Here is a 144,179-nt window from a genome sequence, read left to right on the forward strand (position 1 = left end):
CGATTACCACCTTGATGGGTCTGCGACGTTTCCTTCCAGAGTTATTACCAAAAAACCACAAACATCCCAGAATCCTCTCGGTTTGGGGTCAAAATGTTGTCGCTTATTAAATCCCATAAGAAACGTCGCATCGAATAAATGTGATTGAATTCTCCCCGCCTGGACGAGCGGAATTGAATGGTGCAACTGGTTTTGTCTGTGCTGTGTTAAATTCGATGTTTGCATGACTGCTTTTGTTTTATTTTGTGAATAGCAAAAAGCATTCAACCCCATAATACATGTTGTTTTATTGGTCGCTCGTCCATTTCATATCCCATAGCGTAACCACTCATATATTTGGATTCCTCTCGATGAGGCGAGCAGTACGATTACCACCTTGATGGGTCTGCGACGTTTCCTTCCAGAGTTATTACCAAAAAACCACAAACATCCCAGAATCCTCTCGGTTTGGGGTCAAAATGTTGTCGATTATTAAATCCCATAAGAAACGTCGCATCGAATAAATGTGATTGAATTCTCCCCGCCTGGACGAGCGGAATTGAATGGTGCAACTGGTTTTGCTGTGCTGTGTTAAATTCGATGTTTGCATGACTGCTTTTGTTTTATTTTGTGAATAGCAAAAAGCATTCAACCCCATAATACATGTTGTTTTATTGGTCGCTCGTCCATTTCATATCCCATAGCGTAACCACTCATATATTTGGATTCCTCTCGATGAGGCGAGCAGTACGAGTACCACCTTGATGGGTCTGCGACGTTTCCTTCCAGAGTTATTACCAAAAAACCACAAACATCCCAGAATCCTCTCGGTTTGGGGTCAAAATGCTGTCGCTTATTAAATCCCATAAGAAACGTCGCATCGAATAAATGTGATTGAATTCTCCCCGCCTGGACGAGCGGAATTGAATGGTGCAACTGGTTTTGCTGTGCTGTGTTAAATTCGATGTTTGCATGACTGCTTTTGTTTTATTTTGTGAATAGCAAAAAGCATTCAACCCCATAATACATGTTGTTTTATTGGTCGCTCGTCCATTTCATATCCCATAGCGTAACCACTCATATATTTGGATTCCTCTCGATGAGGCGAGCAGTACGCGTACCACCTTGATGGGTCTGCGACGTTTCCTTCCAGAGTTATTACCAAAAAACCACAAACATCCCAGAATCCTCTCGGTTTGGGGTAAAAATGTTGTCGCTTATTCAATCCCATAAGAAACGTCGCATCGAATAAATGTGATTGAATTCTCCCCTCCTGGACGAGCGGAATTGAATGGTGCAACTGGTTTTGTCTGTGCTGTGTTAAATTCGATGTTTGCATGACTGCTTTTGTTTTATTTTGTGAATAGCAAAAAGCATTCAACCCCATAATACATGTTGTTTTATTGGTCGCTCGTCCATTTCATATCCCATAGCGTAACCACTCATATATTTGGATTCCTCTCGATGAGGCGAGCAGTACGATTACCACCTTGATGGGTCTGCGACGTTTCCTTCCAGAGTTATTACCAAAAAACCACAAACATCCCAGAATCCTCTCGGTTTGGGGTCAAAATGTTGTCGCTTATTAAATCCCATAAGAAACGTCGCATCGAATAAATGTGATTGAATTCTCCCCGCCTGGACGAGCGGAATTGAATGGTGCAACTGGTTTTGCTGTGCTGTGTTAAATTCGATGTTTGCATGACTGCTTTTGTTTTATTTTGTGAATAGCAAAAAGCATTCAACCCCATAATACATGTTGTTTTATTGGTCGCTCGTCCATTTCATATCCCATAGCGTAACCACTCATATATTTGGATTCCTCTCGATGAGGCGAGCAGTACGCGTACCACCTTGATGGGTCTGCGACGTTTCCTTCCAGAGTTATTACCAAAAAACCACAAACATCCCAGAATCCTCTCGGTTTGGGGTCAAAATGCTGTCGCTTATTAAATCCCATAAGAAACGTCGCATCGAATAAATGTGATTGAATTCTCCCCGCCTGGACGAGCGGAATTGAATGGTGCAACTGGTTTTGCTGTGCTGTGTTAAATTCGATGTTTGCATGACTGCTTTTGTTTTATTTTGTGAATAGCAAAAAGCATTCAACCCCATAATACATGTTGTTTTATTGGTCGCTCGTCCATTTCATATCCCATAGCGTAACCACTCATATATGTAGAATTCCTCTCGATGAGGCGAGCAGTACGAGTACCACCTTGATGGGTCTGCGACGTTTCCTTCCAGAGTTATTACCAAAAAACCACAAACATCCCAGAATCCTCTCGGTTTGGGGTCAAAATGTTGTCGCTTATTAAATCCCATAAGAAACGTCGCATCGAATAAATGTGATTGAATTCTCCCCGCCTGGACGAGCGGAATTGAATGGTGCAACTGGTTTTGCTGTGCTGTGTTAAATTCGATGTTTGCATGACTGCTTTTGTTTTATTTTGTGAATAGCAAAAAGCATTCAACCCCATAATACATGTTGCTTTATTGGTCGCTCGTCCATTTCATATCCCATAGCGTAAGCACTCATATATTTGGATTCCTCTCGATGAGGCGAGCAGTACGAGTACCACCTTGATGGGTCTGCGACGTTTCCTTCCAGAGTTATTACCAAAAAACCACAAACATCCCAGAATCCTCTCGGTTTGGGGTCAAAATGTTGTCGCTTATTAAATCCCATAAGAAACGTCGCATCGAATAAATGTGATTGAATTCTCCCCGCCTGGACGAGCGGAATTGAATGGTGCAACTGGTTTTGCTGTGCTGTGTTAAATTCGATGTTTGCATGACTGCTTTTTTTTTATTTTGTGAATAGCAAAAAGCATTCAACCCCATAATACATGTTGTTTTATTGGTCGCTCGTCCATTTCATATCCCATAGCGTAACCACTCATATATTTGGATTCCTCTCGATGAGGCGAGCAGTACGATTACCACCTTGATGGGTCTGCGACGTTTCCTTCCAGAGTTATTACCAAAAAACCACAAACATCCCAGAATCCTCTCGGTTTGGGGTCAAAATGTTGTCGCTTATTAAATCCCATAAGAAACGTCGCATCGAATAAATGTGATTGAATTCTCCCCGCCTGGACGAGCGGAATTGAATGGTGCAACTGGTTTTGCTGTGCTGTGTTAAATTCGATGTTTGCATGACTGCTTTTGTTTTATTTTGTGAATAGCAAAAAGCATTCAACCCCATAATACATGTTGTTTTATTGGTCGCTCGTCCATTTCATATCCCATAGCGTAACCACTCATATATTTGGATTCCTCTCGATGAGGCGAGCAGTACGCGTACCACCTTGATGGGTCTGCGACGTTTCCTTCCAGAGTTATTACCAAAAAACCACAAACATCCCAGAATCCTCTCGGTTTGGGGTCAAAATGCTGTCGCTTATTAAATCCCATAAGAAACGTCGCATCGAATAAATGTGATTGAATTCTCCCCGCCTGGACGAGCGGAATTGAATGGTGCAACTGGTTTTGCTGTGCTGTGTTAAATTCGATGTTTGCATGACTGCTTTTGTTTTATTTTGTGAATAGCAAAAAGCATTCAACCCCATAATACATGTTGTTTTATTGGTCGCTCGTCCATTTCATATCCCATAGCGTAACCACTCATATATGTAGAATTCCTCTCGATGAGGCGAGCAGTACGAGTACCACCTTGATGGGTCTGCGACGTTTCCTTCCAGAGTTATTACCAAAAAACCACAAACATCCCAGAATCCTCTCGGTTTGGGGTCAAAATGTTGTCGCTTATTAAATCCCATAAGAAACGTCGCATCGAATAAATGTGATTGAATTCTCCCCGCCTGGACGAGCGGAATTGAATGGTGCAACTGGTTTTGCTGTGCTGTGTTAAATTCGATGTTTGCATGACTGCTTTTGTTTTATTTTGTGAATAGCAAAAAGCATTCAACCCCATAATACATGTTGCTTTATTGGTCGCTCGTCCATTTCATATCCCATAGCGTAAGCACTCATATATTTGGATTCCTCTCGATGAGGCGAGCAGTACGAGTACCACCTTGATGGGTCTGCGACGTTTCCTTCCAGAGTTATTACCAAAAAACCACAAACATCCCAGAATCCTCTCGGTTTGGGGTCAAAATGTTGTCGCTTATTAAATCCCATAAGAAACGTCGCATCGAATAAATGTGATTGAATTCTCCCCGCCTGGACGAGCGGAATTGAATGGTGCAACTGGTTTTGCTGTGCTGTGTTAAATTCGATGTTTGCATGACTGCTTTTTTTTTATTTTGTGAATAGCAAAAAGCATTCAACCCCATAATACATGTTGTTTTATTGGTCGCTCGTCCATTTCATATCCCATAGCGTAACCACTCATATATTTGGATTCCTCTCGATGAGGCGAGCAGTACGATTACCACCTTGATGGGTCTGCGACGTTTCCTTCCAGAGTTATTACCAAAAAACCACAAACATCCCAGAATCCTCTCGGTTTGGGGTCAAAATGTTGTCGCTTATTAAATCCCATAAGAAACGTCGCATCGAATAAATGTGATTGAATTCTCCCCGCCTGGACGAGCGGAATTGAATGGTGCAACTGGTTTTGCTGTGCTGTGTTAAATTCGATGTTAGCATTACTGCTTTTGTTTTATTTTGTGAATAGCAAAAAGCATTCAACCCCATAATACATGTTGTTTTATTGGTCGCTCGTCCATTTCATATCCCATAGGGTAACCACTCATATATTTGGATTCCTCTCGATGAGGCGAGCAGTACGAGTACCACCTTGATGGGTCTGCGACATTTCCTTCCAGAGTTATTACCAAAAAACCACAAACATCCCAGAATCCTCTCGGTTTGGGGTAAAAATGTTGTCGCTTATTAAATCCCATAAGAAACGTCGCATCGAATAAATGTGATTGAATTCTCCCCGCCTGGACGAGCGGAATTGAATGGTGCAACTGGTTTTGTCTGTGCTGTGTTAAATTCGATGTTTGCATGACTGCTTTTGTTTTATTTTGTGAATAGCAAAAAGCATTCAACCCCATAATACATGTTGTTTTATTGGTCGCTCGTCCATTTCATATCCCATAGCGTAACCACTCATATATTTGGATTCCTCTCCATGAGGCGAGCAGTACGATTACCACCTTGATGGGTCTGCGACGTTTCCTTCCAGAGTTATTACCAAAAAACCACAAACATCCCAGAATCCTCTCGGTTTGGGGTCAAAATGTTGTCGCTTATTAAATCCCATAAGAAACGTCGCATCGAATAAATGTGATTGAATTCTCCCCGCCTGGACGAGCGGAATTGAATGGTGCAACTGGTTTTGCTGTGCTGTGTTAAATTCGATGTTTGCATGACTGCTTTTGTTTTATTTTGTGAATAGCAAAAAGCATTCAACCCCATAATACATGTTGTTTTATTGGTCGCTCGTCCATTTCATATCCCATAGCGTAACCACTCATATATTTGGATTCCTCTCGATGAGGCGAGCAGTACGAGTACCACCTTGATGGGTCTGCGACGTTTCCTTCCAGAGTTATTACCAAAAAACCACAAACATCCCAGAATCCTCTCGGTTTGGGGTCAAAATGCTGTCGCTTATTAAATCCCATAAGAAACGTCGCATCGAATAAATGTGATTGAATTCTCCCCGCCTGGACGAGCGGAATTGAATGGTGCAACTGGTTTTGCTGTGCTGTGTTAAATTCGATGTTTGCATGACTGCTTTTGTTTTATTTTGTGAATAGCAAAAAGCATTCAACCCCATAATACATGTTGTTTTATTGGTCGCTCGTCCATTTCATATCCCATAGCGTAACCACTCATATATTTGGATTCCTCTCGATGAGGCGAGCAGTACGAGTACCACCTTGATGGGTCTGCGACGTTTCCTTCCAGAGTTATTACCAAAAAACCACAAACATCCCAGAATCCTCTCGGTTTGGGGTCAAAATGTTGTCGCTTATTAAATCCCATAAGAAACGTCGCATCGAATAAATGTGATTGAATTCTCCCCGCCTGGACGAGCGGAATTGAATGGTGCAACTGGTTTTGCTGTGCTGTGTTAAATTCGATGTTAGCATTACTGCTTTTGTTTTATTTTGTGAATAGCAAAAAGCATTCAACCCCATAATACATGTTGTTTTATTGGTCGCTCGTCCATTTCATATCCCATAGGGTAACCACTCATATATTTGGATTCCTCTCGATGAGGCGAGCAGTACGAGTACCACCTTGATGGGTCTGCGACATTTCCTTCCAGAGTTATTACCAAAAAACCACAAACATCCCAGAATCCTCTCGGTTTGGGGTAAAAATGTTGTCGCTTATTAAATCCCATAAGAAACGTCGCATCGAATAAATGTGATTGAATTCTCCCCGCCTGGACGAGCGGAATTGAATGGTGCAACTGGTTTTGTCTGTGCTGTGTTAAATTCGATGTTTGCATGACTGCTTTTGTTTTATTTTGTGAATAGCAAAAAGCATTCAACCCCATAATACATGTTGTTTTATTGGTCGCTCGTCCATTTCATATCCCATAGCGTAACCACTCATATATTTGGATTCCTCTCCATGAGGCGAGCAGTACGATTACCACCTTGATGGGTCTGCGACGTTTCCTTCCAGAGTTATTACCAAAAAACCACAAACATCCCAGAATCCTCTCGGTTTGGGGTCAAAATGTTGTCGCTTATTAAATCCCATAAGAAACGTCGCATCGAATAAATGTGATTGAATTCTCCCCGCCTGGACGAGCGGAATTGAATGGTGCAACTGGTTTTGCTGTGCTGTGTTAAATTCGATGTTTGCATGACTGCTTTTGTTTTATTTTGTGAATAGCAAAAAGCATTCAACCCCATAATACATGTTGTTTTATTGGTCGCTCGTCCATTTCATATCCCATAGCGTAACCACTCATATATTTGGATTCCTCTCGATGAGGCGAGCAGTACGAGTACCACCTTGATGGGTCTGCGACGTTTCCTTCCAGAGTTATTACCAAAAAACCACAAACATCCCAGAATCCTCTCGGTTTGGGGTCAAAATGCTGTCGCTTATTAAATCCCATAAGAAACGTCGCATCGAATAAATGTGATTGAATTCTCCCCGCCTGGACGAGCGGAATTGAATGGTGCAACTGGTTTTGCTGTGCTGTGTTAAATTCGATGTTTGCATGACTGCTTTTGTTTTATTTTGTGAATAGCAAAAAGCATTCAACCCCATAATACATGTTGTTTTATTGGTCGCTCGTCCATTTCATATCCCATAGCGTAACCACTCATATATTTGGATTTCTCTCGATGAGGCGAGCAGTACGAGTACCACCTTGATGGGTCTGCGACGTTTCCTTCCAGAGTTATTACCAAAAAACCACAAACATCCCAGAATCCTCTCGGTTTGGGGTCAAAATGCTGTCGCTTATTAAATCCCATAAGAAACGTCGCATCGAATAAATGTGATTGAATTCTCCCCGCCTGGACGAGCGGAATTGAATGGTGCAACTGGTTTTGCTGTGCTGTGTTAAATTCGATGTTTGCATGTCTGCTTTTGTTTTATTTTGTGAATAGCAAAAAGCATTCAACCCCATAATACATGTTGTTTTATTGGTCGCTCGTCCATTTCATATCCCATAGCGTAACCACTCATATATTTGGATTCCTCTCGATGAGGCGAGCAGTACGCGTACCACCTTGATGGGTCTGCGACGTTTCCTTCCAGAGTTATTACCAAAAAACCACAAACATCCCAGAATCCTCTCGGTTTGGGGTCAAAATGCTGTCGCTTATTAAATCCCATAAGAAACGTCGCATCGAATAAATGTGATTGAATTCTCCCCGCCTGGACGAGCGGAATTGAATGGTGCAACTGGTTTTGCTGTGCTGTGTTAAATTCGATGTTTGCATGACTGCTTTTGTTTTATTTTGTGAATAGCAAAAAGCATTCAACCCCATAATACATGTTGTTTTATTGGTCGCTCGTCCATTTCATATCCCATAGCGTAACCACTCATATATTTGGATTTCTCTCGATGAGGCGAGCAGTACGAGTACCACCTTGATGGGTCTGCGACGTTTCCTTCCAGAGTTATTACCAAAAAACCACAAACATCCCAGAATCCTCTCGGTTTGGGGTCAAAATGCTGTCGCTTATTAAATCCCATAAGAAACGTCGCATCGAATAAATGTGATTGAATTCTCCCCGCCTGGACGAGCGGAATTGAATGGTGCAACTGGTTTTGCTGTGCTGTGTTAAATTCGATGTTTGCATGTCTGCTTTTGTTTTATTTTGTGAATAGCAAAAAGCATTCAACCCCATAATACATGTTGTTTTATTGGTCGCTCGTCCATTTCATATCCCATAGCGTAACCACTCATATATTTGGATTCCTCTCGATGAGGCGAGCAGTACGCGTACCACCTTGATGGGTCTGCGACGTTTCCTTCCAGAGTTATTACCAAAAAACCACAAACATCCCAGAATCCTCTCGGTTTGGGGTCAAAATGTTGTCGCTTATTAAATCCCATAAGAAACGTCGCATCGAATAAATGTGATTGAATTCTCCCCGCCTGGACGAGCGGAATTGAATGGTGCAACTGGTTTTGCTGTGCTGTGTTAAATTCGATGTTAGCATTACTGCTTTTGTTTTATTTTGTGAATAGCAAAAAGCATTCAACCCCATAATACATGTTGTTTTATTGGTCGCTCGTCCATTTCATATCCCATAGGGTAACCACTCATATATTTGGATTCCTCTCGATGAGGCGAGCAGTACGAGTACCACCTTGATGGGTCTGCGACATTTCCTTCCAGAGTTATTACCAAAAAAACACAAACATCCCAGAATCCTCTCGGTTTGGGGTCAAAATGTTGTCGCTTATTAAATCCCATAAGAAACGTCGCATCGAATAAATGTGATTGAATTCTCCCCGCCTGGACGAGCGGAATTGAATGGTGCAACTGGTTTTGTCTGTGCTGTGTTAAATTCGATGTTTGCATGACTGCTTTTGTTTTATTTTGTGAATAGCAAAAAGCATTCAACCCCATAATACATGTTGTTTTATTGGTCGCTCGTCCATTTCATATCCCATAGCGTAACCACTCATATATTTGGATTCCTCTCGATGAGGCGAGCAGTACGAGTACCACCTTGATGGGTCTGCGACGTTTCCTTCCAGAGTTATTACCAAAAAACCACAAACATCCCAGAATCCTCTCGGTTTGGGGTCAAAATGTTGTCGCTTATTAAATCCCATAAGAAACGTCGCATCGAATAAATGTGATTGAATTCTCCCCGCCTGGACGAGCGGAATTGAATGGTGCAACTGGTTTTGCTGTGCTGTGTTAAATTCGATGTTTGCATGACTGCTTTTGTTTTATTTTGTGAATAGCAAAAAGCATTCAACCCCATAATACATGTTGTTTTATTGGTCGCTCGTCCATTTCATATCCCATAGCGTAACCACTCATATATTTGGATTCCTCTCGATGAGGCGAGCAGTAGGAGTACCACCTTGATGGGTCTGCGACGTTTCCTTCCAGAGTTATTACCAAAAAACCACAAACATCCCAGAATCCTCTCGGTTTGGGGTAAAAATGTTGTCGCTTATTAAATCCCATAAGAAACGTCGCATCGAATAAATGTGATTGAATTCTCCCCGCCTGGACGAGCGGAATTGAATGGTGCAACTGGTTTTGTCTGTGCTGTGTTAAATTCGATGTTTGCATGACTGCTTTTGTTTTATTTTGTGAATAGCAAAAAGCATTCAACCCCATAATACATGTTGTTTTATTGGTCGCTCGTCCATTTCATATCCCATAGCGTAACCACTCATATATTTGGATTCCTCTCGATGAGGCGAGCAGTACGATTACCACCTTGATGGGTCTGCGACGTTTCCTTCCAGAGTTATTACCAAAAAACCACAAACATCCCAGAATCCTCTCGGTTTGGGGTCAAAATGTTGTCGCTTATTAAATCCCATAAGAAACGTCGCATCGAATAAATGTGATTGAATTCTCCCCGCCTGGACGAGCGGAATTGAATGGTGCAACTGGTTTTGTCTGTGCTGTGTTAAATTCGATGTTTGCATGACTGCTTTTGTTTTATTTTGTGAATAGCAAAAAGCATTCAACCCCATAATACATGCTGTTTTATTGGTCGCTCGTCCATTTCATATCCCATAGCGTAACCACTCATATATTTGGATTCCTCTCGATGAGGCGAGCAGTACGAGTACCACCTTGATGGGTCTGCGACGTTTCCTTCCAGAGTTATTACCAAAAAACCACAAACATCCCAGAATCCTCTCGGTTTGGGGTCAAAATGTTGTCGCTTATTAAATCCCATAAGAAACGTCGCATCGAATAAATGTGATTGAATTCTCCCTGCCTGGACGAGCGGAATTGAATGGTGCAACTGGTTTTGCTGTGCTGTGTTAAATTCGATGTTTGCATGACTGCTTTTGTTTTATTTTGTGAATAGCAAAAAGCATTCAACCCCATAATACATGTTGTTTTATTGGTCGCTCGTCCATTTCATATCCCATAGCGTAACCACTCATATATTTGGATTCCTCTCGATGAGGCGAGCAGTACGCGTACCACCTTGATGGGTCTGCGACGTTTCCTTCCAGAGTTATCACCAAAAAACCACAAACATCCCAGAATCCTCTCGGTTTGGGGTCAAAATGTTGTCGCTTATTAAATCCCATAAGAAACGTCGCATCGAATAAATGTGATTGAATTCTCCCCGCCTGGACGAGCGGAATTGAATGGTGCAACTGGTTTTGCTGTGCTGTGTTAAATTCGATGTTAGCATTACTGATTTTGTTTTATTTTGTGAAAAGCAAAAAGCATTCAACCCCATAATACATGTTGTTTTATTGGTCGCTCGTCCATTTCATATCCCATAGGGTAACCACTCATATATTTGGATTCCTCTCGATGAGGCGAGCAGTACGAGTACCACCTTGATGGGTCTGCGACATTTCCTTCCAGAGTTATTACCAAAAAACCACAAACATCCCAGAATCCTCTCGGTTTGGGGTAAAAATGTTGTCGCTTATTAAATCCCATAAGAAACGTCGCATCGAATAAATGTGATTGAATTCTCCCCGCCTGGACGAGCGGAATTGAATGGTGCAACTGGTTTTGTCTGTGCTGTGTTAAATTCGATGTTTGCATGACTGCTTTTGTTTTATTTTGTGAATAGCAAAAAGCATTCAACCCCATAATACATGTTGTTTTATTGGTCGCTCGTCCATTTCATATCCCATAGCGTAACCACTCATATATTTGGATTCCTCTCGATGAGGCGAGCAGTACGATTACCACCTTGATGGGTCTGCGACGTTTCCTTCCAGAGTTATTACCAAAAAACCACAAACATCCCAGAATCCTCTCGGTTTGGGGTCAAAATGTTGTCGCTTATTAAATCCCATAAGAAACGTCGCATCGAATAAATGTGATTGAATTCTCCCCGCCTGGACGAGCGGAATTGAATGGTGCAACTGGTTTTGCTGTGCTGTGTTAAATTCGATGTTTGCATGACTGCTTTTGTTTTATTTTGTGAATAGCAAAAAGCATTCAACCCCATAATACATGTTGTTTTATTGGTCGCTCGTCCATTTCATATCCCATAGCGTAACCACTCATATATTTGGATTCCTCTCGATGAGGCGAGCAGTACGAGTACCACCTTGATGGGTCTGCGACGTTTCCTTCCAGAGTTATTACCAAAAAACCACAAACATCCCAGAATCCTCTCGGTTTGGGGTAAAAATGTTGTCGCTTATTAAATCCCATAAGAAACGTCGCATCGAATAAATGTGATTGAATTCTCCCCGCCTGGACGAGCGGAATTGAATGGTGCAACTGGTTTTGTCTGTGCTGTGTTAAATTCGATGTTTGCATGACTGCTTTTGTTTTATTTTGTGAATAGCAAAAAGCATTCAACCCCATAATACATGTTGTTTTATTGGTCGCTCGTCCATTTCATATCCCATAGCGTAACCACTCATATATTTGGATTCCTCTCGATGAGGCGAGCAGTACGATTACCACCTTGATGGGTCTGCGACGTTTCCTTCCAGAGTTATTACCAAAAAACCACAAACATCCCAGAATCCTCTCGGTTTGGGGTCAAAATGTTGTCGCTTATTAAATCCCATAAGAAACGTCGCATCGAATAAATGTGATTGAATTCTCCCCGCCTGGACGAGCGGAATTGAATGGTGCAACTGGTTTTGTCTGTGCTGTGTTAAATTCGATGTTTGCATGACTGCTTTTGTTTTATTTTGTGAATAGCAAAAAGCATTCAACCCCATAATACATGTTGTTTTATTGGTCGCTCGTCCATTTCATATCCCATAGCGTAACCACTCATATATTTGGATTCCTCTCGATGAGGCGAGCAGTACGAGTACCACCTTGATGGGTCTGCGACGTTTCCTTCCAGAGTTATTACCAAAAAACCACAAACATCCCAGAATCCTCTCGGTTTGGGGTCAAAATGTTGTCGCTTATTAAATCCCATAAGAAACGTCGCATCGAATAAATGTGATTGAATTCTCCCCGCCTGGACGAGCGGAATTGAATGGTGCAACTGGTTTTGCTGTGCTGTGTTAAATTCGATGTTTGCATGACTGCTTTTGTTTTATTTTGTGAATAGCAAAAAGCATTCAACCCCATAATACATGTTGTTTTATTGGTCGCTCGTCCATTTCATATCCCATAGCGTAACCACTCATATGTTTGGATTCCTCTCGATGAGGCGAGCAGTACGAGTACCACCTTGATGGGTCTGCGACGTTTCCTTCCAGAGTTATTACCAAAAAACCACAAACATCCCAGAATCCTCTCGGTTTGGGGTCAAAATGTTGTCGCTTATTAAATCCCATAAGAAACGTCGCATCGAATAAATGTGATTGAATTCTCCCCGCCTGGACGAGCGGAATTGAATGGTGCAACTGGTTTTGCTGTGCTGTGTTAAATTCGATGTTTGCATGACTGCTTTTGTTTTATTTTGTGAATAGCAAAAAGCATTCAACCCCATAATACATGTTGTTTTATTGGTCGCTCGTCCATTTCATATCCCATAGCGTAACCACTCATATATTTGGATTCCTCTCGATGAGGCGAGCAGTACGAGTACCACCTTCATGGGTCTGCGACGTTTCCTTCCAGAGTTATTACCAAAAAACCACAAACATCCCAGAATCCTCTCGGTTTGGGGTAAAAATGTTGTCGCTTATTAAATCCCATAAGAAACGTCGCATCGAATAAATGTGATTGAATTCTCCCCGCCTGGACGAGCGGAATTGAATGGTGCAACTGGTTTTGTCTGTGCTGTGTTAAATTCGATGTTTGCATGACTGCTTTTGTTTTATTTTGTGAATAGCAAAAAGCATTCAACCCCATAATACATGTTGTTTTATTGGTCGCTCGTCCATTTCATATCCCATAGCGTAACCACTCATATATTTGGATTCCTCTCGATGAGGCGAGCAGTACGAGTACCACCTTGATGGGTCTGCGACGTTTCCTTCCAGAGTTATTACCAAAAAACCACAAACATCCCAGAATCCTCTCGGTTTGGGGTCAAAATGTTGTCGCTTATTAAATCCCATAAGAAACGTCGCATCGAATAAATGTGATTGAATTCTCCCCGCCTGGACGAGCGGAATTGAATGGTGCAACTGGTTTTGCTGTGCTGTGTTAAATTCGATGTTTGCATGACTGCTTTTGTTTTATTTTGTGAATAGCAAAAAGCATTCAACCCCATAATACATGTTGTTTTATTGGTCGCTCGTCCATTTCATATCCCATAGCGTAACCACTCATATATTTGGATTCCTCTCGATGAGGCGAGCAGTACGAGTACCACCTTCATGGGTCTGCGACGTTTCCTTCCAGAGTTATTACCAAAAAACCACAAACATCCCAGAATCCTCTCGGTTTGGGGTCAAAATGTTGTCGCTTATTAAATCCCATAAGAAACGTCGCATCGAATAAATGTGATTGAATTCTCCCCGCCTGGACGAGCGGAATTGAATGGTGCAACTCGTTTTGTCTGTGCTGTGTTAAATTCGATGTTTGCATGACTGCTTTTGTTTTATTTTGTGAATAGCAAAAAGCATTCAACCCCATAATACATGTTGTTTTATTGGTCGCTCGTCCATTTCATATCCCATAGCGTAACCACTCATATATTTGGATTCCTCTCGATGAGGCGAGCAGTACGAGTACCACCTTCATGGGTCTGCGACGTTTCCTTCCAGAGTTATTACCAAAAAACCACAAACATCCCAGAATCCTCTCGGTTTGGGGTAAAAATGTTGTCGCTTATTAAATCCCATAAGAAACGTCGCATCGAATAAATGTGATTTAATTCTCCCCGCCTGGACGAGCGGAATTGAATGGTGCAACTGGTTTTGTCTGTGCTGTGTTAAATTCGATGTTTGCATGACTGCTTTTGTTTTATTTTGTGAATAGCAAAAAGCATTCAACCCCATAATACATGTTGTTTTATTGGTCGCTCGTCCATTTCATATCCCATAGCGTAACCACTCATATATTTGGATTCCTCTCGATGAGGCGAGCAGTACGATTACCACCTTGATGGGTCTGCGACGTTTCCTTCCAGAGTTATTACCAAAAAACCACAAACATCCCAGAATCCTCTCGGTTTGGGGTCAAAATGTTGTCGCTTATTAAATCCCATAAGAAACGTCGCATCGAATAAATGTGATTGAATTCTCCCCGCCTGGACGAGCGGAATTGAATGGTGCAACTGGTTTTGTCTGTGCTGTGTTAAATTCGATGTTTGCATGACTGCTTTTGTTTTATTTTGTGAATAGCAAAAAGCATTCAACCCCATAATACATGTTGTTTTATTGGTCGCTCGTCCATTTCATATCCCATAGCGTAACCACTCATATATGTAGAATTCCTCTCGATGAGGCGAGCAGTACGATTACCACCTTGATGGGTCTGCGACGTTTCCTTCCAGAGTTATTACCAAAAAACCACAAACATCCCAGAATCCTCTCGGTTTGGGGTCAAAATGTTGTCGCTTATTAAATCCCATAAGAAACGTCGCATCGAATAAATGTGATTGAATTCTCCCCGCCTGGACGAGCGGAATTGAATGGTGCAACTGGTTTTGCTGTGCTGTGTTAAATTCGATGTTAGCATGACTGCTTTTGTTTTATTTTGTGAATAGCAAAAAGCATTCAACCCCATAATACATGTTGTTTTATTGGTCGCTCGTCCATTTCATATCCCATAGCGTAACCACTCATATATTTGGATTCCTCTCGATGAGGCGAGCAGTACGAGTACCACCTTGATGGGTCTGCGACGTTTCCTTCCAGAGTTATTACCAAAAAACCACAAACATCCCAGAATCCTCTCGGTTTGGGGTCAAAATGTTGTCGCTTATTAAATCCCATAAGAAACGTCGCATCGAATAAATGTGATTGAATTCTCCCCGCCTGGACGAGCGGAATTGAATGGTGCAACTGGTTTTGCTGTGCTGTGTTAAATTCGATGTTAGCATTACTGCTTTTGTTTTATTTTGTGAATAGCAAAAAGCATTCAACCCCATAATACATGTTGTTTTATTGGTCGCTCGTCCATTTCATATCCCATAGCGTAACCACTCATATATGTAGAATTCCTCTCGATGAGGCGAGCAGTACGAGTACCACCTTGATGGGTCTGCGACGTTTCCTTCCAGAGTTATTACCAAAAAACCACAAACATCCCAGAATCCTCTCGGTTTGGGGTCAAAATGTTGTCGCTTATTAAATCCCATAAGAAACGTCGCATCGAATAAATGTGATTGAATTCTCCCCGCCTGGACGAGCGGAATTGAATGGTGCAACTGGTTTTGCTGTGCTGTGTTAAATTCGATGTTTGCATGACTGCTTTTGTTTTATTTTGTGAATAGCAAAAAGCATTCAACCCCATAATACATGTTGTTTTATTGGTCGCTCGTCCATTTCATATCCCATAGGGTAAGCACTCATATAGTTGGATTCCTCTCGATGAGGCGAGCAGTACGAGTACCACCTTGATGGGTCTGCGACATTTCCTTCCAGAGTTATTACCAAAAAACCACAAACATCCCAGAATCCTCTCGGTTTGGGGTCAAAATGTTGTCGCTTATTAAATCCCATAAGAAACGTCGCATCGAATAAATGTGATTGAATTCTCCCCGCCTGGACGAGCGGAATTGAATGGTGCAACTGGTTTTGCTGTGCTGTGTTAAATTCGATGTTAGCATGACTGCTTTTGTTTTATTTTGTGAATAGCAAAAAGCATTCAACCCCATAATACATGTTGTTTTATTGGTCGCTCGTCCATTTCATATCCCATAGCGTAACCACTCATATATTTGGATTCCTCTCGATGAGGCGAGCAGTACGAGTACCACCTTGATGGGTCTGCGACGTTTCCTTCCAGAGTTATTACCAAAAAACCACAAACATCCCAGAATCCTCTCGGTTTGGGGTCAAAATGTTGTCGCTTATTAAATCCCATAAGAAACGTCGCATCGAATAAATGTGATTGAATTCTCCCCGCCTGGACGAGCGGAATTGAATGGTGCAACTGGTTTTGCTGTGCTGTGTTAAATTCGATGTTAGCATTACTGCTTTTGTTTTATTTTGTGAATAGCAAAAAGCATTCAACCCCATAATACATGTTGTTTTATTGGTCGCTCGTCCATTTCATATCCCATAGGGTAAGCACTCATATAGTTGGATTCCTCTCGATGAGGCGAGCAGTACGAGTACCACCTTGATGGGTCTTCGACATTTCCTTCCAGAGTTATTACCAAAAAACCACAAACATCCCAGAATCCTCTCGGTTTGGGGTAAAAATGTTGTCGCTTATTAAATCCCATAAGAAACGTCGCATCGAATAAATGTGATTGAATTCTCCCCGCCTGGACGAGCGGAATTGAATGGTGCAACTGGTTTTGCTGTGCTGTGTTAAATTCGATGTTAGCATGACTGCTTTTGTTTTATTTTGTGAATAGCAAAAAGCATTCAACCCCATAATACATGTTGTTTTATTGGTCGCTCGTCCATTTCATATCCCATAGCGTAACCACTCATATATTTGGATTCCTCTCGATGAGGCGAGCAGTACGAGTACCACCTTGATGGGTCTGCGACGTTTTCTTCCAGAGTTATTACCAAAAAACCACAAACATCCCAGAATCCTCTCGGTTTGGGGTCAAAATGCTGTCGCTTATTAAATCCCATAAGAAACGTCGCATCGAATAAATGTGATTGAATTCTCCCCGCCTGGACGAGCGGAATTGAATGGTGCAACTGGTTTTGCTGTGCTGTGTTAAATTCGATGTTTGCATAACTGCTTTTGTTTTATTTTGTGAATAGCAAAAAGCATTCAACCCCATAATACATGTTGTTTTATTGGTCGCTCGTCCATTTCATATCCCATAGCGTAACCACTCATATATTTGGATTCCTCTCGATGAGGCGAGCAGTACGAGTACCACCTTGATGGGTCTGCGACGTTTCCTTCCAGAGTTATTACCAAAAAACCACAAACATCCCAGAATCCTCTCGGTTTGGGGTCAAAATGTTGTCGCTTATTAAATCCCATAAGAAACGTCGCATCGAATAAATGTGATTGAATTCTCCCCGCCTGGACGAGCGGAATTGAATGGTGCAACTGGTTTTGCTGTGCTGTGTTAAATTCGATGTTTGCATGACTGCTTTTGTTTTATTTTGTGAATAGCAAAAAGCATTCAACCCCATAATACATGTTGTTTTATTGGTCGCTCGTCCATTTCATATCCCATAGCGTAACCACTCATATATTTGGATTCCTCTCGATGAGGCGAGCAGTACGAGTACCACCTTCATGGGTCTGCGACGTTTCCTTCCAGAGTTATTACCAAAAAACCACAAACATCCCAGAATCCTCTCGGTTTGGGGTCAAAATGCTGTCGCTTATTAAATCCCATAAGAAACGTCGCATCGAATAAATGTGATTGAATTCTCCCCGCCTGGACGAGCGGAATTGAATGGTGCAACTGGTTTTGCTGTGCTGTGTTAAATTCGATGTTTGCATGACTGCTTTTGTTTTATTTTGTGAATAGCAAAAAGCATTCAACCCCATAATACATGTTGTTTTATTGGTCGCTCGTCCATTTCATATCCCATAGCGTAACCACTCATATATTTGGATTCCTCTCGATGAGGCGAGCAGTACGAGTACCACCTTGATGGGTCTGCGACGTTTTCTTCCAGAGTTATTACCAAAACACCACAAACATCCCAGAATCCTCTCGGTTTGGGGTCAAAATGCTGTCGCTTATTAAATCCCATAAGAAACGTCGCATCGAATAAATGTGATTGAATTCTCCCCGCCTGGACGAGCGGAATTGAATGGTGCAACTGGTTTTGCTGTGCTGTGTTAAATTCGATGTTTGCATGACTGCTTTTGTTTTATTTTGTGAATAGCAAAAAGCATTCAACCCCATAATACATGTTGTTTTATTGGTCGCTCGTCCATTTCATATCCCATAGCGTAACCACTCATATATTTGGATTCCTCTCGATGAGGCGAGCAGTACGAGTACCACCTTGATGGGTCTGCGACGTTTCCTTCCAGAGTTATTACCAAAAAACCACAAACATCCCAGAATCCTCTCGGTTTGGGGTCAAAATGTTGTCGCTTATTAAATCCCATAAGAAACGTCGCATCGAATAAATGTGATTGAATTCTCCCCGCCTGGACGAGCGGAATTGAATGGTGCAACTGGTTTTGCTGTGCTGTGTTAAATTCGATGTTAGCATGACTGCTTTTGTTTTATTTTGTGAATAGCAAAAAGCATTCAACCCCATAATACATGTTGTTTTATTGGTCGCTCGTCCATTTCATATCCCATAGCGTAACCACTCATATATTTGGATTCCTCTCGATGAGGCGAGCAGTACGAGTACCACCTTGATGGGTCTGCGACGTTTCCTTCCAGAGTTATTACCAAAAAACCACAAACATCCCAGAATCCTCTCGGTTTGGGGTCAAAATGTTGTCGCTTATTAAATCCCATAAGAAACGTCGCATCGAATAAATGTGATTGAATTCTCCCCGCCTGGACGAGCGGAATTGAATGGTGCAACTGGTTTTGCTGTGCTGTGTTAAATTCGATGTTTGCATGACTGCTTTTGTTTTATTTTGTGAATAGCAAAAAGCATTCAACCCCATAATACATGTTGTTTTATTGGTCGCTCGTCCATTTCATATCCCATAGCGTAACCACTCATATATTTGGATTCCTCTCGATGAGGCGAGCAGTACGAGTACCACCTTGATGGGTCTGCGACGTTTTCTTCCAGAGTTATTACCAAAAAACCACAAACATCCCAGAATCCTCTCGGTTTGGGGTCAAAATGCTGTCGCTTATTAAATCCCATAAGAAACGTCGCATCGAATAAATGTGATTGAATTCTCCCCGCCTGGACGAGCGGAATTGAATGGTGCAACTGGTTTTGTCTGTGCTGTGTTAAATTCGATGTTTGCATGACTGCTTTTGTTTTATTTTGTGAATAGCAAAAAGCATTCAACCCCATAATACATGTTGTTTTATTGGTCGCTCGTCCATTTCATATCCCATAGCGTAACCACTCATATATTTGGATTCCTCTCGATGAGGCGAGCAGTACGATTACCACCTTGATGGGTCTGCGACGTTTCCTTCCAGAGTTATTACCAAAAAACCACAAACATCCCAGAATCCTCTCGGTTTGGGGTCAAAATGTTGTCGCTTATTAAATCCCATAAGAAACGTCGCATCGAATAAATGTGATTGAATTCTCCCCGCCTGGACGAGCGGAATTGAATGGTGCAACTGGTTTTGCTGTGCTGTGTTAAATTCGATGTTTGCATGACTGCTTTTGTTTTATTTTGTGAATAGCAAAAAGCATTCAACCCCATAATACATGTTGTTTTATTGGTCGCTCGTCCATTTCATATCCCATAGCGTAACCACTCATATATTTGGATTCCTCTCGATGAGGCGAGCAGTACGAGTACCACCTTGATGGGTCTGCGACGTTTTCTTCCAGAGTTATTACCAAAAAACCACAAACATCCCAGAATCCTCTCGGTTTGGGGTCAAAATGCTGTCGCTTATTAAATCCCATAAGAAACGTCGCATCGAATAAATGTGATTGAATTCTCCCCGCCTGGACGAGCGGAATTGAATGGTGCAACTGGTTTTGTCTGTGCTGTGTTAAATTCGATGTTTGCATGACTGCTTTTGTTTTATTTTGTGAATAGCAAAAAGCATTCAACCCCATAATACATGTTGTTTTATTGGTCGCTCGTCCATTTCATATCCCATAGCGTAACCACTCATATATTTGGATTCCTCTCGATGAGGCGAGCAGTACGATTACCACCTTGATGGGTCTGCGACGTTTCCTTCCAGAGTTATTACCAAAAAACCACAAACATCCCAGAATCCTCTCGGTTTGGGGTCAAAATGTTGTCGCTTATTAAATCCCATAAGAAACGTCGCATCGAATAAATGTGATTGAATTCTCCCCGCCTGGACGAGCGGAATTGAATGGTGCAACTGGTTTTGCTGTGCTGTGTTAAATTCGATGTTTGCATGACTGCTTTTGTTTTATTTTGTGAATAGCAAAAAGCATTCAACCCCATAATACATGTTGTTTTATTGGTCGCTCGTCCATTTCATATCCCATAGCGTAACCACTCATATATTTGGATTCCTCTCGATGAGGCGAGCAGGACGAGTACCACCTGGATGGGTCTGCGACGTTTCCTTCCAGAGTTATTACCAAAAAACCACAAACATCCCAGAATCCTCTCGGTTTGGGGTCAAAATGTTGTCGCTTATTAAATCCCATAAGAAACGTCGCATCGAATAAATGTGATTGAATTCTCCCCGCCTGGACGAGCGGAATTGAATGGTGCAACTGGTTTTGCTGTGCTGTGTTAAATTCGATGTTTGCATGACTGCTTTTGTTTTATTTTGTGAATAGCAAAAAGCATTCAACCCCATAATACATGTTGTTTTATTGGTCGCTCGTCCATTTCATATCCCATAGCGTAACCACTCATATATTTGGATTCCTCTCGATGAGGCGAGCAGTACGAGTACCACCTTGATGGGTCTGCGACGTTTCCTTCCAGAGTTATTACCAAAAAACCACAAACATCCCAGAATCCTCTCGGTTTGGGGTAAAAATGTTGTCGCTTATTAAATCCCATAAGAAACGTCGCATCGAATAAATGTGATTGAATTCTCCCCGCCTGGACGAGCGGAATTGAATGGTGCAACTGGTTTTGCTGTGCTGTGTTAAATTCGATGTTTGCATGACTGCTTTTGTTTTATTTTGTGAATAGCAAAAAGCATTCAACCCTATAATACATGTTGTTTTATTGGTCGCTCGTCCATTTCATATCCCATAGCGTAACCACTCATATATTTGGATTCCTCTCGATGAGGCGAGCAGTACGATTACCACCTTGATGGGTCTGCGACGTTTCCTTCCAGAGTTATTACCAAAAAACCACAAACATCCCAGAATCCTCTCGGTTTGGGGTCAAAATGTTGTCGCTTATTAAATCCCATAAGAAACGTCGCATCGAATAAATGTGATTGAATTCTCCCCGCCTGGACGAGCGGAATTGAATGGTGCAACTGGTTTTGTCTGTGCTGTGTTAAATTCGATGTTTGCATGACTGCTTTTGTTTTATTTTGTGAATAGCAAAAAGCATTCAACCCCATAATACATGTTGTTTTATTGGTCGCTCGTCCATTTCATATCCCATAGCGTAACCACTCATATATTTGGATTCCTCTCGATGAGGCGAGCAGTACGAGTACCACCTTGATGGGTCTGCGACGTTTCCTTCCAGAGTTATTACCAAAAAACCACAAACATCCCAGAATCCTCTCGGTTTGGGGTCAAAATGTTGTCGCTTATTAAATCCCATAAGAAACGTCGCATCGAATAAATGTGATTGAATTCTCCCCGCCTGGACGAGCGGAATTGAATGGTGCAACTGGTTTTGCTGTGCTGTGTTAAATTCGATGTTTGCATGACTGCTTTTGTTTTATTTTGTGAATAGCAAAAAGCATTCAACCCCATAATACATGTTGTTTTATTGGTCGCTCGTCCATTTCATATCCCATAGCGTAACCACTCATATATTTGGATTCCTCTCGATGAGGCGAGCAGTACGAGTACCACCTTGATGGGTCTGCGACGTTTTCTTCCAGAGTTATTACCAAAAAACCACAAACATCCCAGAATCCTCTCGGTTTGGGGTCAAAATGCTGTCGCTTATTAAATCCCATAAGAAACGTCGCATCGAATAAATGTGATTGAATTCTCCCCGCCTGGACGAGCGGAATTGAATGGTGCAACTGGTTTTGTCTGTGCTGTGTTAAATTCGATGTTTGCATGACTGCTTTTGTTTTATTTTGTGAATAGCAAAAAGCATTCAACCCCATAATACATGTTGTTTTATTGGTCGCTCGTCCATTTCATATCCCATAGCGTAACCACTCATATATTTGGATTCCTCTCGATGAGGCGAGCAGTACGATTACCACCTTGATGGGTCTGCGACGTTTCCTTCCAGAGTTATTACCAAAAAACCACAAACATCCCAGAATCCTCTCGGTTTGGGGTCAAAATGTTGTCGCTTATTAAATCCCATAAGAAACGTCGCATCGAATAAATGTGATTGAATTCTCCCCGCCTGGACGAGCGGAATTGAATGGTGCAACTGGTTTTGCTGTGCTGTGTTAAATTCGATGTTTGCATGACTGCTTTTGTTTTATTTTGTGAATAGCAAAAAGCATTCAACCCCATAATACATGTTGTTTTATTGGTCGCTCGTCCATTTCATATCCCATAGCGTAACCACTCATATATTTGGATTCCTCTCGATGAGGCGAGCAGTACGAGTACCACCTTGATGGGTCTGCGACGTTTTCTTCCAGAGTTATTACCAAAAAACCACAAACATCCCAGAATCCTCTCGGTTTGGGGTCAAAATGCTGTCGCTTATTAAATCCCATAAGAAACGTCGCATCGAATAAATGTGATTGAATTCTCCCCGCCTGGACGAGCGGAATTGAATGGTGCAACTGGTTTTGTCTGTGCTGTGTTAAATTCGATGTTTGCATGACTGCTTTTGTTTTATTTTGTGAATAGCAAAAAGCATTCAACCCCATAATACATGTTGTTTTATTGGTCGCTCGTCCATTTCATATCCCATAGCGTAACCACTCATATATTTGGATTCCTCTCGATGAGGCGAGCAGTACGATTACCACCTTGATGGGTCTGCGACGTTTCCTTCCAGAGTTATTACCAAAAAACCACAAACATCCCAGAATCCTCTCGGTTTGGGGTCAAAATGTTGTCGCTTATTAAATCCCATAAGAAACGTCGCATCGAATAAATGTGATTGAATTCTCCCCGCCTGGACGAGCGGAATTGAATGGTGCAACTGGTTTTGCTGTGCTGTGTTAAATTCGATGTTTGCATGACTGCTTTTGTTTTATTTTGTGAATAGCAAAAAGCATTCAACCCCATAATACATGTTGTTTTATTGGTCGCTCGTCCATTTCATATCCCATAGCGTAACCACTCATATATTTGGATTCCTCTCGATGAGGCGAGCAGGACGAGTACCACCTGGATGGGTCTGCGACGTTTCCTTCCAGAGTTATTACCAAAAAACCACAAACATCCCAGAATCCTCTCGGTTTGGGGTCAAAATGTTGTCGCTTATTAAATCCCATAAGAAACGTCGCATCGAATAAATGTGATTGAATTCTCCCCGCCTGGACGAGCGGAATTGAATGGTGCAACTGGTTTTGCTGTGCTGTGTTAAATTCGATGTTTGCATGACTGCTTTTGTTTTATTTTGTGAATAGCAAAAAGCATTCAACCCCATAATACATGTTGTTTTATTGGTCGCTCGTCCATTTCATATCCCATAGCGTAACCACTCATATATTTGGATTCCTCTCGATGAGGCGAGCAGTACGAGTACCACCTTGATGGGTCTGCGACGTTTCCTTCCAGAGTTATTACCAAAAAACCACAAACATCCCAGAATCCTCTCGGTTTGGGGTAAAAATGTTGTCGCTTATTAAATCCCATAAGAAACGTCGCATCGAATAAATGTGATTGAATTCTCCCCGCCTGGACGAGCGGAATTGAATGGTGCAACTGGTTTTGTCTGTGCTGTGTTAAATTCGATGTTTGCATGACTGCTTTTGTTTTATTTTGTGAATAGCAAAAAGCATTCAACCCCATAATACATGTTGTTTTATTGGTCGCTCGTCCATTTCATATCCCATAGCGTAACCACTCATATATTTGGATTCCTCTCGATGAGGCGAGCAGTACGATTACCACCTTGATGGGTCTGCGACGTTTCCTTCCAGAGTTATTACCAAAAAACCACAAACATCCCAGAATCCTCTCGGTTTGGGGTCAAAATGTTGTCGCTTATTAAATCCCATAAGAAACGTCGCATCGAATAAATGTGATTGAATTCTCCCCGCCTGGACGAGCGGAATTGAATGGTGCAACTGGTTTTGTCTGTGCTGTGTTAAATTCGATGTTTGCATGACTGCTTTTGTTTTATTTTGTGAATAGCAAAAAGCATTCAACCCCATAATACATGTTGTTTTATTGGTCGCTCGTCCATTTCATATCCCATAGCGTAACCACTCATATATTTGGATTCCTCTCGATGAGGCGAGCAGTACGAGTACCACCTTGATGGGTCTGCGACGTTTCCTTCCAGAGTTATTACCAAAAAACCACAAACATCCCAGAATCCTCTCGGTTTGGGGTCAAAATGCTGTCGCTTATTAAATCCCATAAGAAACGTCGCATCGAATAAATGTGATTGAATTCTCCCCGCCTGGACGAGCGGAATTGAATGGTGCAACTGGTTTTGCTGTGCTGTGTTAAATTCGATGTTTGCATGACTGCTTTTGTTTTATTTTGTGAATAGCAAAAAGCATTCAACCCTATAATACATGTTGTTTTATTGGTCGCTCGTCCATTTCATATCCCATAGCGTAACCACTCATATATTTGGATTCCTCTCGATGAGGCGAGCAGTACGCGTACCACCTTGATGGGTCTGCGACGTTTCCTTCCAGAGTTATTACCAAAAAACCACAAACATCCCAGAATCCTCTCGGTTTGGGGTAAAAATGTTGTCGCTTATTAAATCCCATAAGAAACGTCGCATCGAATAAATGTGATTGAATTCTCCCCGCCTGGACGAGCGGAATTGAATGGTGCAACTGGTTTTGTCTGTGCTGTGTTAAATTCGATGTTTGCATGACTGCTTTTGTTTTATTTTGTGAATAGCAAAAAGCATTCAACCCCATAATACATGTTGTTTTATTGGTCGCTCGTCCATTTCATATCCCATAGCGTAACCACTCATATATTTGGATTCCTCTCGATGAGGCGAGCAGTACGATTACCACCTTGATGGGTCTGCGACGTTTCCTTCCAGAGTTATTACCAAAAAACCACAAACATCCCAGAATCCTCTCGGTTTGGGGTCAAAATGTTGTCGCTTATTAAATCCCATAAGAAACGTCGCATCGAATAAATGTGATTGAATTCTCCCCGCCTGGACGAGCGGAATTGAATGGTGCAACTGGTTTTGCTGTGCTGTGTTAAATTCGATGTTTGCATGACTGCTTTTGTTTTATTTTGTGAATAGCAAAAAGCATTCAACCCCATAATACATGTTGTTTTATTGGTCGCTCGTCCATTTCATATCCCATAGCGTAAGCACTCATATATTTGGATTCCTCTCGATGAGGCGAGCAGTACGAGTACCACCTTGATGGGTCTGCGACGTTTCCTTCCAGAGTTATTACCAAAAAACCACAAACATCCCAGAATCCTCTCGGTTTGGGGTCAAAATGTTGTCGCTTATTAAATCCCATAAGAAACGTCGCATCGAATAAATGTGATTGAATTCTCCCCGCCTGGACGAGCGGAATTGAATGGTGCAACTGGTTTTGCTGTGCTGTGTTAAATTCGATGTTAGCATTACTGCTTTTGTTTTATTTTGTGAATAGCAAAAAGCATTCAACCCCATAATACATGTTGTTTTATTGGTCGCTCGTCCATTTCATATCCCATAGCGTAACCACTCATATATTTGGATTCCTCTCGATGAGGCGAGCAGTACGAGTACCACCTTGATGGGTCTGCGACGTTTCCTTCCAGAGTTATTACCAAAAAACCACAAACATCCCAGAATCCTCTCGGTTTGGGGTCAAAATGTTGTCGCTTATTAAATCCCATAAGAAACGTCGCATCGAATAAATGTGATTGAATTCTCCCCGCCTGGATGAGCGGAATTGAATGGTGCAACTGGTTTTGCTGTGCTGTGTTAAATTCGATGTTTGCATGACTGCTTTTGTTTTATTTTGTGAATAGCAAAAAGCATTCAACCCCATAATACATGTTGTTTTATTGGTCGCTCGTCCATTTCATATCCCATAGCGTAACCACTCATATATTTGGATTCCTCTCGATGAGGCGAGCAGTACGAGTACCATCTTGATGGGTCTGCGACGTTTCCTTCCAGAGTTATTACCAAAAAACCACAAACATCCCAGAATCCTCTCGGTTTGGGGTCAAAATGTTGTCGCTTATTAAATCCCATAAGAAACGTCGCATCGAATAAATGTGATTGAATTCTCCCCGCCTGGACGAGCGGAATTGAATGGTGCAACTGGTTTTGCTGTGCTGTGTTAAATTCGATGTTAGCATGACTGCTTTTGTTTTATTTTGTGAATAGCAAAAAGCATTCAACCCCATAATACATGTTATTTTATTGGTCGCTCGTCCATTTCATATCCCATAGCGTAACCACTCATATATTTGGATTCCTCTCGATGAGGCGAGCAGTACGAGTACCACGTTGATGGGTCTGCGACGTTTCCTTCCAGAGTTATTTCCAAAAAACCACAAACATCCCAGAAACCTCTCGGTTTGGGGTCAAAATGTTGTCGCTTATTAAATCCCATAAGAAACGTCGCATCGAATAAATGTGATTGAATTCTCCCCGCCTGGACGAGCGGAATTGAATGGTGCAACTGGTTTTGCTGTGCTGTGTTAAATTCGATGTTAGCATGACTGCTTTTGTTTTATTTTGTGAATAGCAAAAAGCATTCAACCCCATAATACATGTTGTTTTATTGGTCGCTCGTCCATTTCATATCCCATAGCGTAAGCACTCATATATTTGGATTCCTCTCGATGAGGCGAGCAGTACGAGTACCACCTTGATGGGTCTGCGACGTTTCCTTCCAGAGTTATTACCAAAAAACCACAAACATCCCAGAATCCTCTCGGTTTGGGGTCAAAATGTTGTCGCTTATTAAATCCCATAAGAAACGTCGCATCGAATAAATGTGATTGAATTCTCCCCGCCTGGACGAGCGGAATTGAATGGTGCAACTGGTTTTGCTGTGCTGTGTTAAATTCGATGTTAGCATTACTGCTTTTGTTTTATTTTGTGAATAGCAAAAAGCATTCAACCCCATAATACATGTTGTTTTATTGGTCGCTCGTCCATTTCATATCCCATAGCGTAACCACTCATATATGTAGAATTCCTCTCGATGAGGCGAGCAGTACGAGTACCACCTTGATGGGTCTGCGACGTTTCCTTCCAGAGTTATTACCAAAAAACCACAAACATCCCAGAATCCTCTCGGTTTGGGGTCAAAATGTTGTCGCTTATTAAATCCCATAAGAAACGTCGCATCGAATAAATGTGATTGAATTCTCCCCGCCTGGACGAGCGGAATTGAATGGTGCAACTGGTTTTGCTGTGCTGTGTTAAATTCGATGTTTGCATGACTGCTTTTGTTTTATTTTGTGAATAGCAAAAAGCATTCAACCCCATAATACATGTTGTTTTATTGGTCGCTCGTCCATTTCATATCCCATAGGGTAAGCACTCATATAGTTGGATTCCTCTCGATGAGGCGAGCAGTACGAGTACCACCTTGATGGGTCTGCGACGTTTCCTTCCAGAGTTATTACCAAAAAACCACAAACATCCCAGAATCCTCTCGGTTTGGGGTCAAAATGTTGTCGCTTATTAAATCCCATAAGAAACGTCGCATCGAATAAATGTGATTGAATTCTCCCCGCCTGGACGAGCGGAATTGAATGGTGCAACTGGTTTTGCTGTGCTGTGTTAAATTCGATGTTTGCATGACTGCTTTTGTTTTATTTTGTGAATAGCAAAAAGCATTCAACCCCATAATACATGTTGTTTTATTGGTCGCTCGTCCATTTCATATCCCATAGCGTAACCACTCATATATTTGGATTCCTCTCGATGAGGCGAGCAGTACGAGTACCACCTTGATGGGTCTGCGACGTTTTCTTCCAGAGTTATTACCAAAACACCACAAACATCCCAGAATCCTCTCGGTTTGGGGTCAAAATGCTGTCGCTTATTAAATCCCATAAGAAACGTCGCATCGAATAAATGTGATTGAATTCTCCCCGCCTGGACGAGCGGAATTGAATGGTGCAACTGGTTTTGCTGTGCTGTGTTAAATTCGATGTTTGCATGACTGCTTTTGTTTTATTTTGTGAATAGCAAAAAGCATTCAACCCCATAATACATGTTGTTTTATTGGTCGCTCGTCCATTTCATATCCCATAGCGTAACCACTCATATATGTAGAATTCCTCTCGATGAGGCGAGCAGTACGAGTACCACCTTGATGGGTCTGCGACGTTTCCTTCCAGAGTTATTACCAAAAAACCACAAACATCCCAGAATCCTCTCGGTTTGGGGTCAAAATGTTGTCGCTTATTAAATCCCATAAGAAACGTCGCATCGAATAAATGTGATTGAATTCTCCCCGCCTGGACGAGCGGAATTGAATGGTGCAACTGGTTTTGCTGTGCTGTGTTAAATTCGATGTTTGCATGACTGCTTTTGTTTTATTTTGTGAATAGCAAAAAGCATTCAACCCCATAATACATGTTGTTTTATTGGTCGCTCGTCCATTTCATATCCCATAGCGTAACCACTCATATATTTGGATTCCTCTCGATGATGCGAGCAGTACGAGTACCACCTTGATGGGTCTGCGACGTTTCCTTCCAGAGTTATTACCAAAAAACCACAAACATCCCAGAATCCTCTCGGTTTGGGGTCAAAATGTTGTCGCTTATTAAATCCCATAAGAAACGTCGCATCGAATAAATGTGATTGAATTCTCCCCGCCTGGACGAGCGGAATTGAATGGTGCAACTGGTTTTGCTGTGCTGTGTTAAATTCGATGTTAGCATGACTGCTTTTGTTTTATTTTGTGAATAGCAAAAAGCATTCAACCCCATAATACATGTTGTTTTATTGGTCGCTCGTCCATTTCATATCCCATAGCGTAACCACTCATATATTTGGATTCCTCTCGATGAGGCGAGCAGTACGAGTACCACCTTGATGGGTCTGCGACGTTTCCTTCCAGAGTTATTACCAAAAAACCACAAACATCCCAGAATCCTCTCGGTTTGGGGTCAAAATGTTGTCGCTTATTAAATCCCATAAGAAACGTCGCATCGAATAAATGTGATTGAATTCTCCCCGCCTGGACGAGCGGAATTGAATGGTGCAACTGGTTTTGCTGTGCTGTGTTAAATTCGATGTTTGCATGACTGCTTTTGTTTTATTTTGTGAATAGCAAAAAGCATTCAACCCCATAATACATGTTGTTTTATTGGTCGCTCGTCCATTTCATATCCCATAGCGTAACCACTCATATATTTGGATTCCTCTCGATGAGGCGAGCAGTACGAGTACCACCTTGATGGGTCTGCGACGTTTTCTTCCAGAGTTATTACCAAAAAACCACAAACATCCCAGAATCCTCTCGGTTTGGGGTCAAAATGCTGTCGCTTATTAAATCCCATAAGAAACGTCGCATCGAATAAATGTGATTGAATTCTCCCCGCCTGGACGAGCGGAATTGAATGGTGCAACTGGTTTTGCTGTGCTGTGTTAAATTCGATGTTTGCATAACTGCTTTTGTTTAATTTTGTGAATAGCAAAAAGCATTCAACCCCATAATACATGTTGTTTTATTGGTCGCTCGTCCATTTCATATCCCATAGCGTAACCACTCATATATTTGGATTCCTCTCGATGAGGCGAGCAGTACAATTACCACCTTGATGGGTCTGCGACGTTTCCTTCCAGAGTTATTACCAAAAAACCACAAACATCCCAGAATCCTCTCGGTTTGGGGTAAAAATGTTGTCGCTTATTAAATCCCATAAGAAACGTCGCATCGAATAAATGTGATTGAATTCTCCCCGCCTGGACGAGCGGAATTGAATGGTGCAACTGGTTTTGTCTGTGCTGTGTTAAATTCGATGTTTGCATGACTGCTTTTGTTTTATTTTGTGAATAGCAAAAAGCATTCAACCCCATAATACATGTTGTTTTATTGGTCGCTCGTCCATTTCATATCCCATAGCGTAACCACTCATATATTTGGATTCCTCTCGATGAGGCGAGCAGTACGATTACCACCTTGATGGGTCTGCGACGTTTCCTTCCAGAGTTATTACCAAAAAACCACAAACATCCCAGAATCCTCTCGGTTTGGGGTCAAAATGTTGTCGCTTATTAAATCCCATAAGAAACGTCGCATCGAATAAATGTGATTGAATTCTCCCCGCCTGGACGAGCGGAATTGAATGGTGCAACTGGTTTTGCTGTGCTGTGTTAAATTCGATGTTTGCATGACTGCTTTTGTTTTATTTTGTGAATAGCAAAAAGCATTCAACCCCATAATACATGTTGTTTTATTGGTCGCTCGTCCATTTCATATCCCATAGCGTAACCACTCATATATTTGGATTCCTCTCGATGAGGCGAGCAGGACGAGTACCACCTGGATGGGTCTGCGACGTTTCCTTCCAGAGTTATTACCAAAAAACCACAAACATCCCAGAATCCTCTCGGTTTGGGGTCAAAATGTTGTCGCTTATTAAATCCCATAAGAAACGTCGCATCGAATAAATGTGATTGAATTCTCCCCGCCTGGACGAGCGGAATTGAATGGTGCAACTGGTTTTGCTGTGCTGTGTTAAATTCGATGTTTGCATGACTGCTTTTGTTTTATTTTGTGAATAGCAAAAAGCATTCAACCCCATAATACATGTTGTTTTATTGGTCGCTCGTCCATTTCATATCCCATAGCGTAACCACTCATATATTTGGATTCCTCTCGATGAGGCGAGCAGTACGAGTACCACCTTGATGGGTCTGCGACGTTTTCTTCCAGAGTTATTACCAAAAAACCACAAACATCCCAGAATCCTCTCGGTTTGGGGTCAAAATGCTGTCGCTTATTAAATCCCATAAGAAACGTCGCATCGAATAAATGTGATTGAATTCTCCCCGCCTGGACGAGCGGAATTGAATGGTGCAACTGGTTTTGCTGTGCTGTGTTAAATTCGATGTTTGCATAACTGCTTTTGTTTTATTTTGTGAATAGCAAAAAGCATTCAACCCCATAATACATGTTGTTTTATTGGTCGCTCGTCCATTTCATATCCCATAGCGTAACCACTCATATATTTGGATTCCTCTCGATGAGGCGAGCAGTGCAATTACCACCTTGATGGGTCTGCGACGTTTCCTTCCAGAGTTATTACCAAAAAACCACAAACATCCCAGAATCCTCTCGGTTTGGGGTAAAAATGTTGTCGCTTATTAAATCCCATAAGAAACGTCGCATCGAATAAATGTGATTGAATTCTCCCCGCCTGGACGAGCGGAATTGAATGGTGCAACTGGTTTTGTCTGTGCTGTGTTAAATTCGATGTTTGCATGACTGCTTTTGTTTTATTTTGTGAATAGCAAAAAGCATTCAACCCCATAATACATGTTGTTTTATTGGTCGCTCGTCCATTTCATATCCCATAGCGTAACCACTCATATATTTGGATTCCTCTCGATGAGGCGAGCAGTACGATTACCACCTTGATGGGTCTGCGACGTTTCCTTCCAGAGTTATTACCAAAAAACCACAAACATCCCAGAATCCTCTCGGTTTGGGGTCAAAATGTTGTCGCTTATTAAATCCCATAAGAAACGTCGCATCGAATAAATGTGATTGAATTCTCCCCGCCTGGACGAGCGGAATTGAATGGTGCAACTGGTTTTGCTGTGCTGTGTTAAATTCGATGTTTGCATGACTGCTTTTGTTTTATTTTGTGAATAGCAAAAAGCATTCAACCCCATAATACATGTTGTTTTATTGGTCGCTCGTCCATTTCATATCCCATAGCGTAACCACTCATATATTTGGATTCCTCTCGATGAGGCGAGCAGTACGAGTACCACCTTGATGGGTCTGCGACGTTTCCTTCCAGAGTTATTACCAAAAAACCACAAACATCCCAGAATCCTCTCGGTTTGGGGTAAAAATGTTGTCGCTTATTAAATCCCATAAGAAACGTCGCATCGAATAAATGTGATTGAATTCTGCCCGCCTGGACGAGCGGAATTGAATGGTGCAACTGGTTTTGTCTGTGCTGTGTTAAATTCGATGTTTGCATGACTGCTTTTGTTTTATTTTGTGAATAGCAAAAAGCATTCAACCCCATAATACATGTTGTTTTATTGGTCGCTCGTCCATTTCATATCCCATAGCGTAACCACTCATATATTTGGATTCCTCTCGATGAGGCGAGCAGTACGATTACCACCTTGATGGGTCTGCGACGTTTCCTTCCAGAGTTATTACCAAAAAACCACAAACATCCCAGAATCCTCTCGGTTTGGGGTCAAAATGTTGTCGCTTATTAAATCCCATAAGAAACGTCGCATCGAATAAATGTGATTGAATTCTCCCCGCCTGGACGAGCGGAATTGAATGGTGCAACTGGTTTTGCTGTGCTGTGTTAAATTCGATGTTTGCATGACTGCTTTTGTTTTATTTTGTGAATAGCAAAAAGCATTCAACCCCATAATACATGTTGTTTTATTGGTCGCTCGTCCATTTCATATCCCATAGCGTAACCACTCATATATTTGGATTCCTCTCGATGAGGCGAGCAGTACGCGTACCACCTTGATGGGTCTGCGACGTTTCCTTCCAGAGTTATTACCAAAAAACCACAAACATCCCAGAATCCTCTCGGTTTGGGGTAAAAATGTTGTCGCTTATTAAATCCCATAAGAAACGTCGCATCGAATAAATGTGATTGAATTCTCCCCGCCTGGACGAGCGGAATTGAATGGTGCAACTGGTTTTGCTGTGCTGTGTTAAATTCGATGTTTGCATGACTGCTTTTGTTTTATTTTGTGAATAGCAAAAAGCATTCAACCCCATAATACATGTTGTTTTATTGGTCGCTCGTCCATTTCATATCCCATAGCGTAACCACTCATATATTTGGATTCCTCTCGATGAGGCGAGCAGTACGAGTACCACCTTGATGGGTCTGCGACGTTTCCTTCCAGAGTTATTACCAAAAAACCACAAACATCCCAGAATCCTCTCGGTTTGGGGTCAAAATGTTGTCGCTTATTAAATCCCATAAGAAACGTCGCATCGAATAAATGTGATTGAATTCTCCCCGCCTGGACGAGCGGAATTGAATGGTGCAACTGGTTTTGCTGTGCTGTGTTAAATTCGATGTTTGCATGACTGCTTTTGTTTTATTTTGTGAATAGCAAAAAGCATTCAACCCCATAATACATGTTGTTTTATTGGTCGCTCGTCCATTTCATATCCCATAGCGTAACCACTCATATATTTGGATTCCTCTCGATGAGGCGAGCAGTACGAGTACCACCTTGATGGGTCTGCGACGTTTTCTTCCAGAGTTATTACCAAAACACCACAAACATCCCAGAATCCTCTCGGTTTGGGGTCAAAATGCTGTCGCTTATTAAATCCCATAAGAAACGTCGCATCGAATAAATGTGATTGAATTCTCCCCGCCTGGACGAGCGGAATTGAATGGTGCAACTGGTTTTGCTGTGCTGTGTTAAATTCGATGTTTGCATGACTGCTTTTGTTTTATTTTGTGAATAGCAAAAAGCATTCAACCCCATAATACATGTTGTTTTATTGGTCGCTCGTCCATTTCATATCCCATAGCGTAACCACTCATATATGTAGAATTCCTCTCGATGAGGCGAGCAGTACGAGTACCACCTTGATGGGTCTGCGACGTTTCCTTCCAGAGTTATTACCAAAAAACCACAAACATCCCAGAATCCTCTCGGTTTGGGGTCAAAATGTTGTCGCTTATTAAATCCCATAAGAAACGTCGCATCGAATAAATGTGATTGAATTCTCCCCGCCTGGACGAGCGGAATTGAATGGTGCAACTGGTTTTGCTGTGCTGTGTTAAATTCGATGTTTGCATGACTGCTTTTGTTTTATTTTGTGAATAGCAAAAAGCATTCAACCCCATAATACATGTTGTTTTATTGGTCGCTCGTCCATTTCATATCCCATAGCGTAAGCACTCATATATTTGGATTCCTCTCGATGAGGCGAGCAGTACGAGTACCACCTTGATGGGTCTGCGACGTTTCCTTCCAGAGTTATTACCAAAAAACCACAAACATCCCAGAATCCTCTCGGTTTGGGGTCAAAATGTTGTCGCTTATTAAATCCCATAAGAAACGTCGCATCGAATAAATGTGATTGAATTCTCCCCGCCTGGACGAGCGGAATTGAATGGTGCAACTGGTTTTGCTGTGCTGTGTTAAATTCGATGTTAGCATGACTGCTTTTGTTTTATTTTGTGAATAGCAAAAAGCATTCAACCCCATAATACATGTTGTTTTATTGGTCGCTCGTCCATTTCATATCCCATAGCGTAAGCACTCATATATTTGGATTCCTCTCGATGAGGCGAGCAGTACGAGTACCACCTTGATGGGTCTGCGACGTTTCCTTCCAGAGTTATTACCAAAAAACCACAAACATCCCAGAATCCTCTCGGTTTGGGGTCAAAATGTTGTCGCTTATTAAATCCCATAAGAAACGTCGCATCGAATAAATGTGATTGAATTCTCCCCGCCTGGACGAGCGGAATTGAATGGTGCAACTGGTTTTGCTGTGCTGTGTTAAATTCGATGTTTGCATGACTGCTTTTGTTTTATTTTGTGAATAGCAAAAAGCATTCAACCCCATAATACATGTTGTTTTATTGGTCGCTCGTCCATTTCATATCCCATAGCGTAACCACTCATATATTTGGATTCCTCTCGATGAGGCGAGCAGTACGCGTACCACCTTGATGGGTCTGCGACGTTTCCTTCCAGAGTTATTACCAAAAAACCACAAACATCCCAGAATCCTCTCGGTTTGGGGTCAAAATGTTGTCGCTTATTAAATCCCATAAGAAACGTCGCATCGAATAAATGTGATTGAATTCTCCCCGCCTGGACGAGCGGAATTGAATGGTGCAACTGGTTTTGCTGTGCTGTGTTAAATTCGATGTTTGCATGACTGCTTTTGTTTTATTTTGTGAATAGCAAAAAGCATTCAACCCCATAATACATGTTGTTTTATTGGTCGCTCGTCCATTTCATATCCCATAGCGTAACCACTCATATATTTGGATTCCTCTCGATGAGGCGAGCAGTACGAGTACCACCTTGATGGGTCTGCGACGTTTCCTTCCAGAGTTATTACCAAAAAACCACAAACATCCCAGAATCCTCTCGGTTTGGGGTCAAAATGTTGTCGCTTATTAAATCCCATAAGAAACGTCGCATCGAATAAATGTGATTGAATTCTCGCCGCCTGGACGAGCGGAATTGAATGGTGCAACTGGTTTTGCTGTGCTGTGTTAAATTCGATGTTTGCATGACTGCTTTTGTTTTATTTTGTGAATAGCAAAAAGCATTCAACCCCATAATACATGTTGTTTTATTGGTCGCTCGTCCATTTCATATCCCATAGCGTAACCACTCATATATTTGGATTCCTCTCGATGAGGCGAGCAGTACGAGTACCACCTTGATGGGTCTGCGACGTTTTCTTCCAGAGTTATTACCAAAACACCACAAACATCCCAGAATCCTCTCGGTTTGGGGTCAAAATGCTGTCGCTTATTAAATCCCATAAGAAACGTCGCATCGAATAAATGTGATTGAATTCTCCCCGCCTGGACGAGCGGAATTGAATGGTGCAACTGGTTTTGCTGTGCTGTGTTAAATTCGATGTTTGCATGACTGCTTTTGTTTTATTTTGTGAATAGCAAAAAGCATTCAACCCCATAATACATGTTGTTTTATTGGTCGCTCGTCCATTTCATATCCCATAGCGTAACCACTCATATATGTAGAATTCCTCTCGATGAGGCGAGCAGTACGAGTACCACCTTGATGGGTCTGCGACGTTTCCTTCCAGAGTTATTACCAAAAAACCACAAACATCCCAGAATCCTCTCGGTTTGGGGTCAAAATGTTGTCGCTTATTAAATCCCATAAGAAACGTCGCATCGAATAAATGTGATTGAATTCTCCCCGCCTGGACGAGCAGAATTGAATGGTGCAACTGGTTTTGCTGTGCTGTGTTAAATTCGATGTTTGCATGACTGCTTTTGTTTTATTTTGTGAATAGCAAAAAGCATTCAACCCCATAATACATGTTGTTTTATTGGTCGCTCGTCCATTTCATATCCCATAGCGTAAGCACTCATATATTTGGATTCCTCTCGATGAGGCGAGCAGTACGAGTACCACCTTGATGGGTCTGCGACGTTTCCTTCCAGAGTTATTACCAAAAAACCACAAACATCCCAGAATCCTCTCGGTTTGGGGTCAAAATGTTGTCGCTTATTAAATCCCATAAGAAACGTCGCATCGAATAAATGTGATTGAATTCTCCCCGCCTGGACGAGCGGAATTGAATGGTGCAACTGGTTTTGCTGTGCTGTGTTAAATTCGATGTTAGCATGACTGCTTTTGTTTTATTTTGTGAATAGCAAAAAGCATTCAACCCCATAATACATGTTGTTTTATTGGTCGCTCGTCCATTTCATATCCCATAGCGTAACCACTCATATATTTGGATTCCTCTCGATGAGGCGAGCAGTACGAGTACCACCTTGATGGGTCTGCGACGTTTCCTTCCAGAGTTATTACCAAAAAACCACAAACATCCCAGAATCCTCTCGGTTTGGGGTCAAAATGTTGTCGCTTATTAAATCCCATAAGAAACGTCGCATCGAATAAATGTGATTGAATTCTCCCCGCCTGGACGAGCGGAATTGAATGGTGCAACTGGTTTTGCTGTGCTGTGTTAAATTCGATGTTTGCATGACTGCTTTTGTTTTATTTTGTGAATAGCAAAAAGCATTCAACCCCATAATACATGTTGTTTTATTGGTCGCTCGTCCATTTCATATCCCATAGCGTAACCACTCATATATTTGGATTCCTCTCGATGAGGCGAGCAGTACGAGTACCACCTTGATGGGTCTGCGACGTTTTCTTCCAGAGTTATTACCAAAAAACCACAAACATCCCAGAATCCTCTCGGTTTGGGGTCAAAATGCTGTCGCTTATTAAATCCCATAAGAAACGTCGCATCGAATAAATGTGATTGAATTCTCCCCGCCTGGACGAGCGGAATTGAATGGTGCAACTGGTTTTGCTGTGCTGTGTTAAATTCGATGTTTGCATGACTGCTTTTGTTTTATTTTGTGAATAGCAAAAAGCATTCAACCCCATAATACATGTTGTTTTATTGGTCGCTCGTCCATTTCATATCCCATAGCGTAACCACTCATATATGTAGAATTCCTCTCGATGAGGCGAGCAGTACGAGTACCACCTTGATGGGTCTGCGACGTTTCCTTCCAGAGTTATTACCAAAAAACCACAAACATCCCAGAATCCTCTCGGTTTGGGGTCAAAATGTTGTCGCTTATTAAATCCCATAAGAAACGTCGCATCGAATAAATGTGATTGAATTCTCCCCGCCTGGACGAGCGGAATTGAATGGTGCAACTGGTTTTGCTGTGCTGTGTTAAATTCGATGTTTGCATGACTGCTTTTGTTTTATTTTGTGAATAGCAAAAAGCATTCAACCCCATAATACATGTTGTTTTATTGGTCGCTCGTCCATTTCATATCCCATAGCGTAACCACTCATATATTTGGATTCCTCTCGATGAGGCGAGCAGTACGATTACCACCTTGATGGGTCTGCGACGTTTCCTTCCAGAGTTATTACCAAAAAACCACAAACATCCCAGAATCCTCTCGGTTTGGGGTCAAAATGTTGTCGCTTATTAAATCCCATAAGAAACGTCGCATCGAATAAATGTGATTGAATTCTCCCCGCCTGGACGAGCGGAATTGAATGGTGCAACTGGTTTTGCTGTGCTGTGTTAAATTCGATGTTTGCATGACTGCTTTTGTTTTATTTTGTGAATAGCAAAAAGCATTCAACCCCATAATACATGTTGTTTTATTGGTCGCTCGTCCATTTCATATCCCATAGCGTAACCACTCATATATTTGGATTCCTCTCGATGAGGCGAGCAGGACGAGTACCACCTGGATGGGTCTGCGACGTTTCCTTCCAGAGTTATTACCAAAAAACCACAAACATCCCAGAATCCTCTCGGTTTGGGGTCAAAATGTTGTCGCTTATTAAATCCCATAAGAAACGTCGCATCGAATAAATGTGATTGAATTCTCCCCGCCTGGACGAGCGGAATTGAATGGTGCAACTGGTTTTGCTGTGCTGTGTTAAATTCGATGTTTGCATGACTGCTTTTGTTTTATTTTGTGAATAGCAAAAAGCATTCAACCCCATAATACATGTTGTTTTATTGGTCGCTCGTCCATTTCATATCCCATAGCGTAACCACTCATATATTTGGATTCCTCTCGATGAGGCGAGCAGTACGAGTACCACCTTGATGGGTCTGCGACGTTTTCTTCCAGAGTTATTACCAAAAAACCACAAACATCCCAGAATCCTCTCGGTTTGGGGTCAAAATGCTGTCGCTTATTAAATCCCATAAGAAACGTCGCATCGAATAAATGTGATTGAATTCTCCCCGCCTGGACGAGCGGAATTGAATGGTGCAACTGGTTTTGCTGTGCTGTGTTAAATTCGATGTTTGCATAACTGCTTTTGTTTTATTTTGTGAATAGCAAAAAGCATTCAACCCCATAATACATGTTGTTTTATTGGTCGCTCGTCCATTTCATATCCCATAGCGTAACCACTCATATATTTGGATTCCTCTCGATGAGGCGAGCAGTGCAATTACCACCTTGATGGGTCTGCGACGTTTCCTTCCAGAGTTATTACCAAAAAACCACAAACATCCCAGAATCCTCTCGGTTTGGGGTAAAAATGTTGTCGCTTATTAAATCCCATAAGAAACGTCGCATCGAATAAATGTGATTGAATTCTCCCCGCCTGGACGAGCGGAATTGAATGGTGCAACTGGTTTTGTCTGTGCTGTGTTAAATTCGATGTTTGCATGACTGCTTTTGTTTTATTTTGTGAATAGCAAAAAGCATTCAACCCCATAATACATGTTGTTTTATTGGTCGCTCGTCCATTTCATATCCCATAGCGTAACCACTCATATATTTGGATTCCTCTCGATAAGGCGAGCAGTACGATTACCACCTTGATGGGTCTGCGACGTTTCCTTCCAGAGTTATTACCAAAAAACCACAAACATCCCAGAATCCTCTCGGTTTGGGGTCAAAATGTTGTCGCTTATTAAATCCCATAAGAAACGTCGCATCGAATAAATGTGATTGAATTCTCCCCGCCTGGACGAGCGGAATTGAATGGTGCAACTGGTTTTGCTGTGCTGTGTTAAATTCGATGTTTGCATGACTGCTTTTGTTTTATTTTGTGAATAGCAAAAAGCATTCAACCCCATAATACATGTTGTTTTATTGGTCGCTCGTCCACTTCATATCCCATAGCGTAACCACTCATATATTTGGATTCCTCTCGATGAGGCGAGCAGTACGAGTACCACCTTGATGGGTCTGCGACGTTTCCTTCCAGAGTTATTACCAAAAAACCACAAACATCCCAGAATCCTCTCGGTTTGGGGTCAAAATGCTGTCGCTTATTAAATCCCATAAGAAACGTCGCATCGAATAAATGTGATTGAATTCTCCCCGCCTGGACGAGCGGAATTGAATGGTGCAACTGGTTTTGCTGTGCTGTGTTAAATTCGATGTTTGCATGACTGCTTTTGTTTTATTTTGTGAATAGCAAAAAGCATTCAACCCCATAATACATGTTGTTTTATTGGTCGCTCGTCCATTTCATATCCCATAGCGTAACCACTCATATATTTGGATTCCTCTCGATGAGGCGAGCAGTACGAGTACCACCTTGATGGGTCTGCGACGTTTCCTTCCAGAGTTATTACCAAAAAACCACAAACATCCCAGAATCCTCTCGGTTTGGGGTAAAAATGTTGTCGCTTATTAAATCCCATAAGAAACGTCGCATCGAATAAATGTGATTGAATTCTCCCCGCCTGGACGAGCGGAATTGAATGGTGCAACTGGTTTTGTCTGTGCTGTGTTAAATTCGATGTTTGCATGACTGCTTTTGTTTTATTTTGTGAATAGCAAAAAGCATTCAACCCCATAATACATGTTGTTTTATTGGTCGCTCGTCCATTTCATATCCCATAGCGTAACCACTCATATATTTGGATTCCTCTCGATGAGGCGAGCAGTACGATTACCACCTTGATGGGTCTGCGACGTTTCCTTCCAGAGTTATTACCAAAAAACCACAAACATCCCAGAATCCTCTCGGTTTGGGGTCAAAATGTTGTCGCTTATTAAATCCCATAAGAAACGTCGCATCGAATAAATGTGATTGAATTCTCCCCGCCTGGACGAGCGGAATTGAATGGTGCAACTGGTTTTGCTGTGCTGTGTTAAATTCGATGTTTGCATGACTGCTTTTGTTTTATTTTGTGAATAGCAAAAAGCATTCAACCCCATAATACATGTTGTTTTATTGGTCGCTCGTCCATTTCATATCCCATAGCGTAACCACTCATATATTTGGATTCCTCTCGATGAGGCGAGCAGTACGCGTACCACCTTGATGGGTCTGCGACGTTTCCTTCCAGAGTTATTACCAAAAAACCACAAACATCCCAGAATCCTCTCGGTTTGGGGTAAAAATGTTGTCGCTTATTAAATCCCATAAGAAACGTCGCATCGAATAAATGTGATTGAATTCTCCCCGCCTGGACGAGCGGAATTGAATGGTGCAACTGGTTTTGTCTGTGCTGTGTTAAATTCGATGTTTGCATGACTGCTTTTGTTTTATTTTGTGAATAGCAAAAAGCATTCAACCCCATAATACATGTTGTTTTATTGGTCGCTCGTCCATTTCATATCCCATAGCGTAACCACTCATATATTTGGATTCCTCTCGATGAGGCGAGCAGTACGATTACCACCTTGATGGGTCTGCGACGTTTCCTTCCAGAGTTATTACCAAAAAACCACAAACATCCCAGAATCCTCTCGGTTTGGGGTCAAAATGTTGTCGCTTATTAAATCCCATAAGAAACGTCGCATCGAATAAATGTGATTGAATTCTCCCCGCCTGGACGAGCGGAATTGAATGGTGCAACTGGTTTTGCTGTGCTGTGTTAAATTCGATGTTTGCATGACTGCTTTTGTTTTATTTTGTGAATAGCAAAAAGCATTCAACCCCATAATACATGTTGTTTTATTGGTCGCTCGTCCATTTCATATCCCATAGCGTAAGCACTCATATATTTGGATTCCTCTCGATGAGGCGAGCAGTACGAGTACCACCTTGATGGGTCTGCGACGTTTCCTTCCAGAGTTATTACCAAAAAACCACAAACATCCCAGAATCCTCTCGGTTTGGGGTCAAAATGTTGTCGCTTATTAAATCCCATAAGAAACGTCGCATCGAATAAATGTGATTGAATTCTCCCCGCCTGGACGAGCGGAATTGAATGGTGCAACTGGTTTTGCTGTGCTGTGTTAAATTCGATGTTAGCATGACTGCTTTTGTTTTATTTTGTGAATAGCAAAAAGCATTCAACCCCATAATACATGTTGTTTTATTGGTCGCTCGTCCATTTCATATCCCATAGCGTAACCACTCATATATTTGGATTCCTCTCGATGAGGCGAGCAGTACGAGTACCACCTTCATGGGTCTGCGACGTTTCCTTCCAGAGTTATTACCAAAAAACCACAAACATCCCAGAATCCTCTCGGTTTGGGGTCAAAATGTTGTCGCTTATTAAATCCCATAAGAAACGTCGCATCGAATAAATGTGATTGAATTCTCCCCGCCTGGATGAGCGGAATTGAATGGTGCAACTGGTTTTGCTGTGCTGTGTTAAATTCGATGTTTGCATGACTGCTTTTGTTTTATTTTGTGAATAGCAAAAAGCATTCAACCCCATAATACATGTTGTTTTATTGGTCGCTCGTCCATTTCATATCCCATAGCGTAACCACTCATATATTTGGATTCCTCTCGATGAGGCGAGCAGTACGAGTACCATCTTGATGGGTCTGCGACGTTTCCTTCCAGAGTTATTACCAAAAAACCACAAACATCCCAGAATCCTCTCGGTTTGGGGTCAAAATGTTGTCGCTTATTAAATCCCATAAGAAACGTCGCATCGAATAAATGTGATTGAATTCTCCCCGCCTGGACGAGCGGAATTGAATGGTGCAACTGGTTTTGCTGTGCTGTGTTAAATTCGATGTTAGCATGACTGCTTTTGTTTTATTTTGTGAATAGCAAAAAGCATTCAACCCCATAATACATGGTATTTTATTGGTCGCTCGTCCATTTCATATCCCATAGCGTAACCACTCATATATTTGGATTCCTCTCGATGAGGCGAGCAGTACGAGTACCACCTTGATGGGTCTGCGACGTTTCCTTCCAGAGTTATTTCCAAAAAACCACAAACATCCCAGAATCCTCTCGGTTTGGGGTCAAAATGTTGTCGCTTATTAAATCCCATAAGAAACGTCGCATCGAATAAATGTGATTGAATTCTCCCCGCCTGGACGAGCGGAATTGAATGGTGCAACTGGTTTTGCTGTGCTGTGTTAAATTCGATGTTAGCATGACTGCTTTTGTTTTATTTTGTGAATAGCAAAAAGCATTCAACCCCATAATACATGTTGTTTTATTGGTCGCTCGTCCATTTCATATCCCATAGCGTAACCACTCATATATTTGGATTCCTCTCGATGAGGCGAGCAGTACGAGTACCACCTTGATGGGTCTGCGACGTTTCCTTCCAGAGTTATTACCAAAAAACCACAAACATCCCAGAATCCTCTCGGTTTGGGGTCAAAATGTTGTCGCTTATTAAATCCCATAAGAAACGTCGCATCGAATAAATGTGATTGAATTCTCCCCGCCTGGACGAGCGGAATTGAATGGTGCAACTGGTTTTGCTGTGCTGTGTTAAATTCGATGTTAGCATGACTGCTTTTGTTTTATTTTGTGAATAGCAAAAAGCATTCAACCCCATAATACATGTTATTTTATTGGTCGCTCGTCCATTTCATATCCCATAGCGTAACCACTCATATATTTGGATTCCTCTCGATGAGGCGAGCAGTACGAGTACCACCTTGATGGGTCTGCGACGTTTCCTTCCAGAGTTATTTCCAAAAAACCACAAACATCCCAGAATCCTCTCGGTTTGGGGTCAAAATGTTGTCGCTTATTAAATCCCATAAGAAACGTCGCATCGAATAAATGTGATTGAATTCTCCCCGCCTGGACGAGCGGAATTGAATGGTGCAACTGGTTTTGCTGTGCTGTGTTAAATTCGATGTTAGCATGACTGCTTTTGTTTTATTTTGTGAATAGCAAAAAGCATTCAACCCCATAATACATGTTGTTTTATTGGTCGCTCGTCCATTTCATACCCATAGCGTAACCACTCATATATTTGGATTCCTCTCGATGAGGCGAGCAGTACGAGTACCACCTTGATGGGTCTGCGACGTTTCCTTCCAGAGTTATTACCAAAAAACCACAAACATCCCAGAATCCTCTCGGTTTGGGGTCAAAATGTTGTCGCTTATTAAATCCAATAAGAAACGTCGCATCGAATAAATGTGATTGAATTCTCCCCGCCTGGACGAGCGGAATTGAATGGTGCAACTGGTTTTGCTGTGCTGTGTTAAATTCGATGTTTGCATGACTGCTTTTGTTTTATTTTGTGAATAGCAAAAAGCATTCAACCCCATAATACATGTTGTTTTATTGGTCGCTCGTCCATTTCATATCCCATAGCGTAACCACTCATATATTTGGATTCCTCTCGATGAGGCGAGCAGTACGAGTACCACCTTGATGGGTCTGCGACGTTTCCTTCCAGAGTTATTACCAAAAAACCACAAACATCCCAGAATCCTCTCGGTTTGGGGTCAAAATGTTGTCGCTTATTAAATCCCATAAGAAACGTCGCATCGAATAAATGTGATTGAATTCTCCCCGCCTGGACGAGCGGAATTGAATGGTGCAACTGGTTTTGCTGTGCTGTGTTAAATTCGATGTTAGCATGACTGCTTTTGTTTTATTTTGTGAATAGCAAAAAGCATTCAACCCCATAATACATGTTGTTTTATTGGTCGCTCGTCCATTTCATATCCCATAGCGTAACCACTCATATATTTGGATTCCTCTCGATGAGGCGAGCAGTACGAGTACCACCTTGATGGGTCTGCGACGTTTCCTTCCAGAGTTATTACCAAAAAACCACAAACATCCCAGAATCCTCTCGGTTTGGGGTCAAAATGTTGTCGCTTATTAAATCCCATAAGAAACGTCGCATCGAATAAATGTGATTGAATTCTCCCCGCCTGGACGAGCGGAATTGAATGGTGCAACTGGTTTTGCTGTGCTGTGTTAAATTCGATGTTAGCATGACTGCTTTTGTTTTATTTTGTGAATAGCAAAAAGCATTCAACCCCATAATACATGTTGTTTTATTGGTCGCTCGTCCATTTCATATCCCATAGCGTAACCACTCATATATTTGGATTCCTCTCGATGAGGCGAGCAGTACGAGTACCACCTTGATGGGTCTGCGACGTTTCCTTCCAGAGTTATTACCAAAAAACCACAAACATCCCAGAATCCTCTCGGTTTGGGGTCAAAATGTTGTCGCTTATTAAATCCCATAAGAAACGTCGCATCGAATAAATGTGATTGAATTCTCCCCGCCTGGACGAGCGGAATTGAATGGTGCAACTGGTTTTGCTGTGCTGTGTTAAATTCGATGTTTGCATGACTGCTTTTGTTTTATTTTGTGAATAGCAAAAAGCATTCAACCCCATAATACATGTTGTTTTATTGGTCGCTCGTCCATTTCATATCCCATAGCGTAACCACTCATATATTTGGATTCCTCTCGATGAGGCGATCAGTACGAGTACCACCTTGATGGGTCTGCGACGTTTCCTTCCAGAGTTATTTCCAAAAAACCACAAACATCCCAGAATCCTCTCGGTTTGGGGTCAAAATGTTGTCGCTTATTAAATCCCATAAGAAACGTCGCATCGAATAAATGTGATTGAATTCTCCCCGCCTGGACGAGCGGAATTGAATGGTGCAACTGGTTTTGCTGTGCTGTGTTAAATTCGATGTTAGCATGACTGCTTTTGTTTTATTTTGTGAATAGCAAAAAGCATTCAACCCCATAATACATGTTGTTTTATTGGTCGCTCGTCCATTTCATATCCCATAGCGTAAGCACTCATATATTTGGATTCCTCTCGATGAGGCGAGCAGTACGAGTACCACCTTGATGGGTCTGCGACGTTTCCTTCCAGAGTTGTTACCAAAAAACCACAAACATCCCAGAATCCTCTCGGTTTGGGGTCAAAATGTTGTCGCTTATTAAATCCCATAAGAAACGTCGCATCGAATAAATGTGATTGGATTCTCCCCGCCTGGACGAGCGGAATTGAATGGTGCAACTGGTTTTGCTGTGCTGTGTTAAATTCGATGTTTGCATGACTGCTTTTGTTTTATTTTGTGAATAGCAAAAAGCATTCAACCCCATAATACATGTTGTTTTATTGGTCGCTCGTCCATTTCATATCCCATAGCGTAACCACTCATATATTTGGATTCCTCTCGATGAGGCGAGCAGTACGAGTACCACCTTGATGGGTCTGCGACGTTTCCTTCCAGAGTTATTACCAAAAAACCACAAACATCCCAGAATCCTCTCGGTTTGGGGTCAAAATGTCGCATCGAATAAATGTGATTGAATTCTCCCCGCCTGGACGAGCGGAATTTAATGGTGCAACTGGTTTTGCTGTGCTGTGTTAAATTCGATGTTTGCATGACTGCTTTTGTTTTATTTTGTGAATAGCAAAAAGCATTCAACCCCTAAAGCTTACACACAGCATTAAACAGGCGATGAATAGATAATGCCGCCTAACTGATTCAGAGTGAGACCTCTGCTGTCAAACCGGAGCTGGTCATAAGCACACTGCTCAGATATGAAAAACTCTCCACTTTACACTCTCTACAAATGCTTCATTGTAGATAACACAACAACAACCACTCTTCGCCACTAAGTGGCGGTGACATCACCACGGCGCTTGTGCCAGGCTATGTGCACCTTGAGGCCATACCCACACGTGCACACTTGTACATTTACACACTTGTACACAATTGCACACTCGCACACGTACACACGTAAAGACAAAGGTCTTGTAGCCTACACAGAATATTAGGTCAAGTGCCCACCTATCAAGGACGGCACTAAACACAAGGGAGGTGGTGTGACCAGCGCCATGGCCGGCTGCCTTCGTCTCCCCCGTGCTGACGTTCACTCCAAGCCACACCAGGTTCTCGTATTCATCTGAACCTAAGTAAGTTGGTAAATTTGTAAATGTGCAACTATTATAAGCCAGGTGATCACGAGGAGCGCACAGGGGATGAGAGATCGGTTCTGATGTTTGCTGTCGCCATTCTTAACCGCGCACTTGACTCGAACTCGGCTCGCCAGGTCCGTAGCGCGGTGCGCTATCCGCTACGTGAGCGCCGATGCCGCGTCAGTTGTTTCTGTCACAGTTGTTGCCGCCACTGCTCGCACCCGTAGCCCTCATCGTCCTCCCCGTCGTCGTCGTTGTAGCGCAGCGACCCGGCGTCCCGTCTGGCGGCTGCCCGCAGCGGACGTCCCCGTACTTCCAGACCCTCGCCGTGGCCGAATCGCAGCGCCAGCGCCCCGAGCCGGCCTCCCTGAGCTCGCGGGAGGATCTCGACCGCTGGTAAAACGGTCGTGGCCGGCCCAAGTTCGAGTGCGCGCCCTCCCTTCTTACAGGTGGCCCAACTCGGATTGGGAGCTTGGGCAAACGTCCCCAATTCCCAATTCGGCAGCCTCTCACCACCGTTGTGACGGTTCAGAACTGGTTTCTAGTGCATTGCACACAATACCCGCTTGACCACTCGATGTCCGATCACGGCCACGATGCACCACTCCGCTACTCCTTCCGCAATCATCTGGCTCGACCACCTCTATCCATTCAGAGCGGTCTACATCGGCCGCTTCTACTGCCACCCATGCGCCCACCACTCGCTCTGCCTGCCTGTCAATTGCCTTCAACCCAATGGCTTTGAATACACCACACAGTCTCATTGGCTCTGGGAGAATAAGCAGGCCTGGGCTTAGTGCTTAGATAGGAGACTCCCTGGGAATACCTGGTGTTGTGGGCTTAGGCCACAAGGTGACTAGTCGAAGGCGTGCATCGATGGATTCTTGATTCCATCTATCCTTATCATTGAGGTGCATCCTCGTCGTATTCATGACGTTCTACTTGGTACCATTTCCTCCCACACGCACCACTCAATCCAATTGGCCAAACATTCCAATGTAGCGGGAGCCTCCTGATAATGTCTTGAGACTCAGTAAGGCTCTCCTGGGTAAACAGAAGGCAGCTTTAACATTTTGTCATTAGTCACCCTTTAACCCTTGTCTCTACACACCAACCTGCAGCATGTTCATAACTCATCCAGCTGACTGTTCATCAGCCCACCTTGGCCACCTGCTCCCCGTCAGCTGTTCCCTAACTTGGCCATTCGTCCGAATCGGCTGGCAGTGATTCAGCACTTTGGAGGCAAGAGTTGGCCACTCCGTGCTGGCCACATCACCCCCTCATGTGCCGTTCCGGCCTTAACAGATGTTTGCTCGCAGCATTTGCCCCGGCGGCCTCTTGGGGCGATAGGAGGGATCTCTGTCCTCTTGAGTTGGTGACCGAGCGATCGTTTGAGTGACGCGGCTCCCTGCCCACACATCGCCACCGCAGAGCGCGGGTCGCATGGCCCAGGATTAGCGCGAGCTCAGACTCGCGGTCGCACACGGGGAGCCAGAAGGAAACCCCACTCAGAAAGTGGAACGTATCGGCGACGTCCTCTTTGGTAACAAATGCCCTCCCTCTCTACTCCACTCCCATCACTTCTCACTTTCCTCATTCCGAGTGTGGCAATGTCTGACAACCCCTGTGTTTTCCCTGTCCCCAATTAGACTGTCAAGAAAGGCTCGGCATCCTCTTGAGCGAGTGGAAGCAGCCCATGAGGTGCGGTCTTGGTCGTGAAGCCCGTTGCGCTGACGCTACCGACGGCAGTGTCGCGCTTTTATTCTGCCCTCGGCTTCTTGTGGTGCTCACAAGGGGCCGGCATTCCACCGCACTCCCTCCCCAGCAACTCAACTACTCCCATTGCAAGGCCCACTATTCGATTCCGGATCAGATCATTTGTATGGTCTTGTTATCATTCGTATTGTTTCTCAATTATTCTCCGTTTAACGATTAAATGTAATAACTTGTTCAGTTTTGTGTGCTCTGTTAGCCACGGTCTCGCGTGGTAGGGGTGGCTCGCAAACCAACCTGCCGCACCGGTGTCACATTGACCATCACCACCATGGGCTTAAATGTCAAATATATTGAACGATTGGAAATAATAACTTCTCACGCATGCAACTCGGCGCTTTCATCAGGTGCGTATCGCGTGGCGTGATTAACAATCGTGCGGTTAGGGTCGAAGCTAGTTTTGTGTTGTTTATTAAAGTCGGGGCCATGGTCCGGTCGGCCCAAGTGCATGTAGAGTCCGGGCTCCGCTCGGTTCGGGGTACTGCCGGTGCACCCACGCTCGTGACGCCGGCACTGGTGTCTCTCCACAGCCCGAGCGAGCGCTACGAGGAGGAGATGGTGTTGCGAGCCGAGGCTCTGGTCAACTCCGGCAGGCGGCTGGTACAGAGGTACGAGCAGGAGAAGAGCCGTCTCGCCGACGGGCTGCTCCACCCACGCTCGCACGGATGGCCGGATGACGTCGCGTCCGCCGAACCACCGACCCGACGGACGACCCCCGCCCAGCCGCCAGCCCACGGGTACCCCCAACAAGTAAATCACCCGACAAGCATCATCCTGACCCACCGACCAAAAAAATTACAGACCGATAACTTGCCACCCCATCCAATGACCCCAAAAACACTTTCGCAACAATATATATGAACCCGACACCCGACTTGCCCACCCTCTGACTCTATAAGACACCGAGGCCAATACAATACAAAGGCAACGCAAAACTAGTTTAGCACCAATGGATTTGACTAAACCCACTCGTGCACAAGACCAGTTGAAAAACTATCCTGACATGTTTACAAATTAATACACACCTTGAGGAGGGGAATTCCTTAATCGGCATGCTCGAAGTGGTCGAGTGACACGGACGTATGTTCTCCTGTACGTGCATTACACGTAGTTATGTTCTCCTGTAAACGAGGGCTACTCCGAGGAAAATGTGCACAGCGCACGCTGCGCTCCCACGGTTTTGTCTTTATGATGAGCCGCGCTTTCCATGTCACAGCGATCTGCAGGTTCTGCGCTTGTTTAGCTTGAGGCTGTAGTCATCGCCGCGATGCCGCCAGGGAGTCTGCTGAGTGAGCTCCTGCGCCCCGTTATCAATCGAAGGCTCGCATCGACGAGCCGCGTGCCGTCAGGCTCGTTCGGAACAGGACTGTGGCTGGGAGGGCTCGGCGGGTTGTTTACAAGTTCTTGGGAGACGCCGCCGTGTTTACACAACCAATGGGGGAGCAACGTCGGCTCGGAATGAACTCGGCAAAATTATATCACTTGAGAGAGAAGGCTGCAGATTTGTGCGTGTCGTTGTCTCGTTACCAGCTTTTGGTGAACACTTGGGTGTCACGTGGTGCATTTTATCATTCTCGTGACAGACTGCAAAGGCTGAAGAAGAATTTCCTCACATCCGACATGACACAATATACGCACAGACACACGTAAAATGTACCCCCTGTACTTTCCAATATTCCTATAACCGTGCTTGATTCAAGACACTTATTACCTCTTTATCAGTGACACATTTAATAGTCATGATTTTTGCTGGCTGTTTTGTGTGTTTGGGTCTTTGGGACTGTCCGTGATGAACACAAATAAAATTAGTTCCTTGAGTGTAATCCCCTCCATATACGTAGGCTTTGTTCGGGCACTCCAGTTTGCTGCTACACACGATGACCAATTCAGCTCCTGCCCTCGCCCTCAGGACCCTCTTGGAAATGCAGCTTGAGACCACCAATCACTGCACCGCCACTCCCTGAATGCATGATATTGCAACATTGGTCAAAAATAAAATCCATTGCAGTCATTCTCAGCACAACAACGGATGAAGGCCCCTCCCGTACATCGCCTTCATAATGGGGGGTCATTTAACCATATTTCACCACGCTGGTGAGTGCGAGTTAGGAAAGCGTGGGTGCCGGTCAGTCCAGATGTCGCTCGCCACTGATGCGTGCCGTGGGTGGGAATCGAACTCGGGTCGACGGGTTTGTAGCGTGATGCGCGTAGCACTGCATCACCGCTTCCCAAACGCACGTATTGCACCATGTACCTGTACTGTGCGAAACAAGTGTTGGCACACTCGCATGTCCTCCTTTCTTACAATTGCTATGACGCTTCTCTGGATCCCCTTGCTGGCAGGTGCTCAAGTCATCCACTCGCTCACCATAGCACTCTCATGGGACAGCTGCAGGGAAGAGGTTTCTGATGGGGGCGGGGTGGTATCTTTTAAACAGCGCCAGGCACACCCCCAAATCTCCATTTCACAGCCTCGAGACGTTTTGCACATTTGTAGATGCAGGGCTTTACATTCCTCGCTCTACATTCCCCCCAGGATGCTACTGTAGGCTGGCTCGGAGTGGGAAATATCGGCGTAAGGCACTACCACTAGAGTGTAAGGTATGCCTTTCCATAATAATGCTTCATTATCGTCCTCATAATCTTATAAGTCTATAAACAATTTTATACAAAATTGTGAGGACCAAATAAAGAGAGATTGATGTGGCGTGGCAAAATAATCCCCGGTGCAGCGATCCGGAGCCGTTCCGGCTGAAAGTAAACATTGAGCGGCGCGATGGAGAGAAAGAGCAGTCTAATCACGAGAAAAGAAGGAGCGATGAAGGGGCCGCTCCTACCTCTTGTAGCAAGCCTCCCTTCTCACGCCTCTGGATACTTCACTGTCTATCAATGCTCACAACACGCTCGATTCTCTCCTTGTTTTTTTTTTATTCTCGTCGATTCTTTTGTATGGAAGCCCCCGTTTCAGTGAGCCCGGTGCTCTCCTCCATCCCGTAGGCATTAGGACGTGACTCGCCTCCTCCCGTGGAACGTCTGACCTCCATGCCCCTCCCTGCGCTCCGCTCCCACAATGCGCCCTCTCCTCACCAGTTCCCAAGTTCTCCATTCGGTGGCCACACTTCCCCTACAAGGTGAGCCTGCAAGCGGACCCGGGAAGCTGCGATCCTTCGTGAACTCGCCAGCACTTTCCTTCAGCATCTTTCTCTGGAGGCTTCCTGAAGTCCGGAGCTCCGGACTGATTAAGAAGCTGAGTCTGTCTAAACTCCTTTATTACCTAAGGATGATTCCTTCCCGCATTATTTTTTGTACGGTGTGGCCCAAAAGTCAGGACACATCGGGTTTTTATTGTAGAGTGTGGCCCAAAAGTCAGGAAACATAAGGTATTTTTTTTACAAGGTGGCCCAAAAGTCAGGACACTGAGTGATTGTCCAGGGTGGCCAAAACGTCATGGCACATCGGGGTTATTGTTGTACAGTGTGGCCCAAAAGCCAAGACACATAGGGTTATTGTACAGGGTGGCCTAAAAGTTAGGACACATTGATTTATTGTTCAGGGTGGCCCAAAAGTCAAAAGAAAATTGATTTTTATACAGGGTCGCCCAAAAGTCTTGACAAGTCTCACACAGAGAGACTGTGTGAGACCCAGAGGCATTGGGACCATGGAGACCGATAGATTTACATATAGCCTCACACCGAGACCCATCGAAACACAGAGACAATATACTTGCACAAAGACACATAGACTCACAAAGAGACTCAGACAATGGACTCTCACAGAGAAAAGACTCACACAGAGACCCATAGACATACACATCGACTCACACTGATACCCATCAACTCATACAGAGACCCAAAGACTCGCACAGAGACGCATCCACTCGCTCACCCACTTATTCACTGCTTGTGCACCCACCCACTTACTTACCGACTCCCTCACAAGCTTACTCGCTCACTCGATCCCTCACCGACTCACACATCCACTCAGCCACTCACTCACTCACCCACTCACTCACTCACCCACTCACTCACTCATAGACTATCTCAGAAAATCACCCACTCACACACTCAAATGCTCGCTCACCCAAACATTTACCCACTCATCCACTTGCTCAACGACACGTGCCCAGACTCACTCGCACCCAGTCTCATTCGCTCCCAGACTCACTCGCTCCCAGACTCACTCGCTTTCAGACACTCACTCACAGTTCTTGCTCAGAAGCTCACTCACCCACTAATTCAGAAACTAACTCAACCACCAAACCACCGACTCAAATAATTCCCTCACTCATCCGCACCCACTCACTGACCTATTTCTTCATACATTCACTCTGCCACTCACTGGCCAACTCACTCACTCATCCACTCACTCAGAAACTCCTACAAACCCCGAGCCATTCACTCAAAAACTCACCTTCTCACTCACCCACCCATTCACCCACTCACTCATCCAATAACTCCCTCACTCATTAAAGTACTCACTTACTCACCCATTTTCTCAGCCACTCAATCGGAAACTCACTTACCAACTCGCTTAGACACTCACTTACTCATAAAAGGACCGTTTTACTCGCCCACTCACTCAATAACCTGCTCCTTCACTCATAAAATAATTTAACCTCTCAGTCACAAACTCGCTCATCCACTTGCTCAAGCAGTCAATCGCTCACTCAATATTTTTTCCATTTATTCCCTCCATCAATCATTCAGCAACTCACCCAATCATTAAAGAATGATGTACTCACAAACGCACCCACAAACTCAGTTAACCACCCACCCTCTTACTCAAAAACTAAATTTTCCAATCATTCACCTACCCACTCATCTCGCTCACTTCCTCACCCACTCACTCATATACAAACTCGGTCACCCACTCACTTAGAAACTTACTCACTACTCACTCACTCACTACTCACCCACTCACTCACTCACGGACTCACTCACAAATTCACACTGTCACTCACTAAGAAACTCACTCATCCATGTGTAACGACCCCAGGAGACCGTTTATCGCGCGGTTTCCACCACGCGAACGACTGCGGCTGTTGATCGCGCAGCTTCCGCCACGACGATCCCCTCCACGGTTTAGTGTTTCCCCCTCGTAACCGTGGAGTTTCTCCGGGTGCTTCGGTTTCCCCCCACTTTTGTAAGCGCTCGTCATTCATTGGTCGAAATATCTTAAAATGAAAACTCAATTCAGGACCTTACTATGACTCAGTGTGGCTTTCCTGGAGTAAATATATTATTATAAAACATTACAGGAAGTTAATATTCAATTCTGATTCCGCACCCCTCAATGCCCTTTTTAAGTTCAATTTGTGCATGTCCAATGACATGATGACACCTGCTGGTTACAAAAAGGGAAGCACGGGTACAGGCACCGCTGAAACAACATCCAATCCGAAAGGGAGAGGCATCTGGGCCAAAGGTAATGGGTGGGGCTGGCCGGGATGCTTCGGGAACCCGCTCGAAGGTTTCACGATAGGGCGTGGCCAGTGGCGGAGCCTAGCCGCGCTTGCGGTGATATAAGCGGGGGCGGAGGACTCTTGGGTCCGGACTGCGTCGCTGCTCGCCGTCATCTCTCTCTGTCGTCCGACCACGTGGAAGATCTACCTCGGCTTCCATCACCCTCCTCGGCACGCCACCAGCCAGCGGCTTGGCCGAGCACGGATGGTGGAACCACGCTGAGTTACCGGCCGTGTGTTTGTAGCCCATAGAGATGCTAACATCCAGTGTTGTATTTGGAGTGAGAGATACGGTGTTGTGCCCGTATATGAATAAAATAAATCCCCTCTGCACAACGTGTCGCGGAAATCGCTCATTACACAAGTAAGACTCACACAAGCATCCATACTCAAAGACCCATAGATTCCAACAGACATCCACACACTGCAATATACACACACATAGACTCACACAGCGACCTTATAGACTCGCACACAGACCCATAGCCTCACACAGAGATCCATACATTCAGAGACCCAAAAACTCACACCGAAATCCATAGACTCGAGGCCAATAAGAATACAAATTAAAAATATTTATTTGTACTGCAGGAATCTAACGAGCGATAAAGATATTTTTCACAGATGTCCAGTCACGCGGGTCAAAATGTAACAACAAAAATAGAATACAAAACACGACAGGAGAGATATACAAATTATTTACAAACATACAAATGAAACTAAACAATTTTTTATCTTATCACAGACCCCTTAGACTCAAAGAAACCTAAACTCCTTAATTACTAAACCTATAAGAATCGAAATCCATAAACCTGCTAAACCTCTAAACACCTAACCCTCTAAACCTATAACCCTCTAAACCCATAACCTTCTAAACCCTAAAACTCTATCCTTAACCTTCTCATCCTCAAAACCGTAACTTTCTAAAACCCTCAATCCCTAACCTTCTAAATCCCAAACCATCTAAACCCCAATCCTCTTAAACACCTAACCTTCTAAACCCCTAACTCTCTAAACCTCTAACCCTAAATACTAACCCTCTCAACATGTAACTCTCTAAACCCTCTAAACACATAACCCTCTAATCCTATAAAGGGTTTTTGGGGTAAGTTAATGTAAATGTATCGTTACACCAGCCACCACACGACAGCCAATTCATAAATTCTATCACGTAACTAAAAAATGACGATTTGTTTCTACTTTAGGACACCGGTGTGTTGGGAGACTAACCCCCAAAAAAACCTTTATTACAGATAATATTGTTAAGTGTAGGTGTTAAACCCTCTCATCCCTGGCCCTCTAATCCTTTAGACCCTTGAAAATCCTCAAACCCATAACAAACATCGCTGGAGAGTTTCTTTGAAACAGGGGAAAGACCCAATGATGAACCCCCCCACCTCTGGTCCATGAAAAAATTGTCTTCCACGAAACCGGTCCCTGGTGCCAAAAAGGTTGGGGACCGCTGCTCTAAACCACTCACCCTCTAAACCTCTAAACCAATAAAACCATAACCCTTTACAACCCTAACCCTCTCATACCATAACAATGGTTTGTTGGGTTAGATTGTGTAAATATAAATGTGTCGTTAAATCCGCCACCATCCGACAGCCAAATTAGTAAATCTTGATTTGAAGCTTTTGTGACTGCAGGAATCCATACTCTTAGAAATAAAACAAATCACGACGTTTCGATCGCAACACAAGCGGTCGTCATCAGGCAAAGGAGTCAGCCTCTAAAGGCAAACTGTTTATCAGGGTTTGGGATGGGCATATCCCAGGTGTATCAACAGCACCAGGAGCATGGGCGGTGCACGAGTGCCAATGCAGCAACAATGCCAATGCAGAAACAATGCCAATGTAGCAACAATGCCAATGTAGCAGCAATGCGAATGCAGTAACAATGCCAATGCAGTGGGTGAGAGAGCTGCCGTGGCAAGATGTTAAATAGGTAAGAAAGGGGGGTAGGAGCAAGGAGGTCAGAGAGAGGGAGGGGGGGAGGGGGGGAGTGGGGTAGGGGGATGGGGGGGGGGGGCGCTGCGTGAGTGCTAAGGGGAGAGAGGACGTGAAGCTGGGGGGGAAGTGGGCGGGGCTGCAAGTGGGAGGCTGGGAACGCTGGGGATGCAGAGGGAAATTAACTTTGATAAATAGACTAGTACCCGGCAGATGTGATGGAACAACCAACAACAGTTAAGGTTTTACTTGGTTAATAACATCCTTCCAATGATTGCTCAATTTGTATCCATCTTCTCTTTTGAAGTTATGTCTATGTTTATAAATCTGGATGGCTTCATGAACAAAACTTTGATGGTAGCCCAAAGGTTTGCAGAGTACCTTGGTATCTGAAAAAACAATATCATGCGAGCCCACAGTGTTATAATAATGGTCAGCCATGGCAGAGGTATTGGTTCTGCCGTGTTTCAGATCTGCCTTGTGTTCGCGAACACGGTCCGAGACATGTCGTTTTGTTTCCTCAATGTAGCTGCTACCGCAGGTACAAATCAGTTTGTAGACTCCAGATGGGATTAGATCACGGATTAAGAAGGTATTCCACTTCGGCCAATCGTTTCCACTATCAACTCACCTACCTACAAACTGGCCCGTTTTCTGTCTAATACCTTGCTTCCATTCACGGGCAAGACTACCTCAGCAGTACGTAACTCAGCTCACTTGGTCTCTCTAATCAAGGGAATTTCACTGTCCCCAGATGATTTGCTAGTCAGCTTTCATGTAGTTTCTCTGTTCACCAAGGTTCCTGTACCTGACACTTTAGCAATAATTGAAGATTTAGTCCAACATGGACTGAATCTTGATGTACCTACTCTGCTTAGGCACTGCCTTACCAACACTTACTTCACCTGGAATGGTACTTTCTACAAACAAAATGAAGGTACCCCCATGGGTACCCCCTCATCACCAGTGATAGCGAATGTTTTCATGGAGAAATGTGAAACAGATGCCATCAAGACATTCACCCTACGTCCTTCCTCGTGGAAGAGATATGTAGATGACACTTTCGCCATTTGCCCACATGGCTTGCCAGCATTGAACGAATTTCTCAACCACATCAATTACATACACCCATCCATCAAATTCACCATTGAAGTAGAGAAGGATGGTAAGCTACCATTCCAGGACGTTTTCTTTGAGAAGAGACCTGACGGCTCGTTGGGACACGCTGTCTACAGGAAGCCACCCACACATATTCCTATCTGAAACCTGATTCCCACCACCATCCGGCACAGAAGAATTCCCTCATCAAAACACTGCACCATAGGACCCACTGCATTTCCGACCAACACCACCGAGCAAGTGAACTGGAACACGTACACCATGCCCTCAAGATGAAAGTTTTCTCGGACCGCATTATTCGTAAAGCTGTTTCTCCAACCATTGGAGAAACAACCCCCTGAGAAGCCAATCAAAACCATCACGTTACCAAACATAGCAGGTGTTACCAAAAATATGTCCAAAATCTTAAACAAACACAAGATCCAGGTCCGATTCAATAAAGTACACAAAATCCGTGATCTAATCCCATCTGGAGTCTACAAATTGAGTTGTACCTGCGGTAGCAGTTACATTGGGGAAACGAAACGACACGTCTCTGACCGTGTTCGCGAACACAAGGCAGATCTGAAACACGGCAGAACCAATACCTCTGCCGTGGCTGAAAATTGTTATAACGCGGTGAGCTCGCATGATATTGTTTTTTTCCGAGACCAAGGTACTCTGCAAACCTTCGGGCTACTATCAAAGGTTTGTTCATGAAGCCATCCAGATATATAAACATAGACATAAATTCAACGGAGAAGATGGATACAATTTGAGCAATCATTGGAAGGATGTTATTAACCAGGTAAAACATTAACTGTTTATGGTTGTTCCATCATATCTGCCGGGTACTAGTCTACTTTTCAGAGTTAATTTCAGCCTGCATCCCCAACGTTCCCAGCCTCCCACTTGCAGCCCCGCCCACTCCCCCCCCCAGCTTCACGTCCTCTCTCCCCTTAGCACTCACGCAGTGCCACCCCCCCCCCATCCCCCTACCCCACTCCCCCCCTCCCTCTCTCCCCTCTTGCTCCTCTCCTCTTTCTTACCTATCTAACCTCTTGCCACAGCAGCTCTCTCACCCACTGCATTCGCATTGTTGCTGCATTGGCATTGTTGCTGCATTGGCATTGTTGCTACATTGGCATTGTTGCTGCATTGGCATTGTTGCTACATTGCCATTGTTGCTGCATTGGCATTGTTGCTGCGTTGGCGCTCGTGCACCACCCATGCTCCTGGTGCTGTTGATACACTTGGGCTACGTCTATCCCCAAACCCTTATAAACAGTTTGCCTTTAGAGGCTGACTCCTCTGCCTGATGACGACCGCTTGTGTTGCGATCGAAACGTCATGATTTGTTTTATTTTATTTCTAAAGACACAAAGTTTATCACATTAACAAAAACTTCCAATTAGTTTCTCCTATAGCACACTGGTGTGTTGGAGACTAACCCAAAAAACCTTTATTATGGATAATATTAGTTGTGAAAGTCGAGGTCTTAAATCCTCTACACCCCTAACCCTCTCAACCCCTAAACCTCATCACCCTATAAACCTCTAATCCTCAAAACCCCTAAACTTTGAAAACCCAAATCTTCTAATCCCCCAAACATCTAAACCCCTAAACTTATAACCTTCTAAACTCCAAACCCTCCAAACCAATAAACATCTAACAATCGAAACCCATAAACTCTCTAAACTTCTTAAACACCTAACTCTCTAAACTCATAAACTTCTAAACCCTAACCCAATGAACCCCTAACCCTCTAAACCCCTCACCCTCTAAGCACCTATACCATAAAACCCTAAACCTCTAACCCCCTAACCGTCTAAACCCCTAAAAAAACCCCAAACTCTAAAACCTATACCCTTATAAACTACTAAACTTCTAACCCTCTAAACCACTAAACCTCTACATATCGAAACCCATAAAGCATCTAGACCTCTAAACACCTAACTATCTAAATCCCTAACTCTCTTAACCCATAATATTCTAAACCTTAACCTTCTAAAACCCTAATCCATAAAACCCTAACCCTCTCAACCCCGAACCCTTTAATTCCCTAAACCCCGAAAACAATAACCATCTAAACACTTAATCCTCTAAACCCCTTATGCTTGAAAACCCTCACCCTCTAAATCTCTAAAACCTCTAAACCCTTAAAACCCTAACCCTCTGAACCCCTTACCCTTTAAACCCCTCCCTCTAAAACCTTAAACCTATCATCCTTTAAACCTGTAAACCCCTAAACTCTTAGTCCAATAAATGTCTAACCATGTAAACTTCCAACCCTCTAAACCCATAACCCTCTAAACCCCTATACCCTCTTAAACCCCTAACCCTCTTAAACCACTAACCCTCTTAAACCACTAACCCTCTTAAACCACGAACCCTCTGTGTGGAGTATGTTGCGTAGTCGGTATCACGCTGTGGGTGGGTGCAGGGTGTGTGTGATGGGTTCAGGTTGTGTGTGGTGGGTGCAGGGTGTGTGTGGTGGGTTCAGGTTGTGTGTGGTGGGTGCAGGGTGTGAGTGGTGGGTGCAGGGTGTGTGTGGTAGGTGCAGGGTGTGTGTGGTGTGTGGTGGGTGCAGGGTGTGTGTGGTGTGTGGTGGATGCGGGGTATCACAGACTGGGTGGGTGCAGGGTGTGTGTGGTGGGTGCAGGTTGTGTGTGGTGGGTGCAGGGTGTGGGTGGTGGGTGGAGGGTATCACACGGTGGGTGAGTGCAGGGTGTGTGTGGTGAGTGTGGTGAACGTGGTCATGGTTCACACCACGCCTACTGTGCAGTGGACTGGCCACCACAAAGCAGCACGCGTCGGAAGAGTGAGCGGATGGCTCTCCCTATGCGGGCCAGGCTCCCTTGCTTCTTCTTCTCCTCTTGTACCACCAACTCCTCCACAAGGGTCTCCTTAAGTACCACAAACTCCTCCACAAGGGTCTCCTCCAGTACCTCCAGCTCCTCTACCAGCGTCTCCTCCTGTACCACCAACTCCTCCACCACAATCTCCTCCTGTACCACCAACTCCTCCACCAGGGTCTCCTCTTGTACATCCAGCTCCTCCACCAGGGTCTCCTGCTGTACCACCAACTCCTCCCCCAGGGTCTCCTCCTGTACCACCAACTCCTCTACCAGGGTCTCCTCCTGTACCTCCAGCTCCTCCACCATGATCTCCTCCTGTACCACCAACTCCTCCACCAGGGTCTCCTCAAGTACCTCCAGAACCTCCACCAGGGTCTCCTCCGGTGCCTCCAGATCCCAAACCAGGGTCTCCTGCTGTACCACCAACTCCTCCACCAGAGTCTCCTCCTGTACCACCAACTCCTCCAACAGAGTCTCCTCTTCCTCCAGCAGCACCAGCTCCTCCACCATGGTCTCTTCTTCCTCCACAACCTTCAACTTCTCTTTAGAGGCCTGGGCGAGCAAGGAGGATGGGCGCTGTGCCGGCTCCACTCTGTGAAGAGATGCGCATGACACCGTTCCAACTTCCTGCTCCAGCAGAGATCAGTCCCCCCCCCCCTCCTCCCCCCCCCCATCGTCCATGGGTGGACTGTGTGCCGCAGAAGATTAACCCATATAATTAACAGTTCCGCTATAATGCAGCATAGCTTTGCCCACCGTGAGTCTGGTTATGAAATGGGCATTAGTCTGGCGGTGTCTCAGTGGATGCAGGGCACCATGGCAAAGAAATTGCCGCTTCATTATCTGTCCTAACCCAGAAACCAATTATGGAATCTACACGTTCTTTATGGCTGGAACTCACAGCCAGAGAGGACCTGGGTTTGATTCCCATACGTGGGCCACTTTCTCCGTGTGGAATGTGGAGTGTGTTCTACCAACCCCCCTACCCTGCCCCCGCCCCCTGCATGGGTTTCCAGAATCAGCATCTTTATTTAGACTGGATGAAGAGGAGTCTGATGAGCTATTAAGCTCTTCTTTCACAGATGTCCTGTCAAGGCACAGGATCAGCAAGTTACAACAACAAACAAAACAAAAGGAGTACAAAGTATAGAAGAGTCACTAAAAAAAAAAATTTAGGCGTATAAATACAAATGGCATAAATAAATAAAATCCTGTCAGTTTTTCAACACTAAATGCAAGCTTGGGCAAGGCAGCGAAACAACAACAAAAACAGCCTCACACCACACCAAGACAACACAATCCTTCAATAAAATTGCACATTAAAATTTCACTTCCATTCCTCTGGGTTTGGCAACTGAACCCTCAGAAACACGCCGTGCAACCAGTGTTGGATGGACATCTCCGCCAGTGTTGTAAATTGCACCTCCAAATCACTCAATTGGGATCGTACAGCAGCAGTAGCAGTAGATTTGTTCTGTACAGCAAGCAACTTGGCAGGACCCTCCTGAAAAATAGTCTTGAGACTGAGTGAGGCTATTGCTGGCTAAATAAGCGTAAAAGTAGAATAAAGAGAAATCGATATTAAACACACACAGGAGCAGAGTCGTCCCCCAGGTACGGTGTATGGGGGTGACCACCCCGGGCCCTGAGCTTTGGGGGGCCCTGAGCTTTGGGGGGCTCTGCGCTTCGATGTCACGGTGCAAGACGTAATACTTCCGTTTAACACATAGGCTCTCGCTCCGGATTGGCTCACAAGTGGTGACATTACATTCATCCCTCTATTTAAGACCGAAAGAGGGTGATTTCTCCGGGATTCGAAAGGCCACACGGTGTAACTTGCCCCAGGCCCCGCACCCTCGTATAGACTGCCTTGACCACTGGACTAGCAGATAGTGGCTTACCGTCGCTTAGCAGTTCCAGGGCGCTTCACACTGCCAGGAGCAGCAGCGGTGGTGGTGGTGGCTTTGCTGGCCGTGGTGGTGCTGGTGGCTGCGGTCCGGAGCCAGCTATGAGCCAACGCCTGCGCTGGCGTCATACGGCAATTCGGATCCCATCTGTTGAGAGATGCACGGGGGACACACGCGGCCACGTGGTGAGAGAGGCATGCTGAGAGCTTTGATGTTCCTTCCTTTTCCCACGAGGTCCAGGAACGCACAGCAGCAGCGGAAGCTGCAGTAGCAGTGGAGCCCTCTGATGCCCAGCAGTGGCTTGCACAGACCTCCCACTCCTCCACAGAGGGCTAACTTCACAGAGGGCCAGTGACACCGCTTATTGGCAGGTCCACTCAGCTCCACATCTTCCTGGTGATCGGTGCAGAGCGGTCGCTGATAAATTGGAGGGGGGAATCCTCGTGGGGAGGGGAGGGGGGGAGTGGTGGGTGGTTCTTACCGCAGACAGGAGCTGATGAATTCGACAAACTCCGGGTCGTCGCTGTTGAGCACCTTGTGCAGTGGGAAGCTCCCCGGCACCCTTTTTTTGCCTGGGCAGAACATCTTCCCCCGATGGTCTGCAGGAGCCATGCACAGCGGGAGAGACGAAGTCACCAACCACCACGTCGCCCACCTACTCACTTACTGACCAATCCATCAACCCACTCATCCACCTACCCACGCATACTCTTCCACCTACCCAATTGCTCACCCACTCATCTACCCACCCACTCACCCACCCTCTCACTGACCCGCTGACCCACTCACTCACACACTCACCCATCCATTCGTGCAATTACCCACCAACCTACTCGCCTACTTACCCACATACCCACCCACTTGCCCACACACCCATTTACCCACCCACACACCCAAGGAATTAAAAATACAAAAACGCCCCCTCCAAAACAAAATAACAACAGCCTGAGGCTACTCCCTAAAACTGAATCCGGTCTGTCACTCACCCCACGCTTCAACTCACCAAAGAAGTCCGTTCTGTCGGGTGCTGCATTCACAAAGTATCTTGGAGGCATCCCCAGAATCTGCACATGGTTGACATGAAGACAAAGGTCACCCGTAAACTGTAGGGGCAAGTGCTGTTAGATCGAGTAGCAAAAGCAGCAGCGTTTGTTGAGGGCCAGCACTGTGGCGCACAGAGACAGGAGTGGCGGGCCACATTGACCCAGGTACTTCACACATTCCACGAGATACTCAGTTGAGTCTGACTCAAACTAGAGGAGGCCCAGGACTGTTCAGACAATCGTCACTGGTGTTGGCCATGAGCTGGAATCGAACTCAGTTTCTAGCACAGCAGGCTGACCGCTATACTACTGCTCCCTTACACATACAAGACACACACGTGTACACGCAACATATGACGGCCGTTATTCACAGATCACCAAGTGGCCACCCCCCCTCCTGCCACCCCCATAGCCCATGACTTCACGGAAAGAGAGGGGGATCACGAGCGGACAGACGCCGTGTGGGAAATACCTCTATGCAGCGCGGGAGGTGATCTTCGTGGCTGTTGGACCGGAATAATTCCCTGCCCGTCGCCAACTCCGCCACCGTGCAGCCCAACGCCCACATATCCACTCCACATGTCAAACTATAACCCAGCAACAGCTCCGGAGCCAAGTATTCTAGGGTCCCACCAACATTCATAGCTGTACAATAATCACAAGAACAACAAACATTGGTGCGTGTGTACACACTGTGTCTTAAACAGCATCATCATTATACACATAAACAGTCACATGTACAGACACTCAGATACTCACACACAGACACACTCAGACAAACGCTAACATATAGACACTCACCCGGACGCAGAGACACCCATGCGTAAAGACAGCCATACAGACACCCACACGCAGACACTCACACACCCAGGTGAGGTCACTCACGTTGACTTTCCACAAAAAAGCTCGTGCCAAAGTCCGTGATCCTCACGGTGCCAGTCACGGTGTCTTTGACGAGAACATTTTCCTGGAGGGGTAGAATGAATTCAAACTCAGAGGTTACGCCGATATCATTCATCCAGCAGTGGATCAATCACATACCACGACACGCACTAAACAGGGGAACTAGATGAGGCATAGCGCTGTCGACTAGCGTCAGTCAAGTGCAATATTCGCTGTTTTCTGACAGCTGTCACTGGGTGGTGCCCCTTTCAAGTACGTCAAAATTGGAGATGTGAGTAGAGGCGTGTCATGTTCAAAGCACTCTCAGGCACCATCAAAGTAAAGGGGGTGGCTCTATTGACAACCGATTGCCGTTGCTCCAACAGGAGAGCTGCATGGAGCTCACAGCTGGATGAGTGCCCGTTAACGAGTTACAGACAAAAAGCCACTCACAAGAGAGTGCAAGGATTCCGTGATGGTTTCCACTGCAACTTTGTCTTTGGACGTTTTCAATTTGTAGAATGGAATTCGATAACGAGCAGTTGTCAGGCCAAAATGTACGTTCTTTTTGACTCCGTTTCGTGTCTCCCAGGGTTTGGGGCAACGCTGATCAACGTTGCCGGTTTTGTCTCTGGTGAGTCCCCAAGAGCGACACGACTCTACACTATAGTTTAATTCATACCAGATCATCTTCACCAGAGGTAGCATGACCCTGCCTCCTTCCAGTGAGAAGGGCAGAGCTAACGTATCAACCTTGTGACCAACATGGCCGGTTTTCTCTGTGGAACGAGTCCCCAATGAAGATACACCTCTGCACCAAAGTGAAAGCTGAACGCTGTGTCCACTCACTGGCTTGATGTCTGCGTGGACGATTTTCCTGGAATTTATGTAGCACAAGAACTTGAGGATGCCCCTAGTGTAGGTTTTCACCATCGCCATGTCCAACCGCCGGAGCCCCGCTTTTCTATTCACTTCATGAAGGCTCTCCCTGCGAGAGAGGCAGAAGCAGCAACAAAAACAGCATCAGTGCCATCCCCTACAATGCTGCACTGATTCTGATAACGATAATCATGTTAATCTTGTACGTTCATGTGCACGTTCATGACCAATATTAAGAGTTATAGTTCCGTGTGGGTTGAGGTCGTCAGTTTGTCAATAAACCAAATAAATTGGCATATATGCCAACTTGACAACTTTATTTCATTGGCTTTGTTGCCGGGTGGTGGAGGGTTATGTATTGGGAGAAGATAAAAACTCCACACAGAAAAGAAGCTCGGATTCTCGCCGAGAGACACAAGCATCACCACTGCTATCCAGCCACCCTGCTGATTGAGTGGAGGCGTGGCTTGGTAAAAGTGGCAGGGCTAATGGAGAAAAGAGAAGTGGCCTCCAATGCACCCATGACACATGGCAGCTCCAAAGTATTGCAATGCATGGGTGGCGTGGGAATCTCAAAATTAACAGCTTGCCGCGGTGGCGAGATGACATCTCCCCCGCCTGGTATGGAGGAGGTCGTAGGTTTGATCCCGACCGTGACGCCTGTACATTTGGAGTTTGCATGTTCTCCCCGTGGGCACGTGGATTTTTCTGTGGGTCCACTGGTTTTCCCCTCCACATTTAGAAACTACATGTTACTTTTTAAATTTCGATTTAAAGCTTTCGTGACTGCAGGGATTCATATTCTTGGTTCTTTCGGTAAAGTCACGTAGAAGGGAAACAATAAAATAATAAAAATAAAAAAACAATCAAATTCCCACGACGTTTCGACTGCAACACAAGCAATCATCATCAGGTGTGAAAACCACAACAAGAAAATTTGAAAAAAGTGGCGGTTATTTTTAACGTCGTGAGAATTGTATTGTTTTATATTTCTATTATTTTATTGTTTCCCTTCTACGTGACTTTACCGAAAGAATCAAGAATATACATGTTACTTTGTTAAGTTTTTATTTGTGGCCAGGTCGCTTCTAAAAAATAACGAAAGTTTGTCAAGTTAGTTAACCACATTATTGGCGGAGGCGGGGGGGCATGCAGTACATACTTCAACAGCTCCAGGACGATACAGTGGTGTCCTCTGAAATAAAATGTATTCAGGACTTTGATGATGTTGAAATCTTCATCACTGCCCTCGCCCTGAAGTTCCAGAGCTATCTGGAGTTCCATCTTCTGGAATGTTTCTTGCTTGGAGCTGCACAGAGGAAGTCCACAAATGAAGATCCTATATTTGCTTAAGGGATATCCAGAGCCAAATTCTAGCCAGAATAAATTAATTAAATATGAATTCACCAGGTCTAACAGCACCATGAGTTCCAGTAGTACACTCAACTATCATTGGTGAGGAGCTACCACAGAGGGAGCAGGAGCCGATGTAGGGCACCCGATAGGATTTGGAAGTGAAGAGCCATTCAAATCGGATTGGTCATTTGAGAAATATAAATGAAAAAGCATGTTAACACAACGGATCTTAGCTTCAATGTGGCTCTTCTATTAGGGCACACTTTTCGCACAACGCGGAATGTGCCCGTAATAACACGAACGCGTCCATTGCATAACGGAACGCTTTTCGATTTAAAACAAAACACACTTGTTAAAACGTGGAACATGCCTGTTAAAGCGCGGAACCCGCCCGTTATAACACTATTTGTGAGTAGTCAACAACGAACTACTTTCTTGAGCTGCAATGATACATTGCTCGCAATGATAAAGTAACATGGCGGCATACCCTCAGTTATTGGTCTCGTCATCTCAAGGTGTATGAGTGCATTGTATCTCGCCAAACATTATTATTACATTATTTATGGGGAAATTATTTTTGCTCAATACTTTTTGCTGAATGCGGAACTTTTCAGGAATGTATCTACAGCATTAAATGAGGAATTACCATAATGTGCAGGTAATCCTTCAGCAATGGGATGCTTTCCCCCAATATTAGTTTACACTGTGTGTGTATTTTAAGCTTTATGGAGTAAAAATCTGAGAACCCAGAAGGAACTGATGCAGAACAGGGGTATAACATGTAAACTCCATACAGGAGGGCACCCGAATCAGGAGTCGAACCCAGGCCCCCCTTCTCACTTTGATGCACAGGTGTCACCACCGCATCGCACGGCTGCCCGTGGCAACGGACTTAACAACATCGGCCTCGTGACGGGGCGGCTCTGAAGTCTTACCTCGATGGTGACACCAGGATCTTGATGGCCACCAGGGTGTTCCTTTTGTGATCAAGGCACTGGATCACCTGGCCTTGACCTCCTTCTCCAATCTTCTTCAGCACCTCATAGCGGTAGTGGAGGTGCTCATGCCGGAACTGCACAAAAGGTACAATCATTTAAAGTGAAAATAATTCCAATCACAAAGTTTAAGAAATGACGATGTATATTCTTTGGGTCTTTCGGTAAAGTCACGTCGATAGGTTCAAAGAAAATAACAAAAAACAAAACAACAATCAAAGGGCTGCCAGGTGAAAATTAGCATGTTATTGAGAGATTAGCATGTTAATGAGAGATGAGCATGTTAATGAGTCATTAGTATGCTAATTAGAGATTAGCATGTTAATGAGAGATTAGCATGTTAATGAGTCATTAGTATGCTAATTAGAGAGTAGAATGTTAATGGAAGATCGCAGAGCCACAACCGAGGGGTCGGCGCGCGAAGTGGCTGTGTTCGTGTGAATCCTGTGAAAGCACAAGTTTGAAATGGGCATGAAGCACAACTAACATCGGAAGGTGGTAGGATGGGAACATCATAGCCAGTTATGACTTAAACTGGTTGATAACGTCCTTCTAATGATTGCACAGTTTGTACCCATCTTCTCGGTGGAAATTGTGTCTGTGTCTATATATATGAATGGCTTCATGAACAAAATCTTTGTTGATAGCCAGTAGGCTTGCAAAGTACCTTCGTCTTAGATAAATACATTTCGTGCGAGCCCACCACGTTAAAACAATGATCAGCCACGGCTGAGGTATGGTCCTACCGTGTTTCAGATCCTAACGAGTTTCGGATCTGCCTTCTGTTCCCGAACATAAGGCAGATCTGAAACTGCCGGGTTGGCTGCCCACCACTTGCATTAATATTGGCTGCTGACATTTGGGCTACGCCCAATTCAAACAATTATAAACAGTTTGCCTTGGGAAGCTAACCCCCCTTTTCCTGAAGACGACCACTTGTGTTGCGATCGAAACGTCATAGTTTTTGTTTTTTGTTCTTTTCTTTGAACCTATATACGTGACTTTACCGAAAGACCCAAAGAATATGAATTCCTGCAGTCACGAAAGCTTTAATTCAAGATTTAAGTGAGAATGTAATTTTCAAAAGTATTCTCTGTAATTATTACGTTTTTTTTACCTGTCATTGTGGAATATTCTGATGTCTGCTGACTCAGTCACCCTTAAAAAAGAGCTTCTTAGCTCAATGGGCTTTACTCGGGATTAAAAATTCTGATTCTGAAGTGCATTGGTGTGTGTGTGTGTAATAGCCCTGGTTGGTACTTCAGGTGCAATAACAAGAAGCCACAAACCCCGCTACCGATAGGCCCTGTGACCGCCCCCACAGTTGGTGTTTTGTGGCGAGCCTCACCAGAATGTAATTTCCTTCGTAGTCGTCGTATCCACCATTGTTGAATCCCTCAGATTTGTTGTAGAGTGCAAAGTACCACACTTCCTGCATGGCTGCGAGTTCCAGCTTCTCACGGTTGGTCAAGTGAGGGCCAAAGAGAGCCATGATTTCTGCAGACATGAGAAGAACAACAACAGCTGTGTGATCCCAAATTTGAGCAATTTGTAGGAAAATATTTCAGGATTGGGATATTTTGGCCAATACCAGGTATGTCTGTATGTATGCTAAACTTCTTTTGCACCGTACGTTGGCCACCTGGATATCACCCATGCATCATGGTCGCTATGAAATCTCCACTGCATCATGGCCACTGTGACATCCACCATACAACATGGCCATCGTGATGTTACAGCATTCACCATGGCCCTCTGTGACGTTGCTCATTACCGTTCTTACCTTGCGGTGATTTGCTGCAGGCGGAGGCGGTGCCCTCTGGGGACAGCGCACTCCACGTGGTGCAAGATTCGCCATTACTCCTCGCCTCTCCAGCTCGGCTCATCTTCATGCACACAAAGACAAAGGTCCACCACGTAAGCTTTAGCAAGATGTTGGGGAAAGCGCAGGAGGCGAGCACTGAGCCAGGATCTCTGAGATCCTGGGCTCCACAATCAGGAGGGTCCTGCCAAGATGTTGTAAGTTCTCAGCGTTGGGATATTTGGCTGATATCTGATGTCACACCTGGATTTACAATGAGACACGTGTGGATTTAGAGGACACACGCAGGTGAATGGCATCCTTCAAACTGTTAAGAGAAGTGGGGCTGGGCCAGGAAATGCCACGGCCAGGAGGAACAACGATGGCCGATGATCAAGAACAATAACGGAGCTGCAGCCAAGTATCGGAGCACGTCTGAGAGGTCAGCAGAAAGATGGAGCGACAAAATCGGTGCTTGGTGGATTATTCCATTGCAGGATCATGAGGGGTGGTAGCAGGGTCTCAGGGAAGGAGGCCTTCATCCAGTAGTGGATAGATAAAAGTACTGTAGATTATTCACGTGTAGACAGGCAGGTACACAGGATCTCGGGGGAGATACTCTGATAGATGCACACACACTCAGGCAGGCAAGCAGATGCACACTCAGGTATATGGATAGGTGACTGGTAGCCACACGCAAAGTGGAGAGCACACGTCCATCCATACTTCACCACACGAGTGGAGGAGCCACACGTACCTCCATGGTGGCAACTTGCAGAGCAGGGTGCACAGAACTCGCAGCGTCTCTCGCACAGTCCGGGTCTCTGCATGCGGAGCAGGAGACGAAGGCGAGGATCACAAATAGTCGAGGGGGCGTGACGGTACCCAGATCTCAACACGAGGACTCACATCCTCACCATGAACCCACATCATCAACGCAGACTCACATCATCACCACTTACTCACAACACGAAACACAAAAACAACCAACATTCGCCACAAAGTAGTGGTGATGTCACCACGGCGCCTGTGCCGGGCCAGGTGCACTTTTAGGCCACATCAAGTGCCGAAGGCTGTCAAGACGTCACGGGATAGACCCAGGTTCCAAAGGTTGGCTGAGATGACTGGTAGATACACCAGCTGTATCCCAAACTGTGCCAACTTGCTGAATTTTATCCGCCACTCGTTGTGAGCGTCACTCCTCTGCCCTCAGTTGTTGTTGGAGGGCGACTGCCTCCAACTGCCCAGTAGCATCCTTCACGAGCTTCCTCGTGAAGGATGCTATTTACACCGCTGATACCACTCTTCTGCAAGTCCACTCAGCTCCACATCCTCCCAGACAGCATCAGTGCATATTTTCGACAGCCCATGTCATGCCCGTTTAGCCCCCTTTATGCGGCCAAAAAAACTGCTTGGATATGTGGGCTACAAGACCCAGCCAACGCAGCCTTGCCTGCCGGAGGAGCTTACTGGTGGGAAAGTGTCCAGATCTTTCAAGGATTTGTGAGCCCCTCACACAATCCAGCCTGTTTAAAGCCATGACGGATCGTAGGAACCACCACTAACACCACGAACAACACCACCACCAACAACACCAGCACCACCACCAACAAGAAAATTACCACCATCAACACCATCACCAAAAACATCACTAACACCACTAACAATACCAACACCACCCCCATCAACACCACCTACATCAACACCACCCCCATCAACACCAACAACACCACCATCAACAACACCACCACCAACTCGACTACCAACACCACCAACAGCACCACCAACAGCACCACCAACAACACCAATACGACCACTAAAACCACCAACACCACCACCATCAACACCACCAACACAACCACCAACAACACCCCAATCAACACCACCAACACCACGAACACCACCACGACCACCAAAACCACCAACAACACCACCACCAACACCACCACCATCAAAACCACCAACAACACCACCACCAACACCACCACCATCAACAACACCACCATCAACAACACCACCACCAATTCGAGTACCAACACCACCAACAGCACCACCAACAACACCACCACCATCAACACCAACACCACCATCAACAACACCACTATCAACAACACCACCACCAACTCGACTACCAACACCACCACCAACACCACCAGCAACACCACCACCATCAACACCAACAACACCACCATCAACAACACCACCATCAACAACACCACCACCAACTCGACTACCAACACCACCAACAGCACCACCAACAACACCACCACCACCAACACAACCACCATCAACACCATCAACACCACCAACAACACCACTAGCAACAAAGATAAAGATCCCCCTTATAGATGAAATAGACTGTTGGGGCAAGTGCTGATAGCCAGCAGTACCTATGAAGGCCAGAACGGCACACGAGGGAATGGGTGGCCAACACAACGCCCGACCGCCTTTGTCTCCCTAGTGGCGACGCTTTCACACCACACCAGGTACTCATTTGAGGCTGAGTCGACCTAGGGGAGGCCCAGGACCGGTTCACATAATCGCCACCGTGTTGGCCTTGAGAGGGAATCCAACTCGGGATCACCGGGTTCATAGCGCGGCGCGTTAACCACTACACACACACAGACTCACACACACAGACTCACACACACACAGACACACACACACAGACTCACACACACACAGACACACACACAGACTCACACACACACAGACTCACACACACAGACTCACACACACAGACTCACACACACACAGACTCACATCACCTCACCGCTCCTCACCTTCGCCAGATGCTCTCCCCGCCTCTCTAACGGACAAACTGCCAGGGGGAAGCGCGTGGCTCGAGACGAGGGGGCGGTACCATGAGACCACGCCCACTGCGACGTAAACAGCCCTGAGCCCCTCCCCCCACCGGAGCTCCTCCCCCCCATGGCCACACCCCCTCGCCCCACCCCTTTACCCCCCTCACCCCGCCCCCTCTCCCCGCCCCTCCCCCCGCTGCTTCTTCCGCTGAGGCCGGGGCGAGTGGAGGCGGCGCTGTGCATTGTGGGTGGCGAGCGGCCGATTTGGATTCCCGCTCACGGCCACCGTCGGTGGCTCGCGAGCTTCTGAAGCGGCGGCTCGTTGGCTGGGCCACCTCTACGTCGACTCAGCCCGAAGAAGGCGAGAAGCTTGCACGGTGTGGACACAGCAGCAGTGGCGGTGGTGCGGGGGAGGGGGAGGCAGAGGAGGCGCCTGGCCCACAGCCGTCACGCGCTAGGCGCCTGCTGAGTTCACGGCCCTGCTGCTGATAATGATGATGAGGAGAGGCACTGCCAGATTGCGGCTGATGGGATGAGTTAAATTTAGTTTTTTTGTATCTCTGGAGGGACGGATTTGTTGTCGTGGCAGAAATGGCCTCCACTTGAGGCCGCGATGTGGAGTATTTGGTCTCCTCTTCCACACTGGGCGTAGCCACACTTTACCCCTCCACACGCGGGCCGTGAGCTCACTGGACTTGCAATGCAGAGGTGCAGGTTCGAGTCCATTTCACACTCAGCCACTCACTCACCCACCCACTCAGCCACCAACTCACTCAGCCACCCACTCACCCACTCAGCCACTCAGCCACCCACTCACTCAGCCACTCACTCACCCACCAATTCAACCACTCACTCACCCACCAATTCATCCACTCACTCAGCCACCCACTCAGCCACCCACTCAATCACCCACTCAGCCACCCACTCACCCAATCACCCACTCACTCACCCACCAATTCAGCTACTTAGCCACCCACTCACCCACCCACACAGCCACCCACTCACTCAGCCACTCACTCAGCCACCCACCCACTCACCCAACCACAGAGGGATAAAGACCCTTCATGCAGTGGTTGTGTAGTATCTGCGTCAATATTTTTGTTGTTTGGTCATGGTGGTGGTCATGGTGGTGGTCATGGTGGTGGTCATGGTGGTGGTCGTGGTGGTGGTCGTGGTGGTGGTCGTGGTGGTGATCGTGGTGGTGGTTGTGGTGGTTGTGGTTGTTGTGGTGGTGGTTGTTATTATAATTGTGACTTTAGTTTTGGTTGTATAGGTGGTTGTAGTGGTGGTTGAGGTTACAGTTGTGGTGTAGGTGGTTATGTTGGTTGTTATGGTAATTGTGGCTCTGGTTGTGGTGCTTGTGGTGGTTTTGGTTGTGGTTATAATTGTTGTGTAGGTTGTGGTTATATGTGCGGTTGTGGTGTTTGTGGTTATATTTCTTATAATTGTGTAGGTGGTGGTTGTAATGGTCATAGTTGTGGTGTAGGTGGTTTTAATGGTTGTTATGGTAGTTGTATGTATTTTGAACTTATGTCGCACCCTTCCCAGCCAACCGTGCTAATTGGAGGTGTGGTTTTAGTTGTGGTTATTTTATGGTTGTTTCGGTTATAGTTGTGGTGGTGATTGTAGTTGGTGCAGGTGCTGGGATGAAGGATGCGTTCTGGGTCCTCTTGCCGTCTGGCTCCAACAGCGATGGCTCGAGCCAGCACTGCCGCCCCTGTGACACGTTGGTCACATGACCTTGCCTCCCAGCATACCTTGCAGTCGTCGTTGATTCTGGGCCATCTTTACCTCCTGCATCTCTAGAGGAGCTCTCGCTTCCTGTAAGCGCTCTCCTCTTACCTCTGCTCTCTCTCCCCGTGTCTCCCTCCTCTCTCTCCCCTTGTCTCCATCCCCCTCTTATTTCTTGGTGGTCCAGGTTCAGGGGTCAGGAGTTTACTGGCTGCACTCCAACCTTTGACCTTGGCTGTCACTCGAGTGGATTTGTCGCACAGCAGTCAACCCATAGCATCAGGATCTGTCCCCTGACCTCCTCCTGTGCCTAGCCTGGAACAGCAGTCAACCTGTGGCACCAGGATCTGTCCTGTGACCTCCTCCTGCATCTAGCCTGGTACAGCAGTCAACCCATGGCACCTGGGTCTGTCCCATGTACTCCTGCTCCTGCATCTAGTCTGGCACAGCAGTAAACCCATGGCACCTGGTTTGTTGTGATGATATTACCGCCACGTAGTGGCGAATGGTGGCCATTGTCGTTGTGAGTTGGTGGGCTTGTGTGTAAGTAATTGTAATTGAGTATGTGACTATCATGTCGTGTGTGCGAGTTGGATAGTAATGGTGTGTTTACGAGGGTGAGTGTGTGTGGGTGTGTGAGTATCGTGGTGAGGATGTGAGTGATGGTATGTGACAGTGTGAGTTTGATGGTGATTGTATCATGGTGAGTGCAAGCAATACTGTGAGTTTGACTTATTTGCCCCCCCTCCCTTTACCCACTACCCACTCTTCCTTCCTCTTCCTCTCTCCCCCCACTCTCCCCACCCCCTCTACCTCCCTCTCTTTCCCTGCCTCTCTATCCCTCTCCTTTCTCCCGTAACTACCTTGCCTGTAATACAAGAGGTCGTGGGTTCGATCCCTACCCTCACACCTGCTAGATATTTTGAGTTTGCGTGTCTCTCTCTCCCTGTGGTCGCGTTCAGAGTGTTTGGTTTCTATAAATGTCGACGTGATGATAAGCCACTTCGTTGACCTATAATTTTTGGCCTTTTCCCTTGTGTAGAAGAGCTGTGTAGCTCGGTGGGCCTTACCCGGTAAAATATAAATAGTTTAGTTTCCTCTCTTCCTCCTCCCTTCCTCCCTCTCCACACCCCCTACCCTCCAGCACAACAACAAGAAGCAGGAGGAGGAAGGTTTGTCTCCCAAGCCGAGCGCTTCCGGGTCCACCTTCATGATCCTCCCTCTGCCCCAGGGTGGAAAGATCCCCTGGCACAGGGTTACGGTATCCCACCCACATACACACAGGGTTACGGTACCCCACCCACATACGCACAGGGGTACGGTGCCCCTGTCACATATAAGCACAGGGGTACGGTGCCCTCGCCACACATCCGCACAGGGGTACGGTACCCCCTACTCACATGCCAGGCTATGTGCACCACACAGAGACCCAAAGACTCGCACATAGATCCATAGACTTACACAGACCCATAGACTCACACAGAGACCCAAAACTCACACATAGATCCATAGACTTACATAGATTATTGACTCACACAGAAACCAATTAGCTCAAACAAAGACCTGTTGAAACACAGACAATATACTTGCACAAAGACCCATAGACTCACACAGACTCATCCACTCGTGCACCCATCCACTCAACGACTCACAGGCTTACTCGCTCACCCAATCCCTCACCTATTCACTCAGCCACTCACTCAGAAACTCGCTCAAAAACTCACCATTTTACCCACCCACTTGCTCACCCACTCAAGCACCTACTCACAGAATCACTCATAAATTCACCCACTCACTCGCTCAGAAGCTGACTCACAAAATCATTACCCACTCACTCATGCCCTCACTCGCCCCCTTACCCATGCGCACAGATTCCCCGACTTACTTACTCGCTCACAGACTCAATTGTTCACAGACTCACTCAGAAGCTCTCACCCACTAACTTATTCAGGAGCGGGTGGGGACCATGACGGACCAGCAGCAGGGGGGGGGGGGGGGGGGTGGGAGGAGTAGAGTGAGTGGAGTGAGGTTAGTGGAGTGAGGTGAGTGGGGTGAGGTGAGTGGGGTGAGGTGAGTGGGGTGATTTGAGTGGGGTGATTTGAGTGGGGTGAGTTGAGTGGGGTGAGTTGAGTGGGGCGAGGTGAGTGGGGTGAGGTGAGTGGGGTGAGGTGAGTGGGGTGAGGTGAGTGGGGTGAGGTGAGTGGGGTGATTTGAGTGGGGTGAGTTGAGTGGGGTGAGTTGAGTGGGGTGAGGGTAGTGGGGTGAGGTGAGTGGGGTGGGGTGAGGTGAGTGGGGTGAGTGGAGTGGGGTGAGGTGAGTGGGGTGAGGTGAGTGGGGTGAGGTGAGTGGGGTGAGGTGAGTGGGGTGAGGTGAGGTGAGTGGGGTGAGGTGAGTGGGGTGAGGTGAGTGGGGTGAGTGGAGTGGGGTGATTTGAGTGGGGTGAGTTGAGTGGGGTGAGTTGAGTGGGGTGAGGTGAGTGGGGTGAGGTGAGTGGGGTGAGGTGAGTGGGGTGAGGTGAGGTGGAGTGGGGTGAGGTGAGTGGGGTGAGGTGAGTGGGGTGAGTGGAGTGGGGTGAGTGGAGTGGGGTGAGTGGAGTGGGGTGAGGTGAGTGGGGTGAGGTGAGTGGGGTGAGGTGAGTAGGGTGAGGTGAGTGGGGTGAGTTGAGTGGGGTGAGTTGAGTGGGGTGAGGTGAGTGGGGTGAGGTGAGTGGGGTGAGGTGAGTGGGGTGAGGTGAGTGGGGTGAGGTGAGTGGGGTGATTTGAGTGGGGTGAGGTGAGTGGGGTGAGGTGAGTGGGGTGAGGTGAGTGGGGTGAGGTGAGTGGGGTGAGGTGAGTGGGGTGAGTGGAGTGGGGTGAGGTGAGTTGGGTGAGGTGAGTGGGGTGAGGTGAGTGGGGTGAGGTGAGTGGGGTGAGGTGAGTGGGGTGAGGTAAGTGGGGTGAGGTGAGTGGGGTGGGGTGAGTGGGGTGAGGTGAGTGGGTGATTTGAGTGGGGTGAGGTGAGTGGGGTGATTTGAGTGGGGTGATTTGAGTGGGGTGATTTGAGTGGGTGATTTGAGTGGGGTGAGTTGAGTGGGGTGAGGTGAGTGGGGTTGAGGTGAGTGGGGTGAGTGGAGTGGGGTGAGTGGAGTGGGGTGAGTGGAGTGGGGTGAGTGGAGTGGGGTGAGTTGAGTGGGGTGAGTTGAGTGGGTGAGGTGAGTGGGGTGAGGTGAGTGGGGTGAGTGGAGTGGGGTGAGTGGAGTGGGGTGAGTGGAGTGGGGTGAGTGGAGTGGGGTGAGGTGAGTGGGGTGATTTGAGTGGGGTGAGGTGAGTGGGGTGATTTGAGTGGGGTGATTTGAGTGGGGTGAGGTGAGTGGGGTGAGGTGAGTGGGGTGAGGTGAGTGGGGTGAGGTGAGTGGGGTGATTTGAGTGGGGTGAGGTGAGTGGGGTGATTTGAGTGGGGTGATTTGAGTGGGGTGAGGTGAGGTGAGTGGGGTGAGTGGGGTGAGGTGAGTGGGGTGAGGTGAGTGGGGTGAGGTGAGTGGGGTGAGTGGAGTGGGGTGAGGTGAGTGGGGTGAGGTGAGTGGGGTGAGGTGAGTGGGGTGAGGTGAGTGGGGTGATTTGAGTGGGGTGAGGTGAGTGGGGTGATTTGAGTGGGGTGATTTGAGTGGGGTGATTTGAGTGGGGTGAGTTGAGTGGGGTGGAGTTGAGTGGGGTGAGGTGAGTGGGGTGAGGTGAGTGGGGTGAGGTGAGTGGGGTGAGGTGAGTGGGGTGAGTGGAGTGGGGTGAGTGGAGTGGGGTGAGTGGAGTGGGGTGAGTGGAGTGGGGTGAGTGGAGTGGGGTGAGTTGAGTGGGGTGAGTTGAGTGGGGTGAGTTGAGTGGGCGTGAGTTGAGTGGGGTGAGTTTGAGTGGGGTGAGTTGGTGGGGTGAGTTGAGTGGGGTGAGGTGAGTGGGGGTGAGGTGAGTGGGGGAGTGGGGTGGGTGAGTGGGGTGAGTGGGAGTGGGGTGAGTGGAGTGGGGTGAGTGGAGTGGGGTGGTGGAGTGGGGTGAGGTGAGTGGGGTGAGGTGAGTGGGGTGATTTGAGTGGGGTGAGGTGAGTGGGGTGAGTGAGTGGGGTGATTTGAGTGGGGTGATTTGAGTGGGGTGATTTGAGTGGGGTGAGGTTGAGTGGGGTGAGTTGAGTGGGGTGAGTTGAGTGGGGTGAGTTGAGTGGGTGGAGTGAGTGGGGTGAGGTGAGTGGGGTGAGGTGAGTGGGGTGAGGTGAGTGAGGGTGAGGTGAGTGGGGTGAGGTGGAGTGGGGTGATTTGGAGTGGGGTGATTGAGGTGGGGTGAGTTGAGTTGGGGTGAGGGTGAGTGGGGTGAGGTGAGTGGGGTGAGGTGAGTGGGGTGAGGTGAGTGGGGTGAGGTGAGTGGGGTGAGGTGAGTGGGGTGAGGTGAGTGGGGTGGGTGAGTGGGGTGATTGATTGAGTGGGGTGATTTGAGTGGGGGTGATTTGAGTGGGGTGATTTGAGTGGGGTGATTTGAGTGGGGTAGATTGAGTGGGGTGAGGTGAGTGGGGTGAGGTGAGTGGGGTGAGTGGAGTGGGGTGAGGTGAGTGGGGTGGGAGCTGAGTGGGGTGAGGTGAGAGTGGGGTGAGGTGGTGGGGTGAGTGGAGTGGGGTGAGTGGAGTGGGGTGGTGGAGAGGGGTGAAGTGAGTGGGGTGAGGTGAGTGGGGTGATTTGAGTTGGGGTGATTTGAGTTGGGGGTGAGGTGAGTGGGGGTGATTTTAGTGGGGTGAGTTGAGTGGGGTGAGGTTGAGTTGGGTGAAGTTGAGTGGGGTGAGTTGAGTGGGGTGAGTTGAGTGGGGTGAGTTGAGTGGGGTGAGGTGAGTGGGGTGAGGTGAGTGGGGTTGAGGTGAGTGGGGTGATGTGAGTGGGGTGATTTGAGTGGGGTGATTTGAGTGGGGTGATTTGAGTGGGTGAGTTGAGTGGGGTGAGGTGAGTGGGGTGAGGTGAGTGGGGTGAGGTGAGGTGGGGTGAGGTGAGTGGGGTGAGGTGAGTGGGATGATTTGAGTGGGGTGAGGTGAGTGGGGTGATTTGAGTGGGGTGATTTGAGTGGGGTGATTTGAGTGGGGTGATTTGAGTGGGGTGAGTTGAGTGGGGTGAGTTGAGTGGGGTGAGGTGAGTGGGGTGAGGTGAGTGGGGTGAGGTGAGTGGGGTGCGGCTGAGTGGGGTGAGTGGAGTGGGGTGAGTGGAGTGGGGTGAGTGGAGTGGGGTGAGGTGAGTGGGGTGAGGGTGAGAGGGGTGAGTGGCGTGGGGTGAGTGGAGTGGGGTGAGTGGGTGGGGTGAGGTGAGTGGGGTGAGGTGAGTGGGGTGAGGTGAGTGGGGTGAGGTGAGTGGGGTGGGGTGAGGTGAGTGGGGTGGGTGAGTTGAGGGGTGAGTGGAGTGGGGTGAGGTGGAGTGGGGTGAGGTGAGTGGGGTGAGGTGAGTTGGGGTGAGGTGAGTGGGGTGAGGTGAGTGGGTGAGGTGAGAGGGGTGAGGTGAGTGGGGTGAGTGGAGTGGGGTGAGTGAGTGGGGTGAGTGGAGTGGGGTGAGTGGGTGGAGTGGGGGAGTGGGTGGGGTGAGTGGAGTGGGGTGAGTGGAGTGGGGTGAGTGGAGTGGGGTGAGTGGAGTGGGGTGAGTGGAGTGGGGTGAGTGGAGTGGGGTGAGTGGAGTGGGGGTGAGTGGAGTGGGGTGAGTGGAGTGGGTGAGTTCGGTGAGTGGAGTTGGGGTGAGTGGAGTGGGGTGAGGTGAGGGGGGTGAGGTGAGTGGGGTGAGGTGAGTGGGGTGAGGTGGTGGGTGAGGTGAGGTGAGTGGGGTGAGGTGAGTGGGGTGAGGTTAGTGGGGTGATTTGAGTGGGGTGATTTGAGTGGGGTGAGTTGAGTGGGGTGGTTGAGTGGGGTGAGGTGAGGTGAGTGGGGTGAGGTAAGTGGGGTGAGGTGAGTGGGGTGAGTGGAGTGGGGTGAGGTGAGTGGGGTGAGGTGAGTGGGGTGAGGTGAGTGGGGTGAGTGGAGTGGGGTGAGTGGAGTGGGGTGAGGTGAGTGGGGTGAGGGAGTGGGGTGAGGTGAGTGGGGTGATTTGAGTGGGTGATTGAGTGGGGTGATTTGAGTGGGGTGAGTTGAGTGGGGTGAGTTGAGTGGGGTAGAGTTGAGTGGGGTGAGGTGAGTGGGGTGAGGTGAGTGGGGTGAGGTGAGTGGGGTGAGGTGAGTGGGGTGAGGTGAGTGGGGTGAGGTGAGTGGGGTGATTTGAGTGGGGTGAGGTGAGTGGGGTGATTTGAGTGGGGTGAGTTGAGTGGTGTGAGTGGGGTGAGCTGAGTGGGGTGAGGTGAGTGGGGTGAGGTGAGTGGGGTAAGGTGAGTGGGGTGAGGTGAGTGGGGTGAGGTGAGTGGGGTGAGATGAGTTGGGTGAGGTGAGTGGGGTGAGGTGAGTGGGGTGAGGTGAGTGGGGTGTGAGGTGAGCTGGGGTGTGAGGTGTGTGGGGTGAGGTGAGTGGGGTGGATTTGAGTGGGGTGATTTGAGTGGGGTGATTTGATTGGGGTGATTTGATTGGGGTGATTTGAGTGGGGTGAGTTGAGTGGGGTGAGTTGAGTGGGGTGAGGTGAGTGGGGTGAGTGGGGTGAGTGGAGTGGGGTGAGTGGAGTGGGGTGAGTGGAGTGGGGTGATTTGAGTGGGGTGATTTGAGTGGGGTGAGTTGAGTGGGGTGAGTTGAGTGGGGTGAGGTGAGTGGGGTGAGGTGAGTGGAGTGGGGTGAGTGGAGTGGGGTGAGTGGAGTGGGGTGAGTGGAGTGGGGTGAGGTGAGTGGGGTGAGGTGAGTGGGGTGAGGTGAGTGGGGTGAGTGGGGTGAGGTGAGTGGGGTGAGGTGAGTGGGGTGAGGTGAGTGGGGTGGGGTGAGGTGAGTGGGGTGAGGTGAGTGGGGTGAGGTGAGTGGGGTGAGTTGAGTGGGGTGAGTTGAGTGGGGTGAGTTGAGTGGGGTGAGGTGAGTGGGGTGGGGTGAGGTGAGTGGGGTGAGTTGAGTGGGGTGAGGTGAGTGGGGTGAGGTGAGTGGGGTGAGTGGGGTGAGTGGAGTGGGGTGAGTGGAGTGGGGTGAGTGGAGTGGGGTGAGTGGAGTGGGGTGAGTGGAGTGGGGTGAGTTGAGTGGGGTGAGGTGAGTGGGGTGAGTGGGGTGAGGTGAGTGGGGTGAGGTGAGTGGGGTGGGGTGAGGTGAGTGGGGTGAGTGGAGTGGGGTGAGTGGAGTGGGGTGAGTGGAGTGGGGTGAGTGGAGTGGGGTGAGTTCGGTGAGTGGAGTGGGGTGAGTGGAGTGGGGTGAGTGGAGTGGGGTGAGTGGAGTGGGGTGAGTGGAGTGGGGTGAGTGGGGTGAGGGGAGTGGGGTGAGGTGAGTGGGGTGAGTTGAGTGGGGTGAGGTGAGTGGGGTGAGGTGAGTGGGGTGAGGTGAGTGGGGTGAGGTGAGTGGGGTGAGTGGAGTGGGGTGAGTTGAGTGGAGTGAGTTGAGTGGGGTGAGTTGAGTGGGGTGAGGTGAGTGGGGTGAGGTGAGTGGGGTGAGGTGAGTGGGGTGAGTTGAGTGGGGTGAGTTGAGTGGGGTGAGTTGAGTGGGGTGAGTTGAGTGGGGTGAGGTGAGTGGGGTGAGGTGAGTGGGGTGAGGTGAGTGGGGTGAGGTGAGTGGGGTGAGTGGAGCGGGGTGAGTGGAGCGGGGTGAGTGAGGCGAGGTGAGTGGGGCGAGGTGAGTGGGGCGAGGTGAGTGGGGCGAGGTGAGTGGGGTGAGGTGAGTGGGGTGAGTTGAGTGGGGTGAGTTGAGTGGGGTGAGTTGAGTGGGGTGAGGTGAGTGGGGTGAGGTGAGTGGGGTGAGGTGAGTGGGGTGAGTGGAGCGGGGTGAGTGGAGCGGGGTGAGTGAGGCGAGGTGAGTGGGGCGAGGTGAGTGGGGCGAGGTGAGTGGGGCGAGGTGAGTGGGGCGAGGTGAGTGGGGCGAGGTGAGTGGGGTGAGGTGAGTGGGGTGAGGTGAGTGGGGTGATTTGAGTGGGGTGATTTGAGTGGGGTGAGTTGAGTGGGGTGAGTTGAGTGGGGTGAGGTGAGTGGGGTGAGGTGAGTGGGGTGAGGTGAGTGGGGTGGGGTGAGGTGAGTGGGGTGAGTGGAGTGGGGTGAGTGGAGTGGGGTGAGTGGAGTGGGGTGAGTGGAGTGGGGTGAGGTGAGTGGGGTGAGGTGAGTGGGGTGAGGTGAGTGGGTGAGGTGAGTGGGGTGATTTGAGTGGGGTGAGGTGAGTGGGGTGAGGTGAGTGGGGTGAGGTGAGTGGGGTGAGGTGAGTGGGGTGAGTGGAGTGGGGTGAGTGGAGTGAGGTGAGTGGAGTGGGGTGAGTGGAGTGGGGTGAGGTGAGTGGGGTGAGTGGAGTGGGGTGAGTGGAGTGGGGTGAGTGGAGTGGGGTGAGGTGAGTGGGGTGAGGTGAGTGGGGTGAGGTGAGTGGGGTGAGGTGAGTGGGGTGAGGTGAGTGGGGTGAGGTGAGTGGGGTGAGGTGAATGGGGTGATTTGAGTGGGGTGATTTGAGTGGGGTGATTTGAGTGGGGTGATTTGAGTGGGGTGAGTTGAGTGGGGTGAGTTGAGTGGGGTGAGTTGAGTGGGGTGAGTTGAGTGGGGTGAGGTGAGTGGGGTGAGGTGAGTGGGGTGAGGTGAGTGGGGTGAGGTGAGTGGGGTGAGTGGAGTGGGGTGAGTGGAGTGGGGTGAGTGGAGTGGGGTGAGTGGAGTGGGGTGAGTGGAGTGGGGTGAGTGGAGTGGGGTGAGTGGAGTGGGGTGAGTGGAGTCGGGTGAGTGGAGTCGGGTGAGTGGAGTCGGGTGAGTGGAGTCGGGTGAGTGGAGTCGGGTGAGTGGAGTCGGGTGAGTGGGGTGAGTGGGGTGGGGTGAGTGGGGTGGGGTGAGTGGGGTGGGGTGAGTGGGGTGGGGTGAGTGGGGTGGGGTGAGTGGAGTGAGTGAGTGGAGTGAGTGAGTGGAGTGAGTGAGTGGAGTGAGTGAGTGGAGTGAGTGAGTGGAGTGAGTGAGTGGAGTGAGTGAGTGGAGTGAGTGAGTGGAGTGAGTGAGTGGAGTGAGTGAGTGGAGAGAAATAAGCAGCTGTGAAAGTTTGGGATACCACTACTTGAAAAAACTTTACTGTACCATTGAAAATTAGTTTAATGTTTGGTTTGATTTAGAACATCTTTCCATTTATTGCTTAATTTGAAACCATAGTCTCGGTTGAAATTGTGTCCGTGTTTGTAAATCTGATTTGCCTCGAGGACAAATCTCTGATAAAAACCCATGGGTTTGCAGAGAATCTTGGTATCGGAGAAAACTACATCGTGATCACCCACAGCGTTGTAACAGTGGTCAGCTACGGCAGAATAATTCGTTCTGCCGTGTTTCAAATCTGATTTTTGCTCACGAATTCGGTCAGAGACATGTCGCTTCGTCTCCCCGATATAGCAGTCACCACAAGTGCAGCTCAATTTGTAAACCCCGGGGTACTGTAAGTCAGGAACGACATCCTTCACGTATGGGATCAGGTCACGGATTTTGTGTACTGTATTGTTTGTCATAACTACTACTGTTACTACCACACTGTAGTGTTATTATAACTATCATAACTACTACTGTTACTACCACACTGTAGTGTTATTATAACTAGTATAACTACTACTGTTACTACCACACTAGTAGTGTCATTATAACTATCATAACTACTACTGTTACTACCACACCGTAGTGTTATTATAACTAGTATAACTACTACTGTTACTACCACACCGTAGTGTTATTATAAGTAGTATAACTACTACTGTTACTACCACACTGTAGTGTTATTATAACTATCATAACTACTACTGTTACTACCACACCATAGTGTTATTATAACTAGTATATCTACCACTGTTACTACCACACTGTAGTGTTATTATAACTATCATAACTACTACTGTTACAACCACACTATAGTGTTGTTATAACTATCATAACTACTATTGTTACTACCACACCGTAGCGTTATTATAACTATCATAACTACTACTGTTACTACCACACCGTAGTGTTATTATAACTATCATTACTACTGTTACTACCACACTATAGTGTTATTATAACTATCATAACTACTACTGTTACTACCACACTCTAGTGTTATAACTAGTATAACTACTGTTACTACCACACCGTAGTGTTATTATAACTATCATTACTACTGTTATTACCACACTGTAGTGTTATTATAACTAGTATAACTACTACTGTTACTACCACACCGTAGTGTTATTATAACTAGTATAACTACTACTGTTACTACCACACCGTAGTGTTATTATAACTAGTATATCTACTACTGTTACTACCACACTGTAGTGTTATTGTAACTGTCATAACTACTACTGTTACTACCACACCGTAGTGTTATTATAACTAGTATAACTACTACTGTTACTACCACACGAGTAGTGTCATTATAACTATCATAACTACTACTGTTACTACCACACCGTAGTGTTATTATAAGTAGTATAACTACTACTGTTACTACCACACTGTAGTGTTATTATAACTATCATTACTACTGTTACTACCACACTGTAGTGTTATTATAACTATCATAACTACTACTGTTACAACCACACTGTAGTGTTGTTATAACTATCATAACTACTACTGTTACTACCACACCGTAGCGTTATTATAACTATCATAACTACTACTGTTACTACCACACCGTAGTGTTATTATAACTATCATAGCTACTACTGTTGCTACCACACTGTAATGTTATAGCTATCATAACTACTACTGTTACTACCACACTGTGGAGTTATAACTATCATAACTACTACTGTTACTACCACACCGTATTGTTATTATATCTAGTATAACTACTACTGTCACTACCACACTGTAGTATTATGACTAGTATACTACTGTTACTTCCACACCATAGTTTTATAACTAGTATAACTACTACTGTTACTACCACACGTAGTGTTATTATAACTAGTATAACTACTGTTACTACACCACTGTAGTGTTATTATAACTAGTATAACTACTACTATTACTACCACACCGTAGTATTATTATAACTAGTATAACTACTACTGTTACTACCACACCGTAGTGTTATTATAACTAGTATAACTACTACTGTTACTAATACTGCTACTGTTACTATCACACGGTAGTGTTATTACAATTATAACTACTCTTACTAATATTACTTCTGTTACTACCACACCAAAGTATTCATATTACTGCAGTTACTACCACACCACAGTGTTATTACTACGGTTAATACAGCACTACCACTTAGCCGCATCACACGTGTACACTCACGTATACACTCACGTATACACAGGTGTACACTCACGTTTACACTCATACACACTTGTACACTCAACAACAACAGACCGCCATTCCCCACTAAGTGGCGGTGATGTCACCATGGTGCCTCTGCCAGGCTAGATGCACTTGAGGCCACGTGACGTGTCGAAGGTTCACTGACACAATGTCACGGGACACACCCAGATGCCATGCGTTGACTAAGATGCTTGGTGGATGCACCAGCTGTGTCCTTTACTGCGCCAACTTGCTGCATTTTATCCACCCAGCACTCCGTTCATTGTTGTGAGCGCCGCTCCTCTGCCCTGAGTTGTTGTTGGAGGGCGACTGCCTCCAACTGCCCAGTAGCGTCTTTCACGACCCTCCTCCATAGAGGTCGATCTTAACACCGCTGGTACCGGTCTTCAGCAAGTCCACTCAGCTTCACATCCTCCCGTATTGCATCAGTCCATCTCTACTCCAGCCCGTTTCTTGCCCTTTTAACCTCTATAAATGGACAAACAAGCAACTTGGGCATGAGGTGGTGGGGCATGAGGGCTACATGACCCAGCAAATGCAGCGTTGCCTGCCGGAGGAGCTCATTAATGGGACTGTGTCGCGGTCTTTCAAGGACAATCCAGCCTGGTTAAACCAAGGATGGACCGTACGCAGGCCAGCCTAAATGTTTCTAACCAGCGCAGATGTTCCATGAGGGGTCAACATTTCACAAGTATAGAGAAGGAAGGGCATGGCTGTGGTTGAGACGATCCAAAGCTTCGTGTTGCGTAACAGACCATGAAGCTTCCACACAGCATTAAACAGCCGATGAATAGATAATGCCGCCTAACTGATTCAGAGTGAGACCTCTGCTGTCAAACCGGAGCTGGTCATAAGCACACTGCTTAGATATGGAAAACTCTCCACTTTACACTCTACAAATGCTCCATTGTAGATAACACAACAACAACCGCCATTCGCCACTAAGTGGCGGTGACATCACCACGGTGCTTGTGCCAGGCTATGTGCACCTTGAGGCCATACACACACGTGCACACTTGTACATTTACACACTTGTACGCAATTGCACACTCACACACATGTACACACGTAAAGACAAAGGTCTTGTAGCCTACACAGAATATTAGGTCAAGTGCCCACCTATCAAGGACGGCACTAAACACAAGGGAGGTGGTGTGACCAGCGCCATGGCTGGCCGCCTTCGTCTCCCCCTTGCTGACGTTCACTACAAGCCACACCAGGTTCTCGTATTCATCTGAATCTAAGTAAGTTGGTAAATTTGTAAATGTGCAACTATTATAAGCCAGGTGATCACGAGGAGCGCACAGGGGATGAGAGATCGGTTCTGATGTTTGCTGTCGCCATTCTTAACCGCGCACTTGACTCGAACTCGGCTCGCCGGGTCCGTAGCGCGGTGCGCTATCCGCTACGTGAGCGCCGATGCCGCGTCAGTTGTTTCTGTCACAGTTGTTGCCGCCACTGCTCGCACCCGTAGCCCTCATCGTCCTCCCCGTCGTCGTCGTTGTAGCGCAGCGACCCGGCGTCCCGTCTGGCGGCTGCCCGCAGCGGACGTCCCCGTACTTCCAGACCCTCGCCGTGGCCGAATCGCAGCGCCAGCGCCCCGAGCCGGCCTCCCTGAGCTCGCGGGAGGATCTCGACCGCTGGTAAAACGGTCGTGGCCGGCCCAAGTTCGAGTGCGCGCCCTCCCTTCTTACAGGTGGCCCAACTCGGATTTGGAGCTTGGGCAAACGTCCCCAATTCCCAATTCGGCAGCCTCTCACCACCGTTGTGACGGTTCAGAACTGGTTTCTAGTGCATTGCACACAATACCCGCTTGACCACTCGATGTCCGATCACGGCCACGATGCACCACTCCGCTACTCCTTCCGCAATCATCTGGCTCGACCACCTCTATCCATTCACAGCGGTCTACATCGGCCGCTTCTACTGCCACCCATGCGCCCACCACTCGCTCTGCCTGCCTGTCAATTGCCTTCAACCCAATTGCTTTGAATACACCACACAGTCTCATTGGCTCTGGGAGAATAAGCAGGCCTGGGCTTAGTGCTTAGATAGGAGACTCCCTGGGAATACCTGGTGTTGTGGGCTTAGGCCACAAGGTGACTAGTCGAAGGCGTGCATCGATGGATTCTTGATTCCATCTATCCTTATCATTGAGGTGCATCCTCGTCGTATTCATGACGTTCTACTTGGTACCATTTCCTCCCACACGCACCACTCAATCCAATTGGCCAAACATTCCAATGTAGCGGGAGCCTCCTGATAATGTCTTGAGACTCAGTAAGGCTCTCCTGGGTAAACAGAAGGCAGCTTTAACATTTTGTCATTAGTCACCCTTTAACCCTTGTCTCTACACACCAACCTGCAGCATGTTCATAACTCATCCAGCTGACTGTTCATCAGCCCACCTTGGCCACCTGCTCCCCGTCAGCTGTTCTCTAACTTGGCCATTCGTCCGAATCGGCTGGCAGTGATTCAGCACTTTGGAGGCAAGAGTTGGCCACTCCGTGCTGGCCACATCACCCCTTCATGTGCCGTTCCGGCCTTAACAGATGTTTGCTCGCAGCATTTGCCCCGGCGGCCTCTTGGGGCGATAGGAGGGATCTTTGTCCTCTTGAGCTGGTGACCGAGCGATCGTTTGAGTGACGCGGCTCCCTGCCCACACATCGCCACCGCAGAGCGCGGGTCGCATGGCCCAGGATTAGGGCGAGCTCAGACTCGCGGTCGCACACGGGGAGCCAGAAGGAAACCCCACTCAGAAAGTGGAACGTATCGGCGACGTCCTCTTTGGTAACAAATGCCCTCCCTCTCTACTCCACTCCCATCACTTCTCACTTTCCTCATTCCGAGTGTGGCAATGTCTGACAACCCCTGTGTTTTCCCTGTCCCCAATTAGACTGTCAAGAAAGGCTCGGCATCCTCTTGAGCGAGTGGAAGCAGCCCATGAGGTGCGGTCTTGGTCGTGAAGCCCGTTGCGCTGACGCTACCGACGGCAGTGTCGCGCTTTTATTCTGCCCTCGGCTTCTTGTGGTGCTCACAAGGGGCCGGCATTCCACCGCACTCCCTCCCCAGCAACTCAACTACTCCCATTGCAAGGCCCACTATTCGATTCCGGATCAGATCATTTGTATGGTCTTGTTATCATTCGTATTGTTTCTCAATTATTCTCCGTTTAACGATTAAATGTAATAACTTGTTCAGTTTTGTGTGCTCTGTTAGCCACGGTCTCGCGTGGTAGGGGTGGCTCGCAAACCAACCTGCCGCACCGGTGTCACATTGACCATCACCACCATGGGCTTAAATGTCAAATATATTGAACGATTGGAAATAATAACTTATCACGCACGCAACTCGGCGCTTTCATCAGGTGCGTATCGCGTGGCGTGATTATCAAACGTGCGGTTAGGGTCGAAGCTAGTTTTGTGTTGTTTATTAAAGTCGGGGCCATGGTCCGGTCGGCCCAAGTGCATGTAGAGTCCGGGCTCCGCTCGGTTCGGGGTACTGCCGGTGCACCCACGCTCGTGACGCCGGCACTGGTGTCTCTCCACAGCCCGAGCGAGCGCTACGAGGAGGAGATGGTGGTGCGAGCCGAGGCTCTGGTCAACTCCGGCAGGCGGCTGGTACAGAGGTACGAGCAGGAGAAGAGCCGTCTCGCCGACGGGCTGCTCCACCCACGCTCGCACGGATGGCCGGATGACGTCGCGTCCGCCGAACCACCGACCCGACGGACGACCCCCGCCCAGCCGCCAGCCCACGGGTACCCCCAACAAGTAAATCACCCGACAAGCATCATCCTGACCCACCGACCAAAAAAATTACAGACTGATAACTTGCCACCCCATCCAATGACCCCAAAAACACTTTCGCAACAATATATATGAACCCGACACCCGACTTGCCCACCCTCTGACTCTATAAGACACCGAGGCCAATACAATACAAAGGCAACGCAAAACTAGTTTAGCACCAATGGATTTGACTAAACCCACTCGTGCACAAGACCAGTTGAAAAACTATCCTGACATTTTTACAAATTAATACACACCTTGAGGAGGGGAATTCCTTAATCGGCATGCTCGAAGTGGTCGAGTGACACGGACGTATGTTCTCCTGTACGTGCATTACACGTAGTTATGTTCTCCTGTAAACGAGGGCTACTCCGAGGAAAATGTGCACAGCGCACGCTGCGCTCCCACGGTTTTGTCTTTATGATGAGCCGCGCTTTCCATGTCACAGCGATCTGCAGGTTCTGCGCTTGTTTAGCTTGAGGCTGTAGTCATCGCCGCGATGCCGCCAGGGAGTCTGCTGAGTGAGCTCCTGCGCCCCGTTATCAATCGAAGGCTCGCATCGACGAGCCGCGTGCCGTCAGGCTCGTTCGGAACAGGACTGTGGCTGGGAGGGCTCGGCGGGTTGTTTACAAGTTCTTGGGAGACGCCGCCGTGTTTACACAACCAATGGGGGAGCAACGTCGGCTCGGAATGAACTCGGCAAAATTATATCACTTGAGAGAGAAGGCTGCAGATTTGTGCGTGTCGTTGTCTCGTTACCAGCTTTTGGTGAACACTTGGGTGTCACGTGGTGCATTTTATCATTCTCGTGACAGACTGCAAAGGCTGAAGAACAATTTCCTCACATCCGACATGACACAATATACGCACAGACACACGTAAAATGTACCCCCTGTACTTTCCAATATTCCTATAACCGTGCTTGATTCAAGACACTTATTACCTCTTTATCAGTGACACATTTAATAGTCATGATTTTTGCTGGCTGTTTTGTGTGTTTGGGTCTTTGGGACTGTCCGTGATGAACACAAATAAAATTAGTTCCTTGAGTGTAATCCCCTCCATATACGTAGGCTTTGTTCGGGCACTCCAGTTTGCTGCTACACACGATGACCAATTCAGCTCCTGCCCTCGCCCTCAGGACCCTCTTGGAAATGCAGCTTGAGACCACCAATCACTGCACCGCCACTCCCTGAATGCATGATATTGCAACATTGGTCAAAAATAAAATCCATTGCAGTCATTCTCAGCACAACAACGGATGAAGGCCCCTCCCGTACATCGCCTTCATAATGGGGGGTCATTTAACCATATTTCACCACGCTGGTGAGTGCGAGTTAGGAAAGCGTGGGTGCCGGTCAGTCCAGATGTCGCTCGCCACTGATGCGTGCCGTGGGTGGGAATCAAACTCGGGTCGACGGGTTTGTAGCGTGATGCGCGTAGCACTGCATCACCGCTTCCCAAACGCACGTATTGCACCATGTACCTGTACTGTGCGAAACAAGTGTTGGCACACTCGCATGTCCTCCTTTCTTACAATTGCTATGACGCTTCTCTGGATCCCCTTGCTGGCAGGTGCTCAAGTCATCCACTCGCTCACCATAGCACTCTCATGGGACAGCTGCAGGGAAGAGGTTTCTGATGGGGGCGGGGTGGTATCTTTTAAACAGCGCCAGGCACACCCCCAAATCTCCATTTCACAGCCTCGAGACGTTTTGCACATTTGTAGATGCAGGGCTTTACATTCCTCGCTCTACATTCCCCCCAGGATGCTACTGTAGGCTGGCTCGGAGTGGGAAATATCGGCGTAAGGCACTACCACTAGAGTGTAAGGTATGCCTTTCCATAATAATGCTTCATTATCGTCCTCATAATCTTATAAGTCTATAAACAATTTTATACAAAATTGTGAGGACCAAATAAAGAGAGATTGATGTGGCGTGGCAAAATAATCCCCGGTGCAGCGATCCGGAGCCGTTCCGGCTGAAAGTAAACATTGAGCGGCGCGATGGAGAGAAAGAGCAGTCTAATCACGAGAAAAGAAGGAGCGATGAAGGGGCCGCTCCTACCTCTTGTAGCAAGCCTCCCTTCTCACGCCTCTGGATACTTCACTGTCTATCAATGCTCACAACACGCTCGATTCTCTCCTTGTTTTTTTTTATTCTCGTCGATTCTTTTGTATGGAAGCCCCCGTTTCAGTGAGCCCGGTGCTCTCCTCCATCCCGTAGGCATTAGGACGTGACTCGCCTCCTCCCGTGGAACGTCTGACCTCCATGCCCCTCCCTGCGCTCCGCTCCCACAATGCGCCCTCTCCTCACCAGTTCCCAAGTTCTCCATTCGGTGGCCACACTTCCCCTACAAGGTGAGCCTGCAAGCGGACCCGGGAAGCTGCGATCCTTCGTGAACTCGCCAGCACTTTCCTTCAGCATCTTTCTCTGGAGGCTTCCTGAAGTCCGGAGCTCCGGACTGATTAAGAAGCTGAGTCTGTCTAAACTCCTTTATTACCTAAGGATGATTCCTTCCCGCATTATTTTTTGTACGGTGTGGCCCAAAAGTCAGGACACATCGGGTTTTTATTGTAGAGTGTGGCCCAAAAGTCAGGAAACATAAGGTATTTTTTTTACAAGGTGGCCCAAAAGTCAGGACACTGAGTGATTGTCCAGGGTGGCCAAAACGTCATGGCACATCGGGGTTATTGTTGTACAGTGTGGCCCAAAAGCCAAGACACATAGGGTTATTGTACAGGGTGGCCTAAAAGTTAGGACACATTGATTTATTGTTCAGGGTGGCCCAAAAGTCAAAAGAAAATTGATTTTTATACAGGGTCGCCCAAAAGTCTTGACAAGTCTCACACAGAGAGACTGTGTGAGACCCAGAGGCATTGGGACCATGGAGACCGATAGATTTACATATAGCCTCACACCGAGACCCATCGAAACACAGAGACAATATACTTGCACAAAGACACATAGACTCACAAAGAGACTCAGACAATGGACTCTCACAGAGAAAAGACTCACACAGAGACCCATAGACATACACATCGACTCACACTGATACCCATCAACTCATAGAGACCCAAAGACTCGCACAGAGACGCATCCACTCGCTCACCCACTTATTCACTGCTTGTGCACCCACCCACTTACTTACCGACTCCCTCACAAGCTTACTCGCTCACTCGATCCCTCACCGACTCACACATCCACTCAGCCACTCACTCACCCACTCACTCACTCACCCACTCACTCACTCATAGACTATCTCAGAAAATCACCCACTCACACACTCAAATGCTCGCTCACCCAAACATTTACCCACTCATCCACTTGCTCAACGACACGTGCCCAGACTCACTCGCACCCAGTCTCATTCGCTCCCAGACTCACTCGCTCCCAGACTCACTCGCTTTCAGACACTCACTCACAGTTCTTGCTCAGAAGCTCACTCACCCACTAATTCAGAAACTAACTCAACCACCAAACCACCGACTCAAATAATTCCCTCACTCATCCGCACCCACTCACTGACCTATTTCTTCATACATTCACTCTGCCACTCACTGGCCAACTCACTCACTCATCCACTCACTCAGAAACTCCTACAAACCCCGAGCCATTCACTCAAAAACTCACCTTCTCACTCACCCACCCATTCACCCACTCACTCATCCAATAACTCCCTCACTCATTAAAGTACTCACTTACTCACCCATTTTCTCAGCCACTCAATCGGAAACTCACTTACCAACTCGCTTAGACACTCACTTACTCATAAAAGGACCGTTTTACTCGCCCACTCACTCAATAACCTGCTCCTTCACTCATAAAATAATTTAACCTCTCAGTCACAAACTCGCTCATCCACTTGCTCAAGCAGTCAATCGCTCACTCAATATTTTTTCCATTTATTCCCTCCATCAATCATTCAGCAACTCACCCAATCATTAAAGAATGATGTACTCACAAACGCACCCACAAACTCAGTTAACCACCCACCCTCTTACTCAAAAACTAAATTTTCCAATCATTCACCTACCCACTCATCTCGCTCACTTCCTCACCCACTCACTCATATACAAACTCGGTCACCCACTCACTTAGAAACTTACTCACTACTCACTCACTCACTACTCACCCACTCACTCACTCACGGACTCACTCACAAATTCACACTGTCACTCACTAAGAAACTCACTCATCCATGTGTAACGACCCCAGGAGACCGTTTATCGCGCGGTTTCCACCACGCGAACGACTGCGGCTGTTGATCGCGCAGCTTCCGCCACGACGATCCCCTCCACGGTTTAGTGTTTCCCCCTCGTAACCGTGGAGTTTCTCCGGGTGCTTCGGTTTCCCCCCACTTTTGTAAGCGCTCGTCATTCATTGGTCGAAATATCTTAAAATGAAAACTCAATTCAGGACCTTACTATGACTCAGTGTGGCTTTCCTGGAGTAAATATATTATTATAAAACATTACAGGAAGTTAATATTCAATTCTGATTCCGCACCCCTCAATGCCCTTTTTAAGTTCAATTTGTGCATGTCCAATGACATGATGACACCTGCTGGTTACAAAAAGGGAAGCACGGGTACAGGCACCGCTGAAACAACATCCAATCCGAAAGGGAGAGGCATCTGGGCCAAAGGTAATGGGTGGGGCTGGCCGGGATGCTTCGGGAACCCGCTCGAAGGTTTCACGATAGGGCGTGGCCAGTGGCGGAGCCTAGCCGCGCTTGCGGTGATATAAGCGGGGGCGGAGGACTCTTGGGTCCGGACTGCGTCGCTGCTCGCCGTCATCTCTCTCTGTCGTCCGACCACGTGGAAGATCTACCTCGGCTTCCATCACCCTCCTCGGCACGCCACCAGCCAGCGGCTTGGCCGAGCACGGATGGTGGAACCACGCTGAGTTACCGGCCGTGTGTTTGTAGCCCATAGAGATGCTAACATCCAGTGTTGTATTTGGAGTGAGAGATACGGTGTTGTGCCCGTATATGAATAAAATAAATCCCCTCTGCACAACGTGTCGCGGAAATCGCTCATTACACAAGTAAGACTCACACAAGCATCCATACTCAAAGACCCATAGATTCCAACAGACATCCACACACTGCAATATACACACACATAGACTCACACAGCGACCTTATAGACTCGCACACAGACCCATAGCCTCACACAGAGATCCATACATTCAGAGACCCAAAAACTCACACCGAAATCCATAGACTCGAGGCCAATAAGAATACAAATTAAAAATATTTATTTGTACTGCAGGAATCTAACGAGCGATAAAGATATTTTTCACAGATGTCCAGTCACGCGGGTCAAAATGTAACAACAAAAATAGAATACAAAACACGACAGGAGAGATATACAAATTATTTACAAACATACAAATGAAACTAAACAATTTTTTATCTTATCACAGACCCCTTAGACTCAAAGAAACCTAAACTCCTTAATTACTAAACCTATAAGAATCGAAATCCATAAACCTGCTAAACCTCTAAACACCTAACCCTCTAAACCTATAACCCTCTAAACCCATAACCTTCTAAACCCTAAAACTCTATCCTTAACCTTCTCATCCTCAAAACCGTAACTTTCTAAAACCCTCAATCCCTAACCTTCTAAATCCCAAACCATCTAAACCCCAATCCTCTTAAACACCTAACCTTCTAAACCCCTAACTCTCTAAACCTCTAACCCTAAATACTAACCCTCTCAACATGTAACTCTCTAAACCCTCTAAACACATAACCCTCTAATCCTATAAAGGGTTTTTGGGGTAAGTTAATGTAAATGTATCGTTACACCAGCCACCACACGACAGCCAATTCATAAATTCTATCACGTAACTAAAAAATGCCGATTTGTTTCTACTTTAGGACACCGGTGTGTTGGGAGACTAACCCCCAAAAAAACCTTTATTACAGATAATATTGTTAAGTGTAGGTGTTAAACCCTCTCATCCCTGGCCCTCTAATCCTTTAGACCCTTGAAAATCCTCAAACCCATAACAAACATCGCTGGAGAGTTTCTTTGAAACAGGGGAAAGACCCAATGATGAACCCCCCCACCTCTGGTCCATGAAAAAATTGTCTTCCACGAAACCGGTCCCTGGTGCCAAAAAGGTTGGGGACCGCTGCTCTAAACCACTCACCCTCTAAACCTCTAAACCAATAAAACCATAACCCTTTACAACCCTAACCCTCTCATACCATAACAATGGTTTGTTGGGTTAGATTGTGTAAATATAAATGTGTCGTTAAATCCGCCACCATCCGACAGCCAAATTAGTAAATCTTGATTTGAAGCTTTTGTGACTGCAGGAATCCATACTCTTAGAAATAAAACAAATCACGACGTTTCGATCGCAACACAAGCGGTCGTCATCAGGCAAAGGAGTCAGCCTCTAAAGGCAAACTGTTTATCAGGGTTTGGGATGGGCATATCCCAGGTGTATCAACAGCACCAGGAGCATGGGCGGTGCACGAGTGCCAATGCAGCAACAATGCCAATGCAGAAACAATGCCAATGTAGCAACAATGCCAATGTAGCAGCAATGCGAATGCAGTAACAATGCCAATGCAGTGGGTGAGAGAGCTGCCGTGGCAAGATGTTAAATAGGTAAGAAAGGGGGGTAGGAGCAAGGAGGTCAGAGAGAGGGAGGGGGGGAGTGGGGTAGGGGGATGGGGGGGGGGGCGCTGCGTGAGTGCTAAGGGGAGAGAGGACGTGAAGCTGGGGGGGAAGTGGGCGGGGCTGCAAGTGGGAGGCTGGGAACGCTGGGGATGCAGAGGGAAATTAACTTTGATAAATAGACTAGTACCCGGCAGATGTGATGGAACAACCAACAACAGTTAAGGTTTTACTTGGTTAATAACATCCTTCCAATGATTGCTCAATTTGTATCCATCTTCTCTTTTGAAGTTATGTCTATGTTTATAAATCTGGATGGCTTCATGAACAAAACTTTGATGGTAGCCCAAAGGTTTGCAGAGTACCTTGGTATCTGAAAAAACAATATCATGCGAGCCCACAGTGTTATAATAATGGTCAGCCATGGCAGAGGTATTGGTTCTGCCGTGTTTCAGATCTGCCTTGTGTTCGCGAACACGGTCCGAGACATGTCGTTTTGTTTCCTCAATGTAGCTGCTACCGCAGGTACAAATCAGTTTGTAGACTCCAGATGGGATTAGATCACGGATTAAGAAGGTATTCCACTTCGGCCAATCGTTTCCACTATCAACTCACCTACCTACAAACTGGCCCGTTTTCTGTCTAATACCTTGCTTCCATTCACGGGCAAGACTACCTCAGCAGTACGTAACTCAGCTCACTTGGTCTCTCTAATCAAGGGAATTTCACTGTCCCCAGATGATTTGCTAGTCAGCTTTCATGTAGTTTCTCTGTTCACCAAGGTTCCTGTACCTGACACTTTAGCAATAATTGAAGATTTAGTCCAACATGGACTGAATCTTGATGTACCTACTCTGCTTAGGCACTGCCTTACCAACACTTACTTCACCTGGAATGGTACTTTCTACAAACAAAATGAAGGTACCCCCATGGGTACCCCCTCATCACCAGTGATAGCGAATGTTTTCATGGAGAAATGTGAAACAGATGCCATCAAGACATTCACCCTACGTCCTTCCTCGTGGAAGAGATATGTAGATGACACTTTCGCCATTTGCCCACATGGCTTGCCAGCATTGAACGAATTTCTCAACCACATCAATTACATACACCCATCCATCAAATTCACCATTGAAGTAGAGAAGGATGGTAAGCTACCATTCCAGGACGTTTTCTTTGAGAAGAGACCTGACGGCTCGTTGGGACACGCTGTCTACAGGAAGCCACCCACACATATTCCTATCTGAAACCTGATTCCCACCACCATCCGGCACAGAAGAATTCCCTCATCAAAACACTGCACCATAGGACCCACTGCATTTCCGACCAACACCACCGAGCAAGTGAACTGGAACACGTACACCATGCCCTCAAGATGAAAGTTTTCTCGGACCGCATTATTCGTAAAGCTGTTTCTCCAACCATTGGAGAAACAACCCCCTGAGAAGCCAATCAAAACCATCACGTTACCAAACATAGCAGGTGTTACCAAAAATATGTCCAAAATCTTAAACAAACACAAGATCCAGGTCCGATTCAATAAAGTACACAAAATCCGTGATCTAATCCCATCTGGAGTCTACAAATTGAGTTGTACCTGCGGTAGCAGTTACATTGGGGAAACGAAACGACACGTCTCTGACCGTGTTCGCGAACACAAGGCAGATCTGAAACACGGCAGAACCAATACCTCTGCCGTGGCTGAAAATTGTTATAACGCGGTGAGCTCGCATGATATTGTTTTTTCCGAGACCAAGGTACTCTGCAAACCTTCGGGCTACTATCAAAGGTTTGTTCATGAAGCCATCCAGATATATAAACATAGACATAAATTCAACGGAGAAGATGGATACAATTTGAGCAATCATTGGAAGGATGTTATTAACCAGGTAAAACATTAACTGTTTATGGTTGTTCCATCATATCTGCCGGGTACTAGTCTACTTTTCAGAGTTAATTTCAGCCTGCATCCCCAACGTTCCCAGCCTCCCACTTGCAGCCCCGCCCACTCCCCCCCCCAGCTTCACGTCCTCTCTCCCCTTAGCACTCACGCAGTGCCACCCCCCCCCCATCCCCCTACCCCACTCCCCCCCTCCCTCTCTCCCCTCTTGCTCCTCTCCTCTTTCTTACCTATCTAACCTCTTGCCACAGCAGCTCTCTCACCCACTGCATTCGCATTGTTGCTGCATTGGCATTGTTGCTGCATTGGCATTGTTGCTACATTGGCATTGTTGCTGCATTGGCATTGTTGCTACATTGCCATTGTTGCTGCATTGGCATTGTTGCTGCGTTGGCGCTCGTGCACCACCCATGCTCCTGGTGCTGTTGATACACTTGGGCTACGTCTATCCCCAAACCCTTATAAACAGTTTGCCTTTAGAGGCTGACTCCTCTGCCTGATGACGACCGCTTGTGTTGCGATCGAAACGTCATGATTTGTTTTATTTTATTTCTAAAGACACAAAGTTTATCACATTAACAAAAACTTCCAATTAGTTTCTCCTATAGCACACTGGTGTGTTGGAGACTAACCCAAAAAACCTTTATTATGGATAATATTAGTTGTGAAAGTCGAGGTCTTAAATCCTCTACACCCCTAACCCTTTCAACCCCTAAACCTCATCACCCTATAAACCTCTAATCCTCAAAACCCCTAAACTTTGAAAACCCAAATCTTCTAATCCCCCAAACATCTAAACCCCTAAACTTATAACCTTCTAAACTCCAAACCCTCCAAACCAATAAACATCTAACAATCGAAACCCATAAACTCTCTAAACTTCTTAAACACCTAACTCTCTAAACTCATAAACTTCTAAACCCTAACCCAATGAACCCCTAACCCTCTAAACCCCTCACCCTCTAAGCACCTATACCATAAAACCCTAAACCTCTAACCCCCTAACCGTCTAAACCCCTAAAAAAACCCCAAACTCTAAAACCTATACCCTTATAAACTACTAAACTTCTAACCCTCTAAACCACTAAACCTCTACATATCGAAACCCATAAAGCATCTAGACCTCTAAACACCTAACTATCTAAATCCCTAACTCTCTTAACCCATAATATTCTAAACCTTAACCTTCTAAAACCCTAATCCATAAAACCCTAACCCTCTCAACCCCGAACCCTTTAATTCCCTAAACCCCGAAAACAATAACCATCTAAACACTTAATCCTCTAAACCCCTTATGCTTGAAAACCCTCACCCTCTAAATCTCTAAAACCTCTAAACCCTTAAAACCCTAACCCTCTGAACCCCTTACCCTTTAAACCCCTCCCTCTAAAACCTTAAACCTATCATCCTTTAAACCTGTAAACCCCTAAACTCTTAGTCCAATAAATGTCTAACCATGTAAACTTCCAACCCTCTAAACCCATAACCCTCTAAACCCCTATACCCTCTTAAACCCCTAACCCTCTTAAACCACTAACCCTCTTAAACCACTAACCCTCTTAAACCACGAACCCTCTGTGTGGAGTATGTTGCGTAGTCGGTATCACGCTGTGGGTGGGTGCAGGGTGTGTGTGATGGGTTCAGGTTGTGTGTGGTGGGTGCAGGGTGTGTGTGGTGGGTTCAGGTTGTGTGTGGTGGGTGCAGGGTGTGAGTGGTGGGTGCAGGGTGTGTGTGGTAGGTGCAGGGTGTGTGTGGTGTGTGGTGGGTGCAGGGTGTGTGTGGTGTGTGGTGGATGCGGGGTATCACAGACTGGGTGGGTGCAGGGTGTGTGTGGTGGGTGCAGGTTGTGTGTGGTGGGTGCAGGGTGTGGGTGGTGGGTGGAGGGTATCACACGGTGGGTGAGTGCAGGGTGTGTGTGGTGAGTGTGGTGAACGTGGTCATGGTTCACACCACGCCTACTGTGCAGTGGACTGGCCACCACAAAGCAGCACGCGTCGGAAGAGTGAGCGGATGGCTCTCCCTATGCGGGCCAGGCTCCCTTGCTTCTTCTTCTCCTCTTGTACCACCAACTCCTCCACAAGGGTCTCCTTAAGTACCACAAACTCCTCCACAAGGGTCTCCTCCAGTACCTCCAGCTCCTCTACCAGCGTCTCCTCCTGTACCACCAACTCCTCCACCACAATCTCCTCCTGTACCACCAACTCCTCCACCAGGGTCTCCTCTTGTACATCCAGCTCCTCCACCAGGGTCTCCTGCTGTACCACCAACTCCTCCCCCAGGGTCTCCTCCTGTACCACCAACTCCTCTACCAGGGTCTCCTCCTGTACCTCCAGCTCCTCCACCATGATCTCCTCCTGTACCACCAACTCCTCCACCAGGGTCTCCTCAAGTACCTCCAGAACCTCCACCAGGGTCTCCTCCGGTGCCTCCAGATCCCAAACCAGGGTCTCCTGCTGTACCACCAACTCCTCCACCAGAGTCTCCTCCTGTACCACCAACTCCTCCAACAGAGTCTCCTCTTCCTCCAGCAGCACCAGCTCCTCCACCATGGTCTCTTCTTCCTCCACAACCTTCAACTTCTCTTTAGAGGCCTGGGCGAGCAAGGAGGATGGGCGCTGTGCCGGCTCCACTCTGTGAAGAGATGCGCATGACACCGTTCCAACTTCCTGCTCCAGCAGAGATCAGTCCCCCCCCCCCTCCTCCCCCCCCCCATCGTCCATGGGTGGACTGTGTGCCGCAGAAGATTAACCCATATAATTAACAGTGCCGCTATAATGCAGCATAGCTTTGCCCACCGTGAGTCTGGTTATGAAATGGGCATTAGTCTGGCGGTGTCTCAGTGGATGCAGGGCACCATGGCAAAGAAAATTGCCGCTTCATTATCTGTCCTAACCCAGAAACCAATTATGGAATCTACACGTTCTTTATGGCTGGAACTCACAGCCAGAGAGGACCTGGGTTTGATTCCCATACGTGGGCCACTTTCTCCGTGTGGAATGTGGAGTGTGTTCTACCAACCCCCCTACCCTGCCCCCGCCCCCTGCATGGGTTTCCAGAATCAGCATCTTTATTTAGACTGGATGAAGAGGAGTCTGATGAGCTATTAAGCTCTTCTTTCACAGATGTCCTGTCAAGGCACAGGATCAGCAAGTTACAACAACAAACAAAACAAAAGGAGTACAAAGTATAGAAGAGTCACTAAAAAAAAAAATTTAGGCGTATAAATACAAATGGCATAAATAAATAAAATCCTGTCAGTTTTTCAACACTAAATGCAAGCTTGGGCAAGGCAGCGAAACAACAACAAAAACAGCCTCACACCACACCAAGACAACACAATCCTTCAATAAAATTGCACATTAAAATTTCACTTCCATTCCTCTGGGTTTGGCAACTGAACCCTCAGAAACACGCCGTGCAACCAGTGTTGGATGGACATCTCCGCCAGTGTTGTAAATTGCACCTCCAAATCACTCAATTGGGATCGTACAGCAGCAGTAGCAGTAGATTTGTTCTGTACAGCAAGCAACTTGGCAGGACCCTCCTGAAAAATAGTCTTGAGACTGAGTGAGGCTATTGCTGGCTAAATAAGCGTAAAAGTAGAATAAAGAGAAATCGATATTAAACACACACAGGAGCAGAGTCGTCCCCCAGGTACGGTGTATGGGGGTGACCACCCCGGGCCCTGAGCTTTGGGGGGCCCTGAGCTTTGGGGGGCTCTGCGCTTCGATGTCACGGTGCAAGACGTAATACTTCCGTTTAGCACATAGGCTCTCGCTCCGGATTGGCTCACAAGTGGTGACATTACATTCATCCCTCTATTTAAGACCGAAAGAGGGTGATTTCTCCGGGATTCGAAAGGCCACACGGTGTAACTTGCCCCAGGCCCCGCACCCTCGTATAGACTGCCTTGACCACTGGACTAGCAGATAGTGGCTTACCGTCGCTTAGCAGTTCCAGGGCGCTTCACACTGCCAGGAGCAGCAGCGGTGGTGGTGGTGGCTTTGCTGGCCGTGGTGGTGCTGGTGGCTGCGGTCCGGAGCCAGCTATGAGCCAACGCCTGCGCTGGCGTCATACGGCAATTCGGATCCCATCTGTTGAGAGATGCACGGGGGACACACGCGGCCACGTGGTGAGAGAGGCATGCTGAGAGCTTTGATGTTCCTTCCTTTTCCCACGAGGTCCAGGAACGCACAGCAGCAGCGGAAGCTGCAGTAGCAGTGGAGCCCTCTGATGCCCAGCAGTGGCTTGCACAGACCTCCCACTCCTCCACAGAGGGCTAACTTCACAGAGGGCCAGTGACACCGCTTATTGGCAGGTCCACTCAGCTCCACATCTTCCTGGTGATCGGTGCAGAGCGGTCGCTGATAAATTGGAGGGGGGAATCCTCGTGGGGAGGGGAGGGGGGAGTGGTGGGTGGTTCTTACCGCAGACAGGAGCTGATGAATTCGACAAACTCCGGGTCGTCGCTGTTGAGCACCTTGTGCAGTGGGAAGCTCCCCGGCACCCTTTTTTTGCCTGGGCAGAACATCTTCCCCCGATGGTCTGCAGGAGCCATGCACAGCGGGAGAGACGAAGTCACCAACCACCACGTCGCCCACCTACTCACTTACTGACCAATCCATCAACCCACTCATCCACCTACCCACGCATACTCTTCCACCTACCCAATTGCTCACCCACTCATCTACCCACCCACTCACCCACCCTCTCACTGACCCGCTGACCCACTCACTCACACACTCACCCATCCATTCGTGCAATTACCCACCAACCTACTCGCCTACTTACCCACATACCCACCCACTTGCCCACACACCCATTTACCCACCCACACACCCAAGGAATTAAAAATACAAAAACGCCCCCTCCAAAACAAAATAACAACAGCCTGAGGCTACTCCCTAAAACTGAATCCGGTCTGTCACTCACCCCACGCTTCAACTCACCAAAGAAGTCCGTTCTGTCGGGTGCTGCATTCACAAAGTATCTTGGAGGCATCCCCAGAATCTGCACATGGTTGACATGAAGACAAAGGTCACCCGTAAACTGTAGGGGCAAGTGCTGTTAGATCGAGTAGCAAAAGCAGCAGCGTTTGTTGAGGGCCAGCACTGTGGCGCACAGAGACAGGAGTGGCGGGCCACATTGACCCAGGTACTTCACACATTCCACGAGATACTCAGTTGAGTCTGACTCAAACTAGAGGAGGCCCAGGACTGTTCAGACAATCGTCACTGGTGTTGGCCATGAGCTGGAATCGAACTCAGTTTCTAGCACAGCAGGCTGACCGCTATACTACTGCTCCCTTACACATACAAGACACACACGTGTACACGCAACATATGACGGCCGTTATTCACAGATCACCAAGTGGCCACCCCCCCTCCTGCCACCCCCATAGCCCATGACTTCACGGAAAGAGAGGGGGATCACGAGCGGACAGACGCCGTGTGGGAAATACCTCTATGCAGCGCGGGAGGTGATCTTCGTGGCTGTTGGACCGGAATAATTCCCTGCCCGTCACCAACTCCGCCACCGTGCAGCCCAACGCCCACATATCCACTCCACATGTCAAGCTATAACCCAGCAACAGCTCCGGAGCCAAGTATTCTAGGGTCCCACCAACATTCATAGCTGTACAATAATCACAAGAACAACAAACATTGGTGCGTGTGTACACACTGTGTCTTAAACAGCATCATCATTATACACATAAACAGTCACATGTACAGACACTCAGATACTCACACACAGACACACTCAGACAAACGCTAACATATAGACACTCACCCGGACGCAGAGACACCCATGCGTAAAGACAGCCATACAGACACCCACACGCAGACACTCACACACCCAGGTGAGGTCACTCACGTTGACTTTCCACAAAAAAGCTCGTGCCAAAGTCCGTGATCCTCACGGTGCCAGTCACGGTGTCTTTGACGAGAACATTTTCCTGGAGGGGTAGAATGAATTCAAACTCAGAGGTTACGCCGATATCATTCATCCAGCAGTGGATCAATCACATACCACGACACGCACTAAACAGGGGAACTAGATGAGGCATAGCGCTGTCGACTAGCGTCAGTCAAGTGCAATATTCGCTGTTTTCTGACAGCTGTCACTGGGTGGTGCCCCTTTCAAGTACGTCAAAATTGGAGATGTGAGTAGAGGCGTGTCATGTTCAAAGCACTCTCAGGCACCATCAAAGTAAAGGGGGTGGCTCTATTGACAACCGATTGCCGTTGCTCCAACAGGAGAGCTGCATGGAGCTCACAGCTGGATGAGTGCCCGTTAACGAGTTACAGACAAAAAGCCACTCACAAGAGAGTGCAAGGATTCCGTGATGGTTTCCACTGCAACTTTGTCTTTGGACGTTTTCAATTTGTAGAATGGAATTCGATAACGAGCAGTTGTCAGGCCAAAATGTACGTTCTTTTTGACTCCGTTTCGTGTCTCCCAGGGTTTGGGGCAACGCTGATCAACGTTGCCGGTTTTGTCTCTGGTGAGTCCCCAAGAGCGACACGACTCTACACTATAGTTTAATTCATACCAGATCATCTTCACCAGAGGTAGCATGACCCTGCCTCCTTCCAGTGAGAAGGGCAGAGCTAACGTATCAACCTTGTGACCAACATGGCCGGTTTTCTCTGTGGAACGAGTCCCCAATGAAGATACACCTCTGCACCAAAGTGAAAGCTGAACGCTGTGTCCACTCACTGGCTTGATGTCTGCGTGGACGATTTTCCTGGAATTTATGTAGCACAAGAACTTGAGGATGCCCCTAGTGTAGGTTTTCACCATCGCCATGTCCAACCGCCGGAGCCCCGCTTTTCTATTCACTTCATGAAGGCTCTCCCTGCGAGAGAGGCAGAAGCAGCAACAAAAACAGCATCAGTGCCATCCCCTACAATGCTGCACTGATTCTGATAACGATAATCATGTTAATCTTGTACGTTCATGTGCACGTTCATGACCAATATTAAGAGTTATAGTTCCGTGTGGGTTGAGGTCGTCAGTTTGTCAATAAACCAAATAAATTGGCATATATGCCAACTTGACAACTTTATTTCATTGGCTTTGTTGCCGGGTGGTGGAGGGTTATGTATTGGGAGAAGATAAAAACTCCACACAGAAAAGAAGCTCGGATTCTCGCCGAGAGACACAAGCATCACCACTGCTATCCAGCCACCCTGCTGATTGAGTGGAGGCGTGGCTTGGTAAAAGTGGCAGGGCTAATGGAGAAAAGAGAAGTGGCCTCCAATGCACCCATGACACATGGCAGCTCCAAAGTATTGCAATGCATGGGTGGCGTGGGAATCTCAAAATTAACAGCTTGCCGCGGTGGCGAGATGACATCTCCCCCGCCTGGTATGGAGGAGGTCGTAGGTTTGATCCCGACCGTGACGCCTGTACATTTGGAGTTTGCATGTTCTCCCCGTGGGCACGTGGATTTTTCTGTGGGTCCACTGGTTTTCCCCTCCACATTTAGAAACTACATGTTACTTTTTAAATTTCGATTTAAAGCTTTCGTGACTGCAGGGATTCATATTCTTGGTTCTTTCGGTAAAGTCACGTAGAAGGGAAACAATAAAATAATAAAAATAAAAAAAACAATCAAATTCCCACGACGTTTCGACTGCAACACAAGCAATCATCATCAGGTGTGAAAACCACAACAAGAAAATTTGAAAAAAGTGGCGGTTATTTTTAACGTCGTGAGAATTGTATTGTTTTATATTTCTATTATTTTATTGTTTCCCTTCTACGTGACTTTACCGAAAGAATCAAGAATATACATGTTACTTTGTTAAGTTTTTATTTGTGGCCAGGTCGCTTCTAAAAAATAACGAAAGTTTGTCAAGTTAGTTAACCACATTATTGGCGGAGGCGGGGGGGCATGCAGTACATACTTCAACAGCTCCAGGACGATACAGTGGTGTCCTCTGAAATAAAATGTATTCAGGACTTTGATGATGTTGAAATCTTCATCACTGCCCTCGCCCTGAAGTTCCAGAGCTATCTGGAGTTCCATCTTCTGGAATGTTTCTTGCTTGGAGCTGCACAGAGGAAGTCCACAAATGAAGATCCTATATTTGCTTAAGGGATATCCAGAGCCAAATTCTAGCCAGAATAAATTAATTAAATATGAATTCACCAGGTCTAACAGCACCATGAGTTCCAGTAGTACACTCAACTATCATTGGTGAGGAGCTACCACAGAGGGAGCAGGAGCCGATGTAGGGCACCCGATAGGATTTGGAAGTGAAGAGCCATTCAAATCGGATTGGTCATTTGAGAAATATAAATGAAAAAGCATGTTAACACAACGGATCTTAGCTTCAATGTGGCTCTTCTATTAGGGCACACTTTTCGCACAACGCGGAATGTGCCCGTAATAACACGAACGCGTCCATTGCATAACGGAACGCTTTTCGATTTAAAACAAAACACACTTGTTAAAACGTGGAACATGCCTGTTAAAGCGCGGAACCCGCCCGTTATAACACTATTTGTGAGTAGTCAACAACGAACTACTTTCTTGAGCTGCAATGATACATTGCTCGCAATGATAAAGTAACATGGCGGCATACCCTCAGTTATTGGTCTCGTCATCTCAAGGTGTATGAGTGCATTGTATCTCGCCAAACATTATTATTACATTATTTATGGGGAAATTATTTTTGCTCAATACTTTTTGCTGAATGCGGAACTTTTCAGGAATGTATCTACAGCATTAAATGAGGAATTACCATAATGTGCAGGTAATCCTTCAGCAATGGGATGCTTTCCCCCAATATTAGTTTACACTGTGTGTGTATTTTAAGCTTTATGGAGTAAAAATCTGAGAACCCAGAAGGAACTGATGCAGAACAGGGGTATAACATGTAAACTCCATACAGGAGGGCACCCGAATCAGGAGTCGAACCCAGGCCCCCCTTCTCACTTTGATGCACAGGTGTCACCACCGCATCGCACGGCTGCCCGTGGCAACGGACTTAACAACATCGGCCTCGTGACGGGGCGGCTCTGAAGTCTTACCTCGATGGTGACACCAGGATCTTGATGGCCACCAGGGTGTTCCTTTTGTGATCAAGGCACTGGATCACCTGGCCTTGACCTCCTTCTCCAATCTTCTTCAGCACCTCATAGCGGTAGTGGAGGTGCTCATGCCGGAACTGCACAAAAGGTACAATCATTTAAAGTGAAAATAATTCCAATCACAAAGTTTAAGAAATGACGATGTATATTCTTTGGGTCTTTCGGTAAAGTCACGTCGATAGGTTCAAAGAAAATAACAAAAAACAAAACAACAATCAAAGGGCTGCCAGGTGAAAATTAGCATGTTATTGAGAGATTAGCATGTTAATGAGAGATGCGCATGTTAATGAGTCATTAGTATGCTAATTAGAGATTAGCATGTTAATGAGAGATTAGCATGTTAATGAGTCATTAGTATGCTAATTAGAGAGTAGAATGTTAATGGAAGATCGCAGAGCCACAACCGAGGGGTCGGCACGCGAAGTGGCTGTGTTCGTGTGAATCCTGTGAAAGCACAAGTTTGAAATGGGCATGAAGCACAACTAACATCGGAAGGTGGTAGGATGGGAACATCATAGCCAGTTATGACTTAAACTGGTTGATAACGTCCTTCTAATGATTGCACAGTTTGTACCCATCTTCTCGGTGGAAATTGTGTCTGTGTCTATATATATGAATGGCTTCATGAACAAAATCTTTGTTGATAGCCAGTAGGCTTGCAAAGTACCTTCGTCTTAGATAAATACATTTCGTGCGAGCCCACCACGTTAAAACAATGATCAGCCACGGCTGAGGTATGGTCCTACCGTGTTTCAGATCCTAACGAGTTTCGGATCTGCCTTCTGTTCCCGAACATAAGGCAGATCTGAAACTGCCGGGTTGGCTGCCCACCACTTGCATTAATATTGGCTGCTGACATTTGGGCTACGCCCAATTCAAACAATTATAAACAGTTTGCCTTGGGAAGCTAACCCCCCTTTTCCTGAAGACGACCACTTGTGTTGCGATCGAAACGTCATAGTTTTTGTTTTTTGTTCTTTTCTTTGAACCTATATACGTGACTTTACCGAAAGACCCAAAGAATATGAATTCCTGCAGTCACGAAAGCTTTAATTCAAGATTTAAGTGAGAATGTAATTTTCAAAAGTATTCTCTGTAATTATTACGTTTTTTTTACCTGTCATTGTGGAATATTCTGATATCTGCTGACTCAGTCACCCTTAAAAAAGAGCTTCTTAGCTCAATGGGCTTTACTCGGGATTAAAAATTCTGATTCTGAAGTGCATTGGTGTGTGTGTGTGTAATAGCCCTGGTTGGTACTTCAGGTGCAATAACAAGAAGCCACAAACCCCGCTACCGATAGGCCCTGTGACCGCCCCCACAGTTGGTGTTTTGTGGCGAGCCTCACCAGAATGTAATTTCCTTCGTAGTCGTCGTATCCACCATTGTTGAATCCCTCAGATTTGTTGTAGAGTGCAAAGTACCACACTTCCTGCATGGCTGCGAGTTCCAGCTTCTCACGGTTGGTCAAGTGAGGGCCAAAGAGAGCCATGATTTCTGCAGACATGAGAAGAACAACAACAGCTGTGTGATCCCAAATTTGAGTAATTTGTAGGAAAATATTTCAGGATTGGGATATTTTGGCCAATACCAGGTATGTCTGTATGTATGCTAAACTTCTTTTGCACCGTACGTTGGCCACCTGGATATCACCCATGCATCATGGTCGCTATGAAATCTCCACTGCATCATGGCCACTGTGACATCCACCATACAACATGGCCATCGTGATGTTACAGCATTCACCATGGCCCTCTGTGACGTTGCTCATTACCGTTCTTACCTTGCGGTGATTTGCTGCAGGCGGAGGCGGTGCCCTCTGGGGACAGCGCACTCCACGTGGTGCAAGATTCGCCATTACTCCTCGCCTCTCCAGCTCGGCTCATCTTCATGCACACAAAGACAAAGGTCCACCACGTAAGCTTTAGCAAGATGTTGGGGAAAGCGCAGGAGGCGAGCACTGAGCCAGGATCTCTGAGATCCTGGGCTCCACAATCAGGAGGGTCCTGCCAAGATGTTGTAAGTTCTCAGCGTTGGGATATTTGGCTGATATCTGATGTCACACCTGGATTTACAATGAGACACGTGTGGATTTAGAGGACACACGCAGGTGAATGGCATCCTTCAAACTGTTAAGAGAAGTGGGGCTGGGCCAGGAAATGCCACGGCCAGGAGGAACAACGATGGCCGATGATCAAGAACAATAACGGAGCTGCAGCCAAGTATCGGAGCACGTCTGAGAGGTCAGCAGAAAGATGGAGCGACAAAATCGGTGCTTGGTGGATTATTCCATTGCAGGATCATGAGGGGTGGTAGCAGGGTCTCAGGGAAGGAGGCCTTCATCCAGTAGTGGATAGATAAAAGTACTGTAGATTATTCACGTGTAGACAGGCAGGTACACAGGATCTCGGGGGAGATACTCTGATAGATGCACACACACTCAGGCAGGCAAGCAGATGCACACTCAGGTATATGGATAGGTGACTGGTAGCCACACGCAAAGTGGAGAGCACACGTCCATCCATACTTCACCACACGAGTGGAGGAGCCACACGTACCTCCATGGTGGCAACTTGCAGAGCAGGGTGCACAGAACTCGCAGCGTCTCTCGCACAGTCCGGGTCTCTGCATGCGGAGCAGGAGACGAAGGCGAGGATCACAAATAGTCGAGGGGGCGTGACGGTACCCAGATCTCAACACGAGGACTCACATCCTCACCATGAACCCACATCATCAACGCAGACTCACATCATCACCACTTACTCACAACACGAAACACAAAAACAACCAACATTCGCCACAAAGTAGTGGTGATGTCACCACGGCGCCTGTGCCGGGCCAGGTGCACTTTTAGGCCACATCAAGTGCCGAAGGCTGTCAAGACGTCACGGGATAGACCCAGGTTCCAAAGGTTGGCTGAGATGACTGGTAGATACACCAGCTGTATCCCAAACTGTGCCAACTTGCTGAATTTTATCCGCCACTCGTTGTGAGCGTCACTCCTCTGCCCTCAGTTGTTGTTGGAGGGCGACTGCCTCCAACTGCCCAGTAGCATCCTTCACGAGCTTCCTCGTGAAGGATGCTATTTACACCGCTGATACCACTCTTCTGCAAGTCCACTCAGCTCCACATCCTCCCAGACAGCATCAGTGCATATTTTCGACAGCCCATGTCATGCCCGTTTAGCCCCCTTTATGCGGCCAAAAAAACTGCTTGGATATGTGGGCTACAAGACCCAGCCAACGCAGCCTTGCCTGCCGGAGGAGCTTACTGGTGGGAAAGTGTCCAGATCTTTCAAGGATTTGTGAGCCCCTCACACAATCCAGCCTGTTTAAAGCCATGACGGATCGTAGGAACCACCACTAACACCACGAACAACACCACCACCAACAACACCAGCACCACCACCAACAAGAAAATTACCACCATCAACACCATCACCAAAAACATCACTAACACCACTAACAATACCAACACCACCCCCATCAACACCACCTACATCAACACCACCCCCATCAACACCAACAACACCACCATCAACAACACCACCACCAACTCGACTACCAACACCACCAACAGCACCACCAACAGCACCACCAACAACACCAATACGACCTCTAAAACCACCAACACCACCACCATCAACACCACCAACACAACCACCAACAACACCCCAATCAACACCACCAACACCACGAACACCACCACGACCACCAAAACCACCAACAACACCACCACCAACACCACCACCATCAAAACCACCAACAACACCACCACCAACACCACCACCATCAACAACACCACCATCAACAACACCACCACCAATTCGAGTACCAACACCACCAACAGCACCACCAACAACACCACTACCATCAACACCAACACCACCATCAACAACACCACTATCAACAACACCACCACCAACTCGACTACCAACACCACCACCAACACCACCAGCAACACCACCACCATCAACACCAACAACACCACCATCAACAACACCACCATCAACAACACCACCACCAACTCGACTACCAACACCACCAACAGCACCACCAACAACACCACCACCACCAACACAACCACCATCAACACCAACACCATCAACACCACCAACAACACCACTAGCAACAAAGATAAAGATCCCCCTTATAGATGAAATAGACTGTTGGGGCAAGTGCTGATAGCCAGCAGTACCTATGAAGGCCAGAACGGCACACGAGGGAATGGGTGGCCAACACAACGCCCGACCGCCTTTGTCTCCCTAGTGGCGACGCTTTCACACCACACCAGGTACTCATTTGAGGCTGAGTCGACCTAGGGGAGGCCCAGGACCGGTTCACATAATCGCCACCGTGTTGGCCTTGAGAGGGAATCCAACTCGGGATCACCGGGTTCATAGCGCGGCGCGTTAACCACTACACACACACAGACTCACACACACAGACTCACACACACACAGACACACACACACAGACTCACACACACACAGACACACACACAGACTCACACACACACAGACTCACACACACAGACTCACACACACAGACTCACACACACACAGACTCACATCACCTCACCGCTCCTCACCTTCGCCAGATGCTCTCCCCGCCTCTCTAACGGACAAACTGCCAGGGGGAAGCGCGTGGCTCGAGACGAGGGGGCGGTACCATGAGACCACGCCCACTGCGACGTAAACAGCCCTGAGCCCCTCCCCCCACCGGAGCTCCTCCCCCCCATGGCCACACCCCCTCGCCCCACCCCTTTACCCCCCTCACCCCGCCCCTCCCCCCGCTGCTTCTTCCGCTGAGGCCGGGGCGAGTGGAGGCGGCGCTGTGCATTGTGGGTGGCGAGCGGCCGATTTGGATTCCCGCTCACGGCCACCGTCGGTGGCTCGCGAGCTTCTGAAGCGGCGGCTCGCTGGCTGGGCCACCTCTACGTCGACTCAGCCCGAAGAAGGCGAGAAGCTTGCACGGTGTGGACACAGCAGCAGTGGCGGTGGTGCGGGGGAGGGGGAGGCAGAGGAGGCGCCTGGCCCACAGCCGTCACGCGCTAGGCGCCTGCTGAGTTCACGGCCCTGCTGCTGATGATGAGGAGAGGCACTGCCAGATTGCGGCTGATGGGATGAGTTAAATTTAGTTTTTTTGTGTCTCTGGAGGGACGGATTTGTTGTCGTGGCAGAAATGGCCTCCACTTGAGGCCGCGATGTGGAGTATTTGGTCTCCTCTTCCACGCTGGGCGTAGCCACACTTTACCCCTCCACACGCGGGCCGTGAGCTCACTGGACTTGCAATGCAGAGGTGCAGGTTCGAGTCCATTTCACACTCAGCCACCCACTCAGCTACCCACTCACCCACCCACTCACTCAGCCACTCACTCACTTAGCCACCCACTCACCCACCCACTCACTCAGCCACTCACTCACCCACCCACTCACCCACAGAGGGATAAAGACCCTTCATGCAGTGGTTGTGTAGTATCTGCGTTAATATTTTTGTTGTTTGGTTATGGTGGTGGTTGTGGTGGTGGTTGTGATTATATTTGGTTGTAGTGGTGGTTGAGGTTACAGTTGTGTTGTAGGTGGTTATATTGGTTGTTATGGTAATTGTGGCTCTGGTTGTGGTGGTTTTGGTTGTGGTTATAATTGTGGTTGTGTAGGTTGTGGTTAAATGTGCGGTTGTGGTCTTTGTGGTTATATTTGTTATAATTGTGTAGGTGGTGGTTGTAATGGTCATAGTTGTGGTGTAGGTGGTTATGATGGTTGTTTTGGTAGTTGTATGTATTTTGAACTTCTATCGCACCCTACCCAGCCAACCGTGATAATTGGAGGTGTGGTATTAGTTGTGGTTATTTTATGGTTCTTTTGGTTATAGTTGTGGTGGTGATTGTGGTTGGTGCAGGTGCTGGGATGAAGGATGCGTTCTGGGTCCTCTGCCCATGCGGCTCCAACAGCGATGGCTCCAGCCAGCACTGCCGCCCCTGTGTCGCATTGGTCACATGACCTTGCCTCCCAGCATACCTTGCAGTCGTCGTTGATTCTGGGCCATCTTTACCTCCTGCATCTCGAGAGGAGCTCTCGCTTCCTGCACGCGCTCTCCTCCTACCTCTGCTCTCTCTCCCCGTGTCTCCCTCCTCTCTCTCCCCGTGTCTCCATCCCCCTCTAATTTCTGGGTGGTCCAGGTTCAGGGGTCAGGAGTTTACTGGCTGCACTCCAACCTTTGACCTTGGCTGTCATTCGAGTGGATTTGTCACACAGCAGTCAACCCATAGCATCAGGATCTGTTCCGTGACCTCCTCCTGTGCCTAGCCTGGAACAGCAGTCAACCTGTGGCACCCGGATCTGTCCTGTGACCTCCTCCTGCACCTAGCCTGGTACAGCAGTCAACCCATGGCACCTGGGTCTGTCCCGTGTCCTCCTGCATCCAGCATGGCTTAGCAGTCAACCCATGGTACTTGGGTCTATCCCGTGTACTGCTGCTCCTGCACCTGCACCTAGTCTGGCACAGCAGTCAACCCATGGCACCTGGTTTGTTGTGATGACATTACCGCCACGTAGTGGCGAATGGTGGCCATTGTTGTGAGTTGGTGGGCTTGTGTGTAAGTAATTGTGATTGAGTGTGTGACTATCATGTCGTGTGTGCGAGTTGGATGGTAATGGTGTGCTTATGAGGGTGAGTGTGTGTGGGTGTGTGAGTTTCGTGGTGAGGATGTGAGTGATGGTATGTGACAGTGTGAGTTTGATGGTGATTGTATCATGGTGAGTGCAAGCAATACTGTGAGTTTGACTTAATTCCCCCCCCCCTCCCTCTACCCACTACCCACTCTTCCTTCCTCTCCCCCCACTCTCCCCACCCCCTCTACCTCACCCCCTCTACCTCCCTCTCTACCTCCCTCTCTTTCCCTGCCTCTATCCCTCTCCTTTCTCCCGTAACTACCTCGCCTGTAATACAGGAGGTCGTGGGTTCGATCCCTACCCTCACACCTGCTATATATTTTAAGTTTGCATGTCTCTCTCTCCCTGTGGTCGCGTTCAGAGTGTTTGGTTTCTATAAGTGTCGACGTGATGATAAGCCACTTCGTTGACCGATAATTTTTGGCCTTTTCTCTTCTGAAGAAGAGCTGTGTAGCTCGGTGGGCCTCACCTGGTAAAATATAAATAGTTTAGTTTCCTCTCTTCCTCCTTCCTTCCTCCCTCTCCACACCCCCTACCCCCCAGCACAATAACAAGAAGCAGGAGGAGGAAGGTTCGTCTCCCAAGCCGAGCGCTTCCAGGTCCACCTTCATGATCCTCCCTCTGCCCCAGGGTGGAAAGATCCCCTCGCACAGGGTTACGGTATCCCACCCACATACACACAGGGTTACAGTACCCCCTACTCACATGCCAGGCTATGTGCACCACACAGAGACCTAAAGACTCGCACATAGATCCATAGACTCACACAGACCCATAGACTTACACAGAAACCAATTAACTCAAACAAAGACCTGTCGAAACACAGACAATATTCTTGCACAAAGACCCATAGACTCGCACAGACTCATCCACTCGTGCACTCATCCACTCAACGACTCACAGGCTTACTCGCTCACCCAATCCCTCACCTACTCAGCCACTCACTCAAGAACGCTCTCATCCATTTACCCACCCACTTGCTCACCCACTCATGCATCCACTCACATAATCACTCATAAACTCACCCACTCACACGCTCAGAAACTGACTCACAAAATAATTCACCCACTCGTGCACTCACTCGCCCACTTCCCCATGTGCACACAGATTCACCCACTTACTTACTCGCTCACAGACTCCCTCTCTGATAGACTCGCTCACTCACACTCAATCGCTCACAAGAAGCTCTCACCCACTAACTTATTCAGAAACTCACTCAACCACCGACCCACTTACTTAAAAACTACCTCACTTATCCACACCCACTCACTGACCTACTTACTCATTCACTCGCTCAGCCACTCACTGACCAACTCGCTCACTTGCAGACTCACTCACTCACTCATCCACTCACTCCGAAACTCATTCATCCACCCACCGACTCACTCGCAACCATTAACCCATCCACTCAATCATTTCATCCATTCACTCATCCACTCACTCAACTACTCACTCATTCAACAACCCACTTACTCAGCCACTCATTCAGAAACTCATTCACCTACTCACCCACACACTCACTCACCCACTTACCTATCCACTCTTCCACTCATTCAAGCATCCACTCTCTTAACCACGATCTCAGAATATCACTCACCCACTCACCCTCCCAATAATTTCATCACTCACTCACCCACTCACTCCATCAGTCACTCACCCACTCACTCATCCACTCAATCAATAACCTGCTCATTTACTTACTCACAAATGCACTCATCTACTTGCTCAATTAGTCACTCACTCACCCACATTTTCACATTTATTCCTTCCGCACTTCCTCATTCAGCTACTTCGCCAATGATTATCTTATTCATTCACTCAATCACGTATCCACTCACTCAACTACTCACCCATCCACCCAATCACTCAGAAACTCACTCACCCACTCACCCACTCAATTATCCACTCACTGACCCACTCACTAACTCACTCAGAAATGCACTCACCCACCCACTCATTTATCAAATCATCCACTCTCTCACCTACTCACCCACTCACACACAAATGTACACACTCACTAACCCACTCCCTCACCTACTCACTCACCTACTCACTCATCCACTCGCTCAACCACTCACAGATTCACTCACTCACAGACTCTCTCATCCACCAATTCTCACTTGGTCACCCACTCATCTACTCAATAATTCACCCACCCACAAACGCACACACAAAAACACCCACAAAGATAAAGATCCCCCGTATAGCCATAACAGACCGTTGGGGCAAATGCTGTTAGCAAGCACCTATGAAAGCCAGCATGGAACACGAGGGGGTGGGTGGCCAGCAACAGGCACGGCCAACTTTGTCTCCCTAGTGGTGAGGTGTGTGCACATCACCACTAGGGAGATGAAGTTGGCCGTAGGTCAACACAGCCTCAAATGAGTGCCTGGTGAGGTGTGTGCACCTCAGCAGGCACTCATTTGAGGCTGTGTTGACCTACGGGATGCCTGGTTCAGATAATCGTCACCAGTGTTGACCATTAGAGGGAATCAAACCTGGGTCGCCAAGTTCGTAGCGCAGCACACTAATCGCTATACTACACACTCACTCTCACAAGCTCATTCACTCTCACAAGCTCACTCACTCTCACAAACTCACTCACTCTCACAATCTCAATCACTCTCTCACAAGCTTACTCACTCCCACAAGCTCGCTCTCACAAACTCACTCTCATAATCTCCCTCACTCTCACAAACTCACTCACCCTCACAAACTCACACTCACAAGCTCACTCACTCTCACAAGCTCTCTCTCACAAACTTACTCACTCCCACATGCTCACTCACACTCACAAGCTCACTCACACTCACAAGCTTACACTCACAAACTCACTCTCACAAGCTCACTCACTCTCACAAACTCACTCACTCCCACATGCTCACTCACTCTCACACACTCACTCGCTCTCACAAGCTCACTCGCTCTCCCAAACTCACTCGTTCTCACAAACTCACTCGCTCTCATAAGCTCACTTACTCTCACAAGCTCACTCTCTCTCACAAGCTCACTCGCTCTCAAAAACTCACTCACTCTCACAAGCTCACTTACTCTCACAAACTCACTCGCTCTCACAAACTCACTCACTCTCACAAACTCACTTTCACAAACTCACCCTCGCACAAACTCACTCACTCTCACAAACTCACCCTCGCACAAACTTACTCTGACTCACTCTCACACAAAGACAAATACATTCCCTGTTTGAGATTCCCTTTTAGCCTGAAGAGACTGTTGGGGAATGTGCTGTTAGCGAGCACCTATTGAGACCGAATCAGCACACTCGGGAGTGGGTTGCTTTAGAGTTCAGTGTTACTCACTGGGGCTTCCATAGAGTTCGGTGTTAATAACTGGGACTTCCTTAGAGTTCAGTGTTACTCATTGGGGCTCCAATAGGGTTAAGTGTTAATCACTGGATCTCCCATAGGGTTCAGTGTTGCTCACTGGGTCTCCCATAGGGTTGCATGTTAATCAATGGGTCTCCCATAGGGTTCGTGTTACTCACTGGGTCTCCCATAGAGTTCAGTGTTACTCACTGGGTCTCCCATAGGGTTGAGTGTTAATCACTGGGTCTCCCATAGGGTTTGGTGTTAATCACTGGGGCTCCAATAGGTTTCAGTGTTACTCACTGGGTCTCCCATAGGGTTCAGTGTTAATTACTGGGTCTCCCATAGGGTTCAGTATTAATCACTGGGTCTCCCATCGGGTTCAGTGTTACTCACTGGGTCTCCCATAGAGTTCAGTGTTACTCACTGGGCATTCCATAGGGTTGAGTGTTACTGGGTCTTCCATAGGGTTCATTGTTATTTACTGGGTCTCCCATAGGGTGGAGTGTTAATCACTGGGGCTCCCATAGAGTTCAGTTTTAATAACTGTGTCTCCCATAGAGTTCAGTGTTAATCACTGGGGCTCACATAGGGTTCAGTGTTAATCATTGGGTCTCCCATAGGGTTCGTGTTAATCACAGACCCATAGATTCCTAAAACCCTAACTCTATAAACACCTAAACCTCTATACCCCTAACCCTCTAAACCCCTATACTCCGAAAACCATAACCCTCTAATCTCCTTCACCCTTAACACCCTAACTTTCTAATCCCCTTAACCCTTAAACCCCTCACCCTCTAAACTCCTCACCCTCTAAACCCCTATGCCTCTAACCCCCTAACCCTCTGAACCCAAACCCCTAACTCTTTGAGCCCCCAACTTTCTAAATCCTTAAAAACCAAACCCTCTAAAACCCTAACCCTCGAAACCTATGTCCTTCTAAAGCGTAACCTTCAGAACCCTTAACCCTGTAAACCTCGAAACCTTAACATTCTACAACCCTAATCCCTAACCTAAATCCGAACCCATCTAAACCCCAACCATCTCAAAATCTAACTAACCCCTAACCCTCTAAACACCTAACCTTCTAAACCCCAACCTTCTAAACCTCTAACCCTCTAAAAACCCTAAAACCCAAACCCTCTAAACACCTAACCCTCTAATCTCCTAACCGTTTAAACCCCTATACCCCTACAACCCAAACCCTAAAAAAACCCTAACCCTCAAACCTTTATTACACTAAACCCATAACCCTCTAAACCCCCAACTCTCCAATCCCATGTTTTTTTTTGCGGTAAGATCGTGTAAATATAAATGTCTTAAAACCCGTCACCACCCGACACAGCCAATTAATAAAGTTTGTCACGTGAACAAAAGTGCCAATTAGTTTCTACTTTGGCACATCGGTGTGTTGGAGACTAACCCAAATAAACCTTTATTATGCATAACGCCTCAACCCCATAACTCCCCCTGCGCCACCCCCCATGTCCCCCCACACCCCCCTCACCCCCCACACCCACCACACCCCCCTCGCCTCCCCCCGCTGCTACTTCCGCTGAGGCCGGGGCGAGTGGAGGCTGCGCTGTGCATTGTGGGTGGCGAGAGGCTGATTTGGATTCCCTCTCACGGTCACCGTCGGTGGCTCGCGAGCTTCTGAAGTGGTGGCTCGTTGGCTGGGCCTCCTCTACGTCGACTCAGCCAGAAGGTGTGAACCAAGCGCGGTGTGGACACATCAGCAGTGGCGGTGGTGGGGGGGGAGACAAAGGAGGCATCTGGCCCACAGGTGCCTCCTTTGTCTCACTCCCCCCGTGTCTCCCTCCCCTCTCTCCCCGTGTCTCCCTCCCCTCTCTCCTCGTGTCTCCCTCCTCTCTCTCCCCGTGTCTCCCTCCTCTCTCTCCCCGTGTCTCCCTCCACTCTCTCCCCGTGTCTCCCTCCTCTCTCTCCCCGTATCTCTCTCCTCTCTCTCCCCGTGTCTCCCTCCTCTATCTCCCCATGTCTCCCTCCCTCCTCTCTCTCCCCGTGTCTCCCTCCTCTCTCTCCCCGTGTCTCCCTCCTCTATCTCCCCATGTCTCCCTCCCTCCTCTCTCTCCCCGTGTCTCCCTCCCTCCTCTCTCTCCCCATGTCTCCATGTCCCCTTCTCTCTAGGTGGTGCAGGTTCAGGAGTTTTCTGGCTGCACTCCGACCTTTGGCCTTGGCTGTCGCCCAAGTGGGATTGTCGCACAGCAGGCAACCCATAGCATCAGTATCTGTCCCATGACCTCCTCTTGCACCTAGCCTGGCACAGCAATCAACCCATGGCACCTGGGTTGTTGTGATGACATCACCGTCATGTAGTGGCAAATTACGGCTGTTGTCATCGTGAGTTTGTAGGCTTGTGTGTGAGTAATGGTGCATGTGTGACTTTCATGATGTGTGTGAGAGTAGGATGGTTGGGGCGTGTTTTTGAGGGTGAGTGTGTGAGTATCATGGTGAGTGTGTGGGTGTGTGAGTGTGTTTTAGATGGCTGGCAATGTTGATGGGTGGTGATGATGATGCAAGCCTTGTGCTAGAGAATGGCCCACTGAAACTAATATAACAGAGCATCTTCTGAGTACCCTTTAAGTGCTGTCTGGTCCACATCGTAAAGGGTAGAACTTTCCCACCTGTCCTTCGATGTTTGCATGACTGCTTTTGTTTTATTTTGTGAATAGCAAAAAGCATTCAACCCCATAATACATGTTGTTTTATTGGTCGCTCGTCCATTTCATATCCCATAGCGTAACCACTCATATATTTGGATTCCTCTCGATGAGGCGGGCAGTACGAGTACCACCTTGATGGGGCTGCGACGTTTCCTTCCAGAGTTATTACCAAAAAACCACAAACATCCCAGAATCCTCTCGGTTTGGGGTCAAAATATTGTCACTTATTAAATCCCATAAGAAACGTCGCATCGAATAAATGTGATTGAATTCTCCCCGCCTGGACGAGCGGAATTGAATGGTGCAACTGGTTTTGCTGTGCTGTGTTAAATTCGATGTTTGCATGACTGCTTTTGTTTTATTTTGTGAATAGCAAAAAGCATTCAACCCCATAATACATGTTGTTTTATTGGTCGCTCGTCCATTTCATATCCCATAGCGTAACCACTCATATATTTGGATTCCTCTCGATGAGGCGAGCAGTACGAGTACCACCTTGATGGGTCTGCGACGTTTCCTTCCAGAGTTATTACCAAAAAACCACAAACATCCCAGAATCCTTTCGGTTTGGGGTCAAAATGTTGTCGCTTATTAAATCCCATAAGAAACGTCGCATCGAATAAATGTGATTGAATTCTCCCCGCCTGGACGAGCAGAATTGAATGGTGCAACTGGTTTTGCTGTGCTGTGTTAAATTCGATGTTTGCATGACTGCTTTTGTTTTATTTTGTGAATAGCAAAAAGCATTCAACCCCATAATACATGTTGTTTTATTGGTCGCTCGTCCATTTCATATCCCATAGCGTAACCACTCATATATTTGGATTCCTCTCGATGAGGCGAGCAGTACGAGTACCACCTTGATGGGTCTGCGACGTTTCCTTCCAGAGTTATTACCAAAAAACCACAAACATCCCAGAATCCTCTCGGTTTGGGGTCAAAATGTTGTCGCTTATTAAATCCCATAAGAAACGTCGCATCGAATAAATGTGATTGAATTCTCCCTGCCTGGACGAGCGGAATTGAATGGTGCAACTGGTTTTGCTGTGCTGTGTTAAATTCGATGTTTGCATGACTGCTTTTGTTTTATTTTGTGAATAGCAAAAAGCATTCAACCCCATAATACATGTTGTTTTATTGGTCGCTCGTCCATTTCATATCCCATAGCGTAACCACTCATATATTTGGATTCCTCTCGATGAGGCGAGCAGTACGAGTACCACCTTGATGGGTCTGCGACGTTTCCTTCCAGAGTTATTACCAAAAAACCACAAACATCCCAGAATCCTCTCGGTTTGGGGTCAAAATGTTGTCGCTTATTAAATCCCATAAGAAACGTCGCATCGAATAAATGTGATTGAATTCTCCCCGCCTGGACGAGCGGAATTGAATGGTGCAACTGGTTTTGCTGTGCTGTGTTAAATTCGATGTTTGCATGACTGCTTTTGTTTTATTTTGTGAATAGCAAAAAGCATTCAACCCCATAATACATGTTGTTTTATTGGTCGCTCGTCCATTTCATATCCCATAGCGTAACCACTCATATATTTGGATTCCTCTCGATGAGGCGAGCAGTACGAGTACCACCTTGATGGGTCTGCGACGTTTCCTTCCAGAGTTATTACCAAAAAACCACAAACATCCCAGAATCCTTGGTTTGGGGTCAAAATGTTGTCGCTTATTAAATCCCATAAGAAACGTCGCATCGAATAAATGTGATTGAATTCTCCCCGCCTGGACGAGCGGAATTGATTGGTGCAGCTGGTTTTGCTGTACTGTGTTAAATTCGATGTTTGCATGACTGCTTTTGTTTTATTTTGTGAATAGCAAAAAGCATTCAACCCCATAATACATGTTGTTTTATTGGTCGCTCGTCCATTTCATATCCCATAGCGTAACCACTCATATATTTGGATTCCTCTCGATGAGGCGAGCAGTACGAGTACCACCTTGATGGGTCTGCGACGTTTCCTTCCAGAGTTATTACCAAAAAACCACAAACATCCCAGAATCCTCTCGGTTTGGGGTCAAAATGTTGTCGCTTATTAAATCCCATAAGAAACGTCGCATCGAATATATGTGATTGAATTCTCCCCGCCTGGACGAGCGGAATTGAATGGTGCAACTGGTTTGCTGTGCTGTGTTAAATTCGATGTTTGCATGACTGCTTTTGTTTTATTTTGTGAATAGCAAAAAGCATTCAACCCCATAATACATGTGTTTTTTATTGGTCGCTCGTCCATTTCATATCCCATAGCGTAACCACTCATATATTTGGATTCCTCTCGATGAGGCGAGCAGTACGAGTACCACCTTGATGGGTCTGCGACGTTTCCTTCCAGAGTTATTACCAAAAAACCACAAACATCCCAGAATCCTCTCGGTTTGGGGTCAAAATGTTGTCGCTTATTAAATCCCATAAGAAACGTCGCATCGAATGAATGTGATTGAATTCTCCCCGCCTGGACGAGCGTAATTGATTGGTGCAACTGGTTTTGCTGTGCTGTGTTAAATTCGATGTTTGCATGACTGCTTTTGTTTTATTTTGTGAATAGCAAAAAGCATTCAACCCCATAATACATGTTGTTTTATTGGTCGCTCGTCCATTTCATATCCCATAGCGTAACCACTCATATATTTGGATTCCTCTCGATGAGGCGAGCAGTACGAGTACCACCTTGATGGGTCTGCGACGTTTCCTTCCAGAGTTATTACCAAAAAAACACAAACATCCCAGAATCCTCTCGGTTTGGGGTCAAAATGTTGTCGCTTATTAAATCCCATAAGAAACGTCGCATCGAATGAATGTGATTGAATTCTCCCCGCCTGGACGAGCGGAATTGATTGGTGCAACTGGTTTTGCTGTGCTGTGTTAAATTCGATGTTTGCATGACTGCTTTTGTTTTATTTTGTGAATAGCAAAAAGCATTCAACCCCATAATACATGTTGTTTTATTGGTCGCTCGTCCATTTCATATCCCATAGCGTAACCACTCATATATTTGGATTCCTCTCGATGAGGCGAGCAGTACGAGTACCACCTTGATGGGTCTGCGACGTTTCCTTCCAGAGTTATTACCAAAAAAACACAAACATCCCAGAATCCTCTCGGTTTGGGGTCAAAATGTTGTCGCTTATTAAATCCCATAAGAAACGTCGCATCGAATGAATGTGATTGAATTCTCCCCGCCTGGACGAGCGGAATTGATTGGTGCAACTGGTTTTGCTGTGCTGTGTTAAATTCGATGTTTGCATGACTGCTTTTGTTTTATTTTGTGAATAGCAAAAAGCATTCAACCCCATAATACATGTTGTTTTATTGGTCGCTCGTCCATTTCATATCCCATAGCGTAACCACTCATATATTTGGATTCCTCTCGATGAGGCGAGCAGTACGAGTACCACCTTGATGGGTCTGCGACGTTTCCTTCCAGAGTTATTACCAAAAAACCACAAACATCCCAGAATCCTCTCGGTTTGGGGTCAAAATGTTGTCGCTTATTAAATCCCATAAGAAACGTCGCATCGAATAAATGTGATTGAATTCTCCCCGCCTGGACGAGCGGAATTTATTGGTGCAACTGGTTTTGCTGTGGTGTGTTAAATTCGATGTTTGCATGACTGCTTTTGTTTTATTTTGTGAATAGCAAAAAGCATTCAACCCCATAATACATGTTGTTTTATTGGTCGCTCGTCCATTTCATATCCCATAGCGTAACCACTCATATATTTGGATTCCTCTCGATGAGGCGAGCAGTACGAGTACCACCTTGATGGGTCTGCGACGTTTCCTTCCAGAGTTATTACCAAAAAACCACAAACATCCCAGAATCCTCTCGGTTTGGGGTCAAAATGTTGTCGCTTATTAAATCCCATAAGAAACGTCGCATCGAATAAATGTGATTGAATTCTCCCCGCCTGGACGAGCGGAATTGATTGGTGCAACTGGTTTTGCTGTGCTGTGTTAAATTCGATGTTTGCATGACTGCTTTTGTTTTATTTTGTGAATAGCAAAAAGCATTCAACCCCATAATACATGTTGTTTTATTGGTCGCTCGTCCATTTCATATCTCATAGCGTAACCACTCATATATTTGGATTCCTCTCGATGAGGCGAGCAGTACGAGTACCACCTTGATGGGTCTGCGACGTTTCCTTCCAGAGTTATTACCAAAAAACCACAAACATCCCAGAATCCTTTCGGTTTGGGGTCAAAATGTTGTCGCTTATTAAATCCCATAAGAAACGTCGCATCGAATAAATGTGATTGAATTCTCCCCGCCTGGACGAGCAGAATTGAATGGTGCAACTGGTTTTGCTGTGCTGTGTTAAATTCGATGTTTGCATGACTGCTTTTGTTTTATTTTGTGAATAGCAAAAAGCATTCAACCCCATAATACATGTTGTTTTATTGGTCGCTCGTCCATTTCATATCCCATAGCGTAACCACTCATATATTTGGATTCCTCTCGATGAGGCGAGCAGTACGAGTACCACCTTGATGGGTCTGCGACGTTTCCTTCCAGAGTTATTACCAAAAAACCACAAACATCCCAGAATCCTCTCGGTTTGGGGTCAAAATGTTGTCGCTTATTAAATCCCATAAGAAACGTCGCATCGAATAAATGTGATTGAATTCTCCCCGCCTGGACGAGCGGAATTGAATGGTGCAACTGGTTTTGCTGTGCTGTGTTAAATTCGATGTTTGCATGACTGCTTTTGTTTTATTTTGTGAATAGCAAAAAGCATTCAACCCCATAATACATGTTGTTTTATTGGTCGCTCGTCCATTTCATATCCCATAGCGTAACCACTCATATATTTGGATTCCTCTCGATGAGGCGAGCAGTACGAGTACCACCTTGATGGGTCTGCGACGTTTCCTTCCAGAGTTATTACCAAAAAACCACAAACATCCCAGAATCCTCTCGGTTTGGGGTCAAAATGTTGTCGCTTATTAAATCCCATAAGAAACGTCGCATCGAATAAATGTGATTGAATTCTCCCCGCCTGGACGAGCGGAATTGAATGGTGCAACTGGTTTTGCTGTGCTGTGTTAAATTCGATGTTTGCATGACTGCTTTTGTTTTATTTTGTGAATAGCAAAAAGCATTCAACCCCATAATACATGTTGTTTTATTGGTCGCTCGTCCATTTCATATCCCATAGCGTAACCACTCATATATTTGGATTCCTCTCGATGAGGCGAGCAGTACGAGTACCACCTTGATGGGTCTGCGACGTTTCCTTCCAGAGTTATTACCAAAAAACCACAAACATCCCAGAATCCTTGGTTTGGGGTCAAAATGTTGTCGCTTATTAAATCCCATAAGAAACGTCGCATCGAATAAATGTGATTGAATTCTCCCCGCCTGGACGAGCGGAATTGATTGGTGCAGCTGGTTTTGCTGTACTGTGTTAAATTCGATGTTTGCATGACTGCTTTTGTTTTATTTTGTGAATAGCAAAAAGCATTCAACCCCATAATACATGTTGTTTTATTGGTCGCTCGTCCATTTCATATCCCATAGCGTAACCACTCATATATTTGGATTCCTCTCGATGAGGCGAGCAGTACGAGTACCACCTTGATGGGTCTGCGACGTTTCCTTCCAGAGTTATTACCAAAAAACCACAAACATCCCAGAATCCTCTCGGTTTGGGGTCAAAATGTTGTCGCTTATTAAATCCCATAAGAAACGTCGCATCGAATATATGTGATTGAATTCTCCCCGCCTGGACGAGCGGAATTGAATGGTGCAACTGGTTTGCTGTGCTGTGTTAAATTCGATGTTTGCATGACTGCTTTTGTTTTATTTTGTGAATAGCAAAAAGCATTCAACCCCATAATACATGTTGTTTTATTGGTCGCTCGTCCATTTCATATCCCATAGCGTAACCACTCATATATTTGGATTCCTCTCGATGAGGCGAGCAGTACGAGTACCACCTTGATGGGTCTGCGACGTTTCCTTCCAGAGTTATTACCAAAAAACCACAAACATCCCAGAATCCTCTCGGTTTGGGGTCAAAATGTTGTCGCTTATTAAATCCCATAAGAAACGTCGCATCGAATGAATGTGATTGAATTCTCCCCGCCTGGACGAGCGTAATTGATTGGTGCAACTGGTTTTGCTGTGCTGTGTTAAATTCGATGTTTGCATGACTGCTTTTGTTTTATTTTGTGAATAGCAAAAAGCATTCAACCCCATAATACATGTTGTTTTATTGGTCGCTCGTCCATTTCATATCCCATAGCGTAACCACTCATATATTTGGATTCCTCTCGATGAGGCGAGCAGTACGAGTACCACCTTGATGGGTCTGCGACGTTTCCTTCCAGAGTTATTACCAAAAAAACACAAACATCCCAGAATCCTCTCGGTTTGGGGTCAAAATGTTGTCGCTTATTAAATCCCATAAGAAACGTCGCATCGAATAAATGTGATTGAATTCTCCCCGCCTGGACGAGCGGAATTGATTGGTGCAACTGGTTTTGCTGTGCTGTGTTAAATTCGATGTTTGCATGACTGCTTTTGTTTTATTTTGTGAATAGCAAAAAGCATTCAACCCCATAATACATGTTGTTTTATTGGTCGCTCGTCCATTTCATATCCCATAGCGTAACCACTCATATATTTGGATTCCTCTCGATGAGGCGAGCAGTACGAGTACCACCTTGATGGGTCTGCGACGTTTCCTTCCAGAGTTATTACCAAAAAACCACAAACATCCCAGAATCCTCTCGGTTTGGGGTCAAAATGTTGTCGCTTATTAAATCCCATAAGAAACGTCGCATCGAATAAATGTGATTGAATTCTCCCCGCCTGGACGAGCGGAATTTATTGGTGCAACTGGTTTTGCTGTGGTGTGTTAAATTCGATGTTTGCATGACTGCTTTTGTTTTATTTTGTGAATAGCAAAAAGCATTCAACCCCATAATACATGTTGTTTTATTGGTCGCTCGTCCATTTCATATCCCATAGCGTAACCACTCATATATTTGGATTCCTCTCGATGAGGCGAGCAGTACGAGTACCACCTTGATGGGTCTGCGACGTTTCCTTCCAGAGTTATTACCAAAAAACCACAAACATCCCAGAATCCTCTCGGTTTGGGGTCAAAATGTTGTCGCTTATTAAATCCCATAAGAAACGTCGCATCGAATAAATGTGATTGAATTCTCCCCGCCTGGACGAGCGGAATTGATTGGTGCAACTGGTTTTGCTGTGCTGTGTTAAATTCGATGTTTGCATGACTGCTTTTGTTTTATTTTGTGAATAGCAAAAAGCATTCAACCCCATAATACATGTTGTTTTATTGGTCGCTCGTCCATTTCATATCCCATAGCGTAACCACTCATATATTTGGATTCCTCTCGATGAGGCGAGCAGTACGAGTACCACCTTGATGGGTCTGCGACGTTTCCTTCCAGAGTTATTACCAAAAAACCACAAACATCCCAGAATCCTCTCGGTTTGGGGTCAAAATGTTGTCGCTTATTAAATCCCATAAGAAACGTCGCATCGAATAAATGTGATTGAATTCTCCCCGCCTGGACGAGCGGAATTTATTGGTGCAACTGGTTTTGCTGTGCTGTGTTAAATTCGATGTTTGCATGACTGCTTTTGTTTTATTTTGTGAATAGCAAAAAGCATTCAACCCCATAATACATGTTGTTTTATTGGTCGCTCGTCCATTTCATATCCCATAGCGTAACCACTCATATATTTGGATTCCTCTCGATGAGGCGAGCAGTACGAGTACCACCTTGATGGGTCTGCGACGTTTCCTTCCAGAGTTATTACCAAAAAACCACAAACATCCCAGAATCCTCTCGGTTTGGGGTCAAAATGTTGTCGCTTATTAAATCCCATAAGAAACGTCGCATCGAATAAATGTGATTGAATTCTCCCCGCCTGGACGAGCGGAATTGAATGGTGCAACTGGTTTGCTGTGCTGTGTTAAATTCGATGTTTGCATGACTGCTTTTGTTTTATTTTGTGAATAGCAAAAAGCATTCAACCCCATAATACATGTTGTTTTATTGGTCGCTCGTCCATTTCATATCCCATAGCGTAACCACTCATATATTTGGATTCCTCTCGATGAGGCGAGCAGTACGAGTACCACCTTGATGGGTCTGCGACGTTTCCTTCCAGAGTTATTACCAAAAAACCACAAACATCCCAGAATCCTCTCGGTTTGGGGTCAAAATGTTGTCGCTTATTAAATCCCATAAGAAACGTCGCATCGAATAAATGTGATTGAATTCTCCCCGCCTGGACGAGCGGAATTGAATGGTGCAACTGGTTTGCTGTGCTGTGTTAAATTCGATGTTTGCATGACTGCTTTTGTTTTATTTTGTGAATAGCAAAAAGCATTCAACCCCATAATACATGTTGTTTTATTGGTCGCTCGTCCATTTCATATCCCATAGCGTAACCACTCATATATTTGGATTCCTCTCGATGAGGCGAGCAGTACGAGTACCACCTTGATGGGTCTGCGACGTTTCCTTCCAGAGTTATTACCAAAAAACCACAAACATCCCAGAATCCTCTCGGTTTGGGGTCAAAATGTTGTCGCTTATTAAATCCCATAAGAAACGTCGCATCGAATAAATGTGATTGAATTCTCCCCGCCTGGACGAGCAGAATTGAATGGTGCAACTGGTTTTGCTGTGCTGTGTTAAATTCGATGTTTGCTTGACTGCTTTTGTTTTATTTTGTGAATAGCAAAAAGCATTCAACCCCATAATACATGTTGTTTTATTGGTCGCTCGTCCATTTCATATCCCATAGCGTAACCACTCATATATTTGGATTCCTCTCGATGAGGCGAGCAGTACGAGTACCACCTTGATGGGTCTGCGACGTTTCCTTCCAGAGTTATTACCAAAAAACCACAAACATCCCAGAATCCTCTCGGTTTGGGGTCAAAATGTTGTCGCTTATTAAATCCCATAAGAAACGTCGCATCGAATGAATGTGATTGAATTCTCCCCGCCTGGACGAGCGGAATTTATTGGTGCAACTGGTTTTGCTGTGCTGTGTTAAATTCGATGTTTGCATGACTGCTTTTGTTTTATTTTGTGAATAGCAAAAAGCATTCAACCCCATAATACATGTTGTTTTATTGGTCGCTCGTCCATTTCATATCCCATAGCGTAACCACTCATATATTTGGATTCCTCTCGATGAGGCGAGCAGTACGGGTACCACCTTGATGGTTCTGCGACGTTTCCTTCCAGTGTTATTACCAAAAAACCACAAACATCCCAGAATCCTCTCGGTTTGGGGTCAAAATGTTGTCGCTTATTAAATCCCACAAGAAACGTCGCATCGAATAAATGTGATTGAATTCTCCCCGCCTGGACGAGCAGAATTGAATGGTGCAACTGGTTTTGCTGTGCTGTGTTAAATTCGATGTTTGCATGACTGCTTTTGTTTTATTTTGTGAATAGCAAAAAGCATTCAACCCCATAATACATGTTGTTTTATTGGTCGCTCGTCCATTTCATATCCCATAGCGTAACCACTCATATATTTGGATTCCTCTCGATGAGGCGAGCAGTACGAGTACCACCTTGATGGGTCTGCGACGTTTTCTTCCAGTGTTATTACCAAAAAACCACAAACATCCCAGAATCCTCTCGGTTTGGGGTCAAAATGTTGTCGCTTATTAAATCCCATAAGAAACGTCGCATCGAATAAATGTGATTGAATTCTCCCCGCCTGGACGAGCGGAATTTATTGGTGCAACTGGTTTTGCTGTGCTGTGTTAAATTCGATGTTTGCATGACTGCTTTTGTTTTATTTTGTGAATAGCAAAAAGCATTCAACCCCATAATACATGTTGTTTTATTGGTCGCTCGTCCATTTCATATCCCATAGCGTAACCACTCATATATTTGGATTCCTCTCGATGAGGCGAGCAGTACGAGTACCACCTTGATGGGTCTGCGACGTTTCCTTCCAGAGTTATTACCAAAAAACCACAAACATCCCAGAATCCTCTCGGTTTGGGGTCAAAATGTTGTCGCTTATTAAATCCCATAAGAAACGTCGCATCGAATAAATGTGATTGAATTCTCCCCGCCTGGACGAGCGGAATTGATTGGTGCAACTGGTTTTGCTGTGCTGTGTTAAATTCGATGTTTGCATGACTGCTTTTGTTTTATTTTGTGAATAGCAAAAAGCATTCAACCCCATAATACATGTTGTTTTATTGGTCGCTCGTCCATTTCATATCCCATAGCGTAACCACTCATATATTTGGATTCTTCTCGATGAGGCGAGCAGTACGAGTACCACCTTGATGGGTCTGCGACGTTTCCTTCCAGAGTTATTACCAAAAAAACACAAACATCCCAGAATCCTCTCGGTTTGGGGTCAAAATATTGTCGCTTATTAAATCCCATAAGAAACGTCGCATCGAATGAATGTGATTGAATTCTCCCCGCCTGGACGAGCGGAATTGATTGGTGCAACTGGTTTTGCTGTGCTGTGTTAAATTCGATGTTTGCATGACTGCTTTTGTTTTATTTTGTGAATAGCAAAAAGCATTCAACCCCATAATACATGTTGTTTTATTGGTCGCTCGTCCATTTCATATCCCATAGCGTAACCACTCATATATTTGGATTCCTCTCGATGAGGCGAGCAGTACGAGTACCACCTTGATGGGTCTGCGACGTTTCCTTCCAGTGTTATTACCAAAAAACCACAAACATCCCAGAATCCTCTCGGTTTGGGGTCAAAATGTTGTCGCTTATTAAATCCCATAAGAAACGTCGCATCGAATAAATGTGATTGAATTCTCCCCGCCTGGACGAGCGGAATTGAATGGTGCAACTGGTTTTGCTGTGCTGTGTTAAATTCGATGTTTGCATGACTGCTTTTGTTTTATTTTGTGAATAGCAAAAAGCATTCAACCCCATAATACATGTTGTTTTATTGGTCGCTCGTCCATTTCATATCCCATAGCGTAACCACTCATATATTTGGATTCCTCTCGATGAGGCGAGCAGTACGAGTACCACCTTGATGGGTCTGCGACGTTTTCTTCCAGTGTTATTACCAAAAAACCACAAACATCCCAGAATCCTCTCGGTTTGGGGTCAAAATGTTGTCGCTTATTAAATCCCATAAGAAACGTTGCATCGAATAAATGTGATTGAATTCTCCCCGCCTGGACGAGCGGAATTTATTGGTGCAACTGGTTTTGCTGTGCTGTGTTAAATTCGATGTTTGCATGACTGCTTTTGTTTTATTTTGTGAATAGCAAAAAGCATTCAACCCCATAATACATGTTGTTTTATTGGTCGCTCGTCCATTTCATATCCCATAGCGTAACCACTCATATATTTGGATTCCTCTCGATGAGGCGAGCAGTACGAGTACCACCTTGATGGGTCTGCGACGTTTACTTCCAGAGTTATTACCAAAAAACCACAAACATCCCAGAATCCTCTCGGTTTGGGGTCAAAATGTTGTCGCTTATTAAATCCCATAAGAAACGTCGCATCGAATAAATGTGATTGAATTCTCCCCGCCTGGACGAGCGGAATTGATTGGTGCAACTGGTTTTGCTGTGCTGTGTTAAATTCGATGTTTGCATGACTGCTTTTGTTTTATTTTGTGAATAGCAAAAAGCATTCAACCCCATAATACATGTTGTTTTATTGGTCGCTCGTCCATTTCATATCCCATAGCGTAACCACTCATATATTTGGATTCTTCTCGATGAGGCGAGCAGTACGAGTACCACCTTGATGGGTCTGCGACGTTTCCTTCCAGAGTTATTACCAAAAAAACACAAACATCCCAGAATCCTCTCGGTTTGGGGTCAAAATATTGTCGCTTATTAAATCCCATAAGAAACGTCGCATCGAATGAATGTGATTGAATTCTCCCCGCCTGGACGAGCGGAATTTATTGGTGCAACTGGTTTTGCTGTGCTGTGTTAAATTCGATGTTTGCATGACTGCTTTTGTTTTATTTTGTGAATAGCAAAAAGCATTCAACCCCATAATACATGTTGTTTTATTGGTCGCTCGTCCATTTCATATCCCATAGCGTAACCACTCATATATTTGGATTCCTCTCGATGAGGCGAGCAGTAGGAGTACCACCTTGATGGTGCTGCGACGTTTCCTTCCAGAGTTATTACCAAAAAACCACAAACATCCCAGAATCCTCTCGGTTTGGGGTCAAAATGTTGTCGCTTATTAAATCCCATAAGAAACGTCGCATCGAATAAATGTGATTGAATTCTCCCCGCCTGGACGAGCGGAATTGAATGGTACAACTGGTTTTGCTGTGCTGTGTTAAATTCGATGTTTGCATGACTGCTTTTGTTTTATTTTGTGAATAGCAAAAAGCATTCAACCCCATAATACATGTTGTTTTATTGGTCGCTCGTCCATTTCATATCCCATAGCGTAACCACTCATATATTTGGATTCCTCTCGATGAGGCGAGCAGTACGAGTACCACCTTGATGGGTCTGCGACGTTTCCTTCCAGTGTTATTACCAAAAAACCACAAACATCCCAGAATCCTCTCGGTTTGGGGTCAAAATGTTGTCGCTTATTAAATCCCATAAGAAACGTCGCATCGAATAAATGTGATTGAATTCTCCCCGCCTGGACGAGCGGAATTGAATGGTGCAACTGGTTTTGCTGTGCTGTGTTAAATTCGATGTTTGCATGACTGCTTTTGTTTTATTTTGTGAATAGCAAAAAGCATTCAACCCCATAATACATGTTGTTTTATTGGTCGCTCGTCCATTTCATATCCCATAGCGTAACCACTCATATATTTGGATTCCTCTCGATGAGGCGAGCAGTACGAGTACCACCTTGATGGGTCTGCGACGTTTTCTTCCAGTGTTATTACCAAAAAACCACAAACATCCCAGAATCCTCTCGGTTTAGGGTCAAAATGTTGTCGCTTATTAAATCCCATAAGAAACGTCGCATCGAATAAATGTGATTGAATTCTCCCCGCCTGGACGAGCGGAATTTATTGGTGCAACTGGTTTTGCTGTGCTGTGTTAAATTCGATGTTTGCATGACTGCTTTTGTTTTATTTTGTGAATAGCAAAAAGCATTCAACCCCATAATACATGTTGTTTTATTGGTCGCTCGTCCATTTCATATCCCATAGCGTAACCACTCATATATATGGATTCCTCTCGATGAGGCGAGCAGAACGACTACCACCTTGATGGGTCTGCGACGTTTCCTTCCAGAGTTATTACCAAAAAACCACAAACATCCCAGAATCCTCTCGGTTTGGGGTCAAAATGTTGTCGCTTATTAAATCCCATAAGAAACGTCGCATCGAATAAATGTGATTGAATTCTCCCCGCCTGGACGAGCGGAATTGAATGGTGCAACTGGTTTTGCTGTGCTGTGTTAAATTCGATGTTTGCATGACTGCTTTTGTTTTATTTTGTGAATAGCAAAAAGCATTCAACCCCATAATACATGTTGTTTTATTGGTCGCTCCTCCATTTCATATCCCATAGCGTAACCACTCATATATTTGGATTCCTCTCGATGAGCCGAGCAGAACGAGTACCACCTTGATGGGTCTGCGACGTTTCCTTCCAGAGTTATTACCAAAAAACCACAAACATCCCAGAATCCTCTCGGTTTGGGGTCAAAATGTTGTCGCTTATTAAATCCCATGAGATACGTCGCATCGAATAAATGTGATTGAATTCTCCCCGCCTGGACGAGCGGAATTGAATGGTGCAACTGATTTTGCTGTGCTGTGTTAAATTCGATGTTTGCATGACTGCTTTTGTTTTATTTTGTGAATAGCAAAAAGCATTCAACCCCATAATACAAGTTGTTTTATTGGTCGCTCGTCCATTTCATATCCCATAGCGTAACCACTCATATATTTGGATTCCTCTCGATGAGGCGAGCAGTACGAGTACCACCTTGATGGGTCTGCGACGTTTCCTTCCAGAGTTATTACCAAAAAACCACAAACATCCCAAAATCCTCTCGGTTTGGGGTCAAAATGTTGTCGCTTATTAAATCCCATAAAAAACGTCGCATCGAATAAATGTGATTGGATTCTCCCCGCCTGGACAAGCGGAATTGAATGGTGCAACTGGTTTTGCTGTGCTGTTTTAAATTCGATGTTTGCATGACTGCTTTTGTTTTATTTTGTGAATAGCAAAAAGCATTCAACCCCATAATACATGTTGTTTTATTGGTCGCTCGTCCATTTCATATCCCATAGCGTAATCACTCATATATATGGATTCCTCTCGATGAGGGGAGCAGAACGAGTACCACCTTGATGGGTCTGCGACGTTTCCTTCCAGAGTTATTACCAAAAAACCACAAACATCCCAGAATCCTCTCGGTTTGGGGTCAAAATGTTGTCGCTTATTAAATCCCATAAGAAACGTCGCATCGAATAAATGTGATTGAATGCTCCCCGCCTGGACGAGCGGAATTGAATGGTGCAACTGATTTTGCTGTGCTGTGTTAAATTCGATGTTTGCATGACTGCTTTTGTTTTATTTTGTGAATAGCAAAAAGCATTCAACCCCATAATACATGTTGTTTTATTGGTCGCTCGTCCATTTCATATCCCATAGCGTAACCACTCATATATTTGGATTCCTCTCGATGAGGCGAGCAGTAGGAGTACCATCTTGATGGGTCTGCGACGTTTCCTTCCAGAGTTATTACCGAAAAACCACAAACATCCCAGAATCCTCTCGGTTTGGGGTCAAAATGTTGTCGCTTATTAAATCCCATAAGAAACGTCGCATCGAATAAATGTGATTGAATTCTCCCCGCCTGGACGAGCGGAATTGAATGGTGCAACTGGTTTTGCTGTGCTGTGTTAAATTCGATGTTTGCATGACTGCTTTTGTTTTATTTTGTGAATAGCAAAAAGCATTCAACCCCATAATACATGTTGTTTTATTGGTCGCTCGTCCATTTCATATCCCATAGCGTAACCACTCATATATTTGGATTCCTCTCGATGAGGCGAGCAGTACGAGTACCACCTTGATGGGTCTGCGACGTTTCCTTCCAGAGTTTTTACCAAAAAAACACAAACATCCCAGAATCCTCTCGGTTTGGGGTCAGAATGTTGTCGCTTATTAAATCCCATAAGAAACGTCGCATCGAATAAATGTGATTGAATTCTCCCCGCCTGGACGAGCGGAATTGAATGGTGCAACTGGTTTTGCTGTGCTGTGTTAAATTCGATGTTTGCATGACTGCTTTTGTTTTATTTGGTGAATAGCAAAAAGCATTCAACCCCATAATACATGTTGTTTTATTGGTCGCTCGTCCATTTCATATCCCATAGCGTAACCACTCATATATATGGATTCCTCTCGATGAGGCGAGCAGAACGACTACCACCTTGATGGGTCTGCGACGTTTCCTTCCAGAGTTATTACCAAAAAACCACAAACATCCCAGAATCCTCTCGGTTTGGGGTCAAAATGTTGTCGCTTATTAAATCCCATAAGAAACGTCGCATCGAATAAATGTGATTGAATTCTCCCCGCCTGGACGAGCGGAATTGAATGGTGCAACTGGTTTTGCTGTGCTGTGTTAAATTCGATGTTTGCATGACTGCTTTTGTTTTATTTTGTGAATAGCAAAAAGCATTCAACCCCATAATACATGTTGTTTTATTGGTCGCTCCTCCATTTCATATCCCATAGCGTAACCACTCATATATTTGGATTCCTCTCGATGAGCCGAGCAGAACGAGTACCACCTTGATGGGTCTGCGACGTTTCCTTCCAGAGTTATTACCAAAAAACCACAAACATCCCAGAATCCTCTCGGTTTGGGGTCAAAATGTTGTCGCTTATTAAATCCCATGAGATACGTCGCATCGAATAAATGTGATTGAATTCTCCCCGCCTGGACGAGCGGAATTGAATGGTGCAACTGATTTTGCTGTGCTGTGTTAAATTCGATGTTTGCATGACTGCTTTTGTTTTATTTTGTGAATAGCAAAAAGCATTCAACCCCATAATACATGTTGTTTTATTGGTCGCTCGTCCATTTCATATCCCATAGCGTAACCACTCATATATATGGATTCCTCTCGATGAGGGGAGCAGAACGAGTACCACCTTGATGGGTCTGCGACGTTTCCTTCCAGAGTTATTACCAAAAAACCACAAACATCCCAGAATCCTCTCGGTTTGGGGTCAAAATGTTGTCGCTTATTAAATCCCATAAGAAACGTCGCATCGAATAAATGTGATTGAATTCTCCCCGCCTGGACGAGCGGAATTGAATGGTGCAACTGATTTTGCTGTGTTGTGTTAAATTCGATGTTTGCATGACTGCTTTTGTTTTATTTTGTGAATAGCAAAAAGCATTCAACCCCATAATACATGTTGTTTTATTGGTCGCTCGTCCATTTCATATCCCGTAGCGTAACCACTCATATATTTGGATTCCTCTCGATGAGGCGAGCAGTAGGAGTACCATCTTGATGGGTCTGCGACGTTTCCTTCCAGAGTTATTACCAAAAAACCACAAACATCCCAGAATCCTCTCGGTTTGGGGTCAAAATGTTGTCGCTTATTAAATCCCATAAGAAACGTCGCATCGAATAAATGTGATTGAATTCTCCCCGCCTGGACGAGCGGAATTGAATGGTGCAACTGGTTTTGCTGTGCTGTGTTAAATTCGATGTTTGCATGACTGCTTTTGTTTTATTTTGTGAATAGCAAAAAGCATTCAACCCCATAATACATGTTGTTTTATTGGTCGCTCGTCCATTTCATATCCCATAGCGTAACCACTCATATATTTGGATTCCTCTCGATGAGGCGAGCAGTACGAGTACCACCTTGATGGGTCTGCGACGTTTCCTTCCAGAGTTTTTACCAAAAAAACACAAACATCCCAGAATCCTCTCGGTTTGGGGTCAGAATGTTGTCGCTTATTAAATCCCATAAGAAACGTCGCATCGAATAAATGTGATTGAATTCTCCCCGCCTGGACGAGCGGAATTGAATGGTGCAACTGGTTTTGCTGTGCTGTGTTAAATTCGATGTTTGCATGACTGCTTTTGTTTTATTTGGTGAATAGCAAAAAGCATTCAACCCCATAATACATGTTGTTTTATTGGTCGCTCGTCCATTTCATATCCCATAGCGTAACCACTCATATATATGGATTCCTCTCGATGAGGCGAGCAGAACGACTACCACCTTGATGGGTCTGCGACGTTTCCTTCCAGAGTTATTACCAAAAAACCACAAACATCCCAGAATCCTCTCGGTTTGGGGTCAAAATGTTGTCGCTTATTAAATCCCATAAGAAACGTCGCATCGAATAAATGTGATTGAATTCTCCCCGCCTGGACGAGCGGAATTGAATGGTGCAACTGATTTTGCTGTGCTGTGTTAAATTCGATGTTTGCATGACTGCTTTTGTTTTATTTTGTGAATAGCAAAAAGCATTCAACCCCATAATACATGTTGTTTTATTGGTCGGTCGTCCATTTCATATCCCATAGCGTAACCACTCATATATTTGGATTCCTCTCGATGAGACGAGCAGTACGAGTACCACCTTGATGGGTCTGCGACGTTTCCTTCCAGAGTTATTACCAAAAAACCACAAACATCCCAGAATCCTCTCGGTTTGGGGTCAAAATGTTGTCGCTTATTAAATCCCATAAGAAACGTCCCATCGAATAAATGTGATTGAATTCTCCCCGCCTGGACGAGCAGAATTGAATGGTGCAACTGGTTTTGCTGTGCTGTGTTAAATTCGATGTTTGCATGACTGCTTTTGTTTTATTTTGTGAATAGCAAAAAGCATTCAACCCCATAATACATGTTGTTTTATTGGTCGCTCGTCCATTTCATATCCCATAGCGTAACCACTCATATATATGGATTCCTCTCGATGAGGCGAGCAGAACGAGTACCACCTTGATGGGTCTGCGCCGTTTCCTTCCAGAGTTATTACCAAAAAACCACAAACATCCCAGAATCCTCTCGGTTTGGGGTCAAAATGTTGTCGCTCATTAAATCCCATAAGAAACGTCGCATCGAATAAATGTGATTGAATTCTCCCCGCCTGGACGAGCGGAATTGAATGGTGCAACTGATTTTGCTGTGCTGTGTTAAATTCGATGTTTGCATGACTGCTTTTGTTTTATTTTGTGAATAGCAAAAAGCATTCAACCCCATAATACATGTTGTTTTATTGGTCGGTCGTCCATTTCATATCCCATAGCGTAACCACTCATATATTTGGATTCCTCTCGATGAGACGAGCAGTACGAGTACCACCTTGATGGGTCTGCGACGTTTCCTTCCAGAGTTATTACCAAAAAAACACAAACATCCCAGAATCCTCTCGGTTTGGGGTCAAAATGTTGTCGCTTATTAAATCCCATAAGAAACGTCCCATCGAATAAATGTGATTGAATTCTCCCCGCCTGGACGAGCAGAATTGAATGGTGCAACTGGTTTTGCTGTGCTGTGTTAAATTCGATGTTTGCATGACTGCTTTTGTTTTATTTTGTGAATAGCAAAAAGCATTCAACCCCATAATACATGTTGTTTTATTGGTCGCTCGTCCATTTCATATCCCATAGCGTAACCACTCATATATATGGATTCCTCTCGATGAGGCGAGCAGAACGAGTACCACCTTGATGGGTCTGCGCCGTTTCCTTCCAGAGTTATTACCAAAAAACCACAAACATCCCAGAATCCTCTCGGTTTGGGGTCAAAATGTTGTCGCTCATTAAATCCCATAAGAAACGTCGCATCGAATAAATGTGATTGAATTCTCCCCGCCTGGACGAGCGGAATTGAATGGTGCAACTGATTTTGCTGTGCTGTGTTAAATTCGATGTTTGCATGACTGCTTTTGTTTTATTTTGTGAATAGCAAAAAGCATTCAACCCCATAATACATGTTGTTTTATTGGTCGCTCGTCCATTTCATATCCCATAGCGTAACCACTCATATATTTGGATTCCTCTCGATGAGACGAGCAGTACGAGTACCACCTTGATGGGTCTGCGACGTTTCCTTCCAGAGTTATTACCAAAAAACCACAAACATCCCAGAATCCTCTCGGTTTGGGGTCAAAATGTTGTCGCTTATTAAATCCCATAAGAAACGTCGCATCGAATAAATGTGATTGAATTCTCCCGGCCTGGACGAGCGGAATTGAATGGTGCAACTGATTTTGCTGTGCTGTGTTAAATTCGATGTTTGCATGACTGCTTTTGTTTTATTTTGTGAATAGCAAAAAGCATTCAACCCCATAATACATGTTGTTTTATTGGTCGCTCGTCCATTTCATATCCCATAGCGTAACCACTCATATATTTGGATTCCTCTCGATGAGACGAGCAGTACGAGTACCACCTTGATGGGTCTGCGACGTTTCCTTCCAGAGTTATTACCAAAAAACCACAAACATCCCAGAATCCTCTCGGTTTGGGGTCAAAATGTTGTCGCTTATTAAATCCCATAAGAAACGTCCCATCGAATAAATGTGATTGAATTCTCCCCGCCTGGACGAGCAGAATTGAATGGTGCAACTGGTTTTGCTGTGCTGTGTTAAATTCGATGTTTGCATGACTGCTTTTGTTTTATTTTGTGAATAGCAAAAAGCATTCAACCCCATAATACATGTTGTTTTATTGGTCGCTCGTCCATTTCATATCCCATAGCGTAAGCACTCATATATATGGATTCCTCTCGATGAGGCGAGCAGAACGAGTACCACCTTGATGGGTCTGCGCCGTTTCCTTCCAGAGTTATTACCAAAAAACCACAAACATCCCAGAATCCTCTCGGTTTGGGGTCAAAATGTTGTCGCTTATTAAATCCCATAAGAAACGTCGCATCGAATAAATGTGATTGAATTCTCCCCGCCTGGACGAGCGGAATTGAATGGTGCAACTGATTTTGCTGTGCTGTGTTAAATTCGATGTTTGCATGACTGCTTTTGTTTTAGTTTGTGAATAGCAAAAAGCATTCAACCCCATAATACATGTTGTTTTATTGGTCGCTCGTCCATTTCATATCCCATAGCGTAACCACTCATATATTTGGATTCCTCTCGATGAGACGAGCAGTACGAGTACCACCTTGATGGGTCTGCGACGTTTCCTTCCAGAGTTATTACCAAAAAACCACAAACATCCCAGAATCCTCTCGGTTTGGGGTCAAAATGTTGTCGCTTATTAAATCCCATAAGAAACGTCACATCGAATAAATGTGATTGAATTCTCCCCGCCTGGACGAGCAGAATTGAATGGTGCAACTGGTTTTGCTGTGCTGTGTTAAATTCGATGTTTGCATGACTGCTTTTGTTTTATTTTGTGAATAGCAAAAAGCATTCAACCCCATAATACATGTTGTTTTATTGGTCGCTCGTCCATTTCATATCCCATAGCGTAACCACTCATATATTTGGATTCCTCTCGATGAGGCGAGCAGTACGAGTACCACCTTGTTGGGTCTGCGACGTTTCCTTCCAGAGTTATTACCAAAAAACCACAAACATCCCAGAATCCTCTCGGTTTGGGGTCAGAATGTTGTCGCTTATTAAATCCCATAAGAAACGTCGCATCGAATAAATGTGATTGAATTCTCCCCGCCTGGACGAGCGGAATTGAATGGTGCAACTGGTTTTGCTGTGCTGTGTTAAATTCGATGTTTGCATGACTGCTTTTGTTTTATTTTGTGAATAGCAAAAAGCATTCAACCCCATAATACATGTTGTTTTATTGGTCGCTCGTCCATTTCATATCCCATAGCGTAACCACTCATATATTTGGATTCCTCTCGATGAGGCGAGCAGTACGAGTACCACCTTGATGGGTCTGCGACGTTTCCTTCCAGAGTTTTTACCAAAAAAACACAAACATCCCAGAATCCTCTCGGTTTGGGGTCAGAATGTTGTCGCTTATTAAATCCCATAAGAAACGTCGCATCGAATAAATGTGATTGAATTCTCCCCGCCTGGACGAGCGGAATTGAATGGTGCAACTGGTTTTGCTGTGCTGTGTTAAATTCGATGTTTGCATGACTGCTTTTGTTTTATTTGGTGAATAGCAAAAAGCATTCAACCCCATAATACATGTTGTTTTATTGGTCGCTCGTCCATTTCATATCCCATAGCGTAACCACTCATATATATGGATTCCTCTCGATGAGGCGAGCAGAACGACTACCACCTTGATGGGTCTGCGACGTTTCCTTCCAGAGTTATTACCAAAAAACCACAAACATCCCAGAATCCTCTCGGTTTGGGGTCAAAATGTTGTCGCTTATTAAATCCCATAAGAAACGTCGCATCGAATAAATGTGATTGAATTCTCCCCGCCTGGACGAGCGGAATTGAATGGTGCAACTGATTTTGCTGTGCTGTGTTAAATTCGATGTTTGCATGACTGCTTTTGTTTTATTTTGTGAATAGCAAAAAGCATTCAACCCCATAATACATGTTGTTTTATTGGTCGGTCGTCCATTTCATATCCCATAGCGTAACCACTCATATATTTGGATTCCTCTCGATGAGACGAGCAGTACGAGTACCACCTTGATGGGTCTGCGACGTTTCCTTCCAGAGTTATTACCAAAAAACCACAAACATCCCAGAATCCTCTCGGTTTGGGGTCAAAATGTTGTCGCTTATTAAATCCCATAAGAAACGTCCCATCGAATAAATGTGATTGAATTCTCCCCGCCTGGACGAGCAGAATTGAATGGTGCAACTGGTTTTGCTGTGCTGTGTTAAATTCGATGTTTGCATGACTGCTTTTGTTTTATTTTGTGAATAGCAAAAAGCATTCAACCCCATAATACATGTTGTTTTATTGGTCGCTCGTCCATTTCATATCCCATAGCGTAACCACTCATATATATGGATTCCTCTCGATGAGGCGAGCAGAACGAGTACCACCTTGATGGGTCTGCGCCGTTTCCTTCCAGAGTTATTACCAAAAAACCACAAACATCCCAGAATCCTCTCGGTTTGGGGTCAAAATGTTGTCGCTCATTAAATCCCATAAGAAACGTCGCATCGAATAAATGTGATTGAATTCTCCCCGCCTGGACGAGCGGAATTGAATGGTGCAACTGATTTTGCTGTGCTGTGTTAAATTCGATGTTTGCATGACTGCTTTTGTTTTATTTTGTGAATAGCAAAAAGCATTCAACCCCATAATACATGTTGTTTTATTGGTCGCTCGTCCATTTCATATCCCATAGCGTAACCACTCATATATTTGGATTCCTCTCGATGAGACGAGCAGTACGAGTACCACCTTGATGGGTCTGCGACGTTTCCTTCCAGAGTTATTACCAAAAAACCACAAACATCCCAGAATCCTCTCGGTTTGGGGTCAAAATGTTGTCGCTTATTAAATCCCATAAGAAACGTCGCATCGAATAAATGTGATTGAATTCTCCCGGCCTGGACGAGCGGAATTGAATGGTGCAACTGATTTTGCTGTGCTGTGTTAAATTCGATGTTTGCATGACTGCTTTTGTTTTATTTTGTGAATAGCAAAAAGCATTCAACCCCATAATACATGTTGTTTTATTGGTCGCTCGTCCATTTCATATCCCATAGCGTAACCACTCATATATTTGGATTCCTCTCGATGAGACGAGCAGTACGAGTACCACCTTGATGGGTCTGCGACGTTTCCTTCCAGAGTTATTACCAAAAAACCACAAACATCCCAGAATCCTCTCGGTTTGGGGTCAAAATGTTGTCGCTTATTAAATCCCATAAGAAACGTCCCATCGAATAAATGTGATTGAATTCTCCCCGCCTGGACGAGCAGAATTGAATGGTGCAACTGGTTTTGCTGTGCTGTGTTAAATTCGATGTTTGCATGACTGCTTTTGTTTTATTTTGTGAATAGCAAAAAGCATTCAACCCCATAATACATGTTGTTTTATTGGTCGCTCGTCCATTTCATATCCCATAGCGTAAGCACTCATATATATGGATTCCTCTCGATGAGGCGAGCAGAACGAGTACCACCTTGATGGGTCTGCGCCGTTTCCTTCCAGAGTTATTACCAAAAAACCACAAACATCCCAGAATCCTCTCGGTTTGGGGTCAAAATGTTGTCGCTTATTAAATCCCATAAGAAACGTCCCATCGAATAAATGTGATTGAATTCTCCCCGCCTGGACGAGCAGAATTGAATGGTGCAACTGGTTTTGCTGTGCTGTGTTAAATTCGATGTTTGCATGACTGCTTTTGTTTTATTTTGTGAATAGCAAAAAGCATTCAACCCCATAATACATGTTGTTTTATTGGTCGCTCGTCCATTTCATATCCCATAGCGTAAGCACTCATATATATGGATTCCTCTCGATGAGGCGAGCAGAACGAGTACCACCTTGATGGGTCTGCGCCGTTTCCTTCCAGAGTTATTACCAAAAAACCACAAACATCCCAGAATCCTCTCGGTTTGGGGTCAAAATGTTGTCGCTTATTAAATCCCATAAGAAACGTCGCATCGAATAAATGTGATTGAATTCTCCCCGCCTGGACGAGCGGAATTGAATGGTGCAACTGATTTTGCTGTGCTGTGTTAAATTCGATGTTTGCATGACTGCTTTTGTTTTAGTTTGTGAATAGCAAAAAGCATTCAACCCCATAATACATGTTGTTTTATTGGTCGCTCGTCCATTTCATATCCCATAGCGTAACCACTCATATATTTGGATTCCTCTCGATGAGACGAGCAGTACGAGTACCACCTTGATGGGTCTGCGACGTTTCCTTCCAGAGTTATTACCAAAAAACCACAAACATCCCAGAATCCTCTCGGTTTGGGGTCAAAATGTTGTCGCTTATTAAATCCCATAAGAAACGTCGCATCGAATAAATGTGATTGAATTCTCCCCGCCTGGACGAGCAGAATTGAATGGTGCAACTGGTTTTGCTGTGCTGTGTTAAATTCGATGTTTGCATGACTGCTTTTGTTTTATTTTGTGAATAGCAAAAAGCATTCAACCCCATAATACATGTTGTTTTATTGGTCGCTCGTCCATTTCATATCCCATAGCGTAACCACTCATATATTTGGATTCCTCTCGATGAGGCGAGCAGTACGAGTACCACCTTGTTGGGTCTGCGACGTTTCCTTCCAGAGTTATTACCAAAAAACCACAAACATCCCAGAATCCTCTCGGTTTGGGGTCAGAATGTTGTCGCTTATTAAATCCCATAAGAAACGTCGCATCGAATAAATGTGATTGAATTCTCCCGGCCTGGACGAGCGGAATTGAATGGTGCAACTGGTTTTGCTGTGCTGTGTTAAATTCGATGTTTGCATGACTGCTTTTGTTTTATTTGGTGAATAGCAAAAAGCATTCAACCCCATAATACATGTTGTTTTATTGGTCGCTCGTCCATTTCATATCCCATAGCGTAACCACTCATATATATGGATTCCTCTCGATGAGGCGAGCAGAACGAGTACCACCTTGATGGGTCTGCGACGTTTCCTTCCAGAGTTATTACCAAAAAACCACAAACATCCCAGAATCCTCTCGGTTTGGGGTCAAAATGTTGTCGCTTATTAAATCCCATAAGAAACGTCGCATCGAATAAATGTGATTGAATTCTCCCCGCCTGGACGAGCGGAATTGAATGGTGCAACTGATTTTGCTGTGCTGTGTTAAATTCGATGTTTGCATGACTGCTTTTGTTTTATTTTGTGAATAGCAAAAAGCATTCAACCCCATAATACATGTTGTTTTATTGGTCGCTCGTCCATTTCATATCCCATAGCGTAACCACTCATATATTTGGATTCATCTCGATGAGGCGAGCAGTACGAGTACCACCTTGATGGGTCTGCGACGTTTCATTCCAGAGTTATTACCAAAAAACCACAAACATCCCAGAATCCTCTCGGTTTGGGGTCAAAATGTTGTCGCTTATTAAATCCCATAAGAAACGTCCCATCGAATAAATGTGATTGAATTCTCCCCGCCTGGACGAGCAGAATTGAATGGTGCAACTGGTTTTGCTGTGCTGTGTTAAATTCGATGTTTGCATGACTGCTTTTGTTTTATTTTGTGAATAGCAAAAAGCATTCAACCCCATAATACATGTTGTTTTATTGGTCGCTCGTCCATTTCATATCCCATAGCGTAAGCAC

At 46.1% G+C, this 144,179-nt stretch overlaps 3 long non-coding RNA genes across 5 annotated transcripts; all 3 read left to right on the plus strand.

Annotated features, from left to right (window-relative positions):
- Positions 1–46,269: 46,269 nt before the first annotated feature.
- LOC142923136 (uncharacterized) lies at positions 46,270–50,591 on the plus strand. Its single transcript, XR_012940540.1, has 2 exons — positions 46,270–47,391; positions 48,645–50,591. It is a non-coding gene; the product is annotated as an uncharacterized LOC142923136 (long non-coding RNA).
- Positions 50,592–73,439: 22,848 nt separating this feature from the next.
- Positions 73,440–89,485, plus strand: LOC142923143 (uncharacterized). Of its 3 annotated transcripts, XR_012940550.1 has the most exons (4): positions 73,440–74,793; positions 86,382–86,517; positions 87,771–87,822; positions 88,425–89,485. It is a non-coding gene; the product is annotated as an uncharacterized LOC142923143 (long non-coding RNA). The 3 variants fall into 3 exon arrangements; XR_012940551.1 differs by lacking the exon at positions 86,382–86,517 and having other exon boundaries at positions 73,445–74,793; XR_012940549.1 differs by lacking the exon at positions 73,440–74,793 and having other exon boundaries at positions 84,599–86,517.
- Positions 89,486–111,099: 21,614 nt separating this feature from the next.
- LOC142923140 (uncharacterized) lies at positions 111,100–119,267 on the plus strand. The gene is made up of 4 exons (XR_012940545.1): positions 111,100–111,281; positions 113,523–113,639; positions 117,866–118,010; positions 118,451–119,267. It is a non-coding gene; the product is annotated as an uncharacterized LOC142923140 (long non-coding RNA).
- The last annotated feature ends 24,912 nt before the right edge of the window (positions 119,268–144,179 follow it).

This window comes from Petromyzon marinus, unplaced genomic scaffold (genome assembly GCF_048934315.1).
Source record: "Petromyzon marinus isolate PM22_M1 ecotype Great Lakes invasive population unplaced genomic scaffold, UKy_Petmar_22M1.pri1.0 PM_Scaffold_30, whole genome shotgun sequence".
Classification (NCBI taxonomy): Eukaryota; Metazoa; Chordata; class Hyperoartia; order Petromyzontiformes; family Petromyzontidae; genus Petromyzon; species Petromyzon marinus.